We start from the raw sequence: 144,179 nt of genomic DNA on the forward strand, positions 1-144,179 counted from the left end.
GAGTCATTAATTATATTTAGGAAGGAAAAATTAACTGTGTGTGACAATATAAAGCCAAGTGTGTGAGTTCTACAACCAATGAGTGTATTCATAGAGTTGGATTGTTTTTATTTATTCATGTTCTTCATAGAGATATATTACGGATATTTGGTTGTTCATTATATTGCGTGACAAAGTATTTTTTAAATGTTTAATTCACCTTTATTTAACCAGGTAGGCCAGTTGAGAACAAGTTCTCATTTACAACTGCGACCTGGCCAAGATAAAGCAAAGCAGTGCGACACAAATAACAACACAGAGTTACACATGGAATAAACAAAAGCACAGTCAATAACACAATAGAAAAAAGTCTATACAGTGTGTGCAAATGGCGTGAGGAGGTAAGGCAATAAATAGGCCATAGTAGCGAAGTAATTACAATTTAGCAAATTAACACTGGAGGGATAGATGTGCAGAGGATGATGTGCAAGTAGAAATACTGGTGTGCAAAAAAGTAACTAAAAATAATATGGGGATGAGGTCGGTAGATTGGATGGGCTATTTACAGATGGGCTATGTAAAGCTGCAGCGATCGGTAAGCTGCTCAGATAGCTGATGTTTAAAGTTAGTGAGGGAGATATGTCTCCAACTTCAGTGATTTTTGTAATTCGTTCCAGTCATTGGCAGCAGAGAACTGGAAGGAAAGGTGGCCAAAGGAGGTGTTGGCTTTGGGGATGACCAGTGAGATATACCTGCTGGAGTGCGTGCTACGGGTGGGTGTTGTTATCGTTAAGTATGGCTGTTGATACTCTATCAAATCAGTTTGTGAAATCCAGTGGCAATTTTAGCATGTAAATCTTGGTGGGACAAACTCCCAATATTATCAATGCATGATAGTTAAATGGATACATGAAACGCAGCCTAGCAGGCAATTGTTACATCTATGTTCTATGCAAACGTTCTAAATGTTGACTAAAGAAATCACAAGTTAATGGAAACTGTAGCTTCTGAAATCAGAATTATGATTCTGTCGCCATTCAACATACCTGTCCGAATCTGTATCTGTCCAATTTGCAAACCTGAATTGGGAGATTCCAAGGACAGAGAGACTGGAGAGGTACCATCATTCCAGGGTTTCAAACCACAGGAGGTTGGTAGCACCATAATTGGGGAGGATGGGCTCGTGGTAATGGCCGGAGCAGAATTCCATTTGCTCTGTTCTGTTCTCCCCTCAGCAGCCTCCACTGGTTCGAACCACATAAAAGCTCCTCAAGCTGCTCACAGCATGGGTAGGCAGACCAGAGATGGTATAGAAAGCGAGACATCCCACTCCCTTATTTGTTCTGCCACTCTGGTCTGATTATTGCCCCAGCCCTGCGAAGGGGTGTTTTTTTTCTGGTTGTGCTGGGGCGGATGGGGCGAGTGGGGATGGGACAATAAGTAGATCAGAACCATCTGTTCACGCGAGAGAATGAACGGCCACTTACACAGACAGGAACCTTGACCATTTTTGTTCAATGGTAAACGGCCTGAGTGAACTATCTTCATTTATCCACCATCTTTGACCAGACCACCATGAGAAACGCTTTATGATAGATAACATGGCACTCCTTTTTAGCTCTGTACAAACCATCCTGATCTCGCGAGCTTAGGTTCTGTTTCGTGAGACCAGGATGATTCATACGAGGCTAACTCTTTTTAGGGCCCAAGCCAAGTTGGCATAGTCTAAAGTTTTTTTTTTTCAAGTTTGTATAAATCTGTCATTTTTATTTTGTCAGGCACTGTAAATAGCCTAATTCCCATAGAGACCTGGAACTTTCCATATTTTTTGTGAAATTAACCAATGATGTAGGCCCAGGCTACCACTGCCTCCATTCCAATGCTTTCAAGCCTCCACGCCTACTGCTGGGCCAACCTTACAGGCGCAGGCATACCCCTACAACAGGATTCACCAATAAGTTTAATTTTATATGATTATACACCTGAAATACTTAATAAGATACCACTAGATCAAAAAGAGGTGACAACTCAAAAGGCTATAACACAGACTTTCAATACCCAGAGGCGCAACATCGCAAGTTTTCCGGGAACGCTTGAGAAGCAGACCAGGCCGGGGTTTTGGGTTTGAGAAGTCAATGAGAGAAGTGAAAAATTCTTCCTTCGTTCCTAATTTTCTCGAAATCTAAAGGCACAACCTAGATTCAAGCCAACGTCTTAAGTAGTTGAATATGTCAATTTCTCCAGCCTCGTGAAAGTGAAGCTACTTTATATTGAAGGAGTGCCTTTGATTTGACATCTTGTACATGCGCAGTTTGGAGCATGACGACCGTTAGATCCGATGACGTGTGTCTGCACATGAGATTTGCTAGCTATCTTCATACTGTACTGTCTTTGGCTATAATTCCATCTGGTAGGTTGCATGCTGTAGGACAGCCCAACTATGCTCCCTAGTGGTCAAGGCCAGAATTTAAAGGACATCAGAGAAGAATGGATCAAAGTTAGAGAAAGTTAGGCCTGTATAAAGTTGATAAAGATGCATTCAGTTCTGTTATAAAATAATCACATGACATATTGGGTGTTTTCATGAGAGAAACGGGAGTTTATATGTCATCTCCACCGAGAACAAGTGGAGTTGGTGCGCTTGGCTACTTCGTCCCGACTCTTTCGTTGTGCTCAACTCCACCGCATTGACAAAGACGGGTCCAATGCGCGGTAGGCTACAGAGGGAAGAAAAGACAACACACGGACTATATTTCCACGAGGAGGAAAATAAATCGATTAAAAAAAGAAATTATTCTACTTTAAAGGTTGTGTATAGTTACTTTTTTCGCAGAGTAAAACGTTTGATGCATGCGTCACTGTTTGGAAAGAAAGAACATATCAGCCAACTTCTTTTGAAACTGGTTTTGTGTTGGTAGAACAACAATGTTTGCTTATGTAATTCCTTGGATATTTTCTGATAGTTTCTGAATAAATATTTTTATGGGACGACTTGGGTTGCCCTCCTAGGCTACATTAATTAGATTAAGGTGCGGTTCTGTACGTCTAGGACTACATGCATGAAACTTCATTCGGTTTATCAATCCAATTTAAAATCTTGATTATTAAAGGCCTTCGTGTTCATTTAAAATGCGAGAACAATGCAAACGCCCAAAAGCCATTGAGGTTTGAGTGACCATCATTAGTCGGCTACAAATTTGGATTGAGTACTGCCAGTGCCTCATGTATTGGCACTCTCCTTTGGACTGATGTTACGCACTCACACGAGTACACAACCTAACATAGGATACCAGCACCGATTTTTATTATTACTACTACTACTACTAATGTAAATAGACTTATGTCTATTGTCTTCTGTAATTAAAATGTATGCAAATTTACTTTGGATATGAAATCGTTTGTTTTCTGTGCTAATGATAAGAAGTTGTGGGGTTCTATTCTGTCTCCTGGTATATCCCTCTCACTAAAATGTAGTTTATTTTGTTGTAGGCTTTGATTTACACCACAGGTACTACAACAAATTCAAATGAACATTCAAATGAACATGGCGTAGATTCTAGGGTGTGTAATGTTTAGTCTGGATGCACGATCTCTCTGTCTTACTGGGCATTCAATATGCTAGACTAGAGGGTCAGGTTCAAGTGATTGGTTTACATGTGAAACAAAGTAGCCTTTTTCCATAGCACTTCTCTAATCATATCAAGTGATTAGAGAAGCACTATCACTGGCTTACCACACACCCTGCAGCCACCACAAAAAAATAAACTGCTACGTTTTCTCTCAGCCTCATGCCAAAATGTGTAGAATGGCATGATATTAGCTATGTAACTGCACATGTTTCTTTTTGCCCCATGGCCAAATGTGTAGATCTGTTTGAAGTTCGTTATTTTCCCCCCAGACCTTGCGGGGCCCCTCAAATGTGTTATGCCACTGAGTGCTATGTGTATGATTAGAGAAGTGATGACCGATTCATTGGTGCATAATTTCCCTTGTGGAACATGACATAATTGTGCAGTGTCATATTGGAGATTAATCCTACTGATTGTTGTGTGCAGGTCTCCTCTGCAGCCTCTGCTCTGTCCTGACTGAGAGCCACTGGTGTGTTGCCCACTTTCCCACTGCATCATGGGTACCTTCTCCAGCAAGGACGGCCATGGACCCACAGGTACCCTCTGCCCCCCAACAATACACACACACCTCACTTAATTAACCTGTCAACCCCCCTTGCTGTGCTGAACAAGTCTTTATTGACTTTTCTTACAGAGAACAAAGACAACATACCTTGAGACTCGCATTATATTTAAGCTTTTAGTCGCCGGTGGAAATAGTCGCCGGTGGAAAGACCGAAAGGAGACAGGAGGGGGGATGGACAGAGACTGACATGAATAGAGAGAAGGAATGAGACAAGAAGAGGGGAAGAGACAGGAGATTGGGGAACACAAAGTGTGTGTGTGTGTGTGTGTGTGTAAGCCAGAGGGTAGAAATCTTGGCTTGGCTGGGCTCATTCTCCTCGCATCCTCTTGTGATTCGTCAGGCTCTGCTGCCCCAGCTGTGATGAATCGGCAGAATTCCCCAGCTCTGCACAAGGGCAACGGCTTAATCATGGCAAGCCTAATGCTGGCGGACACACACACACACGAGCACACTATGGCTTGGAATAGGTACATAAAGGCAGCGGTGGAAGTGGGGAGTTATGGCCCTTCACTCTGTTTTTGATGTGGATTGATATTTACCTGATCATGATGCATCACTTTCAATAACTTGTTTAGTTGAACTCTATCAGTGATAATATCCATTAAACCTAGAGAAGGTCTGTTCAAGCGAAGGACAGAGGAGGACGGGGTCAGTGGTGGTGTAGATCAGCAGCACAGAGCAGAGGAATGTGTCTCCTGATGAGCAATTGCCCATTCATCCGGAATGACAGCCTGGGTATTGTACGGGGTTAATGTTCTGGTTTAGTCATCCTGGCAGCTCTGCATGCCCAACCAGTGACCACCGCACTCAATCTCTCACAGTCTCTGTCAGTCTGCCTGTCTCTCTGACCATCTGTACGTGTCCCTCACTCACCCTCACACTCGTGCGTCGTTGCTCTTATTCTCTCCAGGGCCCAGCTTGGATTTGTTCCAAACCCCTCCTACTTCTCCAGTGACCTCCACCCTGCCTGCTCTTACTCCGATCACACCCTCTACACCAGGCCGGCCGGCAGCCCCAGTACCAGTCACAGCCCTATCCCCAGTACCAGTACCAGTCACAGCCCTATCCCCAGTACCAGTACCAGTCACAGCCCTATTACCAGTACCAGTCACAGCCCTATCCCCAGTACCAGTCACAGCCCTATCCCCGGTACCAGTCACAGCCCTATCCCCAGTACCAGTCACAGCCCTATCCCCAGTACCAGTACCAGTCACAGCCCTATTACCAGTACCAGTCACAGCCCTATCCCCAGTACCAGTCACAGCCCTATCCCCGGTACCAGTCACAGCCCTATCCCCAGTACCAGTCACAGCCCTATCCCCAGTACCAGTCACAGCCCTATCCCCAGTACCAGTCACAGCCCTATCCCCAGTACCAGTCACAGCCCTATCCCCAGTACCAGTCACAGCCCAAAGCCCAGCACCAGTCACAGCCCTAGCCCCAACTCCAGCACCAGTCACAGCCCCAGCCCTAAGTGGGAAGAGACTCCTGCCCATCAGCCCAGGCTACTCTGTGATTGGTCCTGGGTTTATCTCCCTGCAAGGAAGGACAGGAAGTAATGCAGCAGTGCCTGAAGGGTGGGTTGTGATGGGGTGTAATGGAGGCCCCACCAGGTCTAGTCCCAGGATCCCTGTACCCCAGGGGAAGAGCTCATCGATGAGCCCCACCAAGACTCCTTCATCCCTGGGTAGCTCCCTGTCCTCGGCCAGCCCGATTAGCCTGGTCAGCCCCTCGGGGCAGAGCGAGAAGGACAGTGGGCTGAGCCTGACCACGCTGGAGCACCATGGGGCTGCAGACAACCAGGGTGAGATTGAGAGGCTGGTGGAGGAGTGTAGGACAGCACTGGGTCTCAGTCCCAGTCAGTATGCAACACTAAACAGCGCAGGTAAAAGCAGCACATCATGTACATAAACATTACCACTCCCTCTTTATAGCAATGCCTAAAATAATCCCCCATTATGAAATGCATGATGTCATACCTCTGAATTATATGAATAACTACTACCAAATGCATCTTTCTGTCCTCCTCCCTCTCTCGCGCTTACTCTCTCCTTTTTCTCCCTCCCCTCCCTCTGTCAGATGTGTTGAAGCATCTGCTAGTGGAGCGCCAGGAGTTGACCGCTGAGGTCCAGAGTCTGCAGGAGACCATGCAGGTGAGAAACACCAACAAGACATCCCAATAAACACTTAACTTACCTTACGACAGGAGATGTCCTGTTTCCAAATCAGGAAACTGATTTTACATAATGTAACCCTTCAGCTTCAGTCTAGTTCCAGATCTGATTAGGCTTTAGCCAATTCTTCTGACTATTGTTGTCATGCCATGCAGCACATTTGGCATAATACCAAAGGAACACTGTAGAGAACAGTTGGCTAAAGCACAAGTAGATCTGGAGTGAGGCTCATCATGGCTACAAATTTAGACAGTAGAACATGACAGATTGTTTTCCTATTAATCTAAGTACTGAAGCCCAGGTGTGTTTTTAGGTTGGGAAAACTACCTTCAGTTTTAATCAAATCAAATTTTATTAGTCACATGCTTACTTATGAGCCCTTAACCAACAATGCAGTTTAAAAAAATACGGATAGGAATAAAAGTAACAAGTAATTAAAGAGCAGCAGTAAAATAACAATAGTGAGACTATATACAGGGGGGTACCGGTACAGAGTCTGTGTGGGGGCACTGGTTAGTTGAGGTAATATGTACATGTAGGTAGAGTTATTAAAGTGACTATGTATAGATGATAACAACAGAGAGTAGCAGCGGTGTAAAAGGGGGGGGCAATGCAAACAGTCTGGGTAGCCAATTGGTTAATGTGTTCAGGAGTCTTATGGCTTGGGTGTAGAAGCTGTTTAGAAGCCTATTGGACCTAGACTTGGCGCTCCGGTACCGCTTGCCGTCCGGTAGCAGAGAGAACAGTCTATGACTAGGGTGGCTGGAGTCTTTGACAATTTTTAGGGCCTTCCTCTGACACCGCCTGGTATAGAGGTCCTGGATGGCAGGAAGCTTGGCCCCAGAGATGTACTGGGCCGTTCGTAGTACCCTCTGAAGTGCCTTGTGGCTGAGCAGTTGCCATACCAGGCAGTGATGCAACCAGTCAGGATGCTCTCGATGGTGCAGCTGTAGAACCTTTTGAGGATCTGAGGACCCATGTCAAATCAGTCTCCTGAATAGGTTTTGTCATGCCCTCTTCACGACTGTCTTGGTTGTGCTTGGACCATGTTAGTTTGTTGGTGATGTGGACACCAAGGAACTTGAAGCTCTCAACCTGCTCCACTGCAGCCCTGTTGATGAGAATGGGGGTGTGGATAAGTTTAGAAATGTAAACAGGAAATGACACCACCCTGAGGCAGAGGTCAGGGCTGGGTTTCACCGCTTGTAACATCGGAGTTCAGGAGATAACAACAAAAGACCCTGTCATCTCCACCCAGAAATGGATCAGAGCAAGGTCCTCTGGGAGACGTGGTCCTGCTAATAGGCCTCTTCCTGTCCTAGACCCATCCTGAGAGGCCCAGGAGGAAATGCTCTGATATAATTTTGCCCCCCCCCCTTGCCCAACGCACTATCACAGGCTCCTGTGTTGAAGAGGCTAGATGGTGTGTAGAAAGACAAGGTAGGGAAGATGGAAGTTTAAATTCTTTGAGCGTTGCTCAGACAACCCAAAGAGGCTCCCAAGAGATTCCAATTCAGATTTTTTTTAAATCTGGTAATTTCCTGTCAAAAGCCCATTCCAAACCTTGACCCACCATAATTATTATTCTTTGCAGGGGCTCACATCTTTTCCTGATCTGCTACAGATTGGGAAGATGGAACACAAGCCCTACTCCCTCCATCCCTCTCTCTTTTCCTACCATCCTCTCTTTTTCTACTTCCTTCCATCTCTTTCTATCATTTCCTCTCCTTCCCTGAACTCTTCAACATATCTGTAGAGGCCCAAGACAGATAGACTGAGCTGGGGAAAGCCAAGAGAGACGGGCTCCAGTGAGAGAGAACCTCTAACCCTAAATATTAAATTCAGTGTTTCTAACACTGTTGACTCAGTTGTGTAATATAAGTGATAAAAGCGTTAATGTACTTTCAGAGAGAGACAGAGATGTGTGGAGGAGGTGGGCTGCATTCAGCTGTCGGAGACAAAACTTGTTTTGTTTGGTGGTGTTAGTGGATATATTCAGACTGTGTTAGACTGAGAGAATGGAGAGACTGACTGACTATTGTTGGTGTGTGTGTGTGCGCTAGAGAGAGAGAATGGGGAGAGAGATCAGACACATTGAGAGTCTTGGCTGAGATGTGGGTGTCGGGCTGCAGTGTTTACCCTTTCCCTGGGCCTCGCTCTCTCTCTGTGCTTCTCTCTACCTCTCCGTCACTACCTCTCTCTTCCTCTCTCTCTTTCCCTGGGCCTCGCTCTCTCTCCCTGTGCTTCTCTCTACCTCTCTCTCTATACCTCGCTTTCTCTACCTCTCTTCTAGCGGTCGACCGAATATGATTTTCCAACGCCGATACCGATTAGTGGAGGACCAAAAAAAGCCGGTTTTTATTTATATATACAGTGGGGAGAACAAGTATTTGATACACTGCCGATTTTGCAGGTTTTCCTACTTACAAAGCATGTAGAGGTCTGTAATTTTTATCATAGTTACACTTCAACTGTGAGAGACGGAATCTAAAACAAAAATCCAGAAAATCACATTGTATGATTTTTAAGTAATTAATTTGCATTTTATTGCATGACATAAGTATTTGATCACCTACCAACCAGTAAGAATTCCGGCTCTCACAGACCTGTTCGTTTTTCTTTAAGAAGCTCTCCTGTTCTCCACTCATTACCTGTATTAACTGCACCTGTTTGAACTCGATACCTATATAAAAGACACCTGTCCACACACTCAATCAAACAGACTCCAACCTCTCCACAATGGCCAAGACCAGAGAGCTGTGTAAGGACATCAGGGATAAAATTGTAGACCTGCACAAGGCTAGGATGGACTACAGGACAATAGGCAAGCAGCTTGGTGAGAAGGCAACAACTGTTGGCGCAATTATTAGAAAATGGAAGAAGTTCAAGATGACGGTCAATCACCCTTGGTCTGGGGCTCCATGCAAGATCTCACCTCGTGGGGCATCAATGATCATGAGGAAGGTGAGGGATCAGCCCAGAACTACACGGCAGGATCTGGTCAATGACCTGAAGAGAGCTGGGACCACAGTCTCAAAGAAAACCATTAGTAACACACTACGCCGTCATGGATTAAAATCCTGCAGCGCACGCAAGGTCCCCCTGCTCAAGCCAGCGCATGTCCAGGCCCTTCTGAAGTTTGCCAATGACCATCTGGATGATCCAGAGGAGGAATGGGAGAAGGTCATGTGGTCTGATGAGACAAAAATATAGCTTTTTGGTCTAAACTCCACTCGCCGTGTTTGGAGGAAAAAGAAGGATGAGTACAACCCCAAGAACACCATCTCAACCGTGAAGCATGGAGGTGGAAACATCATTCTTTGGGGATGCTTTTCTGCAAAGGGGACAGGGCGAATGCACCGTATTGAGGGGAGGATGGATGGGGCCATGTATCGCGAGATCTTGGCCAACAACCTCCTTCCCTCAGTAAGAGCATTGAAGATGGGTCGTGGCTGGGTCTTCCAGCATGACAACGACCCGAAACACACAGCCAGGGCAACTAAGGAGTGGCTCCGTAAGAAGCATCTCAAGGTCCTGGAGTGGCCTAGCCAGTCTCCAGACCTGAACCCAATAGAAAATCTTTGGAGGGAGCTGAAAGTCCGTATTGCCCAGCGACAGCCCCCAAACCTGAAGGATCTGGAGAAGGTCTGTATGGAGGAGTGGGCCAAAATCCCTGCTGCAGTGTGTGCAAACCTGGTCAAGAACTACAGGAAATGTATGATCTCTGTAATTGCAAACAAAGGTTTCTGTACCAAATATTAAGTTCTGCTTTTCTGATGTATCAAATACTTATTTCATGCAATAAAATGCAAATTAATTACTTAAAAATCATACAATGTGATTTTCTGGATATTTGTTTTAGATTCCGTCTCTCACAGTTGAAGTGTACCTATGATAAAAATTACAGACCTCTACATGCTTTGTAAGTAGGAAAACCTGCAAAATCGGCAGTGTATCAAATACTTGTTCTCCCCACTGTATATATATAATGACAATTACAACAATACTGAATGACCAATGAACACTTTTATTTTAACTTAATATAATACAGAAATAACATCTATTTAGTCTCAAATAAATAATGAAACATGCTCAATTTGGTTTAAATAATGCAAAAACAGTGTTGGAGAAGAAAGTAAAAGTGCAATATGTGCCATGTAAAAAAGCTAACGTTTAAGTTCCTTGCTCAGAACATATGAAAGCTGGAGGTTCAATATTCCCAGGAAAGAAATTATTCAGTTGCAGTTATTATAGGAATTATGATGCGCCGACTATTTCTCTCTATACCATTTGTATTTCATATACGTTTGACTATTTGATGTTCTAATAGGCATTTTAGTATTGCCAGCCTAATCTCAGGAGTTGATAGGCTTGAAGTCATAAACAGCACTGTGATCAAGCATTGCTAAGAGCTGCTGGCAAACGCAGTAAAGTTTGAATGAATGCTTACGAGCCTGCTGCTGCCTACCACCGCTCAGTCAGACTGTTATATCAAATCATAGACTTAATTCTAATATAATAAACACAGAAGTACGAGCCTTAGGTCATTAATATGGTAAAATTTGGAAACTATAATTTCGAAAACAAAACATTTATTCTTTCAGTGAAATACGGACCGTTACGTATTTTATCGAATGGGTGGCAACCCTAAATCTAAATATTGCTGTTACATTGCACAAACTTCCATGTTATGTCATAATTATGTAAAATTCTGACAAATTAGTTCGCAACGAGCCAGGTGGCTCAAACTGTGTCATATATCCTGACTCTGCGTGCAATGAAGGCAAGAGAAGTGACACAATTTCCCTAGTTAATATTGCCTGCTAACACTAAATATTGCCTGCTAACACTAAATATTAAACTTATTTTTATAAGATAAGTTTAATGCTAGCTAGAAACTTACCTTGGCTCCTTGCTGCACTCGGGTATCAGGTGGTCAGCCTGCCACGCAGTCTCCTCGTGGAGTGCAATGTAATCTGCCATAATCTGCGTCCAAAAATGCCGGTTACTGATTGTTATGAAAACTTGAAATCGGCCCTAATTAATCGGCCATAATCGGTCGACCTCTACTCTCTACCTCTCTCTCTTTCCCTGGGCCTCACTCTCTCTCCCTGTGCATCTCTCTACCTCTCTCTCTTTTCACCTATCTCTCTTTCCCTGTACCTCTCTTTCAATTCAAATTCAATTTAAGGGCTTTATTGGCATGGGAAACATATGTTAACATTGCCAAAGCAAGTGAAGTAGATAATATACAAAAGTGAAATAAACAATAAAAATGAGCAGTAAAAATTACACTCTCAGAAGTTCCAAAAGAATAAATACATTACAAATGTCATATTATTTATATATATATATATATGTGTTGTAACGATGTACAAAAGGGAAAATAAATAAGCATAAATATGGGTTGACCTTTTCTTGTGGCAACAGTTCACAAATCTTGCTGCTGTGATGGCACACTGGTATTTCACCCAGTAGATATGGAGTTGATCAAAATCGGGTTTGTTGTCTAATTGTGGATCTGTGTAATCTGAGGGAAATATGTGTCTCTAATATGGTCATACATCTCTCTCTGTGTCTCTCTCTCTCTGTGTCTCTCTCTCTCTCTGTGTCTCTCTCTCTCTGTGTCTCTCTCTCTCTGTGTCTCTCTCTCTCTGTGTCTCTCTCTCTCTCTCTCTCTCTCTCTCTCTCTCTCTCTCTCTCTCTTTCTCTCTTTCTCTCTTTCTCTCTTTCTCTCTTTCTCTCTTTCTCTCTTTCTCTCTCTCTCTCTTTCTCTCTCTCTCTCTCTCAAATTCAAGCTGCTTTATTGGCATGAAAAACATTGTGTCAATATTGCCAAAGCAACAATGTATACAATATACATTGTAATACAATTAAAACAATGACAAATAATAATATAGAATGGCAGTAAATAATAATACAAAATTAAATATAAAAAATAGTAACAATAAAATGGTAACAGTCAATAGTCGAATGTAATGTATGGTGTAATGCACCACTACCACCACCACTATCATTAAACTGCTATCATTACCACCCATACCATTACTATTTGGAATGATAAACAACAATAATAATACTAATAACAGTAATAACAATAACAGTCATAATAAGTAAGTTACTGCTTACTATGCAGATGTTATTATTCAGTGTCCCTCAGGCTATGGCAGGCAAATACATATTTGGCTGCAAGAGGAGCCATTGCTCCTTCGCCCATGAGTATTTTTAGTTTTTCCTCTGGGTTTAATAAGTTAAAATTTGGAATAAATGTAGTCATTTCTGTGAATAATGAATCTCTTGGTGAGGAATATTTATCACAGTAAAGGAGAAAGTGCATCTCTGTTTCTACCTCCCCTGTCGTGCAGTGACCACATACACGCTCCTCTTTGGGTAGCCATGTCTTTTTATGTCTGCCGGTTTCTATTGCCAATCGGTGGTCACTCAGCCTGTACTTGGTAAGGATCTGTCTCTGCTTCGAATCTCTGACAGAGTAGAGATATTCAGCCAATTCATATTCTCTGTTTAGGGTCAGATAGCAATTTAGTCGGCTTTGGGATTTTGTTTCGTTTTTCCAATGTTGTAAATATGAGTCCTTTGATTGGTTCATGATTTTGTTTATTGGAATTCTTTCTTTTGAAGCAGTGCCGGTGTCAGCTTGGTTGGTTAGGTCCAACACCAGCTGACTGAGTGGGCTCGTTTCTGGGCTCAGTTCTTGGGTTTGAAGTGCTTTAAATTGCAGACTCGAATTTGGACTTGAATTTAGATGTAGCCAAAATTTTAATGATCTTTTCTGTATTTTCATTATTACTGGAAAGCGGCCCAATTCTGCCCTACATGCATTAGTTGGTGTATTTCTCTGGACTTGTAGGATTTTCCGACAGAATTCTGCATGTAGGGTTTCAATTGGATGTTTGTCCCACATTTTAAAGTCCAGTTTATTGAGTGGCCCCCAAACCTCACTTCCGTAAAGAGCTATTGGTAGGATTACACTGTCAAATATTTTGGTCCAAATTCTAATTGGGATGTTGATTTTGAATAATTTCATTTTTATTGCATACAATGCTCTGCGGGCTTTTTCTTTGAGTGCATTCACTGCCATATTAAAGTTTCCCGATGCAGATATGGTCAGACCAAGGTAGGTGTAATTTTTTGTGTGTTCAATTATGGTGTTGTTCAGGGTGAATTTATATTTGTGTTTCTGACATCTGTTTTGTTTTTGGAAAATCATGATTTTAGTTTTTGGGAAATTTACTGCCAGGGCCCAATTATGGCAATATTGCTCTAGAATATTAATGTTCTGTTGAAGACCTTCTTTGGTTGGTGATAGAAGTACCAAGTCATCAGCATATAGCAGGTATTTCACCTCTGTGTCAAATAGTGTGAGTCCTGGGGCTGGAGAATGGTCCAACATGTCTGCTAATTCATTGATATAAATGTTGAAAAGATTTGGACTCAAACTACAGCCTTGTCTCACACCTCGACATTGTGAAAAGAATTCTGTTCTTTGGTTTTTGATTTTTATTGCACACTTATTTTCTGTGTACATACATTTTATTAAGTCATACACCTTACCACCAAGCCCACTTTGTAGAATTTTGTAGAATAGCCCTTCGTGCCAAATAGAATCAAATGCTTTTTTAAAGTCAATAAAGCAAGCAAAGATTTTGCCCTCTTTTTTTTGGTGGACGTGTTTATTAATTAGTGTGTGTAAGGTGTATATATGGTCAGTAGTGCGATGGTTAGGGAGAAAGCCAATTTGACATTTAGTTATTACATTTTTTTCTTGAAGAAAGGTTTGGATTCTTGAATTCAAAATGCTACAGAAAACCTTTCCCAAGTTACTGTTTACACAAATTCCCCTGTAATTATTGGGGTCTGATTTGTCTCCACTTTTGTGGATAGGGGAGATGAGCCCCTGGTTCCAGACATCAGGGAAGCAGCCAGAAGTTAAAACCATGTTGAACAATTTAAGCACAGCATTTTGCAACTCAGGTGTGCTGTTTTTCAGCATTTCATTTCTGATGTTGTCTAGACCACAAGCCTTCTTTGATTTAATAGATTTGAGCTTTTCATTTAGTTCTTGTTGGGTTATTGGGTAATCTAATGGATTTTGGTTATTTTTAATGACTGATTCAAGGATTTTCAATTTTTCTTTAATTTCTAATTGGTTCTGTTTTAAGTCTTTTTGTGGGATGTTTTTGTATAGATTATCAAAATAAGTTTTCCAAATTCCTACATCTTGTATGGCTAATTCTTGTGGCTTTGTTGTGCTTAAATTGTTCCACATGTCCCAGAACTGATTTTGGTCAATTGCGTTTTCAATTTCATCAAGTGTCTTGTTGGTATAATCCAGTTTCTTGCGTTTCAGTGTATGTTTATACTGTTTCAGAGTTTCAAAGTATTCATATCGTAGCTCTGGGTTGTTTTGCTGCTTATGTTTTTTGTTTGACATTTGTCTTAGGTGTTTTCTAATTGTTTTACATTCATTATCAAACCATTTGTCAGAAACATTTTGTTTTTTGTTTCTGATGTTGCATTTCTTTGGTTTTCTCAAATTTGCTTTTGATGCTGCTTTTTGGAATATGCAGTTGATGTTTAGAGTAGCCGAATTGACACCATCTTTATTGTTTTGGTATTGTGAGTTATTGAAAAACTGTATAGAGTTCATCATTTCTTTTGAGTTCAATGTTTCAATGAATCCCTCTGCACTGTTTGGAGCCCATCTGTATGATTGGTTTATGTTGAAGAGTTTATTGGGCAGTTTTTTTGAATGAATATTGCCGGTTAATTTCTTCAAAAACACGTTGATCTGACTGTGATCTGACAATGGTGTCTGTGGTCTGACAGTGAATGCACTAATGGAGGAGGGGTCAATGTCCGTGATGGCATAATCGACTACACTTGTCCCAAGAGCTGAGCAGTAAGTAAACTGACCTAAAGAGTCCCCTCTGATTCTACCATTAAGCATGTACAGGCCTAAGGCTCGACAGAGATGCACTAACTCCTTCCCATTTTTGTTCAGTATTTGGTCAGGACTGTTTCTATTATTTATAATAGGGCTGCTGTACAAGGAGGGGTGACCAAATATGTGGTGGTTACCTCCCGCATCAGTGTAGTCAGGCTCAGAACCTGTTCTTGCATTGAAATCTCCACAAAGAAGCACTTTACCCTCTGCCTTAAATGTAATGATTTCTGTATGGAGATTGTCAAAAAACTGATCATCATAATATGGTGAATCTGAAGGAGGAGCATAAGCTGCACATATGTACACATCATTGTCACAATAGATTGTACCTTTGTTAAGTTTTAGCCAAATGTGACTGGTACCTTTTTTCATTTCATTCAGTGCCAAGTCCTGCTTATGCCAAATGATGATTCCACCTGAGTCTCGGCCCCGTTTAACATTTTTATGTTTGATTGATGGTAGTAAACTTTCCCTATAGCCTGAGGGACACTGAGTATCTATGTCTCCACGACACCATGTTTCCAGTAGGATTATGATGTCCTGTCCTTTGATGTTTTTAATCAATTCTGGATTTGTTGTTTTATAACCAAAATGTGAAGAGTAAAGTCCCTGGATATTCCAAGAGCTGATAGTTAATGATCTCATTTATAATAAGTGATATTCACTGGTTTGAGTAAAGTACATTGAAAACAATACAAAATAATATATATATATATATATATATATATATATATATATATATATATATATATATATATATATATATATATACACATACATACATATATATATACATATACACACATACACATACATACATACATACATACATACATACATACATACATACATACATACATACATACATACATACATACATACATACACACACCATTATATATACATATTATTATTATACTGGTGCCAATAAAATTAAGAATAGTTGTAAACAAATTAATAAGAATGGAATAAGACTGCACAAAAAATAAGTACAATGCAATCTGCAACCCTGTGTGTGTGTGTGCCCGTGAATTAAAGGGTCTGTCTAGCTCAGTAGTCTGCATATTAGTTGCAGTAGTTGGCGCACCTCTCCTATCTCTGATTGTTCTAGGTGTCTTTTGCCAGAGGTTACCTCAGCATATGTAGGCTGATGATCTGAATGATCTCTCTCTCTCTCTCTCTCTCTCTCTCTCTCTCTCTCTCTCTCTCTCTCTCTGTCTCTCTGTCTCTCTGTCTCTCTGTCTCTCTGTGTCTGTGTGTGCGGCAGGTACCTTAGCGGTTAGGAGCATTGGTCCAGTAACCGAGCAAAGGCACTTAACCTCAATTTCTCCTTTTAAGTCACTCTGGATAAGAGCGTCTGCTAAATTACTAAACTGTAAATGTACCTCACTCTCTCGCTCCTGTGCCTCTCTCTCTGGACATTTGAGGGTTCACCGCTGCTCTCTCACCAACCCTCCCTCCTTCAGCACAGAAACTACAACAATTACTTCACAACTGTTGATCCTGTCTCTTATCCCCCCCATGCTATCCTCCCTGTCTCCCCCCATTCATTGTGCCTGTCCGTGTGGTTGGTTGGTGGGTGGGCTGATCCCGAGGATTTAATAGCTCTCAGGTCTGCTCTGGGATCAGTTCCAGGTGGACAGTGCTGCAGATTTCCTGGAATGAGCTATTTGGTTTTGGCTCCAAAAACTCAAGAGGCTGGGGTTGAACATGTTTACATGCCAAATGAAGGTTCTGTGTCTAATTTGCAATGCGTAAAAAATGGTGGAGGCTGGGGAGAAGGTAGTGTGTGTGCGTATATGGGAGAGGTATAAGCAGTATGTCTTTTCTCTAGGTGTGTGGGTGAGTGTATCCATAGGCCTTGTAAGTAGAGGGAGTGAGGCAGTCTCTTAATGAGTATCAGAGTGTATGGGAACTGGTTGTTCAACACACCCCAGTGAATGTGGAAAGCTGCAGAGCCACGGCAGAGTGAGGATGTTTCCCCAAGTACGCGTTAGGGAGTCTGGGTGTGGACGTAAACTGAGGCGTGGGGACAGATGGATGGTTCTTTCTCTCTCTCTCTCACACGCACAAACACACCAACCGAGAAACACACATCTGGAATAAGCTCAACACTCCCAGAGAGACTGTGCATGAATCAGTGTATGAGAGTCAGCATCTGTGCCTGTGGTGGGTCACTATGTCAGTACCTCAGGGATATATATAGAGAGAGTGTGTGTCTGGGGGGAAATCAACAGTGTTATCTTTGAGTTAAGGAGTGTCCCATCCTGTTTCCCTTCTAAGACATACCCTAGTTGGACACTGACAGTTAGTTAGCTGTACAGACAGGATTCAGAACATAGTCTAAACCACCACATTCTTTAGTAGCCTAATGGTTTCCCACGTTGTCTTTTTTCTCCCATCTGGCGTTATGAGTTGCATCATGTGTACCAATAAAAAGTAGTTTGTCTCTGCTGCCATAACAAGGCAGTTTAAACTCTGTGTGAGGCTGTGTGTTTGTGGCTTTGAATCAACGAATGTAGGAATGGGTTGTTCAGTGTTTGTGTGGTTTTACATGCTGTAAAGTTTGTGTTCGAGAGAGGGGTGAACTTCACTTTATGGCTGTGTTCGAAGGGAAAAGACAAAGAAGGGAGGTGTGTGTTATCGAGAGGGGGTGGAAGAGAATATGTTCTGTGTGTGTCTCCAGTGACTGCATAATTGGCCCCAGCTGTGGTCTTGAGTCGCTGGTCAGATGAGGAAATGAGTTGGCTCCAGTTTCTCCGTCTCTTCTCCTCCTCCTCCACGTCTCTATCCATTCTTCATTTAATTACCAAACGACCCAACTCCTCCACACTCCCACGTCACTCTGCGGGTCACATTGCAATGTTCACGAACCGAGTCCATCTGTATGTTACCTGACTGCTTTGGAGCTGGTTAGTCCTCTATTTCCATCATTATAGGGATGTCTGCTCTCAAAAGCTTTTCTCAATATGAGAGCTTGGGACTAGAAGGTTCTATCTGCAAAAAGATGATTCTGAGATAATTGGCTTTAAATGTGCTTTTTGATCTTAAATGATGGTTAGGGTTAGCATTGTGGTTAAAGTTAGGGTTAGCATTGTGGTTAAAGTTAGGGTTAGGTTTAAAATCAGATGGTATGACTTTGTGGGTATGCCAGCTAGTGACCACTGCAGAACTGCCTCCAGAACAAGAGTCATGATGAAAACCACTAACCTGCTGTTTCCTTTGAAATTTAGCAATAATGCTCTGATTTCCTTTCCCTGTTTGAACTTGTATATGTTTCCTTACAAATTTATCAATAATCTCAGTGCATCAAAAACCCTTGGGAGTAAGAGCTGTTAACACTACATTCCAGGTTAGTGGATCTGATCTGAGCACCTGAATGGGGCCAGGGCTATTTAAATCAAAATACAATTTTATTGGTCACACACATTTAGCAGATGTTATTGCGGTGTAGCAAAGTGCTTAGGAGCTAGAAGCAGAGCTTCCATGTCTGTCAGCGCCACCTTGTCACTTAGAACAACCCCTTGGCACAGGGTCCCGATGTGGCTCATTTGATTCCGTAGTGCCACTCCTCTAAACTTGCAAAAGCTTGCCTCTCATTCTGTCCAATATTTGAGTCAGATTTATGAATCCCAAATGGATATTTGATCACTAAATAGCTCATAGTCTCTAGAGGCCCAGTGCTGTGTATAATGTGATGCTGGCAGAAAAATTTATATGGAAATGATGTCATATGAAATCAAAGATATTAAAGGCTTGCACTCTGGGTGTGAATATAGAAATAAACTTTAAGACCGAATTAGTTAACTCCAGGCCTTGAGCTGCGGACTATACATATGTTTGTTCCAGCCCAGCACTAACACACGTGATTCAACCTTTGGATTGTTCTTCATAGTACCTAACTGTTAGTGTCTTCCTTCCTGCAGACGGAGCGTGTGGAGTGGCACCAGTTCCAGTCTGACCTGCAGGTGGCGGTAGCAGTGGCTGACCGGCTGAGGGCCGAGGCCGAGGAGGAGCTGAACACGCTCAGAGCGGCTCAGATGGATACAGAGCGCGAGCTGGAGGCTGCCCAGCAGAGACAGAAAGAGACTGATGGGCAGCTGGTCAGCCTGAGAGGAGAGCTGAGGGAGAGCAGGCAGAGACTGGTCCACCTCACCCAGAACCAGGGACCAGGACAGGCCCAGGCTCAAGCCAAGACCCAGGGTATGGAGATGGCTACTGGGGAGACCAGCACACTGGAGACCCAGGAGGGGGGACACCGGGGAAGGGAGAGGGGGATCAGCAGGTTTGGCCGAGGAAGAGGAGATGACAAGATGGAGAAGAGGAGCCAGGAAGAAGGGAATAAGAATATAAGTGTGAAAGAGGCTCGAACAGACACTAAGAGCGTGGCCAACAGGTACTTGAGGAACGTGACCAATGAGGAGAGGAGTGGAGAGGAAGGGTGTAGCATGAGGGAGACACGGAGGATAGTCACACAGGAGAGGGCAAGGTGAGTACCACGATGACTTCCTGTTTGTATGATTTCAACTACATTTAACATTTACATTTAAGTCATTTAGCAGACGCTCTTATCCAGAGCGACTTACAAGTTGGTGCATTCACCTTATGATGTCCAGTGGAACAACCACTTTACAATAGTGCATCTAACTCTAAGGGGGGGGGTGGGGTTAGAAGGATTACTTTATCCTATCCTAGGTATTCCTTAAAGAGGTGGGGTTTCAGGTGTCTCCGGAAGGTGGTGATTGATTCCGCTGACCTGGCGTCGTGGGGGAGTTTGTTCCACCATTGGGGTGCCAGAGCAGCGAACAGTTTTGACTGGGCTGAGCGGGAGCTGTACTTCCTCAGAGGTAGGGAGGCGAGCAGGCCAGAGGTGGATGAACGCAGTGCCCTTGTTTGGGTGTAGGGCCTGATCAGAGCCTGAAGGTACGGAGGTGCCGTTCCCCTCACAGCTCCGTAGGCAAGCACCATGGTCTTGTAGCGGATGCGAGCTTCAACTGGAAGCCAGTGGAGAGAGCGGAGGAGCGGGGTGACGTGAGAGAACTTGGGAAGGTTGAACACCAGACGGGCTGCGGCGTTCTGGATGAGTTGTAGGGGTTTAATCGCACAGGCAGGGAGCCCAGCCAACAGCGAGTTGCAGTAATCCAGACGGGAGATGACAAGTGCCTGGATTAGGACCTGCGCCGCTTCCTGTGTGAGGCAGGGTCGTACTCTGCGAATGTTGTAGAGCATGAACCTACAGGAACGGGTCACCGCCTTGATGTTGGTTGAGAACGACAGGGTGTTGTCCAGGATCACGCCAAGGTTCTTAGCGCTCTGGGAGGAGGACACAATGGAGTTGTCAACCGTGATGGCAAGATCATGGAACGGGCAGTCCTTCCCCGGGAGGAAGAGCAGCTCCGTCTTGCCGAGGTTCAGCTTGAGGTGGTGATCCGTCATCCACACTGATATGTCTGCCAGACATGCAGAGATGCGATTCGCCACCTGGTTATCAGAAGGGGGAAAGGAGAAGATTAATTGTGTGTCGTCTGCATAGCAATGATAGGAGAGACCATGTGAGGATATGACAGAGCCAAGTGACTTGGTGTATAGCGAGAATAGGAGAGGGCCTAGAACAGAGCCCTGGGGGACACCAGTGGTGAGAGCACGTGGTGCGGAGACAGATTCTCGCCACGCCACCTGGTAGGAGCGACCTGTCAGGTAGGACGCAATCCAAGCGTGGGCCGCGCCGGAGATGCCCAACTCGGAGAGGGTGGAGAGGAGGATCTGATGGTTCACAGTATCAAAGGCAGCCGATAGGTCTAGAAGGATGAGAGCAGAGGAGAGAGAGTTAGCTTTAGCAGTGCGGAGCGCCTCCGTGACACAGAGAAGAGCAGTCTCAGTTGAATGACTAGTCTTGAAACCTGACTGATTTGGATCAAGAAGGTCATTCTGAGAGAGATAGCAGGAGAGCTGGCCAAGGACGGCACGTTCAAGAGTTTTGGAGAGAAAAGAAAGAAGGGATACTGGTCTGTAGTTGTTGACATCAGAGGGATCGAGTGTAGGTTTTTTCAGAAGGGGTGCAACTCTCGCTCTCTTGAAGGCGGAAGGGACGTAGCCAGCGGTCAAGGATGAGTTGATGAGCGAGGTGAGGTAAGGGAGAAGGTCTCCGGAAATGGTCTGGAGAAGAGAGGAGGGGATAGGGTCAAGCGGGCAGGTTGTTGGGCGGCCGGCCGTCACAAGACGCGAGATTTCATCTGGAGAGAGAGGGGAGAAAGAGGTCAAAGCACAGGGTAGGACAGTGTGAGCAGAACCAGCGGTGTCGTTTGACTTAGCAAACGAGGATCGGATGTCGTCGACCTTCTTTTCAAAATGGTTGACGAAGTCATCCGCAGAGAGGGAGGAGGGGGGGGGGGGGGGAGGTTTCAGGAGGGAGGAGAAGGTGGCAAAGAGCTTCCTAGGGTTAGAGGCAGATGCTTGGAATTTAGAGTGGTAGAAAGTGGCTTTAGCAGCAGAGACAGAAGAGGAGAATGTAGAGAGGAGGGAGTGAAAGGATGCCAGGTCCGCAGGGAGGCGAGTTTTCCTCCATTTCCGCTCGGCTGCCCGGAGCCCTATACATGAACTTACGCTCAGCCTTATGCTTGTAATGAAGGTTAATGTCCATGATTTATATAGCTGGCTATTCTAACATAAAGCAATCCAGACCGATTTTGGACTGCTGTAATGGAACAGAGATTAACAGGCAGGGCACTTGAGGACATGGATTTGTAAAAACCATGTTAAAACTGTGCTCTACTACTATGCTTTCAGTTAGATTATTAAAAAATAATCATTATTTTCGGCTTTGATATATTTTTTAAACATGAACTGAGAATAAAGTGTATCAACAACAGTTGGCTTTGCTCTCATGTCTGACCCCTGATAAGTTGGAACAACAAATGGTTCTTCTCTGCTCAGTGTGGCTGTGTGAGTTGAGTTCATCCAATAATAGCAAAGCACATTTCTTGATTTCACAGAAGCCTTTCCAGACTACCCGCATCTTCAGACTCCCCTGCTGTAATGAATGGAACATCCCAGTCCAATACTGCCACAATAGCTGGATCTACAAACAAGGTGAGACCACTTAAAAGTTGGGGTCTAACTGCTTGTCTGTGTGTCATACCTCTGGAAATATGTAACGCTATTACTGTTCCAAAAGGTGGCATCATCGCATTAGTCAGTGTGTTTTCTGATCTACTAGAATTTGAAAGGAATGTATGCTATGTTATTGCGTAGGAATATATACTGTATGGTGTATCCTTTCAGAACCAAAGCCAAACCAGAGGAAGAAAAGGGCTAGAATGGCAAGACAGCTGGTCCAGCACTCACACAGGTGTGTTTCTGTGTGTGTTCCACAATCACCCATGTGTCAGGACGCTCACCATTCCATGTTGCTCTTATGTCTAGTAACGGAAATGAGGTAAATCCCTTTCTATTGACATATATGTGTGTTCCAGGGAAACGGGAGGAGGCATTGAACCAGTACAACTCTGCCCTGGCAGAGCTGCCCCCTAACACGACCTCTAAGACCAGGTCTCAGGATGGCTTTAATCTGCTCCTACGCCGCCATGGAGGCTCCAAGAGGAACTCTCTTCTGCGCTGGTGTCAGAGCCGCACTCAGGGCTACAAGGTACTGTAACGTGTGTGTGTGTGTGTGTTAGGGTTGGGCGATTTATTATGATAGCATCGTCTATCGACGATGATTGGCGATGACATCGTGATGTGACCCAAAACGTAGTCTCGCAGGGATTCACACGTGACATTCTGAGTAATTTGTCTTTTCCTATTTGCTATAGTTTATTTCTATACATATGTTCTATAGGCCTACAGAACACGAGAGGAATGAAGGCCAGACAGAGCGGAGAATTCCACAAAAGCAGCACAAAATGTCCAGTCAGAAAGTATAGTTTCTCTCTCTGTCAGATGCATGGGCATCAGGCTATAGTAGCCTGAACCTATATATTCTTTTATAACAGACATTCCTTAACTATCTTATGTCAAGCTGTTTAAAAAAATGACTTTGCCTATATTCCTTTCTCTCTCCATTCGATAGGCTATGAATATGACAGAAGGCTATGCTTCATCGTTTTATGCATGGCTTTCTCCCGATCAAACAATGAATGAAACAGCGTTCCATCTCAAAGTTATTTGAACAGCTTAAAAACTTAAGGTAGCCAGTAGTGCTGAGCGATTAGTGCCTTTTGAGGTCAGTTTGGTTTTGGTTCGATTATAAGGGGGGGGGTGGCTCTAGCCCTCACCCTCTGATCCAACAGGTCCCAGACGTGCTCAATGGGATTGAGATCCGGGCTCTTCGCTGGCCATGGCAGAACACTGACATCTGGGTTTGGCCGGTGTAGGCCGTCATAGTTAAGAACAAATTCTTATTTACAGACTTTTCTAGTTAAATAAAGGTTAAATATTTAAAAAATATATAATAATTCCATTCCACGTCATCTCATATCTATAGAGCTGCCGGCTATGCTTTCTGACAAAATCACTATTTTGTACTTCTTCAAAGTAAATAAGGCGTACTTTTATGACTGCTGAATACCAACTATCAATCCCTTAGATCATGTATTTTCAGGTAGAGATACCTCACAAAGAAACTGCTCTCTGTGTACCCTCTTGATCGCACAGATCTGACATAGTAGTTAATTATCAAGTTTTCTACGTTAAACTATGTAGAACATTGGCCTGTTGGAAACTACAACTCCCTACTACATCGCACAGTTTGGGCAGATTATCTGATTTATCTGTAGAGAAACTGCAGCAAAATGTGCCATTGAGCTCACAGGGAAAAAAAGTACGGAATGGAATTCAAGTAATTGAAACCACGTTAGTCAATTAGTTGTTTAAAAACATTTTGGTTAATCGCTCAGCACTAGTAACCAGAGGACTAATAATGAGAGAGAACAAACAATATCAATAGCCTATAGAACAATCTAATGACAAGTTTAAGCTTATTAAGACTTAATTATCCATGCGGCCCGTGAAAATCCCTCCGTGCGACGTTAAACCAAATGGCCAATAACCTATCCTCCTAGGCTGATCATAAAAGCTTTAAGAAAAATGTAAGTTAAGAACATTAGCTCATTTCCTAAATATTCTAGTCTAAGGTATTGTTCAAAAAGAACAAGAAAAGTCTATAGCCTAAGTCTAGGCATACTGTAGGCTACTTTCATCCACAGCTTTATGAGAGATGGAACAAACAATATCATTTATTTTTCTACTTTATGATGCAAATAAAGCAAGAATTATCCAGTACTGAAGACTGTAGACTGCTTCTATCCAGCACTTGATATAGTCCTGTAACCTAGCGCTCACTACTGTAAGACAGCTGTTCCTCATCACAGTCACTGCATCATCATGTGCGTGCCACACACACACACACACACACACACACACACACACACACACACACACACACACACACACACACACACACACACACACACACACACACACACACACACAAAAAGCTTTTTCTGCTCCTCCACCAGAAAGGAATTATATAAAAGATTTGCCATTGTCTGCACTTGGCCTCTGACCAGGCTTTCAACAACATTATCTTTCGACTTGATTCGTCCAGTTTGATTTGATTTCGCGCTGCAGCCCAATAGTAATTTTAGCAGATTTGTATTATTTATTTATTTTAGTAGGGGGGGCGATAGCATCGCTCATCACAATGTTTTATGGGTACATATTCACGATATGACAAAGGTTGACATCGCCCATCCCTAGTGTGTGTGTGTTGAACAGGGTCAGGAGAAAGAATGCTTTGGGACTCTGATGTAAAGAGAATGTTGTCCAGATGTAATCAGTCAACACTCATTATGGTGGTGTCTTTACCCTTTCTCTGCCCCCGCTCACTTTCTCTATTGACAGAATATTGACATCACTAACTTCAGCAGTAGCTGGGCGGATGGTCTGGCCTTCTGTGCTGTGTACCACACCTACCTCCCCTCACACATCCCCTACTGCACCCTTAGCCCTGACAACAAGGTGGGTAATACTAGGGCTGTGGCGGTTATGAAATTCTGTCAAACGTTGATTTTCATCCAAATCTGCCGGTCTCACGGCAATTGACCGTTAATGAACATAAACACGTTTAGCATCTCCAGGCTTCCACACACAGCCTACAAGCTACTGATGCGGACTTTTGGAACATGTACATCCATTTAATGTCAGCTAGACCATCACAATAAAGCCATTATTTATTTTAGACAGGTCTAAAGAAACATGATATGAAGAAAATGTAGTCTATTTCAAAAGAACACAATAGCATATTCTGAGTTGTCCTTATGTTAGGCTCTGATCTTGCTATGTCATATGGCTGTGGGGTACACTAGTTCATTTAGCAGACTTGCTTAGAATTCCATGGCATTATTTTATAGTATGAAGAATATAATTGAACATAGCTGGAAAAAAATTAATAAATCATATTTTACCCAAACGATTTCCAGATGGAGTGTGCACATGCGGCTATTTTGTGTTGAGTCGTTTACAAGGAAACAGGTCCTCTATGCTTAATTTAGAGTTAATTATGTAACTTTAGTTGTGATACAAATGTTAGGCTATATGTTTAGATGTTTAGTACATTCTAAGACTGCATGATGCGACTCTAATGATGATTTGAAAAAAGTTGCATGAAAGGCATGAGCTCTGCTCTATTTCTTGCGCAGGCTGCACACACTTCATCAGTCTCTCATTCGCAATTTGACAAGCACTTGATAATATTCTCACCCATAAAACAAATCTTTATTTTAAATTGTTTTATTTAGATCTTGTCTCATCGCTGCAACTCCCCAACACCCGCCCGCTTAACCTGGAAGCCAGCCACACCAATGTGTCGGAGGAAACACCGTTCAACTGACGACCGAGGTCAGCCCGCCACGAGGAGTCGCTAGAGTATGATGTGTCAAGTAAAGCCCCCCCTGGCCAAACCCTCCCCTAACCCCGATGACGGTGGGCTATTGTGTGCCCCCCATGGGACTCCCGATGCAGTGGCTTAGACCGCTGCCCCACTCGGGAGGCCCTCCATCAGACTATTCTTAATCTTATATGGTCTTTACATATAGCTTACTAATATACACTGAGTATACAAACATCAATAACACCTTCTCTTTTCATTACATAGCCTGACCAGGTAAATCCATGTGAAACCTATGATCCCTTATTGATGTCACTTCAATCAGTGTAGATGAAGGGAAGACCAGTTAAAGAAGGATTTTTAAGCCTTGAGACAATTTAAAGCATGGATTGTGTATTTGTGCCATTCAGAGGGTGAATGTGCAAGACAATACATTTAAGTGCCTTTGAATGGGGTATGGTAGTAAGTTCCAGGCGCACCGGTTTGTGTCAAGAACTGCACCGCTTCTGGGTTTGTCACGCTCAACAGTTTTCCGTGTCTATCAAGAATGATCCACCACCCAAAGGACATCCAGCCAACTTGACAACTGTGGGAAGCATTGGAGTCAAAATGGGCCAGAATCCCTGTGGAAAGCTGTTGACACCTTGTTGAGTCCATTCCCCAAAGGCTGATCTGAGGGCAAAATGGGGGAGTGCAACTTTTATATTAGTGCACACTGAGTATACCAAACATCAGGAGCATCTTCCAAATATTGAGTGCACCCCCCCTTTTGCATTCTATGTATGCCCTGTTGTAAAGGGGATTAATGTGCTTAATTTCAATAAATATAGCAGTACGAGCAAGCTGGGATCGTCTTTTAAATAGTGGTCAGTCAAAACTCTGTTTTCACACGCGATTGCTCAATGACTGGGCTTATAAGAACACGTTTCACTAGGCTTCGTGCTCTGATTGTTTTCCAGGGGTCCTAGGCCTATACACCATGTTTGGAGTTATTTGGCCACTTTAGTTGTGATACAAACCTTAACTAAATATATAGGCCTATGAGCTAGGCTACACGATGCGTGCAACTATGATTTGATAAAGTCACAAAAAGGTAATCGCTGTTTCTTGTCTGGGCATTATTCACAAGTGATAATACATCATTCAGAAGTGATAATATTGTCACCATCAAACTCAATTTCATATTTTCTTTAGTTTTGAAATTAGTTTTCATATAGAATGGACCATTATCATGCACCTGTCGAACAGGCAGGGGGAAAAATACATGGCATCCTTATGCACTTAAATAGCGAATGGAGGATGCTTTTCCCGTGGTTAATTTTCATGCCAGCCAGGTAGACTACTCCTGTTGTAACACAAAGCAATGTGCATTAAAAAAAGAGAAATAAATATAGTAGGCCTAGCCTATAGAAAGCTGATGGCATACTCCTCTTTTTAATAGAGGCCATCAACTCTGTTTCCTCACACAGTTGCATAGCTTATAGAAATGTGGCGCAACATGAGTTCATGGGCTCTCATGGAGAAGCCTAGTTACTGTGACTAAATGATCACATGGAATTTGACTGTGGTCATGACTCGTGAACGCCGGTGTGGCGGTAGTACGGTCACCGGAACAGTCCTAGGTAACACACACATGCATTGCACACTCACCCAGTTATTTGCCTGTCAGACATGGTGCTGCTTGTTTTATCCATAGAGCGAGAACCTCAGCCTGGCATTTAAGACGGGAGAGAATGTTGGAATCACAACATCACTGGTGAGTCTGTTAATCAGAACTTGTGTTATTTAAAGACTGTCAAGTTTGTTGTATGCTTGTATGAAAAAACTCAACAGTGAATGCTGCAGTATTGAAGTCATCTGTGTTTTACAGACCATGGAGGAGATGCTGAGAGCCGGAGGACCAGACTGGCAAAGAGTTCTGGGATACGTGGAGTGCATGTACCGTCACTTTGAGATGTAACGCCCAGTACTGTGTGCTTGAGGGAAACCTCGGCGGGAGGTACAGTTCACTGCTATTGGTGGAAGGATGGGGAGTGGGAGTCACTCCTCTACTAGCTGATATGGTCATTGATAGCCATGTAGAGAAAGTTAGGCTTTGTTGGCACAACAGAGCCCCCTTCTGGTCAAGAGTGCAGGTGCAGGTTGCTGTAAATGTCTACACTGGGACCCCATCAGAAGGTTACACAAAGTAACTGATCTTATCATACCAAACCTTTGCTTGACTCCTAAACTTTTTCTCAGCAGTGCCATCTAAAGCTGCTGATCTGTGTCCAGTGCCTTTAGTACCACAGTCTTCCATTTAAAACATGTTCATATTTTCTATCCGTTTTAGCACTCTGTAAATATGCACTTTTAATAAGCACTTTGATGATTGTAATTTAAAGGAGGAAGGGGGAAAAGGAGTTGTATGGATGCAGTCTCCCTGTCTAGCAATCCATTGATTCTTATATGTAACTAAAATGTGAACGCTGACTATGTTGCCAAAGATGCAGAATAAATAAAATGGGCAATATAAAGCTAACGATCTCTTTTTGTTCTGTACAGTGCTGTCCAGCAGGGAGACTGAAGTGCTTTATTACAGTGACATGACTTGGGAAATTATAGGGGAGGCCTTGGTTAGTATGGTCTTTGTCTCCATCTACTGGGGTCTTTGAAGTTGACAAGTTATAGCCATTGTAGTGATTAGTACTGTGATCAAAACAAATGTAATAATTGAAAGGTTTTTTCAAAGATTATTACAGAAGAACCATAATCACACAGAGACAGACACACACACAATGACCGGCTAAGATAAGATCCCACCCAGTTGCTGCCCTCTTGTCACCTGTATTAATCTGTTCCCAAGTGATAATGGAAAGATCACGTCCATTTATTACATACAGTTGAAGTCGGAAGTTTACATACACTTAGGTTGGAGTCTTTAAAACTCGTTTTTCAACCACTCCACAAATTTCTTGTTAACAAACTATAGTTTTGGCAAGTCGGTTAGGACATCTACTTTGTATGACACAAGTAATTTTTCCAACAATTGTTTACAGACAGCTTATTTCACATATAATTCACTGTATCACAATTCCAGTGGGTCAGAAATGTATATACACTAAGTTGACTGTGCCGTTAAACAGTTTGGAAAATTCCCGAAAATGATGTCATGGCTTCAGAAGCTTCTGATAGGCTAATTGACATAATTTGAGTCAATTGGAGATGTACCTGTGGATGTATTTCAAGGCCTACCTTCAAACTCAGTGCCTCTTTGCTTGACATGGGAAAATCAAAAGAAATTGTAGACCTCCAGAAGTCTTGTTCCAAACGCCTGAAGGTACCACGTTCAGCTGTACAAACAATAGTACGCAACTATAAACACCATGGGACCACGCAGTCGTCATACCGCTCAGGAAGGAGACGTGTTCTGTGTCCTAGAGATGAACGTACTTTGGTGTGAAAAGTGCAAATCAATCCCAGAACATCAGCAAAAGGACCCTGTGAAGATGCTGGAGGAAACGGGTACAAAAGACACAGATCGTACTTTTTGGAGAAATGTCCTCTGCTCTGATGAAACAAAAATAGAACTGTTTGGCCATAATGACCATCATTATGTTTGGAGGAAAAAGGGGGAGGCTTGCAAGCTGAAGAACACCATCCCAAATGTTAAGCACGGGGGTTGGCAGCATCATGTTGTCGGGGTGCTTTGCTGCAGGAGGGACTGGTGCACTTCACAAAATAGATGGCATCATCAGGAAAGAAAATTATGTGGATATATTGAAGCAACATCTCAAGACGTCAGTCAGGAAGTTAAAGCTTGGTTGCAAATGGGTCTTCCAAGTGGACAATGACACCCAGCATACTTCCAAAGTTGTGGCAAAATGGTTAAGGACAACAAAGTCAAGGTATTGGAGTGGCCATCACAAAGCCCTGACCTCAATCCTATAGAAATAACTGTAAAAGCGTGTGCGAGCAAGGAGGCAAACCTGACCTACAAACCTGACTCAGTTACACCAGCTCTGTCAGGAGGAATGGGCCAAAATTCACCCAACTTATTGTGGGAAGCTTGTGGAAGGCTACCCGAAACGTTTCACCCAAGTTAAACAATTTAAAGGCAATGCTACCAAATACTAATTGAGTGTATGTAAACTTCTGACCCACTGGGAATGTGATGAAAGAAATAAAAGCTGAAATAAATCATTCTCGCTACTATTATTCTGACATTTCACATTCTTAAAATAAAGTGGTGATCCTAACTGACCTAAGACAGGGTATTTTTACTAGGATTAAATGTCAGGAATTGTGAAAAACTGAGTTTAAATGTATTTGGCTAAGGTGTATGTAAACTTCAGACTTCAACTGTACTTGAATGAATGATGAAAACTTTAGAAGACTGAATAATATTACTCATATAGCTCTTGGCTTGGAAGTTGTTTTGCTCCGAACTAACTTTTGTTCCAAGTTGGTGATATTGAAAAAGCTGGATTTAGTTCATACGTGGTATCATCTCAGCTACTGAATATAGTCCCTCTGGGCCAAGATGTAGTGTCAATCCCCACATGATCCTCTTCAGCCCCCCACAGCATGGCACAGGGATGAACCTGATATGGCTGTCTGTGTGTGGGGCTGGGTAAGGGCAGGGTGGTGGCCGCTTGGGCTCCACACTGGGTGTGGTTTGTACAGCTACGGAACGGGGCAGTGGGGTTGGTTAGAGCAATACGGACTGCTGTTGCCCTGGGTACAGTAAAGAAGACATGGAGAAGATTTGGCTCCTGGGAGTTTGTGTGGCACTGGCTGTTGTTTCTACTTCTGCTCAGGTCTCCTCCAGGTAATTCGCCTTCAATTTGAGCTGATGATAATTAGATATTTCTGTGATTTATTTGATATATTTTGCCATATCTTTAAATTGAATTTCTAAAGATGACTGGGTCTTCTCTGTCAGGTAATCTGTTTATTATTAGAAGTACTCATGTCTGATAGGCAGAACTCATAGGAGCCAAGAAGCATGCTTGAATAGTTTAAATTGCATTCTTTTTTGGGGGAGGGAGGGGGGGGGGGGCATTTTATTGATTGCTTGAACACTCTTAGGCTTTGCACAGGCTGAACAATTCTAATATTTTTTTCTTCAGTAATTGGTATTTTGACCAATCAGATTAGCTCTGAAAAAGTTCTGATGTGATTAGTCAAAAGATCAATTAGTGGAAAAAAGATCAGAATTCTATCTCCTCTCTCTCTTTCTCAGTATGAGTGCTACATACTTGATCTCAGCTCCCAGTGTGTTGCGTCCTGGGACCCCTACCTCCCTGGCTGTCACCATCCTCACTAACGATCCAGTCAGGGTCACAGCAGAGCTGACCAATGGCAACACCAGCCTGGTCCAGGCAGAGAGCACCTTTACAGGAGGTGACATTGACTTATATGATGCTTACTGCAAGATAACTTGGCAAGATGTTAAACTTACTTTTTGTTATTAAGCAACTTAAACATTGTTGCTGTTTTTTTCCCCGAAGGTGTGACTGGAGTTCTAGATCTTCCTCCAGTGAGTATTTTAAATCTGTATTTATTGTCTATTGAGGTAATATCTGGGCTGGTCAGGGGTGGGTGAAGAACCATTGATGATACAAAAAGTATACACATTTGACCAGTTAGACCAAGCATGGCACTCATTTTGATTATTGATAAGATCAACTCAATTAAGTCGTACACACTTTTCATTTTTTAGTTTCCTGAGAGCTCTGTTGATCAGAGGTATTCCTTTAAACTGCTTGTGAGGGGATACCAAAGAGACCGAATGGTATTCATCAACACAACCACTCTACGCTTCAACCCCAGGACTTTCTCCACCTTCATCCAGACTGATAAACACAACTATAGACCAGGAGACACGGTCAAAATGAGAGTCCTGTCCGTCCAACCAGATGGCAAGCCACACAAGGGCCGTGTGTATATCTCAATAAGGGTGGGTCTGAATTTTCTGTGTGAGAACTTCGAAACAAAACCCAGGATGATGAATAGATTTCTAGCCTGTATTGTGTTCTAAACAGTTTGACTGTCCCTTTGTGCTACCTGCCCTGTAATCCAGGATCCCAAAGGGAACCTCATCCAAGGGTGGCCGTCCCTGAACAGTTACCTGGGCGTTGTGTCCAAAGAATTCCACTTGTCTCAGAACACTCCCCTCGGCATATGGACCATCGAGACCATGGTGGATGTATGATTCACCATACTGTCATTCTGCATTGTCATCCTACTGTATTCCACCACGAATACATTCTGTTTTTCATATCGGTGATGAAGATCTGATCTAGTTTCACCCCATTGACATTGGTTTTTGTTTCTCTGTAGGAGTTGACCACAGAGGAGCAGTTCATAGTGGATTACTATGGTAAGATTATCCTAACTATGTTGCCATAGCTAATGATTGGAAACAGCCTAGTTAAGGGTTGGCTAAAGGAATGAAAGGGTGGAGGGGGGTCGGGTCATTGAAATGTTTCCGATAGGTGACATATCAGACTATTATCTATTCAACCTCTCTTTGTGCCTGTTGTTCTAGAGCCGCCCCACTTTGATGTGCAGGTAAAGACGGCCCCAGAGATTGTCATGGTGGACGACCTCTCAGGGACTGTGACTGCTCAGTGAGTCAGGCTTTAAAAAAAACAAGCAAATCGATATTAAAGGTGCTAGAAAAATGTACTTTCAATATGTAAATTCTATTGGTTCACATACATTATTATATTTCTTTCTAGACACACCAATGGACAGCCAGTCCAGGGAACACTGTCTGTCACAGTTACTCTGGTGTCTGCTTTGTTCAACTCTGGCCGTCCAACCATTGTCCATAATACAACTAAAGATGTAAGACTGTCATGCTAAGTTTATGAAGTGAAACCAGTAACAGCAAACCATGCTAGCTAAATCCAGTTTGAGCCAGGATTCAGTCACTGTTTGATCCAAAATGGATATATGTTACAGGTGTACCTGCCTGACAATGGTGCCAGAATGTCATACACAACGTCTATCTGACGATCTCTTTCAGATTCATGGGTCGACCCAGTTTCTCATCAGCCAAGATGATCCTCCTGTACGCCAGCACAGGGCAACAGATCTGAGTAATTCTCAGCACCACACCAATGGAAGCCTTTATATTACAGCTTGTGTTACAGAGATGTCTACAGGTGAGGTACCGATGTATGATCTTCATTTGATCACCCTGTTGCAGGAGAACTTTCCTACAATGCAGGAAATTCTGAACGTGTAGTGTATTTGAGGTTTAAAAAGGCTTCTGAAGTTTAATTTCTACTTTCACATTTGAGTTGATTTTCCCTTATGAAAAATGTATCAACCCCTACAAAAATTTAAATTAATTATAATCCACATAATAATTCACATTTCTTATTGCTGCAGGATTATTTTTCCTGCTGTAGCAAATTGGCTTAAATTAAGATCCTACATCTGTATATCACGTGTTTTGAGAAAATTGCTAAACTTGAAGTAACAGTTTGATGCATATTTAAATTAATTTAATATAGCTGGATTGTTCACAGATACAGGTAACTGCCAAAATAAAGTAAACATTTTAGTAAATGAGGGATACAAAGTATATTGAAAGCAGGTGCTTCCACACAGTGTGTCCCTGAGCAATTCCTCAGCAATTAACATCCCATCATGCTTATGTATAAAAAATATATTATTTTGACTACCATGGCAATGCCCCCATCCACAGGGCACGAGTGGTCACTGAATGGTTTGATGAGCATGAAAACAGTGTAAACCATATGCCAGAGCCGTCTGTTACCAGATCTCAACCCAATTGAGCACTTCTAGGGAGATTCTGAAGCAGCGTATTCCACGACACCAGCAACAAAACACCAAATTATTGATTTTCTCGTGGAAGAATGGTGTCGTATCCCTCCAATAGAGTTCCAGACATTTGTAGAATCTATGCCAAGGCGCATTGAAGCTGTTCTGGCTCTTGGTGGCTCAACGCCCTGCCCTTTTAAAATAAACTTTATGTTGGTGTTTCCTTTATTTTGGTAGTTACCTGTTTCATTGTCTTTTATCCTAAAGGACTCAAAACCAATAAGACTGTGGTGGTGCACGTTATGGAGAATACATACCACCTTGAATTATACAATTTCCCACATGTTCTGAAGCCATCTTTAAACTTTTCAATACATGTGAGTGGTAAATATCTATTGGCTTGGAGTAATACATACCTCTACATACCTCTACCTTTGGTACCACTAGTTCACTGTTCTAATAATACTGTATGAATCACAGACTACACCTTCCTGTATCCCTCAGCTGAAAATATCCAGGTACGACAACGAGCCTCTGACTCCAGAGGATCGGATGAACTCTGTGTTCATTGACATCGGTCACAGAACATCTAAGCCCATCGGACAGAACCAGGGAGAAACCAACTCCGATTCACCACAAGACAAGATGGAGGACATAAAAAGCTATAGACGCTTGACTCTACCAGTGCCTGAGGATGGGATCGTACACATTGAGTTCCAGTTACACAAACAAGTAGAGATGCTTTTCATTCAGGTGAATAGACACGTTTCAAGGAGCTACTCTATACCACAGGAATCCCAATACGCAACGAAACTCACTTTCAGCATTTCAGCTGAACGGATATTAATCAAGACTCAGTTGTCAAGTGAGGGTAAGCAGTAAAGCTATACAGGAAATACACAACGGAAGGTATACTTGACCTAGTATGGAACCACAGATTTTCCTCTCAGTAGTATAGGTCAGGGCTCTGTAGGTTTCCAGTCCAACCCTAATCTAGCGCAACTGATTCTAATAATTAGATGGTTGATAAGCTGAATCAGGTTCGTTACAACTGGGGTTGGATTGAAAACCTACAGGAGGGTAGATCTCCAGGAACAGGGTTGGAGAGCCCTGTAGTAGGTCAAGATGAATCTAATCCAACACAATCCCAAGTCACCATTCTATGATGATTGTATGAACATGTGCACCACAAGAACTATAATCTCGGGACCCAGAACCGAGTAAATTCTGTGTGCGCCTTTTATCTGTGACGTGACACTACAAGAAATGAGTTTGTTCTCTGCAGGCCATGTTCATGGGCAGTGAGGAGAGCCTGGAGCTCTACAATAGTAACCACTCCTCTCCCAGTGGATCATACATCCAGATCCAACGCCTCCGCTCTCCACCACAGGTGACATATCAGCATCCACTTTAGATCACCAAAAGTTGACTCCATCTCTAAATTAGTCTGACCTTAACTTAAGGCCCTCAAACTCAGCTCTGGATCTTGTTTAAAGAAAAATGCTATTGCAACCTCTTTGCAATAAGGAATTGAGACCAAAAGCTCAAGAGAAGTTTCAAGTGTTTAATACCAAGGATGCCATCAGCTGAGTGCATACATTTTAGAAAGCTCACAACACATCTTATACTCTTCCCTTGTAGGCGTCACCTCCCCAGCTATACATTTTATGACCTCAGTGAGTTTTCCTCCTTTCCCCTGTGGAATGTCCATGGTCCTCTCTTTGTTTAGCTATCCATCTTCTGGGCTACAGTTTAACTTGAAACATGTTACATTTTAACAGAATCCATCAACCTCAAAGCCAGTTCCTCTGCATTTTTTCATTGTTGCTCTCTAATCAGGGACTGATTTAGACCTGGAACACCAGGTGTGTGCAATTAATTCAGGTAGAACAGAAAACCAGCAGGCTCCGGACCTCGTAGAGTAAGAGTTGAGTACCCCTGACCTATGGTATACAGTTGATGAAAATAATACTTTTTTGCATTTTATGTTCCAGATTGGAAAACCTCTTCCTATATCTGTAGAGAGCACTTTCCAACTCACTGAGCTTCACTATCTGGTAGGTATTTTTCTTGATTGGTGAGATTGTAGAGAAGTAAAGTGATTCCTTAGTGCTCTTTAGGTTGACCTCTGCTTTGACCTCTTGTGTTATTGACTTCCAGGTGACGTCCAGGGGTCAGGTGGTGGCTGCTGGGACAGCAACCTCTCCCTCCTTCTCTCTGACCCCTGCAGTATCCTGGTCACCAGAGACCTGCATCACTGTGTTCTGTGTCCTACCAGATGGAGAGATCATAAATGACTCCATGCACGTCTTCATCAAGCCCCATGGAGTCCTACAAAATGAAGTAACTAACTTATTCACTAGATAAATCAGTCTGAACCTTACTGATGATGCTACAGAGCCCCAATGGTGATTTTAGCAACTCTGTTAGAAGCCATGAAATACATACGGAATGCTAACATTGTTAAGTGTATAGACTAGGTCTGGCATATTTTACTTGCTTATACTGTATGTACATGTTTCTCCAGGTATATCTGAGCTGGAGCCATGAGAAGGTGATGCCAGGTGAAGAGGTGTCCCTCACTGTCCTTGTGATTGAACCTGGCTCTCTGGTCGGAATCATGGTGGTGGACAAGGACTCTGACTCTGATGGTGACATCACAGAGGAGAAGGTAAGGAACACAACAATACCGAACTGTACTGTACATCTATATAATCCCTGCCACATGAAATACATCCTACTGTAAACAACGTTTAGGATTTACCATGCTTTATTGTCTCTATTGTCTGTAAAGCACCCGTATCTGAGATTTAATCTGTGAATAGATTTTTATTTTATTTGAAATGGATACTTCTGTGAAGCACTGAACAGTTCAATCAGACATAAAGGAGGTTTCAGATAATGTCAGTGATAATTGTATTTCTCTTTGGGCTTTCCCTTCGATTACAATAGTTGCAATCATAATGAGCCTGGAATAACCCTCAAGTGGTTCATCTTGTGACTGTAACAGTTTTGGGAATCAGCTCAGCAGTCAGGCTCTGTATCAATGGAGACGTGGTGAACTTCAGTCTCCCCCAGAACTGACCCAACTGGCTGTAATGTAGCTAGTTGTATTGTTGTGGAATGCTGTTTTTTCTAAGAGGTTGTGGTAACTCTAGTGTTGTGCTGTTCTCAGGTGCTGGCGGAAATGACTGACTACCTCAAGGAGGAGATAACCCTTCACCATAGTGGAATAACTGGAGGGAACGACAGCCCGCTCTCCGTTTTCACGGTATTAACGCCACACATTGTGTCTTGCTGAATAGACCACACTGAGCCTGGAATAACCCCAAGCCTCACCTCACTGTAAATCAACCCAGTTATCCAATGTCATGTTACATCATGAGCAACCTGACCCACTTCTGGGCCGTACGCATGTAGTTGACAGTGATGGAAGCGCCTGTTATCATACTGTATCATTTTGGCTGTGTTACAAGTGTTGTATTACTATTGTGTTAATATTAAACTTTGAACACATTGCAGAGGAAATTTCATATAAAGTTGCAAAACCTTTTCTGTTTGTACACACAGGCCTAATAGGCATACAGTGTTTTGTGTACAATGTTGTCATGAACATTTGCTTTTTGCTTTTCAAATCTTAGGCTTGCAACCTTGTGGTTTTAACAGATGCCAGTTTACATACAACTGGAGATTATCAGGAGACTGAAATTGGTATGAAAACAATTACACACTCTATAGTGTTTGGATAAATGAACATTTTAAACAAAACACATTAACAAACACACATTGGGAGATCTTTCTGTGTGTCTGAATTGAATATGAAATCAAGGGGTCCCTCTTGTGGAGCTGTGGCATACTACATAAATAAAATACTACATCTACATTCCCAGAGGTACAGGCTCTGTGACTGAGGCTTAGATAGTTCTGATGACCTATGTTGTGTATCCATCAGATCATGAGGCGGAGGATCAGCCAGAGCGGAGGCCCTCCATGGGACAGGACTTCTCTAAGACCTGGCTGTGGCTGGACATGAACATCAGGTGAGCTTTAGGAGAAGCACATTAACAATGCTTAGGTGTGAATACACTTGAGGATACAGTCTACGTTCACCACTATTGAAAACGGTCAGGGTTATTTGGAGGGATTGTTGAAATACTCTATTCCTTCCTGTCTGTATCAGTGAGTCAACAACAACTAGTTTCCATGTGGCTGTCCCAGACAGCATCACCTCCTGGAGAGCAATGGCGTTTGTTATGTCAGATAACCTGGGCTTGGGCCTCACCTTTAAACCACAGAAGGTATGTTAAGACCTATCCACTACATCCACCGTTACCTAGTCTGGGCAGCTAACTAGTAGTTTATTAAGATTAATATTACTTTATTGGCCAATTGCACCCAAGGTCCAACCAAAATTTGACTTCCACTTTTAACCCTTCTAATTGCTGGCTGGCCACTCTAACCAATAGGTTACATGTATGGCTGTGTGACATAAATACATGGTTAATAAAGATGGTATGTTTCATTTAATGTCAGTGCAATATTCAGATATTCTAGAATTCAATTTTTGAGGATAATCTTGAGTATTGGTTGTCTCCCACAGCTGATAGTGTCAACGGATTTCTCCCTGTCTCTCGATGTCCCAGAATGCATCACCAGAGGAGAGCAGCTTGTCCTCGAGGTCAACCTCTTCAACCATCTAGAAGAGGACACGGAGGTCAGTGGTCTTGGTTGAAAAGGCCAGGAGGTTTTTACCTCTCCTCACATGTTTATGGTCTTAACAATCTCACCATGTAGGGTGATTTCTTCAAAGAACAGTTTGTGTGACTCTCGAACAGTGAACAAAAAAACCAAGTTGTTAAACACTTGTGAAAACGTCTTAAAAATCATTACCTTCTTCCCATTCTCTTTGTATCTCCCACATCAAACAGCTTCCTGGATGTAAGTGATCCATCCTCAATTGTTTTTCCATTCCTGTTGTTCTCCACAGGTCATAGTGGTGGTTGCTGAGAGCTCTCGCTTTGACTTTGTTCTGGCAGACCGAGACCTTGTTTCTATGGTGAACGCACGTAGAGTGACAGTGGGGAGCCAGGGCGGCGCCACCGCTCTCTTTCCCATCAGGCCTCTGGTTTTTGGAGAGATATTGATGTCTGTGAAAGCAATGACTGGACAGGCCACAGAAAAGATTGTTCGTAAAGTGCTTGTGAAGGTACAACGGGGCTGAATAACTGAGTCTTCTAAGTTATAAAATGGATCCTTGGTGACTGTAAAATTATTAACTGTATCTCTGTCTTTTGATGCACACCTTTCAGTACCCCTCTCTCCTCAGACCACCCCAGTAAATCACTAATTAACACTATAGTGAGTATACAAAACATTAACTCCTGCTCTTTCCATCAACTGGTCAGTCTATGATCTCTTATTGATGTCACATGTTAAATCCACTTTAATTCGTGTAGATGAAGGGGAGAAGACAGGTTAAAGAAGGATATTTAAGCCTTGAGACAATTGAGACATGGATTGTGTGTGTGTGCCATTCAGATGGTAAATGGACAAGACAAAAGATTTAGGTGCCTTTGAACGGGGTATGGTAGTAGGTACCAGGCGCACCAGTTTGTGGCAAGAACTGCAATGCTGCTTGGTTTTTCACGCTCAACAGTTTCCTGTGTGTATTTAGAATGGTCCATCACCCAAAGGACATCCAGCCAACTTGACACAACTGTAGGAAACATGGACCAGCATCCATGTGGAACACTTTAGACACCTTGTAGAGTCCATGACCCAACGAATTGAGGATGTTCTGAGGGCAAAAGGGGAGTGCAACTCAATATTAGGAAGGTGTTCCTAATGTTTGGTATACTCAGTGTATATTTCCAATTGGTTCTCCTCCCGTAATCGCTGTCTTTGTGTTCTCTTAGCCTGAGGGTAAAGAACAGTCCTTCTCAGAGACCGTGTTTCTGGAGATGGTTCCGACCAACCGTAACCTGTCCAGACAGCTCCACTTCTCCTTCCCTCCAGATGTAGTGCCAGGCAGCGAGAGGGCTCACGTGGCAGTGGTTGGTATGTACCATGCCCTACTGTATACCAGCCATCTTTTGTTATCACCAACATAGCTCTGTTTACTTTTTACATGTCGTGAACTCAACCGCAGCATATGCCCATGTTTCATTTTGTGTTTAGATGCAGGGCATGAAGCAGGCATATGGTAGTCCAGTAAAGAGCTGTCATTTACCATGTTGGGTGTTAGATGATGGAAAAAGAAATGAGGGCTATCAAAACAATATTTGTGGCAAGCCGACCCGGAGCGGCTGCTGGGTTGTTTATGATGATCACCAATCAGGTCCAGAGATGTTGGGTATTTGTCGTGGTAGAATGCTAACCTACAATATTTTTGCGCTTGGTGTTTACTGTACAGGGCATCTTCCTCTTTTCTAAACACCAAGGGCTTTTCTGTCTCTTCATCTCTGCCATATTCTTCTCTACATTCACACCTTTTTCCTCCCTCTGTTTAATCTGTCCATCTCTCTCTGCTCGCACATTTACCTTTTCTCTGTTCAGGTTGCTTGGTCTGAAATGTCCTCTGGTGAAATCAATCCCAATCCGTCTGTATTACCACCACAATGTTTGGCTTGTATAACGTCTAAATGGTTCCTCCCTTCCCTTCTTGTTTGTGGGGTGTGGTGTGACAGGTGATATCTTGGGCCTGTCCATCACAGGGCTGGGCTTGCTGGTTAAGATGCCTCACGGCTGTGGAGAGCAGAATATGATCAACTTCGCTCCCAACGTCTATGTCCTGCAGCGCTTGGCGAAATCCAGCCAGCCATACGAGGAGATACGCAGCAAGGCTTTGTTATACATGATGGAAGGTGATGAACTTTCAAACACGCTGAATCCATGCCCTATAGTTCAGTATGATACTCAGTATGATTTAATCCATGCCCTATAGTTCAGTATGATACTCAGTATGATTTAATCCATGCCCTAAAGTTCAGTATGATACTCAGTATGATTTAATCCATGCCCTATAGTTCAGTATGATACTCAGTATGATTTAATCCATGCCCTAAAGTTCAGTATGATACTCAGTATGATTTAATCCATGCCCTATAGTTCAGTATGATAGTATGATTTAATCCATGCCCTAAAGTTCAGTATGATACTCAGTATGATTTAATCCATGCCCTATAGTTCAGTATGATACTCAGTATGATTTAATCCATGCCCTATAGTTCAGTATGATACTCAGTATGATTTAATCCATGCCCTATAGTTCAGTATGATTTAATCCATGCCCTGCAGTTCAGTATGATACTCAGTATGATTTAATCCATGTCCTAAAGTTCAGTATGATACTCAGTATGATTTAATCCATGCCCTATAGTTCAGTATGATACTCAGTATGATTTAATCCATACCCTAAAGTTCAGTATGATACTCAGTATGATTTAATCCATGCCCTAAAGTTCAGTATGATACTCAGTATGATTTAATCCATGCCCTATAGTTCAGTATGATACTCAGTATGATTTAATCCATGCCCTATAGTTCAGTATGATTTAATCCATGCCCTGCAGTTCAGTATGATACTCAGTATGATTTAATCCATGCCCTAAAGTTCAGTATGATTTAATCCATGCCCTATAGTTCAGTATGATACTCAGTATGATTTAATCCATGCCCTAAAATTCAGTATGATTTAATCCATGCCCTATAGTTCAGTATGATACTCAGTAGGATTGAATCTATGCCCTATAGTTCAGTATGATACTCAGTTTGATTTAATCCATGCCCTATAGTTCAGTATGATACTCAGTATGATTTAATCCATGCCTATAGTTCAGTATGATACTCAGGATGATTTAATCCATGCCCTATAGTCCAGTATGATACTCAGGATGATTTAATCCATGCCCTATAGTTCAGTATGATACTCAGGATGATTTAATCCATGCCCTATAGTTCAGTATGATACTCAGAATGATTTAATCCATGCCCTATAGTTCAGTATGATACTCAGGATGATTTAATCCATGCCCTACAGTTCAGTATGATACTCAGGATAATTTAATCCATGCCCTATAGTTCAGTATGATACTCAGTGTGATTTAATCCATGCCCTATAGTTCAGTATGATACTCGGTATGATTTAATCCATGCCCTATTTTAATCCATGTCCTATATTTCAGTATGATTTAATCCATGCCCTAAAGTTCAGTATGATTTAATCCATGCCCTATAGTTCAGTTTGATACTCAGTAGGATTTAATCCATGCCCTATAGTTCAGTATGATACTCAGTATGATTTAATCCATGCCCTAAAGTTCAGTATGATTTAATCCATGCCCTATAGTTCAGTATGATACTCAGTATGATTTAATCCATGCCTATAGTCCAGTATGATACTCAGGATGATTTAATCCATGCCCTATAGTCCAGTATGATACTCAGGATGATTTAATCCATGCCCTATAGTTCAGTATGATACTCAGTATGATTTAATCCATGCCCTATAGTTCAAGTATGATTTAATCCATGCCCTACAGTTCAGTATGATACTCAGTATGATTTAATCCATGCCCTATAGTTCAAGTATGATTTAATCCATGCCCTATAGTTCAGTATGATACTCAGTATGATTTAATCCATGCCCTATAGTTCAGTATGATACTCAGTATGATTTAATCCATGCCCTATAGTTCAGTATGATACTCAGTAGGATTTAATCCATGCCCTATAGTTCAGTATGATTTAATCCATGCCCTATAGTTCAGTATGATTTAATCCATGCCCTATAGTTCAGTATGATCCTCAGTATGATTTAATCCATGCCCTAAAGTTCAGTATGATTTAATCCATGCCCTATAGTTCAGTTTGATACTCAGTAGGATTTAATCCATGCCCTATAGTTCAGTATGATACTCAGTATGATTTAATCCATGCCCTGAAGTTCAGTATGATTTAATCCATGCCCTATAGTTCAGTATGATACTCAGTAGGATTTAATCTATGCCCTATAGTTCAGTATGATACTCAGTTTGATTTAATCCATGCCCTATAGTTCAGTATGATACTCAGTATGATTTAATCCATGCCTATAGTTCACTATGATACTCAGTATGATTTAATCCATGCCTATAGTTCAGTATGATACTCCAGATGATTTAATCCATGCCCTATAGTTCAGTATGATTTAATCCATGCCCTATAGTTCAGTATGATACTCAGTAGGATTGAATCTATGCCCTATAGTTCAGTATGATACTCAGTTTGATTTAATCCATGCCCTATAGTTCAGTATGATACTCAGTATGATTTAATCCATGCCTATAGTTCAGTATGATACTCAGGATGATTTAATCCATGCCCTATAGTCCAGTATGATACTCAGGATGTTTTAATCCATGCCCTATAGTTCAGTATGATACTCAGGATGATTTAATCCATGCCCTATAGTTCAGTATGATACTCAGAATGATTTAATCCATGCCCTATAGTTCAGTATGATACTCAGGATGATTTAATCCATGCCCTACAGTTCAGTATGATACTCAGGATAATTTAATCCATGCCCTATAGTTCAGTATGATACTCAGTGTGATTTAATCCATGCCCTATAGTCAGTATGATACTCGGTATGATTTAATCCATGCCCTATTTTAATCCATGTCCTATATTTCAGTATGATTTAATCCATGCCCTAAAGTTCAGTATGATTTAATCCATGCCCTATAGTTCAGTTTGATACTCAGTTTGATTTAATCCATGCCCTATAGTTCAGTATGATTTAATCCATGCCCTATAGTTCAGTATGATACTCAGTATGATTTAATCCATGCCCTAAAGTTCAGTATGATTTAATCCATGCCCTATAGTTCAGTTTGATACTCAGTAGGATTTAATCCATGCCCTATAGTTCAGTATGATACTCAGTATGATTTAATCCATGCCCTGAAGTTCAGTATGATTTAATCCATGCCCTATAGTTCAGTATGATACTCAGTAGGATTTAATCTATGCCCTATAGTTCAGTATGATACTCAGGATGATTTAATCCATGCCCTATAGTCCAGTATGATACTCAGGATGATTTAATCCATGCCCTATAGTTCAGTATGATACTCAGGATGATTTAATCCATGCCCTATAGTTCAGTATGATACTCAGAATGATATATTCCATGCCCTATAGTTCAGTATGATACTCAGTATGTTTAATCCATGCCCTATAGTTCAGTATGATACTCAGTATGATTTAATCCATGCCCTATAGTTCACTATGATACTCAGTATGATTTAATCCATGCCTATAGTTCAGTATGATACTCCAGATGATTTAATCCATGCCCTATAGTTCAGTATGATTTAATCCATGCCCTATAGTTCAGTATGATACTCAGTAGGATTGAATCTATGCCCTATAGTTCAGTATGATACTCAGTTTGATTTAATCCATGCCCTATAGTTCAGTATGATACTCAGTATGATTTAATCCATGCCTATAGTTCAGTATGATACTCAGGATGATTTAATCCATGCCCTATAGTCCAGTATGATACTCAGGATGTTTTAATCCATGCCCTATAGTTCAGTATGATACTCAGGATGATTTAATCCATGCCCTATAGTTCAGTATGATACTCAGAATGATTTAATCCATGCCCTATAGTTCAGTATGATACTCAGGATGATTTAATCCATGCCCTACAGTTCAGTATGATACTCAGGATAATTTAATCCATGCCCTATAGTTCAGTATGATACTCAGTGTGATTTAATCCATGCCCTATAGTCAGTATGATACTCGGTATGATTTAATCCATGCCCTATTTTAATCCATGTCCTATATTTCAGTATGATTTAATCCATGCCCTAAAGTTCAGTATGATTTAATCCATGCCCTATAGTTCAGTTTGATACTCAGTTTGATTTAATCCATGCCCTATAGTTCAGTATGATACTCAGTATGATTTAATCCATGCCTATAGTTCAGTATGATACTCAGGATGATTTAATCCATGCCCTATAGTCCAGTATGATACTCAGGATGATTTAATCCATGCCCTATAGTTCAGTATGATACTCAGGATGATTTAATCCATGCCCTATAGTTCAGTATGATACTCAGTATGATTTAATCCATGCCTATAGTTCAGTATGATACTCAGGATGATTTAATCCATGCCCTATAGTCCAGTATGATACTCAGGATGATTTAATCCATGCCCTATAGTTCAGTATGATACTCAGGATGATTTAATCCATGCCCTATAGTTCAGTATGATACTCAGAATGATTTAATCCATGCCCTATAGTTCAGTATGATACTCAGTATGTTTAATCCATGCCCTATAGTTCAGTATGATACTCAGTATGATTTAATCCATGCCCTATAGTTCACTATGATACTCAGTATGATTTAATCCATGCCCTATAGTTCAGTATGATATTCAGGATGATTTCATCCATGCCCTATAGTTCAGTATGATACTCAGTATGATTTAATCCATGCCCTGCAGTTCAGTATGATACTCAGTATGTTTTAATCCATGCCTATAGTTCAGTATGATACTCCAGATGATTTAATCCATGCCCTATAGTTCAGTATGATACTCAGGATGATTTAATCCATCCCCTATAGTTCAGTATGATTTAATCCATGCCCTATAGTTCAGTATGATACTCAGGATGATTTAATCCATGCCCTATAGTTCAGTATGATACTCAGGATGATTTAATCCATGCCCTATAGTTCAGTTTGATACTTAGGATGATTTAATCCATCCCCTATAGTTCAGTATGATTTAATCCATGCCCTACAGTTCAGTATGATACTCAGGATAATTTAATCCTTGCCCTATAGTTCAGTATGATACTCAGGATGATTTAATACATGCCCTATAGTTCAGTATGATACTCGGTATGATTTAATCCATGCCCTATTTTAATCCATGTCCTATATTTCAGTATGATTTATTCCATGCCCTATATTTCAGTATGATACTCAGTATTATTTAATCCATGCTCTATAACTCTGTATGATTTTAGTATAATGTTGTCTCTTCCGAAGAGTTATATTCATATGTAGCATGTTCTGTCATTCCTTCCAGGATATCAGAGAGAGCTATCTTTCCAGAGAGATGATGGATCCTTCAGTGCCTTTGGAGCCAGCGACACTTCTGGTAGTACCTGGTAAGTCATTATATAATCATGTGAATATCATAGCTGTGGTTCAGATTTAGGGCATTCATTTCAAAGTGTATCTGTTCTCAAACTCTTCTCTCCCTGGTCCAGGCTGACAGCGTTTGTCCTGAGGTGTTTCCTGCAGGCCCAGTCCTTCATACAGATTGACCAGAGTGTTCTCTCCAGGGCCATGGGCTGGCTGGTCCAGCAGCAGGGATCCCAGGGAGAGTTCATCGAGATGGGCAGGGTCATTCACACTGAGCTACAGGGAGGCCTGGATGGACCCGTCTCTCTGACCTCCTATGTACTGATGACACTGCTGGAGGACCAGGCCTATATGGTAAGGAGAACCAAGAGTTTGAGATTTACAAAAAAATTATGAAAGTGTGTGTGGTGGCAAGTTGAGTGAGTTTGATACTCTCCAAAGTCTTTTGAACCAAGTGTAAGCAGAAGAAGGTTGACAATCTAAGTATTTGAGGAGTCTCAGCCTTCAAATAAACATTTGTCATGCTAGCGTCCCACCTTGACAACAGCCAGTGAAATTGCAGGGCGCCACAGTGTCTGATTTCAAAAAGGCTTTACTGCGAAAGCACACCATGCGATTATGTTAGGTCAGCACCTAGTCACAGAAAACCATACAGACATTTTCCAGCCAAAGAGAGGGCTCACAAGTCAGAAATAGCGATTAAATTAATCACTAACCTTTGATGATCTTCATCAGATGGCACTCATAGGACTTCATGTTACACAATACATGTATGTTTTGTTCGATAGAGTTCATATTTATATCCCAAAATCTCAGTTTACATTGGCGCGTTAAGTTCAGAAATGCATTGTCTCAAACAAACATCCAGTGAAAGTGCAGAGAGCCACATCAAATTACAGAAATACTCATCATAAACATTGATAAACGATACAAGTGTTAAACATACGAATAAAGATAAACTTCTCCTTAATGCAATCGCTGTGTCAGATTTCAAAAAGGCTTTACGGAGAAAGCACACTTTGCAATAATGTTAGATCAGCACCTAGCCACAGAAACCCATACAGCCATTTTCCAGCCAAGGAGAGTGTCACAAAAGTCAGAAATAGCATGAAATTAATCACTTACCTTTGATCTTCATCTGGTGACACTCCCAGGTCTCCATGTTAGACAATAAATGTTTGTCTTGTTCTATAATGTCCCTCTTTATGACCAAAAACCTAATTTTTGTTTGCGCGTTTTGTCCAGTAATCCGAATGCTTAAGTCCAGACGAAAAGTCAAAAAAAGTACAATAAAAGTTAGTAGAAACATGCCAAACGATGTTTAAAATCAATCCTCCCGTTGTTTTTGTCATAAATAATAAATAATATTTCAACCGGACAAAAGCTTCGTCAATAGGAAAGGAGAAACAAGAAAAGCGCGTTCCCGATCAGGCGCATGGCTGATGAATGGAAATTTCCACTGGCCACTGATTGAAAGTGCTGTATCTCCCTCATTTTTCAGAGTAAAAGCCTGAAACAATGCCTAAAGACTGGCCACATGTAGAGGAAGCCACAGAGCTCGTGAACTGGGTCCTAAGTCTTTGTATGGTGGATAGGCTTTCAATGGAAAAACAGCCTTTCAAAATAATAGTACTTCCTGGTTGGATTTTCCTCGGGTTTTCACTTGCCATATCAGTTATGTTATACTCACAGACATTATTTTAACAGTTTTGGAAACTTTAGAGTGTTTTCTATCCAGATCTACTAATTATATGCATATCCTATCTTCTGGGCCTGAGTAGCAGGCAGTTTAATTTGGGCACGCTTTTCATCCAAAATTCCGAATGCTGCCCCCTACCCTAGTGAAGTTAACCAACAATGCAGTTCAAGAAATAGAGTTAAGAAAATGTTTACTAAATAAACTAAAGTAAAAATACTCAAATAAATCAAAAAGTAACACAATAATAACGAGGCAATATACAGGGGGTACCGGTACTGAGAAAATGTACAGGTTAATCGAGGTAATTTGTCAAGTGACTATTCATAGATAATAAACAGCGAGTAACAGCAGTGTAAAAACAAAGGGGGGAGGGGGGTTCAATGTAAATAGTCTGGGTGGTCATTTGATTAGTTTAGTTGTTCAGCAGTCTTTTGGCTTAGGGGTAGAAGCTGTTAAGTAGCCTTTTAGTCCTAGACTTGGCGCTCCGGTTCTGCTTGCCATGCAGGATCAGAGAGAACAGTCTATGACTTGGGTGACTGGAGTCTTTGGATGTCAGGAAGCTTGGCCCCAGTGACGCACTGGGCCGTAGGCACTACCCTCTGTAGCGCCTTCCGGTCAGATGCCGAGCAGTTGCCATACCAGGCGGTAATGCAACCAGTCAGGATGCTCTCGATGGTGCAGCTGTATGGTGCAGCTGTAACTTTTTGAGGATCTGGGGACCCATGCTAAATCTTTTCAGTCTCCTGAGGGGGAAGAGTTGTTGTCGTTCCCTCTTCACAACTGTCTTGGTGTGTTTGGACCATGATAGTTTGTTGGTGATGTGGACACCAATGAACTTGAAACTCTCGACCCGCTCCACTTCAGTCCTCTCAATGTTAATGGGGGCCTGTTCGGCCCGCCTTTTCCTATAGTCCACAATCAGCTCCTTTATCTTGCTCACATTGAGAAAGAGGTTGTTTTCTTGGCACCACACTGCCAGGTCTCTGACCTCCTCCCTATAGGCTGTCTCATCATTGTCGGTGATCAGGCCTACCACTGTTGTGTTGTCTGCAAACTTAATGATGGCCTTGGACCACCATCTTGTCTCTCTTGATGTGTCCCTGTCTCATGCCATCCTTTATTCTTGTCTGTGTGTAGAGCATGTTCCCCGGCAACGTGTCCCTGACCAGGAGCTATCTGGAGGGCGAAGTGGCTAGCGGGGTGTCCAGTAACTACAGCCTGTGTCTGGCGGCATACGCTCTGTCTCTGGCTAACAGTCTCACCGCAGGCACAGCCCTGGATGAGCTCAAGAGCAGAGCTGATATTAGAGGTAATTTGCGTTTGAATTAGCTATGGTTATTTACAGGTTGTCAATATGTGCCGCAGAGAGAAGATGGATACTAGCCCGTGACAGCCCATGACAAAATGTTGACAATCAATATTGTTTTTGAGTGATCAGTTGAGGAGCAGTATGGTCAGTTGAGGAACAGTATGGTCAGTTGAGGAACAGTATGGTCAGTTGAGGAACAGTAAGGTCTCAACCATCGACATTGGTCTTATGATAACGTACATAATGTGTAAATATCGATGACATCAGCTCATCTACCTGCGAGACCCTGTTTGACCTGGTGTCTGTTGCTGTCCCCTCCAGATGGGGTCCAGACCTGGCGGTCGTCCAGTGCCGAGGTGTCTGACTCATGGCAGCCGCGCTCAGCAGAGATAGAGATGGCTGCCTACGTGTTGCTGGCGCTGTACAAGCGGGCTAGTGTGGTGGAGGCCATCTCCCTCATGAAGTGGCTGAGCCAGCAGAGGAACCACCTGGGGGCATACGGGAGCACACAGGTAGACCCTAACTTCACATACTGTAGAAGACCCTCTAGTCTATCTTCATGCCACTGTTTCTGTATGACCCTCTGTCTTAAAGTTACCTTTTCAATAAGAGAGATTTATCCCTGATGGGTGGATTTCCAAAATGATACCACCTTTGACCCTTTCCTCTCTTAGGACACAGTGGTAGCACTACAAGCCCTGTCTGTCTACGCTGCCTTTAGTGGGGCAGATGCCATTGAGCTGGGGGTCGAAGTGTCCACCTCAGTCTCACCTACAGTGTCCCACTTCAACATCAACTCCACCAACTACCTGGTACATCAGAGCAAAGAGGTAAAACATTTGGGCATAGTGGTCTTTGTCTGTTTCAAGATATATGATATTTCAACGATCATCTAACCGCATACACAAGCAAACAGCCACCATAATGTATAGTTTACAGGCAGTACAGTATTAATAGAGATTTTTTATTTTTCAAGGTAGATGCTGAACAAGATTTACTCATCAATGTATTTATGGAGGGAAGAGGATTCGCCTTATTTCAGGTATTGCCACATTTTTCACTGGATGTCTAAGTCATTGCTATGAACACCATTTTCTATTTGTGCTTGCCGTTTATGATATGTGATGACATAACTATGTCAGAACAGTGGTTCCCAACCTTTTTCGGTTACTGTACCAGCAACTGAATTTTGCTCTACCTAGTATACCCCTGCAAGCATTTCGCTACACTCACATTAACATCTGCTAACCATGTGTATGTGACCAATACAATTTGATTTGATTTGAAGTATGTTTTGAATTTTCCCAGTAGGCCTATGTTTTCATGAGTTCTCAAGTACCCCCTGTGGATAGACCAAGTAACCCCAGGGGTCCTAGTTCCCCTGTTTGGGATGTATAGGTATGCTCATACAGGCAATGGAGGGGGCCTACAATGACTCCTACACTTCAGATTTAATGGCCATACATTACAATGGTTGTCTCCTCACTAGCTTTCCATGCAATCTCGGAACCATGTCCAGTGAAAATGAAGGCAACATCTGTGAACCATAGATCTGCCCGCCACAATGCAGCATGAACCCTGTGTTGAGACGGGTCAGCATAAAAACGTGGTAATTGACCACATTAATACGGCAATTACCATCTGGAACACATACCGTCTGGTCCATGTTAAATCGGCTCCGATTGTATCACAGAGAGGATATGATGGAAGGTCCTGCTTCCAACTGCCTTTAATTTAGTCCTCTGTTACAGACCCTTTCTAAACATCTTGTTCTAGATCTCCCCTAAACATCTTGTTCTAGACCTCCCCTAAACATCTTGTTATAGACCACCCCTAAACATCTTGTTATAGACCCCCCCTAAACATCTTGTTATAGACCCCCTAAACATCTTGTTACAGACCCACTCTAAACATCTTGTTATAGACCCCCCCTAAACATCTTGTTATAGACCCCCTCTAAACATCTTGCTGTAGACCCCCCTAAACATCTTGTTATAGACCCCCTCTAAACATCTTGTTATAGACGCCCCTAAACATCTTGTTATAGACGCCCCTAAACATCTTGTTATAGACGCCCCTAAACATCTTGTTATAGACGCCCCTAAACATCTTGTTATAGACGCCCCTAAACATCTTGTTATAGACGCCCCTAAACATCTTGTTATAGACGCCCCTAAACATCTTGTTATAGACGCCCCCAAACATCTTGTTATAGACCCCCCCCAAACATCTTGTTATAGACCCCCCCTAAACATCTTGTTATAGACCCCCTCCAAACATCTTGTTATAGACCTCCTCCAAACATCTTGTTACAGACCCACTCTAAACATCTTGTTACAGACCCCCTCCAAACATCTTGTTATAGACCCCCCCTAAACATCTTGTTATAGACCCCCTCCAAACATCTTGTTATAGACCCCCCTAAACATCTTGTTACAGATCCCCTCCAAACATCTTATTATAGACCCCCTCCAAACGTCTTGTGATAGACCCCCTCCAAACATCTTATTATAGACCCCCTCTAAACATCTTGTTATAGACCCCCTCTAAACATCTTGTTATAGACCCCCCTAAACATCTTGTTATAGACGCCCCTAAACATCTTGTTATAGACGCCCCTAAACATCTTGTTATAGACGCCCCTAAACATCTTGTTATAGACGCCCCTAAACATCTTGTTATAGACGCCCCTAAACATCTTGTTATAGACGCCCCTAAACATCTTGTTATAGACGCCCCTAAACATCTTGTTATAGACGCCCCTAAACATCTTGTTATAGACGCCCCCAAACATCTTGTTATAGACGCCCCCAAACATCTTGTTATAGACCCCCCCAAACATCTTGTTATAGACCCCCCCCAAACATCTTGTTATAGACCCCCCTAAACATCTTGTTACAGACCCCCTCCAAACATCTTGTTATAGACCCCCCTAAACATCTTGTTATAGACCCCCCAAACATCTTGTTACAGACCCCCTCCAAACATCTTGTTATAGACCCCCCCGAAACATCTTGTTATAGACCCCCTCCAAACATCTTGTTATAGACCCCCTCTAAACATCTTGTTACAGACCCCCTCCAAACATCTTATATAGACCCCCTCCAAATATCTTATTATAGACCCCCTCCAAACATCTTATTATAGACCCCCTCCAAACATCTTATATAGACCCCCTCCAAACATCTTGTTACGGACCCCTCCAAACATCTTGTTACAGACCCCCTCCAAACATCTTGTTATAGACCCCCCCTAAACATCTTGTTATAGACCCCCTCCAAACATCTTGTTATAGACCCCCCTAAACATCTTATTATAGACCCCCTCCAAACATCTTGTGATAGACCCCCTAAACATCTTATTATAGACCCCCTCTAAACATCTTGTTATAGACCCCCTCTAAACATCTTGTTATAGACCCCCTAAACATCTTGTTATAGACCCCCCTAAACATCTTGTTATAGACCCCCCTAAACATCTTGTTATAGACGCCCCTAAACATCTTGTTATAGACGCCCCTAAACATCTTGTTATAGACGCCCCTAAACATCTTGTTATAGACGCCCCTAAACATCTTGTTATAGACGCCCCTAAACATCTTGTTATAGACGCCCCTAAACATCTTGTTATAGACGCCCCCAAACATCTTGTTATAGACGCCCCCAAACATCTTGTTATAGACCCCCCCAAACATCTTGTTATAGACCCCCCCAAACATCTTGTTATAGACCCCCCTAAACATCTTGTTACAGACCCCCTCCAAACATCTTGTTATAGACCCCCCTAAACATCTTGTTATAGACCCCCCCAAACATCTTGTTACAGACCCCCTCCAAACATCTTGTTATAGACCCCCCCGAAACATCTTGTTATAGACCCCCTCCAAACATCTTGTTATAGACCCCCTCTAAACATCTTGTTACAGACCCCCTCCAAACATCTTATATAGACCCCCTCCAAATATCTTATTATAGACCCCCTCCAAACATCTTATTATAGACCCCCTCCAAACATCTTATATAGACACCCTCCAAACATCTTGTTACGGACCCCCTCCAAACATCTTGTTACAGACCCCCTCCAAACATCTTATATAGACCCCCTCCAAATATCTTATTATAGACCCCCTCCAAACATCTTATTATAGACCCCCTCCAAACATCTTATATAGACCCCCTCCAAACATCTTGTTACGGACCCCTCCAAACATCTTGTTACGGACCCCTCCAAACATCTTGTTACGGACCCCCTCCAAACATCTTGTTACGGACCTCCTCCAAACATCTTGTTACGGACCCCCTCCAAACATCTTGTTATAGACCCCCCCTAAACATCTTGTTATAGACCCCCTCCAAACATCTTGTTATAGACCCCCCTAAACATCTTATTATAGACCCCCTCCAAACATCTTGTGATAGACCCCCTAAACATCTTATTATAGACCCCCTCTAAACATCTTGTTATAGACCCCCTCTAAACATCTTGTTATAGACCCCCTAAACATCTTGTTATAGACCCCCCTAAACATCTTGTTATAGACCCCCCTAAACATCTTGTTATAGACGCCCCTAAACATCTTGTTATAGACGCCCCTAAACATCTTGTTATAGACGCCCCTAAACATCTTGTTATAGACGCCCCTAAACATCTTGTTATAGACGCCCCTAAACATCTTGTTATAGACGCCCCTAAACATCTTGTTATAGACGCCCCCAAACATCTTGTTATAGACGCCCCCAAACCTCTTGTTATAGACCCCCCCAAACATCTTGTTATAGACCCCCCCAAACATCTTGTTATAGACCCCCCTAAACATCTTGTTACAGACCCCCTCCAAACATCTTGTTATAGACCCCCCTAAACATCTTGTTATAGACCCCCCCAAACATCTTGTTACAGACCGCCTCCAAACATCTTGTTATAGACCCCCCCGAAACATCTTGTTATAGACCCCCTCCAAACATCTTGTTATAGACCCCCTCTAAACATCTTGTTACAGACCCCCTCCAAACATCTTATATAGACCCCCTCCAAATATCTTATTATAGACCACCTCCAAACATCTTATTATAGACCCCCTCCAAACATCTTATATAGACACCCTCCAAACATCTTGTTACGGACCCCCTCCAAACATCTTGTTACGGACCCCTCCAAACATCTTGTTACGGACCCCTCCAAACATCTTGTTACGGACCCCCTCCAAACATCTTGTTACAGACCTCCTCCAAACATCTTGTTACAGACCCCCTCCAAACATCTTGTTATAGACCCCCCCCTAAACATCTTGTTATAGACCCCCTCCAAACATCTTGTTATAGACCCCCCTAAACATCTTGTTACAGATCCCCTCCAAACATCTTATTATAGACCCCCTCCAAACATCTTATTATAGACCCCCTCCAAACATCTTGTTATAGACCCCCTCCAAACATCTTGTTATAGACCCCCTAAACATCTTGTTATAGACCCCCTAAACATCTTGTTATAGACCCCCTAACCATCTTGTTATAGACCCCTAAACATCTTGTTACAGACCCCCTCCAAACATCTTGTTATAGACCCCCACCAAACATCTTGTTATAGTTCCCCCTAAACATCTTGTTATAGACCCCCTCTAAACATCCTGTTATAGACCCCCTAAACATCTTGTTATAGTTCTCCCTAAACATCTTGTTATAGACCCCCCCCCTAAACATCTTGTTATAGACCCCTCCAAACATCTTGTTACAGACCCCCTACAAACATCTTGTTACAGACCCTTTATAAACATCTTGTTATAGACTCCCCTAAACATCTTGTTATAGACTCCCCTAAACATCTTGTTATAGACTCCCCTAAACATCTTGTTATAGACCCCTAAACATCTTGTTATAGACCCCCTCCAAACATCTTGTTATAGTTCCCCCTAAACATCTTGTTATAGTTCCCCCTAAACATCTTGTTATAGACCCTTTATAAACATCTTGTTATAGACGCCCCTAAACATCTTGTTATTGACCCCCTCCAAACATCTTGTTATAGACCCCCCCTAAACATCTTGTTATAGACCCCCCTAAACATCTTGTTACAGACCCCCTCCAAACATCTTATAGACCCCCTCTAAACATCTTGTTATAGACCGCCTCTAAACATCTTGTTACAGACCCCTTCCAAACATCTTGTTATAGACCCCCTCTAAACATCTTGTTATAGTTTCCCCTAAACATCTTGTTATAGTTTCCCCTAAACATCTTGTTATAGACCCCCCTAAACATCTTGTTATAGACCCCACCTAAACATCTTGTTATAGACCCCCTCTAAACATCTTGTTACAGACCCCCTCTAAACATCTTGTTACAGACCCCCTAAACATCTTGTTAGACACCCCTAAACATCATGTTACATACCCCCCTCTCAACATCTTGTTACAGACCCCCTCAAAACATCTTGTTACAGACCCCCTCTAAATGTATTTCCTTGTTCTGTCTCTGACAAGCTCTTTTTTTATTGTGGTACTGTAGTTGCTCATAACAAGTTAAACAGTATTATGCTTAAAATATATAACTATAGTAATTACAATGTAACTCAGATATACACCGACTTTTATCACCCCTCCTGTCATTCAGATGAATGTGTTCTACAACATAGAGGACAGAGTGCTGTCTGAGAGGAGCCAAGATGACACAGACCATGAAGGTTTCTCTCTGGACGTTGAAGTGTTAGATGATGAGGATGACCTGGACCACATCATGTTATCCATATGCACCAGGTAAGTGTCCATCTCTATGGAGATGTTTTCAACCATTCTTTGTCTGTTGCAGGCATCAAGACGTGTTCGTATTTTGAGCCACTATTTTAAATTTATCTAGACAGTTTTATGTGTTTATAAATGTCTGTGAGCAGACAGAAATATGCTCATTTAATCATGTATTTGTTCTGTGTTAGGCTGCTGGAGAGCCAGAAGATAGCTCAGACAGGTATGGTGCTGGTAGATGTGGGTGTGCTGAGTGGCTTCACCCTTGCGCCACAGGCTGTTGCCACGGGCGACCTGGTCAGAAAAGTTGAGGCTTCTCCTGGGAAAGTTAGCCTCTATTTAGATTCAGTAAGTTGACTTTACCTATTGTACGTCTCATGTTTAAATAGAATAGCATTGCTGTTTCAGAGGTGGAATTGGGAAAACACACATTGTATTTGCTGTATGTTGGAAGTTTCATTTGTGTCACCTATTGATTGTGTAGATTGTGTGTAGCTATTCATCTATTGATTGTGTAGCTAATTCATGACTTTTATTTGCAGTTGACCACAACACAGGTGTGCATCAGAATCCCAATGATAAGAAACTTCAAAGTGTCACATGTGCAAGATGCTGTGGTTCAGGTGTACGACTACTATGAACCAAGTAAGTACCTTTCACTATCACAGCAGACAATCACTCATGCGTAGACTGTCTCTCTTGTTATCAATGCAATATTTATCAATACAATATTTCCCTCTGCTATATCTTAAAGGGCGTAAAGCAGTGAGGTCCTACAACTCCGACGTGATGCAGGACATGGGCTCCTGTGCCTTCTGTGGGAGAGACTGCGGTCTCTGCAGGCAAGAAATAATTATCTCGAGCTCCTCCACCACCCACACAAAGAACACTGCCATCTACTGGTTGGGATGTGTACTGGTTGCAATTAAAGCTTTACTGTTATAACAATATCAATGTCTCGTGGACAGATCTACGTAAACATAACTGGCACCATAGAATCTATGGGATGCGTGAGATAACATCAGAACTACTGCTGCTCGCTGAGTTTTTTTCGTCACTAGTTATTTGGACAAATCACGATTTGGCAGGTGTTAGCGTCTTTGGAATTGTGAATGGGAGTGGACATTCGGCTCGTAACTTGTAAAGAGAGAGGGTGGAGCTCCTGGTTCTAGCATTTCTTCATCACTTTTGGACCCAGAACTTCATCCAGCAGCTGCCCAATTACACAAGACTTTAGTTCTATGTTAACTGAGATTATAATAATATAAACCGCTTATTTTAAAAGCCGTTGTCAGAAGGCAAAAACTACCTGTAGAAATACCTAATTATTATTCTATGAATAGATTTGATTTACTTAGCCCGAATCAGTAAATTGGTCAAATCAGACTGTTTTATTAGCTATTTGATGCGCTGGATTTAATGTGGAATATACTTTTTATATTTATCATAAATCTGTGTTTTTTAGTAACCTCATTAATTTGTACACTTTGATACAAAAATGTAAACAAAGTCAAATAAATTGAGGTGAATAATGAAGATATAGTTTGCAGGACATAGTTTTCCATACACTATTATGAGTTACTTGGCAGACTAAATGACTCACGATGTAGCCTAGATTCTGGATATTTGGCAACAGAAGAAATAAAGAGGATTAGGTTCTTATCCTCCACATGTCTCTGACTCTTTGGAAGATTAAGACAGACATGTTAAGATGAAGCAGTAAAATAGTGAATTAACATTTATTCTGGCAGCACAACTTGACTCCATGCAAATGCATCACTTGTGGGATCAATCTGTTTTAGCTTACAGTGATGTATGGCACTTTTGGAATCATCTGGCCGTTGCGTGCACTGGACTCTTCTGTGAGTTTGTGTGAGTCTTGCCACTTTAGGAGAGATGTAATGTCGTCCACCAGCCGGCTCTCTCTCTAGGCTCCAGCAATTCGAGCCTGGTAACGAGTTAAAGAGAGAAACCATGGTTTCTATGGCTAGGGTCAGTCAACTGTAAAGTCTACCACGATGATGAAAGGACTTAGAAGTGAAACTCTGTTTCAGGTGATGAATGTCTAATCTCACATGTGTAATGTCTCTAGTATCTGCCATTGGGATATCTCTCGTCACATCTTTAGTGTGTTGTAGCTCAAAGCATGGGTGTGACAAGTTCCTGCTCTCTGGCTTTCTCTCTGGTAATACCTTGCTTCAACTGTACTGGACAATACCACTCTGTCAGAATGACTGTTACACAATCATCATAAACCTTCCCTGCTTTATCTACAGCAAGCTGAATGGGGATAATTAGTGTCCTGGCCAACTAGACTTCCTCAGCTGTTTCTATTCACAGACAGACAGATGGACGGACAGACCGCAGACTAGACAGAACAGGGCGTAGCGTGGGCAGCTGCTGCAGCAGGACTGTTCCAGGGTCTGTTCTACGTCTTCGCACCAATACCTTCCTGTTAGAATATGACAATTCTCAGCCATTATCATTCCCAGTGACTTCCTCTGAGAGTGACTAACTGACAATACCTTTGTCCATACAATTTCTGTCCATTTGTAACCATACAAAACTATTTAAATCTACAGGTCATGCAACTCATCAATCTCTCTAGCCTGTTGGCTGTGTGACCCCCTATAACTCCCAGAGCAGTGACACAGAACGGCTCCATATCATACAGCATCTATTAAAAACAGGTGTCCTCACCAGAGGATGAGGTTGTTAGTGCACACAGGAAAGACGGATTCACAGACACGCCTTGCTCCTCCTGGGTTGTGGCGAGTTGCGAACACATAATAATCAAAGACACCCTCTTAAATACACATGTTGCTCAGTCAGCTGTGACGGCACGCTGTGCCCATGGGAATATAAACTAGGCAGAGGGGATGGGAACACACACACACACACATTCTAAGCACATTTAAAGGAAATACACACACTAATTCCTCATTCCTCAATATAAACATGCCAGGTCGCTGTGTACACAATAATGGTGGAGTTTTTTTATGCAACACCAATTACACTGCATGACCAAAACTATGTGGACACCTGCTCGTCGAACATCTCATTCCAAAATCACTGGCATTAATATGGAGTTGGTCCCCCTTTGCTGCTATAACACCCACCACATCTAATAAACCACTAGATGTTGCAACATTGCTGTGAGGACTTGCTTCCATTCAGCCACAAGTATTAGTGAGATCGGACACTGATGTTCGGTGATTAGGCCTGGCTCGCATTCGCCATTCCAATTCTTCCCAAAGCTGTTCGATGGAGTTGAGGTCAGGGCTCTGTGCAGGCCAGTTAAGATGTTCCACGCCGATCTCGTCAAACCATTTCTGTATGGACCTCGCTTTGTGCAGCATTGTCACGCTGAAACAGGAAAGGGCCAAATTGTTGCAACAAAGTTGGAAGCACAGAATCATGAAGAATGTCATTGCATACTGTAGTGTTAAGATTTCCCTTCACTGGAACTAAGGGACCAAGCCCGAACCATGAAAAACAGCCCCAGACCATTATTCCTCCTCCACCAAACTTTACAGTTGGCACTTTGCATTGGGGTAGTTTTCTCCTGGCATCCGCCAAACCCAAATTCGTCCGTTGGACTGCCAGATGGTCAAGTGTGATTCATCACTCCAGAGAACGTGTTTCCACTGCTCCAGAGTCCAATGGTGGTGAGCATTACACCTCTCCAGCCAACGCTTGGCATTGCACATGTTGATCTTACGCTTGTGTGTGGCTGGACGGCCATGGAAAACCATTTCATTAACTTCCCGGTGAACTGTTCTTGTGCTGACTTTTCTTCCAGAGGCAGTTTGGAACTCTGTAGTGAATGTTGCAACCAAGGACAGACGATTTTACGCGCTTTAGCACTCTGTGAGCTTATGTGCCCTACCACTTCACTTCTAAGTCGTTGTTGCTCCTAAATGTTTCCACTTCTCAATAACAGAACTTACAGTTGACCAGGGCAGCTCTACAGGGCAGAAATTTGACAAACTGCCTTGTTGGAAAGGTGGCATCCTATGACGGTGCCACGTTGAAAGTCACTGAGCTCTTTAGTAAGACCATTCTACTGCCAATGTTTGTCTATGGAGATTGCATGGCGTATGCTCGATGGTGTACACCTGTCAGGAACGGGTGTGGCTGAAATAGCCAAATTCACTAATTCCACATACTTTTGTGTATATATAGTGTATCATTATTGTTATAGCCTAGCAACCATATCAAGGTCTGTCAAACATACACTTTCCATCTATAGGAAAATGTGTTCTGAAACAATACCTCCTTGTTTATCAAGAAGGACTCACAGCTTTAATTGCTGCCAAAGGTGATTCTAACATGTATTGACTCAGGGGTGTGAACATTTACGTAAATTAGATATTTCTTAATTGAAAGTTCAATAAATTAGCAAACATTTCTAAAAATATGTTTTCACTTTGTCTTTATGGGGTAATAGGTGTAGATAGGTCATTAAAAAAAAGCAATTTAATCCCATTTGAATTCAGGCTGTAACACAACAAAATGTGGAATAAGTCAAGAGGTATGAATACTTTCTGTATGTGACAGGCTGAAGTACCTTTTGTTTGCCAGTATATGGCAGGCTTGTTATTGTCCTGCTCTCAGTTGCAATGGTTGTGCTGTAATCCCAAGAAACAGGAAACAGACACAATCTCACACACTAGGACATTGTTTTGCCAAATCAAATCAAATTTAATTTGTCACATACACATGGTTAGCAGATGTTAATGCGAGTGTAGCGAAATGCTTGTACTTCTAGTTCCGACAATGCAGTTATAACCAACAAGTAATCTAACCTAACAATTCCACAACTACTACCTTATACACACAAGTGTAAAGGGATAAAGAATATGTACATAAAGATATATGAATGAGTGATGGTACAGAACGGCATAGGCAGATGCAGTAGATGGTATAGAGTACAGTATATACATATGAGATGAGTACTGTAGGGTATGTAAACATAAAGTGGCATAGTTTAAAGTGGCTAGTGATACATCTATTACATAAAGATGGCAAGATGCAGTAGATGATATAGAGTACAGTATATACATATACATATGAGATGAGTAATGTAGGGTATGTAAACATTATATTAAGTGGCATTGTTTAAAGTGGCTAGTGGTACATTTTTACATAATTTCCATCAATTCCCATTATTAAAGTGGCTGGAGTTGAGTCAGTATGTTGGCAGCGGCCGCTAAATGTTAGTGGTGGCTGTTTAACAGTCTGATGGCCTTGAGATAGAAGCTGTTTTTCAGTCTCTCGGTCCCTGCTTTGATGCACCTGTACTGACCTCGCCTTCTGGATGATAGCGGGGTGAACAGCCCCATATATACATATCTGTGATTATTATGATAACTGTGTGCTCACATATGTAGGTGTGAGTACTCATCATAAACACAGTGGTGGAGTGTCATTGTAAACTTAGCCTTAGAGGGAGTTAGTTTCCTTTGGGGATTTTCATTGGTTTGAAAAGGGAGATGCAAATCTAAGGTATGTTGTCTAATGACATGTTTACAAGTAACCATCTTAGTGCTTTGGCAATCTGGTCATGCCAAATGAGTCATGACTGACCATTGACACATACCAACACTTTGGTTAGCTAAAGACAACCAACTAGCCAGCCATGGTCATACCTTGATCCTGACGTCAGGTCTATGGCATCTGTTATGTCACACAGGTGATAAAGTATTGGTCTCTATGAGGTGTTACCATGGTCTTATGGAGGACTTAGGGCTAGAGATGAATGGTACCATGAATCTTCGCTGGCAGGGTCAGAGTGTCTGAGGTAATGTAGCTTTGTTATTTTGACTAGAATGTAGCCTGAGGGAGTGGTTATCTCTAGATCATCTCCCCACAAGTTATCCAACTGTCTGAAAGAAGGCACGGAGTCTGGACAAACGACAGACCACTCAGTATGTGGTTATGTGTCTTTTAAAAGAGCTGAGAAATTATAACACCTTTATGCACCAAAGAAAAGCTGGGTATCGGGGGTGCGTCATTGTCTTGCAGTAGGATGTCACTTTTCACATGGAGCAGGATGATAGTAAGTCCCTGTTGTTATGTGCTTTTGTTTTGTGATGACTTTATTGGTAATGCAGATGCAACACTGTTATTGCATTTATTCTCAGGATGAAACTGAATGATTTGTAGACTTATGGTTAGAGAAAATGCAATTATTTTCAATAATCAGCTGTTGAAACTTGCAATGTATGACAGAAGGAATCTCTGAATTTGGCTGATGGTGCAGACATCTGTCCCTAACTGCCAATGTTGGTTTCTAAGTTTCTAGACAACATCATGACCATGATGTTCAAATCACAACCATTGAGACTTTTGACATTTATTCATATTCAATAATGTCCAAGTGCTTGGAGATTATGGTTTGCTAAAATACTGTCGCCATGGGGAAGAACTTGAAATGAACTAAGGAAATACACTAACTTATGATCCCCACTCCCTAACAGGAAGCCTGGTGAGCAACATGTACTGCTGCTGTTGAAGAGAGATCTGACGCAAAGAAAGACCAACAGTTTTAACAAATAAACGTCAGTGACTGCATGGGGATGAGTTAGATTGTTGAATTCATTCTGCATATGATTTTGCATGTGAAGTTGTAGGCCTATTACACTTCTGCTGTTCAAACTGGAGTTCTATACCTGGTATTTGATACAAACATAGGCATAATGTTTTGTTCCGGCATCAGAGGTGAAATGGTTAAATGGAAGGCAATAACAAAAGGCAAATCAAACAAAAATCACATGGTTGGTAAGCTAGTACGGTAAACTACATGAAAGACAACAGGGGTCTAATCAATAACAAGAAGAGGGATGGGGAACACAGGAAACACCCTAGTGATGGGCTTTAACTGGCCTCTGTAATGAATGTGATGTCCACCATAATGATGCGTGAGTTTGGGAGGCCACACTCCAGTCATCCGGGAGAGTCATGGAAACTCATTTGAGCTTTCATCCTAGACAAATTGTATTTACACAACCCTGTGAGCTGCTTTGTGCTATCTCCTCAGGGACCTTCCACAGCACCATACAGACAGCTCTGCTCTGCTGGTGGGGGCTGAGCCAACCCAGACACAAAGAGACCCACAAGGGATTAGAGAGAGCCTGTATGGACTAAGAAACATCAGCTATTTGCTTTAGTCATTCCAGACACATGAAACCGCCCTAATCTCACCACAACACCATAATGCTTCCAGGTAGAGGTGAGACGTACATGAAGAGTCTGGAAAAAGCTGTTAGCACAGGGTGTTGTCAGGAAGCACTGAGAATGATGAGGGTGTGTGTGTCTGTGCATGTCTGGATCACAAGGTTGCCATTCAAAGACCATGAAACTCAAACAAAGAGTCCTCTTTCACAATTCAGTGTTATTCTCCCAGTCAAAAAGTCGTAATGACCCTTCCACTCAGAGGCCTGGCCATGCAGAAAGAGACGGAGTCAACTATTTTAAATAGGTCCCATTGGCTTTTAAACCAACAAAATGCAGATGTTCTCAGTGTGGTGAAAGGGGAAAGCATGAGAGGCTGAGACGTTGTGAACTGAAGTCTCTGTCATTCTGCCTGACACATGGCGGGACCTTTTGAATCACCCCCTCATCAGCTGCCTCTGTGTGATTCATCTGGCCTGATGCTTTGGCGTGGCTCTGGTGAACCGAGGCTGTGTTAAACTTGATTGGATGTGTTTGAATTAGTGACTCACAGCGGGGGATCGTAGCCTCAACTTTACTCTAGTTGGCTGCTGCTTCTGCCCAGGAAAAGCAACTCTATAGTGTCAATAGACTCGGTACAGTATCTCGCAACAGAGTTTCAAACCCAGAGGTGCAACATTGTGAGACTTCCGGAAAAGCTTGCGAAACAGACCAAGCAGACCAGGCCGGGGTTTGAGAAGTCAATGAAAGAAGTGAAAAATTCATCCTTAGTTGTTAATTTTCTCAATCTAAATGCACAGCCTAGATTTGAGCCAATATCTTAAGTAGTTGAACATGTTATTACTCCAACCGCTGCGAAAGTGACAAACTGATACGTTTTCATTTTCATCAAAAATAACTTTATATCGAAGGAGTACTTTTGATATGAGGCTCTGCACAGTTCAGCGTGAGATGACTGTTAGACCTGATGAGGTGTTTATGTGCATGATCTTAGCTAGCCAACATTGCCATAACATCGCCTACAAGCGTGATCAGGGATGGATTTCTGCCCATCTCCATACTGTACTGTCTTTAACCTCACAGTCCAACCAAGATGCATGAGTTAAGGAGATATTGAGCCAATCTTGGAGGACAATGCAACTTGAATTGGAAAATACTTGTGTATGTGTGTGCTGTTCTAAACACAAAGTGACTTCTGTCTTCATACTGCTCTCCACTCATTTTTACACTGTTCAGTTTTTGTGACACAGACTCAGACAGCCGCCACCGATTTCCTTTCCTAGGCTAATCAGAAACAGGTGAAGACTGTGTGTTACACCATCACTGTCTCTGAGTGATTGGCATGGTATAATAGAGTAGGGAGGTAGCCTAAACCATGAAGAATGTGGAGGCTCCTATAGGCTTGATTGGGTTCCTTCCAAATATTGGTGTTTGACGTGTCTGGGTAAGGGCTGGTGTGATCAGCTGCTTTGATAGTTCTGTGGTGGAAGGAAAAGCAACATGGGTCTGACTTCCCAGGGTTAAACACACATGAAATCTATATGTGAACAGTAGCAGGGAGGGAGCCCTTCCTCCTTCACCCCACGTCCCCATTCTACGCATATTCCTCTGGGTCCATTGGCATTCTCGGAGACTGACAGTGCTAATGTGTTGTCTAAATATTTCCTGTCACAGTTTCAAGACTTCTGTAGGATGCTTTTTCCAGCTACTGGGCTGCGGGCCACTTCTGATCCAAGAGTACCAAGCCCAGTCTGAGTGACAGAGTTATAGAGGATATTCACACTCTGGATATACTAACACCTCCCCATAAGTGTGTTAGAGAGCTGATAAAATCCCGGGTTGCCAAGCCAAGAGAGTGTGGGTATAGTGTATAGTGTAACTTGACTTCTTTCATCAAGGGGGGAAATATCATGTATTTTTGATACAGAAGATGCCTTTGAATCTTTGAATGTATCAACTTTTAACATCACTTTATGAATGAAGACAGCCATTTGGCCTAAAAGAGTAAATAGTATCCAGTTCTAAGCAGGGGTTGGAACCGGTTCAGGGAACAGAACCAAAACCGGAAAATAACAAACATTTGAGGAACGGTAACAGAACCGGGAACGAAAGTGATAACTAGATTTCCGGAAGAGAACCATTATTTTAAAAGCATGGGAACCGGTAAAAATGTAATTTTACCTTCAGTCCCACAAAAACACCATTCAAAGCACCTATGGCTATGTAAAGCACTCTCTGTCACTCAGACCCAGTCTGGAATACCTACTGTACATGTTTCAAGAAAACCACCATAGTCCCTGTGCCCAAGAATGCCGAGGTAACCTGTCTAAATGACTACCGCCCCATAGCACTCACATCTGTAGTCATGAAATGCTTTGAAAGGCTGGTCATGGCTCACCCTTAACACGGAGGCCCCTGAGGGGTGCATGCTCAGTGCCCTCCCTGTTCAACCACGACTGCATGGCCACACATGATTCCAACACCACCATTAAGTTTGCCGACGACACGACAATGGCCATCCAAGACCACCCGAAAACCGCCCCTCAACCATCCAAGACGCCCCGAAAACCATCCAAGACCCCCGAAAACTGCCCCTCAATCATCCAAGACCCCCGAAAACCACCCCTCAACCATCCAAAAACCGCCCCTCAACCATCCAAGACGCCCCGAAAACCACCCCTCAACCATCCGAAAAGCACCCCTCAACCATCCAAGACCCCCCGAAAACCGCCCCTCAACCATCCAAGACCCCCCGAAAACCACCCCTCAACCATCCAAGACCCCCCGAAAACCACCCCTCAACCATCCAAGACCACCCGAAAACCGCCCCTCAACCATCCAAGACGCCCCGAAAACCATCCAAGACCCCCGAAAACCGCCCCTCAACCATCCAAGACCCCCGAAAACCACCCCTCAACCATCCAAAAACCGCCCCTCAACCATCCAAGACGCCCCGAAAACCACCCCTCAACCATCCGAAAAGCACCCCTCAACCATCCAAGAACCCCCGAAAACCGCCCCTCAACCATCCAAGACCCCCCGAAAACCACCCCTCAACCATCCAAGACCCCCCGAAAACCACCCCTCAACCATCCAAGACCATCCGAAAACCACCCCTCAACCATCCAAGACCATCCGAAAACCACCCCTCAACCATCCAAGTGTCATTTTTTTATTATTTACTTTTGTTAAGAGTATTAATATATTAGTGATTGACTGACCAGGTCTCTCCAGATCTCCCAACAATGGGTACATTTTAAATGAATTATGCTTTTTCAGCCATTCCTGAGACCAGAAGCCGGCTACCTGAGGGCTATACCAAAGCAACACGCTTGTTAGCTAGCTCTGGTCCTGGGCGTTGCGCTAGTCTCAGCGTTGAGCCAACTCTCGGACATTCAAATTTCCTCCATATTAGCCGCTCCTCAGTAGTAATTCAGTGAATTAATGATAGGCCTACTACTAATATCCTAAACACATAATGCACGTTATATCATGATGCCCAGAGATTCAAGCCTCCTCCATGTTCACCCCTCTACCTCGCTCTCTCCCCACCTCGCAAAATGTGTTGCATCTCGCACCCTAGACTTGTCTATCCATCAAGCATGTAAACAACCAGCTTCCCTAGTCCATAGACATCTGCTCTATCTGCACTGATTGGTGGCGTAATTTAATGAGGTAAATGTAAAAACGGTAAATTTCACAGGTTAAAAAAGGAACGATATAAACCGGCTACTATTTTCTGGTTCGAACCGGTTCAGAAATGTATGCTGGTTGGAACAGTGGAACAGGAAAAAATTGTGGTTCTGTTCAGAACAAAACGATTGGAAAATTATTTTGGTTCCAACCCCTGCATCTAAGTATCCATCTATCATCTCAGATATGTTGTTTTTTGAGGACTTCCCCTCGAGACGTCCCATTTCCACTTTCATATTTATGCCATTTGGCAATTTATCCTAGCTGTTCTATTTTATTACTTTTTATGAATTAATGACTAAGACATTAGTCCTGAGCTAAACAGAAGGATATGTAAGATTGTTCTAGGGAGACCAATATGTGAGGCTGTGTTGCTATCTCATTCATACAGCCCACCTGGTGTTCAACCTTCCTAAGTTCTCCCATGTCACCCCGCTCCTCCCCACACTCCGCTGGCTTCCAGTCGAAGCTCGCATTCACTACAAGACCATGGTGCATACCTACAGAACAGCAAGGGGAACTGCCCCTCCCTACCTTGAGGCTATGTTCAAACCCTACACCCCAACCCAAGCACACCATTCTGCCACCTCTGGTTTCTTGGCACTCCCACCACTACGGGAGAGCAGCTTCCGCTCAGCCCAGTCCAAGCTCTTCTCTGTCCTGGCACCCCAATGGTGGAACCAGCAATGCCTCATAATAACAAAGCGATTTCTTTTTTAGAAATGTTATTAAAAATAAAAAACAGAAATATTTTATTTACGTAAGTATTCAGACCCTTTGCTATGAGACTCGAAATTGAGCTCAGGTACATCCTGTTTCAATTGATCATCCTTGAGATGTTTCTACAACTTGATTGGAGTCCACCTGTTGTAAATTCAATAGATTGGACATGATTTGGAAAGGCACACACCTGTCTATATAAGGTCCCACAGTTTACAGTGCATGTCAGAGCAAAAACCAAGCCATGAGGTCGAAGGAATTGTCCTTAGAGCTCTGAGGCAACATTGTCGTGGCACAGATCTGTGGAAGGGTACCAAAAAATGTCTGCAGCATTGAAGGTCCCCAAGAACACAGTGGCCTCCATCATTCTTAAATGGAAGAAGTTTGGAACCACCAAGACTCTTCCTAGAGCTGGCCGCCCGGCCAAACTCAACAATTGGGGGAGAAGGGCCTTGGTCAGGGAGGTGACCAAGAACCGAATGGTCACTCTGACAGCTCTAGAGTTCCTCTGTGGAGATTGGAGAGCCTTCCAGGAGGACAACCATCTCTGCAGCACTCAACCAATCAGGCCTTTATGGTAGAGTGGCCAGGCAGAAGCCACTCCTCAGTAAAAGGCACATGACACACCGCTTGGAGCTCACCTAAAGACTCTCAGACCATGAAACAAGATTCTCTGGTCTGATGAAACCAAGATTGAACTATTTTGCATGAATGCGAAGCATCACGTCTAGAGTAAACCTGGCACCATCCCTACGGTGAAGCATGGTGGTGGCAGCATCATGCTGTGGGGATGTTTTTCAGCGGCAGGGACTGAGGCTAGTCGTAGTCGAGGGATTGAACCGAGCAAAGTACAGAGATCCTTTGATGAAAACCTGCTCCAGAGTGCTCAGGACCTCAGACTGGGGCGAAGGTTAACTTTCCAACAAGATAATGACCCTAAGCACACAGCCAAGACAACGCAGGAGTGGCTTCGGGACAACTCTCTGAATGTCTTTGAGTGGCCCAGCCAAAGCTTGGACTTGAACCCGATCGAACATCCCCGGAAAGACCTGAAAATAGCTGTGCAGCGACGCTCCCCATCCAACCTGACAGCGCTTGAGAGGATCTGCAGAGAGGCTGTAATCACTTCCAAAGTTGCTTCAACATAGTACTGAGTAAAGGGTCTGAATACTTATGTACATTTTATATTTCCGTTTTATTTTTAATAAATGTGCAAAAAATTCAAAAAAACTGTTTTTGCTTTGTTATTATGGGGTATTGTGTGTAGATTGATGAGGGAGAAAAAAACAATTGTATATATTTTAGAATAAGGCTGTAACGTACAATGTGGATTAAGTCAAGGGGTCTGAATACTTTCTGAATGCACTTTATGTGGCTTTCCCACCTAGCTATCTTAAGATGAATGCACTAACTATAAATTGCTCTGGATAAGAGCATCTGCTAAATGACTCAAGTGTTAATGTAATATAGAATGATAATGTGTTTCTCATTTCACTGATGGTAAAATGAGAGCTTGTTTTTGAATGGAACTCGGGCACACACAGTTGCGCACACATAAACACGAAAAACCAAGACTCTGATCACAATAACATGACAAAATAGCCATCAATATCTGCTATTGAGATAATTGGTCACTTTCGTCAATATGACATGAACAAACATTGGTACCTTTGTATGTTATGATTGGTCCATGTCTCAGTATGTGGCATGAGATAAATCATTGGTGTGTAAACATGTGATTGGTGTGTAAACATGCCACATTGTTCCACTACTCTGCACTGCCCTCCAACCCCAGACAGGCAGCAGCTGCATGGGGCGTCTGTGGATGGATTACGGCCTAGTAGAGTCCGTCCATTCCTCTCTAGAGCCTTCTAACACACAGCAGTCAGAGGAACGTAATGCACACGTTCAATGTGGTCTAAATCCATGCACAGTAAATCTCTTGGTGAAAGACTGAATTAAAACCTAGATGAGCGTTGGTGTTGTTGAGGCAGTGGTCATGTCCGAATGCCCATACTTGCGTACTACATACTTAAACTGTATACTAATTTTGGTGTTTGATCGAGTAGAATTCACTCCTCTTTTCTTTTCTGACAACCGCTAATAATCAGATAAATTGACGCACTGTACCGAAAATGAACGACTGGCAGGAATCAACGCAATCGCACATTAGATGACGCATTCAGAGTACTATTTTCAAAATGTCACGTACTATAAAGAACGCTAGTATGGGTATTAGGACACGGCCAGTGTTTTCTGAGCTGGAACCAGGATGTCACCCAGGTCAGAGGTGTCCATGAAATGATTCCAGTCCAACCCAGGTCAGGTAGTGGTCAGTAACCATGTCACCTGAACAATCAGATGTGCTGATAGAGATATGGGAGATGTGTGGTTTCTCACTTATTTTCATTTCATATCCCTCTTCTGGAACGCTGTATAGACTGCTGGAACTCTAAACCATGCTACATAAAACTGCTGAACGCGAGCCTCTACTATGTTAAATGGTTGCTGCTACTGCTTGCATATTGAGACACTTCACCTAGGACTATTTCTAGATGCTATAAAAAATGACTTAAACATAAACCATTGCCCAGCCATAATATCATCTTATTTGATGTTTTCTTGTCACACACACCGGATAAGTGTAGTGACATGTTTTTTTTTACAGATTCAGCAATGGCGGCACGGTGCCCCTGGAGCAAATTAGGGTTGAGTGCCTTGCTCAAGGACTCAGTTATTCAAACCAGCAACCTTTTAGTTACTGGCTTAACGCTCTAACCGCAAAGCTACTTGCTATCAATCCAATTCACCTGTCCATGTTATATGAGGACCATGTCCACCCTTTATCTCCTATAACATCCTGATAGTGATTTACTCCAGGGTCTGAGGGGTGAAGGCCAACCATGCTCCAGCCATCCCCCGTTCTCTCCACATCCTGATAGTGATTTACTCCAGGGTCTGAGGGGTGAAGGCCAACCATGCTCCAGCCATCCCCCGTTCTCTCCACATCCTGATAGTGATTTACTCCAGGGTCTGAGGGGTGAAGGCCAACCATGCTCCAGCCATCCCCCGTTCTCTCCACATCCTGATAGTGATTTACTCCAGGGTCTGAGGGGTGAAGGCCAACCATGCTCCAGCCATCCCCCGTTCTCTCCACATCCTGATAGTGATTTACTCCAGGGTCTGAGGGGTGAAGGCCAACCATGCTCCAGCCATCCCCCGTTCTCTCCACATCCTGATAGTGATTTACTCCAGGGTCTGAGGGGTGAAGGCCAACCATGCTCCAGCCATCCCCCGTTCTCTCCACATCATGATAGTGATTTGTATCTCCAGAGGGTCTCTGACAGGATTAGAGCCTTGCTGTGCTCACTGCTCACTCCATCCCCTTCTCTGACGTGGCCTGGGCTGGTCTGCATGTTGAACTCTTCACTGACAGAGCGTTGGACATGTTTTTTTTCCAGGGGGAAAAGCCATCTTCTCCCTCTGATCCCCTTCAAGGGAATACTACATACCACAAAGCTGGAGGCTTCTACTAAAGTATGTGTTCTATGGAATTTCCTTTTGATGGCTCACTTCAAACATCTGAGTTCCACATGAGACAAATCATCTGCTGGATCCTCAACTCTGGGATCCACGTCACATCCATCTCCACACATCTACGTTTAAGATACATGTAAATTAATGCCATGACGGTGTAGTACTTAGGAATACTGTACAATATATCTCTATTATATGTTACGAACATTTCACGTTTGGAATTTCTGTATGCCATGCGAAAATGACACCTTAGATTCATTTCGATGTTAGCCCATCTCATGACACCTGACAATGGTTGTGAGACATTAGGGCCTCATCTGAGCCATACATGCCACGGAACATAGATTTATTATGGTTTTCATTATTTTTGGGGGAGGATACTCTGTGGCTATAATGCATGATGAGAATAATGGATGGATTCCTTTAAATCCAAGTTTTGCAATAAAAGTATTAAATAGAGAATGATGAATTTCTTGAAAAGACAAACGATACTCGATTAGACATGAAAGTCATGTTAATTTCCGTGTCTGTAGTTTCATTGATATAGTTATTAATCATGCTTAATCAAGTCTTATATGAATTGGATGTAGTGGCAGGTTTTGACAGCAATCATAACTGAAGAAAAATGCCAGACGAGGCCAAAATGAATTTGGAAATAGAGGCCAAATGTGGAAATGTGATAGTACTGACCTAAATAGATTTTACTGCTTGAGTCTTCCATGTCCCAGACATATGGACAAGACATCAAGTGGTGCTTGCAAGACTCTGTCTCTTTACTGGGTCTGACATGACAAATACTTTAGTGTGGGCCATGACCTGCAATCAGAATGACACTGCTTCTGGTGAGGACACAGTGCCAGGTATGACATCACCCACAGGGCCAGCTCTCTACTTAGCCAGGCCACAGCTCAACCTTTCCCCCAGGTGACCTCCTCCCAGCAGATACTCCTGGTTCAACCTTTCTGCATTCTTCTCTCTGTGGATCTCAGGAAGCCGACCAGCTCCCTCCCTTTGATGTCTCCTGCAGGATCATACCACTGCTCTGCGGGTCGTCTTTGAAGACTTTCTGGGACAGAGAGGGAAAGAGGGAGAAGGAGAGAGAGAGAGAGAAAGAAGATGGATAGAGCAGCTAACATGGACCCTGTTATTCTGCAGCAGAGTGGGGGCCATTATCTTGTCTAGACTAGACAGTTTTTAATGTATGACAGCGGGACCGGACCTCAGAGCCCAGGGGGGGGGCGTTCCTCCGTACATCCATCTGCATCAAACCCCATCCCCACCCCCTGGCCCAAGCATCTCTCCAGCAGACGCCATGGAGCTGTGGCCAGGATCGCCATGAGCTACGCTTAAGTCATGGAAATTATGGAAGGCACAGCTTGTAATTGGTTAAATGGTCAGCCTCACTCTCCTCCTTTCTCTTCACGGGCCCGAGGTTCAAACCAGAAGGCTCTGTTTGGGGCTGTAGAGAATGGGCCTTGTCTTGCTGTGATTTCAGGCTGCCTGACTCAGGCCCTCTCCTGTCCCTAACCACAGGGTTGATGTGCACTGCTGTTGGTCATGGAGGATTTGTCCTGAGCGGAGGTGTTTTGTGTCTTGTTTCCAGTGGGTAAGACAGACTGGACACCCTCCTTCTCGAGACGTCAAGTAGTAAAAGTTAAACATGGTTTGTGGTGAACACGATCAAGAACACTCCTCAGCAACAGAGAATGGAAAAATAGATGGTAACTTGATATGTTTATTAAGGGAAGGGGAATACCTAGTCAGTTGCACAACTGAATGCATTCATCCAAATGTGTCTTCTGCGTTAAACCCTACCTCTTTGAATCAGAGAGGTGCGGGGGGCTGCTTTAATCGACATCATCAGCGCCTGGGGAGCAGTTTTTCCACCTTTGCCGGCTCAGGGATTCGAACCAGCGACCTTTCGTTTACTGGCCCAATTCTCTTAACCGCTAGGCTATCTATGTCTGCATGGTTAGCCATTACTGATAAACCACTGAAAAAGTGACAAATATATATCAGTGTTTGTTAAAAGGTAAGCCAGCTCCTTTGGGGTTTTAGCAGCACTACCAATTTCTGTACCCTTCAGAGTTTTACAGTATGTTTACATATACAGTTCACATTAGATATTTTCCCATTTATTCAATTTACAGTAAGAGCGTTGAAACAGGCCCAAGTAAGACATATATGCATTGGCATTGTACTGTAGCAAGTTTACCCACTTTCACAGTGGGGCATTTTTCTTTTTATGTCACAAAACTACACAACATGACCAAACGTATGTGGACACCTGCTTGTCGAACATCCCATTGCAAAATCACGGACATTAATATGTAGTTTGCTCCCCTTTACTGCTATAACAGCCTCCACTCTATTTGGAAGGCTTTCCACTAGATGTTGGAACAATGCTACGGGGAATTGCTTCCATTCAGCCACAAGCGCATTATTACGGTTGGGTACTGATTTTGGGTGATTAGGCCTGGCTCGCAAACACCTTAAGTTCCAATTCAAGGTGTTTGATGGAGTTGAGGTCAGGGCTCTGTGCAGGCCAGTCAAGTTCTTCCACACCGATCTCGATAAACCATTTCTGTATGGACCTCGCTTTGTGCACTGGGGAATTGTCATGCTGAAACAGGAAAGCACCTTTCCCAAACTGTTGCCACAAAGTTGGAAGCACAGAATCGTCTACAATGTCACTGTATGTTGTAGCGTTAAGATTTCCCTTCACTGGAACTAAGGGACCTAGCCCGAACCATGAAAAACAGCCCCAGACCATTATTCCTCCTCCACCAAACGTTGGCGCTATGCAGTTTGGCACTATGCATTGGGGCAGGCAGCATTCTCCTAGCATCCGCAAAACCCAGATTTGTACGTCGGACTGCCAAATGGTGAAGCGTGATTCATCACTCCAGGGAACGTGTTTTCACTGCTCTAGAGCTTTACACCACTCTAGCAGACGCTTGGCATTGCCCATGGTGATCTTAGGCTTGTGTGCGGCTGCTCGGCCATGGAAACCCATTTCATGAAGCTACCGATTTTATACACCTGTCAGCAACCGGTGTGCCGGAAATAGCCGGATCCATAAATTTCAAGGGGTGTCCACATACTTTTGTATATATAGTGTATGTGTTAAAGTATGGCAGTTGGCTATTCACTGCTCTCAGGGGCTTCTCTTACAGTAATCTTCACATCAGCACGTGCTTGGCCTGCAGAACACCTAGGTGAGAGAGAAAAGCATGTCTCTGGCCAAGTCATTATGCCAGTTAAGCATTGAAGCACTGTGAAACCAAACAGACCCTGGAGGACCAGGCGGGTTCACCCCCACATTCACAACAATGGTGTAGCAGAATAGAAAAGGGAAACCATATACTTATAACTTTATATACTTATGAAACTATAGTGCAATAGGATGACTGCTTTTCAGGAGGACTAGTTAGACACAATGGGCTATTTTCAATGCTTAGAGAACTATGGCTGTAGTTTTGGTGGTATACAGCCTGGTCTCATAGACTAGACGTAACTTAGTAAATGTAAATCAGGGACACTCAAAATAGTATGATATGTTACGTTTGGTATGGTTACATAAGACAGAAGGTTCCTGAAGACAAAAACCAAAGTAGTGTGGCTGGTCGGTGTGGATGAGTAGACGTATAAGGTGAACGTCTAGCAACCCAAAAGTTGTGTGTTCGAATTTAAAGCCAGCAGTCCCAGTAGCTCTCCTCTCCAGAGAGGATTAGAAGTCCTTGGCTGTCTGATGGCATAGCCAGACACATATTCACTCAATCTCACTTGTCATAAACCTGTCACACAGCTGGTCGCCAAAAACACATACGTCATGTTGTCCTAAAGCGTATCGCTGCAATACCCGTCAGTCTGTGAAAATCCGAATTAGGACACATGTCGATATTGTATCATTCCTGCTGTTACGATCTAAACAACAGACTGCAACACAAGCCTGTAGAAAACGCAGGAGAACGAACTGCCAAAGAAGTTACGACTTAATTTGAATGCCATTACTTAGAAAGCCATTCGTATTTTTGTCTGTGATTTTGTGAAAAATAAGTGGTACACAAAACCACACATTTAAACTTTTATATATTTATGTCACACGTTGTAAAAAAATACATGTTTTATTACAACATTGGTGGTGTGTAGTGTGTCACGCTGCAGTTCCACATTTCTTATGTTCCAATGTCAGAAGGCTGTCAAAGCATTTAGGCCATTTTTAGCAAGCATACAAAAAGAATCATGGCAGAGGGAGTGAAAGGTATGAGGAATAAAATCATCACCTGAAAACTCTGTGATTTGTTGTGATAGACCAATGGCATGGCCCATTCAAGCAACACTCAGACCATTGGCAGACAGACAATAGCTCTAAGCACATCTGTGAAAATTAAGTGTTTTTTCACCTTCTGCCCAGGTAACAACACCCCGGCAACAGGCGTCATGATTAGTCACAACTACTAATGGTTGTTGACAAATGAGCCATTACTGTCATGTAACCGTCAGCTACATTGTGTAACTAATGTTCAAATCACATTTTATTGGTCACATACACATGGTTAGCAGATGTTATTGCGAATGTAGCGAAATGCTTATGCTTCTAGATCCGACAGTGCAGTAATATCTAACAGGTAATATCTAGCAATTCCACAACAAAACCTAATATCTAACAAATCCCACAACAAAACCTAATGCACACAATCTAGTAAAGGAATGGGATAAGAATATATAAGTATAAAATATATGGATGAGCAGTGACAGAGCGTCTAAGATGCAATAGATAGTAAAGAATAGATAGTGAAGGATACAGTATACATTATATACATATGAGATGAGTAATGTAAGATATGTAAACATTCTTAAAGTGGTTTCATTTATTAAAGTGTTTCATTTATTAAAGTGGCCAATGATTTCAAGTCTGTAGGTAGGCAGCTGCCTCTCTGTGCTAGTGGTGGCTGTTTAACAATCTGATGGCCTTGAGATAGAAGCTGTTTTTCAATCTCTCTGTCCCAGCTTGGATGCACCTGTACTGACCTCGCCTTCTAGATGGAAGCAGGGTGAACAGGCAGTGGCTTGGTGGTTATTGTCCTTGATGATCTTTTTTGCCTTCTTGTGACATCGGGTGTTGTAGGTGTCCTGGAGGGCAGGTAGTTTGCCCCCGGTGATGCTTTGTACAGACCGCACCACCCTCTGGAGAGCCTTGCCGTTGTGGGCGGTGCAGTTTCTGTACCAGACGGTGACACAGCTCGACAGGATGCTCTCAATTGTGCACCTGTAAAAGTTAGTAAGGCTTTTCGGTGACAAGCCCAAAAAAATTCTGCCTCGCTGTTGCACCACACTGTCTGTGTGTGTGGACCACTTCATTTTGTCGGTGATATGAACACAGAGGAACTTAAAACCTTCCACCTTATCCACTGCTGTCCCGTCGATGTGGATAGGGGGGTGTTCCCTTTGCTGTTTCCTGAAGTCTACGATCATCTCTTTTGTTTTGCTAATATTGAGTGAGAGGTTATTTTCCTGACACCACACTCCTGAGGGCCCTCACCACCTCCCTGTGGCTGTCTCGTCATTGTTGGTAATCAAGCCTACCACTGTTGTGTCGTCTGCAAACTTGATTGAGTTGAAGGCGTGCATAGCCACGCAGTCGTGGGTGAACACAGGGAGTACAGGAGGGGGCTGAGAACGCACCCTTGTGGGGCCCCTGTGTTGAGGATCAGCGGAGTGGAGATGTTATTTCCTACCTTCACCACCTGGGGGCGGCCCGTCAGAAAGTCCAGGACGCGGTTGCACAGGGCAGGGTCAAGACCCAGGATCTCAAGCTTAGTGATGAGTTTGGAGGGTACTATAGTGTTGAATGCTGACCTGTAGTCAATGAACAGCATTCTTACATAGGTATTCCTCTTGTCCAGATGGGATAGGGCAGTGTGATGGCGATTGCATCGTCTGTGGACCTATTGGGGCGGTAAGCAAATTGAAGTGGGTCTAGGGTGACAGGTAGGGTGGAGGTGATATGATCCTTGACTAGTCACTCAAAGCACTTCATGACAGAAGTGATAGTCATTTATTTCAGTTACCTTAGCTTTCTTGGAAACAGGAACAATGGTGGCCATCTTGAAGCATGTGGGGACAGCAGACTGGGATAGGGATTGATTGAATATGTCCGTAAACACACCAGTCAGCTGGTCTGCGCATATGCTCTGAGGACGCGGCTAGTGATTCTGTCTGGGCCGGCAGCCTTGCGAGGGTTAACACGTTTAAGTCAGCCACCAAGAAGGAGAGCGGGCGCGTCGGTGGCACTATATTGTCCTCAAATTTGTCTGGAAGCAAGACGTCGATGTCCGTTTTCTTTTTGTAATCCTTGATTGTCTGTAGACCCTGCCACATACATATTGTGTTTGAGCCGTTGAATTGCGACTCCACTTTGTCTCTATACTGACACTTTGGTTGTTTGATTACCTTACGGAGGGAATAACTACACTGTTTGTATTCAGCCATATTTCTAGTCACCTTGCCATGATTAAATGTGGTAGTACGTACTTTCAGCTTTGCGCGAATGCTGCCATCAATCCACGGTTTCTGGTTAGGGAAGGTTTTAGTAGTCACAGTGGGTACAACACCTCCTACACACTTCCTTATAAACTCGCTCAGTGAGTCAGCGTATACGTCAATGTTATTATCTGAGTCTACCCGGAACATATCCCAGTCCATGTGATCGACGCAATTTTGTTGTGGAATGTATCATGACTGTGTGTTAATTTGTTGTAGTTATGTTGTCATACTTCACCGTGTGAAATGGACTTCAGGGTCGATGTTACATCTTGTGTGTTGCTAAGAGTTGATAAAAAATCTTTAACCGTTATGTCAACCCACCTCGTAATGCTCAACATTTTTTGCTGCTGATAGTCCTTTCATTGAAGAAACACTGTAGGTCTAAATAGTATATAACATAATTTGCTGTGTATTAGCTTTCAACCCTCTGAAATCGTAATGTTTCCCCGTCTGTGCAGTAGTATGGTGGTGAGGCGGCTGGAACCCTGCAGAGTGCGCTCAACAAATCTCATACACACACCAGGACGGAGTTGTTTGTGTTTCCTTCTGTGAGCACGTGCTGGAAACCCAGGGATTGAGAACACAGTGGTGTAGAACCAGGAACCCTACAGTCTGTGGTCACCAAGCCTCTCGCTCCCTCTCCACCAAAGAGGCCCTGGACTTTTCCATCCACCAATGGCCTTCCAGAATATTTTCCGAACCAACAATGCAAATATACCGTGGCTCCCATTCCTGATTTTCCGCTCATTAAAAAGTGCCCCAAACTTCCTCACAGAAAATCCCCCGACATCAGATTTCTCCCTAAAACAATACGACGATGTGAGGACTCGGCACTCCCCCCCGCAGTAACCTGCTTGTTCATCTGGCTGCGTCATTTTATTGACTGTTAGGAGAGAATCTTCAGAGCGTATTGCTGGGGCGTTGAGTCACACTGCACCAGGTCATGCACTGTGGTCGTCCATGAGAGAGCAAATTCCTGACCCAGGAGGAGATCATTGGCGAGGGGTCATTGGCGAATATCAGTAGGAGTCTGTCTTTCAATGCCAGATGTAATTTCCAGCATCACATTTTGCAGGTTTTGATGGCTGTTTAGTAACGGGTTTTATGGTGTGTTGAATGTTGCTGTGAGAGTTGAATGTAGATTTAGCTGTTGGCAGATTTGAGGGCTCCAGAATAAATGCATTGAACACAGGAAATCAAGGAAAAGCAGCAGCATGTTGTCAGGTTTGGAGCAGGACAACTGTGTAAGATTAATCATCTGGCTTGAGCAGTTACTGATGAAAGGACATGTACAAATAATCACCTGCATCCTGCTGAAAATGGTGTTGGCCAGACCCATTACTTAAACCAGGGATGGGCAACTGGCGGATAATTGTGGGGGGAGCTCAGTCAGGATCTCTATTACAATTGTAGAATACATATGAAGTGGGTCTAGCCAGCATCATCAGTTTTTCTCTCTTATCAATTAGCCCATGTACATTTTTTTGGGGGGATTGTTAAGTTAGTTCAGCGGACAGCTATCTAAACTTATAGTAATCATGGTCAAATTACCGACCAGGGGCCCCCATTGATTTTACATTAAAAACTGCAAACATTTCTCTCCACCTTATGGCGGAGAGACTATACAACATTTACAACTATAAATACCTAGGTGTCTGGTTAGACTGTAAACTCTCCTTCCAGACTCATATTAAACATCTCCAATCCAAAATCAAATCTAGAATCGGCTTTCTATTTTGCAACAGCCTCCTTCACTCACGCCACCAAACTTACCCTAGTAAAACTGACTATCCTACGGATCCTCGACTTCGGCGATGTCATCTACAAAATAGCTTCCAATACTCTACTCAGCAAACTGGATGCAGTCTATCACAGTGCCATCCGTTTTGTTACCAAATCACCTTATACCACCCACCACTGCGACCTGTATGCTCTAGTCGGTTGGCCCTCGCTACATATTCGTCGCCAGACCCACTGGCTCCAGGTCATCTATAAGTCTATGCTAGGTAAAGCTCCGCATTATCTCAGTTCACTAGTCACGATAACAACACCCACCTGTAGCACACGTTCCAGCAGGTATATCTCACTGATCATCCCCAAAGCCAACACCTCATTTGGCCGCCTTTCATTCCAGTTCTCTGCTGCCAGTGACTGGAACAAATTGCAAAAATCGCTGAAGTTGGAGACTTTTATTTCCCTCACCAACTTTAAACATCAGCTATCTGAGCAGCTAACCGATCGCTGCAGCTGTACATAGTCCATCTGTAAATAGCCCACCCAATCTACCTACCTCATCCCCAAATTGTTTCTATTTACTTTTCTGCTCTTTTGCACACCAGTATCTCTACTTGCACATCATCTGCTCATTTATCACTTCAGTGTTAATCTGCTAAATTGTAATTATTCGCTCCTATGGCCTATTTATTACCTACCTCCTCATGCCTTTTGCACACACTGTATATAGACTTTCTTTTTTTTCTACTGTGTCATTGACTTGTTTATTGTGTTATTTGCTTGTTTATTGTTTATTCCATGTGTAACTCTGTGTTGTTGTCTGTGTCACACTGCTTTGCTTTATCTTGACCAGGTCGCAGTTGTAAATGAGAACTTGTTCTCAACTAGCCTACGTGGTTAAATAATCTAAAGAGCTGCCAATGAGACATGTCTAAGGAGCCCGTCTAAGACAGGAGAATATGTGTTGCAAGCAGAGGTGAATGTAGATTTAGTTTCATGCTGATTACAGAAAACACTGTCAATAGCTGTTGTATGTCATGAAATTCGATACTTTTACAGTTAGCTCAGGTTGTTGGAGAAATGTTCTATAGTCCAAGACGTGTTTGGAAACTACAAACACAAACTTTCTGACAAAAAACAAGTTTGTTTTATTTTATATATACTGTATAAATATTTTTGGGGTTGTTTCCTTTTTCTCCCCAATTTCAATCTTGTCTCATTGCTGCAACTCCCCAAAGGGCTCGGGAGGCGAAGGTCATCCTCCAAAACGTGATCCGCCAAACCGCGCTTCTTTACTGCGCCCGCTTAACACGGAAGCCAGCCGCACCAATGTGTTGGAGGAAACACCGTTCAACTGACGACCGAGGTCAGCCTGCAGGCGCCCGGCCCGTCACAAGGAGTTGCTAGAGAGCGATGAGCCAAGTAAAGCCCCCCCGGCCAAACCCTCCCCTAACCAGGACAACGCTGAGCCAATTGTGTGCCACCCTATGGTGGGTCTCCCGATCACGGCCTGTTGTGATACAGCCCGGGATCAAATCCGGGTCTGTAGTGACGCTCTAGCACTGCGATGCAGTGCCTTGGACCACTGCGCCACTCGGGAGGCCCTGTTTTCCGATTATTTAAACTCTCAGATGAGTTCATGCATGCATTGATTTGACAAAGTACGGGACCACACACACGCATAAATGTGTGCTCACACATACACATACATTTTAATGTGTATATACTGTACATACCACACACACTTATAGTATTTCCATTTCCTTGGCATCAGTAGAGTATTCCATTACAATCCGTGTCATGTGGAGAACAGCTAGAAAGTCTAAAAACACATAAGGGCGAGGACCAGAATAACTACCTACTGGGCACAGGCATCAGTTCAACATCTAGTTTTGATTTACATTTGGTTGAGTTGTCAACTAATGTCTATTCGGATTAGTAGTAAACAGCAGCCGGTAGTTCTGGTTCCTGTGCATTTCTTCCCTCTCAAGACAGGAAGTCAGTAAACCTACACAGGCTTTTGGTCAAGCCAGACAGAGGAACTGCTTGAAGTGTTTTATGGAGGAACTTGGGAGTGCGGCTCACAGATGTTGAGTTTATCCAACAAAGAGGAGGGAGAAAGTCGAAGTGGGGATCGATGGCTTGTATTTGCTAAAATGCCGGATTGGTCGTAATAACCAATTGTGTTATTCTAGCCACAGCAGTGTTTCCTCTGCAAAAATGTTATGTATAAAGAGTGAGAAGCTCAATTCTAGTGCCCTTTTAAAAAGGAATTCTACTCCAACATGAACAAAAATAAAATGATGCTGACACCATCTAAAATATATTTCCACCTCCAGAAATGAGCCGAATAACATAATGGTAAAATTATTTCCAATTATTTTAACAAATTGGACCGTACATATAGCCTATGCATGGTCCATATTATCAGGTATGCTATTAGCAATAAGCATGATCACCTGTAGCCCAACTGATGCAGCATAGTGGCTATAAATAAATAGGGTTTGCCTGTCTGCATTTACCCTATTGGGCTAATCATTAGCTAGGTCCCAAATATAATATTTTAACTAGTTAGCATCCTATGGGGAATTTTATGTCCCAAAAAACATTTAGCCCCACTCTCCTTTATGCACTCATGACTAATTGCAGAGCTGTAAATTGCTTAGCTATGAAGCTGCTAAAAACTGGGTTTAAAATGGTGCAGTTCACTCATATTTAGGAGTTGAAAAATAAATAAAGTAGAAATGGAAAGCTGGAATCCCCCTCTTTTTAACAAAGGCCATAGAAACTGCTGTTTTCCCATGATTGCAAGAATTGTGGTGCATTGACTGCTTGTCAGAGTGCAGGTTCCCCTCCCTATGGTACTCCTAACCTACTCCTAAATGTGCTTTGAGAGGAATATTTCTCTCACATAGAACACACAACAACAAGCTGACTATGTTAAATACAGGTGATCAACTATCCTATAATGGGGTTGTCAGATTTTTCTGTTCTTTACTCGTTTTGTTTGCAGAGGAAAAGTAAATGTGGACTGTTCTGTTCAAAGTGCACATCCACAGAAATATTTTATGTTTCATATTTTTGGGGAGTGGCGGCAATGATTTTGCTGTAGCGCAGCACCTCAGTTAAATGACTGCAGCGGAAAACACTGAGCCACAGAATGAGGTGTGTGGACAGGACACTAAGCTGGCCAGTTGAGTGGTCTCTCTGACATCGTTACCTTTTATTAAGATATACGAAATACAAGAGACGAGAGGATGGTGCGACAGTGACTTATGTACTATTAAACTGTGCTTCTATTTGTTATTTCTGGTACTTTACACTCCGAAGAGTTCAAGGGTCACAGAGGATACCTGGGGTGAGAAGTAGCCAGTCGCTAAAGAAAACAAAGTTTTCCAGTAACCATTATCAACTGAACACACACAGACAGGGACCCAACAGAAAGGCCATAGAGGAAGTTAGGTCTGGTTAGAAACAGTGGGAGAGCAACCCAAATGTTAGTGAGTGAGAGAATCCCTCCCTGATCATTGTTGGCGCACAAGTAAAATATCACCATAAAATATTGGTCTTAAAAGTGCAGTTAAGCTTAGTCTTGGCAAGAGCAGCTTGGACAGTATGGGTTTCGATTTCTCGATCAACATTACAGTGTGCTAGTGATATCAGGGCCCATAAAGCCCAGTGAAGAGCTGCTCAGGTGCCTCTGTTTCTCGGCACTAGGTGTCACTGTTCCTCTGCTGTCTCACCAGTCCCCTCAGCCCCCTCAGCCAGTGAAAGACAGGGATGCTAAGTGCAGCTTTCACACAGAATCACCCCTGATTTCATTTCAAGGCTTCTCTCTCTCGCCACCACTTCCCAGACCCCCGTCTGTCCTTCTGTCTGTGTGTCTGTCTGGTGAGAGAATCCACACTGCAAAACATTCCGCCTGGCGCCCCAGAGAGTGGACGTTAGTTTTTCCACTACCACACACTTCACCTTCTGGTAACCCCCATTTAAACCCTGGACCTCCAGAGATAATCTGTCTGAACAAGGGCTCCAACGATGACTGAGCCAGTCTGCCTTCTCCATATGAGTTGTTTGATATGCAGCAGCATGGACCACTGAATGGAAAATGATGTTCATGTTGTGCTAGGAAGAACACCTCCTGTGTGACCGACTATAATGGGCTATACCTCTGCCCCTTATTATGACAGACAGCAGCTGTTATTTTCATACTCCTATGAAAATAAACTCACTCTGTACTCAATGTACATTTCTCTACCATTTTCTCTTGTTGCCTTTCATCTAGCTACCTCCTCTTGTGCATTGACATTATTAGAGCAGTGATTTGGGTAAGCGTTCAACTCCACATCCGTGTTGGCCACTCTTATTTTCAAACATGTGAAAGCAATTTGCCATACTATGAGATCCCCCCCCCCAGTTTCAAACATATTTTCTGATGCTCCTGTACTGTAGGTCTATAATATGTGCGTGCCTGCATGTGTTGCATTCATTTCTAGACAAATACATTTTCACTAATCAATGTACTGTACTGCTCATTGGATTTTGCGTCACATTTAGCATTTTTTATGAATTTGCCACTTTTGTATTAACCAACGTGTGCCTTCCCAACATTTGTAAAGCAGCATGTCAGTTTGATTTACATTTATCTTGACTGCACTTAGGACTCCCCCACCTACTGTGCACAAATGCCAAACACTTTAAAAGCAGTTACTTTTGGGTGTGTCTATTTAGGCGGAAATCTACATTTTTGACATTACAGTTAAGAGGTTAAACTCTGAATACCTCTCGTAAAAATTACAATGAAATGAAATTCTGCTCAGATGAGGTAAATAAATAGAACATTTGGGATGGCAGCTGATGAGCTCTAGGTGTTTTAGTGGATTTCAAACGCTGAGATAATTTCAATAAAGTGAATTACATGTAATTGATGCATGCCAGTGCTAAGACTTCACTGGGAATATGTGTAATGACCAAACCAACAATGACGTTGCAGTAGCAAATAAGTAAGTAAATAACCTAGACCATAAGTTACTGTTGTTGAACCTCCTATCCAGTAAATCTGCCTGTTAAGTTAATTCATATTTATTATTGGAGTATACAGCCCGAGAACTTGGGTTTTATATGAGTTAGATTATAATTGGATATTATAAAATGGGTGGTTTGGAGTTCCCATTGTTTAGTCTATTCTGCCCATAATATACTAGACAACATACAGTGGATTTGGAAAGTATTCAGACCCCTTGACCTTTTCCACATTTTGTTATGTTACACCCTTTTTCTAAAATGGATTAAATATTTTTTTCCACTCATCAATCTACACACAATACCCCATAATGACAAAGCAATAATTGTTTTTTAGAAAATATGTCCTTTGGTCTGATGAGTCCAAATTTGAGATTTTTGGTTCCAACTGCTGTGTCTTTGTGAGACGCAGAGTAGGTGAATGGATGATCTCTGCATGTGGGGTTCCCACCTTGAAGATGTGATGGTGTGGGGGTGCTTTGCTGGTGACAATGTTGGTGATTTATTTAGAATTCAAGGCACACTTAACCAGCATGGCTACCACAGCATTCTGCAGCGATACTCCATCCCATCTGGTTTGCGCTTAGTGGGACTATCATTTGTTTTTCAACAGGACGATGACCCAAAACACACATCCAGGCTGTGTACGGGCTATTTGACCAAGGAGAGTGATTGAGTGCTGCGTCTCCACAATCACCCAACCTCAAACCAATTGAGATGGTTTGGGATGAGCTGGACGGCAGAGTGAAGGAAAAGCAGCCAACAAGTGGTCAGTATATGTGGGAACTCCTTCAAGACTTTTGGAAAATAATTCCAGGTAACTACCTCATCAAACTGGTTGAGAGAATGCCAAGTGTGCAGGGCTGTCATCAAGGCAAAGGGTGGCTACTTTGAAGAAAATAACATATATTTAGATTTTCTTAACTTGGTTACTAAATGATAGAAAATAGTAAAAATAAAGAAAAACTCTTGAATGAGTAGGTGTGGTCTAACTTGACTGGTACTGTATGTGCCTTATTATAGGCAAGTCAACCCTGTTTTCATGATTTCTGGTAGATCATCTAAATAAATAAATCACATCACGTTTTTGGACTCATTCCGTTGTTACCTAATTAAGTAAAATACTATTGGAAATTTATGTTGAAAGTTCCATTTATATTTCTGAAACCTAAGTTGAAAGTGATGCTATTGCTGCATCCGTTGACCATAACTTTTGAATAATAGCCCAATTTATTTTGTATTTAAAAAAAAAAGTTATTTTCCCTTTATTTAACCAGTTAGGCTAGTTGAGAACAAGTTATCATTTACAACTGCGACCTGGCCAAGATAAAGCAAAGCAGTTCGACACATACAACAACAGAGTTACACATGGAATAAACAAACATACAGTCAATAATACAGTAGAAAAAGTCTATATACAATGTGTGCAAATGAGGTAGGATAAAGGAGGTAAGGCAATAAATAGGCCATGGTTGTTACGTAGCAGAGCAGACAAACCAGAACACGCCATACACTCACCTAGATGAGCTGGATCACAGTCCAGGCCTAAGGGTAAGGGGAGCAGAACTGAGACATGAGCCAACTGAAGGTGAGGCTTCTACCGGCAATACTTACTCACGGGTGGGTCGGCTGTGCAAGCCACCGGACAGGATTACTCTGTAAGCAAGAGACTGTTAACTTGTCCTCTGTTAATAAAAAAAATGTAAAAAGGAAGATGACAACTGAAGTAAAAAGAACATGTCATGCTTTTTCAATTGTTATGACTTCACTGTTAAGAACTTAATGTCATGCCGTTATATTTGCACTTTCTATTGAAAAGGATGATGTTACGGAGTCGTTGATAGGTATTCGACTAGCCGGACTGTTCCCCGGACTCCACGTGTAGGGATTTGTACAATGCTTAACAAGGCTATTGAACTTGACATTGGTGTCTGACGTTATTCCTTTATCTAACATATCATACTGAAACAATGGTGGCGAAGTAATTACAACAGAGCAATTAAACACTGGAATGGTAGATGTGCAGAAGATGAATGTGCAAGTAGAGATACTGGGGTGCAAAGGAGCAAAATAAAGGAATCTGAAAAGACTCATATACCGCATGATGGTGTACTTACTCCATGCACATGCTAAAAGAAAGAAACGACGTGGCTAGCTAAGTGTGTCATTGTAGAAAAGTATTTATGATTAAAAAAATCTGATCGCTTAAAAGTTTTGTTCATGTACAGTTGAAGTCGGAGTTTACATACATCTTAGCCAAATACATTTAAACACAGTTTTTCACAATTCCTGAAATTTAATCCTAATAAAAAATCCCTGTCTTAGGTCAGTTAGGATCACCACTTTATTTTAAGAATGTTAAATGTCAGAATAATAGTAGAGAGAATTATTTATTTTAGCTTTTATTTCTTTAATCACATTCCCAGTGAGTCAGAAGTTTACATACACTCAATTAGTATTTGGTAGAATTGCCTTTAAATTGTTTAACTTGGGTCAAACGTTTCGTGTGGTCTTCCGCAAGCTTCCCACAATAAGTTGGGTGAATTTTGGCCCATTCCTCCTGACAGAGCAGGTGTAACTGAATCAGGTTTGGAGGCCTCCTTGCTCACACACGCCTTTTCAGTTCTGCCCACACATTTTCTATGGGATTGAGGTCAGGGCTTTGTAATGGCCACTCCAATGCCTTGACTTTGCTGTCCTTAAACCATTTTGCCACAACTTTGGAAGTACGAATGGGGTCATTGTCCATTTGGAAAACCCATTTGCGACCAAGCTTTAACTTCCTGACTGATGTCTTGAGATGTTGCTTCAATATATCCAAAATAATTTTCCTCCCTCATGATGCCATCTATTTTGTGAAGTGCACCAGTCCCTCCTGCAGCGACGCACCCCCACAACATGACGCTGCCACCCCCATGCTTCACGGTTGGGATGGTGTTCTTCGGCTTGCAAGCATCCCCCTTTTCCTCCAAACATAACGATGGTCATTATGGTCAAACAGTTCTATTTTTGTTTCATCAGACCAGAGGACATTTGTCCAAAAAGTACAATCTTTGTCCCCATGTGCAGTTGCAAACCGAAGTCTGGCTTTTTTATGGGGATGAATACTTTCATCCCCATTGGCATTTTTCTTATTTTGTTGCCCTACAACCTGCAATTCAACTAGATGTTTGGGGGGGTTGTATCATTTGATTTTCACAACATGCCTACCACTTTGAAGCGGACAAATATTTTTTCTTGTGAAACATACAAGAAATAAGACAAAAAAATTGAAAACTTGAGCGCGAATAATTATTCACCCCCCCAAAGTCAACACTTTGTAGAGCCACCTTTTGCAGCAATTACAGCTGCAAGTCTCTTGGGATATGTCTCTATAAGCTTGGCACATCTAGCCACTGGGATTTTTGCCCATTCTTCAAGGCGAAACTGCTCCAGCTCCTTCAAGGTGAATGGGTTCCTGCTGGTGTACAGCAATCTTTAAGTCATACCACAGATTCTCAATTGGATTGAGGTCTGGGCTTTGACTAAGCCATTCCAAGACATTTAAATGTTTCCCCGAAAACCACTCAAGTGTTGTTTTAGCAGTATGATTAGGGTCATTGTCCTGCTGGAAGGTGAACCTGCGTCCAAATCTCAAATCTCTGGAAGACTGAAACAGGTTTCCCTCAAGAATTTCCCTGTATGTAGCGGCATCCATCAGTTTCCCTGTCCCTGCCGATGAAAAACATCGGGGATGATGTTCTTGGGGTGATGAGAGGTGTTGGGTTTGTGCAAGACATAGCGTTTTCCTTGATGGCCAAAAAGCTACATTTTAGTCTCATCTGACCAGAGTACCTTCTTCCATATGTTTGGGGAGTCTCCCACATGCCTTTTGGCGAACACCAAACGCACCCCCTGAACTATGTTAAACTGCAATCAAGATTAAAGACCAGTAAAAGAACAGCATCTTTCCTGATCTCCGGAGCACAATCTCCATATCTTTGCCTACTCACACCAGTGATAATTCCCTGATGTTTTCATCCTTTTCAACACACCGTCACAATATGGGAATGATTCAAGGCTGCAAGTTCATTTGCAGTAGGACCAATAGAAAAATCATATCAGATTTTGGAACCAGTCCTATTGGACTCGTACAGGATTCTATCTTATAGGATAAAAACCTAGAGGATAGGTTCGATTTTCTTTTTTATTGCTCTGAAAACTTTCTTGAGCGTCCTTCATGGATGAATTAGATTTATGTCCCTCCTGGCTGAAAAGAAAGGTTAGCTGTTATTTATATCTTAGAGAGATGGAGAAGAAAGTTCTCCCATATTGCCCTAAGTCATTGTATTGGAACGAGGTAGGCCTTTGCTGACTGTGAATCTCATATTTCAGAAGGACTTTGAAGAACGAGAGAAAGAACTTCCATGCTAATCCTCCAGCGTGTAGACTAGTCCTCAGGGCAACTTGTTTAATAGTTTGGGATAGGGCCATGCTCGATTGGTTGTGACAAGTTGAAAAGAGAAAGCAGAGTCCGTCTCTCCCAACCAGTCCTTCTCACCACTGTGAGTTCCTGATAAACTGCTATCTGTCGCTCTGGTCTAGACATGGCAAGGCAGCTTTTTATGCTTCACTCGCCATACACACACACGCACACACACACACACACATATTTACACACACACATACACACATATACATGCATGCAGACACACACGCACACAGAGACACATTTAAGCGTGCATGCAGACACTGATACAGACGCACACTTACACACACAGATGCGCATGAAAGTCGCACACACATAATACATAGAGTACCAGTCAAAAGTTTGGACTTTTCCAGGGTTTTTCTTTACTTTTACTATTTTCTACATTGTAGAATAATAGTGAAGACATCAAACGATGAAATAACACATGTGGAATCACATAGATTTTAGATTCTTCAAAGTAGCCACCCTTTGCCTTGATGACAGCTTTGCACACTCTTGGCATGTGTGTACGCGACCAGTAACATTTGATTTGATTTGATGTTGGTTGATCATTGCTAGACAGCCATTTTAAAGTCTTGCCATAGATTTTTAGCCAATTTATGTCAAAACTGTAACTCGGCCACTCAGGAACATTCACTGTCATCTTGTTAAGTAAGTGTATATTTGGCCTTCTGTTTTAGGTTATTGTCCTGCTGAACGGTGAATTTGTCTCCCAGTGTCTTTTGGAAAGCAGACTGAACCATGGTTTCGTCTAGGATTTTGCCTGTGTTTAGCTCTATTCTGTTTCTTTTTATTCTAAAAATCTCCCTAGTCCAAGCTGATGACAAGAATACCCATAACATGATGCAGCCACCACCATGCTTGAAAATGTATACTGTAGAGTGAAACTCAGTGATGTGTTGGGTTGGATTTGCCCCAAACATAATCCTTTGTATTCTGGACAAAAAGTTAATTTAGATGCCAAATGTTTGCAGTTTACTTTAGTGCCTTATTGCAAGGCATGCATGTTATTTTTATTCTGTACAGGCTTCTTTCTTTTCAATCTTTTATTTAGGTTACTATTGTGCAGTAACTATAATGTTGTTGATCCATCCTCAGTTTTCACCTATCACAGCCATTAAACTCTGTAACTGTTTTAAAGTCACCATTGGCTTCATGGTGAAATCCCTAAGCGGTTTCCTTCCTCTCCGGCAATTGAGATAAGAAGGATGCCTGTATCATGGTTGTGACTTGGTGTATTGATACACCATCCAAAGTGTAATTAAATAACTCAAAGGGATATTCAATGTCTGCTTTTTTTATTTTTACCCATCTACCAATAAATGCTCTTCTTTGCGAGGCATTTGAAAACCTCCCGGTCGTTGTGGTTGAATCTGTGTTTGAAATTCACTTCTCGACTGAGGGACCTTAGAGATACAGTGCATTGTGAAAGTATTCAGACCCAGTCCCTTTTTCCACATTTTGTTATGTTACAGCATTATTTTACACACAATTTTAGAAAATTTAGAATAAGTATAAAACAGATAACTTATTTACATTAATATTCAAACCCTTTGCTATGAGACTCGAAATTGAGCTGAGGTGCATCCTTTTCCAATCGATCATCCTTGAGATGTTTCTACAACTTGATTGGAGTCCACCTGTGGTAAATTCAATTGATTGGACATGATTTGGAAAGGCACACACCTGTCTATATAAGGTCCCACAGTTGACAGTGCATGTCAGAGCAAAAACCAAGCCATGAAGTTGAAGGAATTGTCCGTAGGGCTCCGAGACAGGATTGTGTCGAGGCACAGATCTGCGGAAGGGTAACAAAACATTTCTCCAGCATTGAAGGTCCCCAAGAACACAATGGCCTCCATCATTCTTAAATGGAAGAAGTTTGGAATCACCAAGACCCTTCCTAGAGCTGGCCGCCCAGCCAAACTGAGAAATCGGGGAGAAATGCCTTGGTCAGGGAGGTGACCAAGAACCTGATGGTCACTCTGACAGAGCTCCAGAGTTCCTCTGTGGAGATGGGAGAACCTTCCAGAAGGACAACCATCTCTGCAGCATTCCACTAATCATGCCTTTATGGTAGAGTGGCCAGATGGAAGCCACTCCTCAGTAAAAGGCACATGACAGCCCGCTTGGAGTTTGCCAAAAGGCAATTAAAGGACTCTGAGACCATGAAACAAGATTATCTGGTCTGATGAAACCAATATTGAACTATTTGACCTGAATGCCAAGCATGACGTCTGGAGGAAACCTGGCACCATCCCTACAGTGACGCAGGGTGTTGGCAGCCTCATGCTGTGGGGATAATTTTCTGCGGCAGGGACTGGGAGACTAGACAGGATCGAGGGAAAGATGAATGGAGCAAAGTATAGAGAAATCCATAATAAGAATCTGCTCCAGAGGGCTCAGGACCTCAGACTGGGACGAAGGTTCACCTTCCAACAGGACAACAACCCTAAGCACACAGCCAAGACAACGCTGGAACGGCTTCGGGACAAGTCTCTGAATGTCCTTGAGTGGCCCAGCCAGAGCCCGGACTTGAACTCGATCGAACATCTCTGGAGAGACCTGAAAATAGCTGTGCAGCGACACTCACCATCCAATCTGACAGAGCTCGAGAGGATCTGCAGAGAAGAATGTGAGAAACTCCCCAAATACAGGTGTGCCAAGCTTATAGCGTCATACCCAAGAAGACTCGAGGCTGTAATCATTGACAAAGGTGCTTCAGCAAAGTACTTAGTGAAGGGTCTGAATACTTATGTAAATGTGATATTTCAGTTATTTTTTTTATATATTTTTGTAAACCTGTTTTTGCTTTGTCATTATGGGGTATTGTGTGTAGATTCATGAGGAAAAAAAGTAATATAATTCGTTTTAGAATAAGGCTGTAACATTTTCCACATTATTCCAAAATGTGTAAAAAGTCAAGGGGTCTGAATACTTTCCAAATGCACTGTAATTGTATTTGTGGGGTACAAAGATGAGGTAGTCATTCAAAAATCATGTTAAACACTATTATTGTTCACAGAGTGAGTCCATGCAACTTATGTGACTTTTTAAACTCATTTTTACTCCTGAACTTATTTAGACTTGCCATAACTAATGTGTTGAATACTTATTGACTCAAAAAATGTCAGCTTTTCATTTATTATTAATTTGTAAAATATACACTTTGACATCATGAGGTAGGGCAGTGAAACAAAATCTAAATTTAATCAATTTTATATTCAGCCTGTAATGCAACAAAATGTTGAAAAAGTCATATTTTCTGAAGGCACTATAAAGCCACAGCCTAATCAGGCACTACTTAATGACAATCCATGGCAAACACATACCAAGACTGAGATTAAAAAAAAGCCAGAAGGCTAAGTACATGTGACTACTCACTGGCTTTAGCATAATTTTCCTATTTTATTGTTAGCATGGTAAATAAATATCTCCTGCAGCCTTGTCCCCAGAGATTGATGAGAAGTAAAAGGAAATTAACGTAGAGATTTTCTGTTACATAGGCAAATCGTAGAACCCAGTAGTGAACTTTCAGGCAAACTTGACACAGTAGAGTAACATTGAGGTAAGCCCCCCCCCCCACGCCACGTCTATTTCTATGGGCACAAGCGCTGTTCATGACACAAACTGTTCACATCCCTCTTGTAAGCGGAGAGAACATTTTGCAGGTTTATAGCTTATTTCCTGCAATTCTACACATTTTGTCATGTGGTACAGATTTTTTTCTCAGTTTTACAAAAACTTATTTGGGATCAGTGTCCCTTCCACGGGACGGTTGAGCTAACGTAGGTTTATGTGATTAGCATGAGGTTGTAAGTAACAAGAACATTTCCCAGGACATAGACATATCTGATATTGGCAGAAAGCTTAAATTCTTGTTAATCTAACTGCACTGTCCAGTTTACAGTAGCTATTACAGTGAAATAATACCATGCTATTGTTTGAGGAGAGCGCACAGTTTTGAACATGAAAAGTTATTAATAAACAAATTTGGCACATTTGGGCAGTCTTGATACAACATTTTGAACAGAAATTCATTGGTTCATTGGATCAGTCTAAAACTTTGATCATACACTGCTGCCATCTAGTGGACAACATCTAAATTGCAGCTGGGCTGGAATAATACATTATGGCCTTTCTCTTGCATTTCAAAGATGATGGTACAAAAAAAATACAAAATAACGTTTTTTTCTTCTTCTTTGTATTATCTTTTACCAGATCTATTGTGTTATATTCTCCTTCATTCCTTTCACATTTCCACAAACTTCAAAGTGTTTCCTTTCAAATGGTACCAAGAATATGCATATCCTTGTTTCAGGGTCTGAGTTACAGGCAGTTCGAATTGGGTATGTCATTTTAGGCGAAAATTGATCTTAAGAGGCTCATTTTCTTGCAATTCTATAAACATTTTGCCATGTTTAACATGTATTAATAAGATTTAAGTGACTCAAACACAGTGGTGGAAAGGTTCTTAATTGTCATACTTGAGTAAAAGTGAAGATACCTTAATAGAAAATAACTCAAGTCAAAGTGAAAGTCACCCAGTAAAATACTAGTTGAGTAAAAGTCTAAAAGTATTTGGTTTTAAATATACTTAAGTATCAAAAGTAAATGGAATTTCTAAAATGCACTTAAGTATCATAAGTAAAAGTACAAGTATAAACCATTTCATATTCCTTATATTAAGCAAACCAGACAGCACAATTTTATTTTATTTATTTATTGGCGGATAGCCAGGGGCACACTCCAACAGTCAGACATAATTTACAAACAAAGCATTTGTTTTTAGTGAGTCTGCCAGATCAGAGGCAGTAGGGATAATCAGGGATGTTCTCTTGATAAGTATGTGAATTGGACCATTTTCCTGTCAAAATGTACGAGTACTTTTGGGTGTAAGGGAAAATATATGGAGTAAAAAGTACATTATTTTCTTTAGGAATGTGAAAGTAAGTTGGCAAAAAATATAAAGAGTAAAGTACAGATACCCCCAAAAACTACTTAAGTAGTACTTTAAAATATTTTTACTTAAAAAGTACTTTACACCACTGCTCAAACATTACAACAAAATGAATGGGTTAAAATCGTAGCTGAAAAGCTGATGATGTGGGCTAGTTGATCTGTACATTTCTGACAAGTTATAAATAGCTCTCTAAGGTATGCAATTACTGACATGACAAGAGGAAAACTGATGATGCACTACCCAATTTCGAAATTGCACCTTGTGCATTCTACTCTTCTACATGTGCAACCCCCCCCCCCCCCCCCCCCCCCCACGCAGCCCACAATTTTGGAACCACTGGATTATGCAACCACAACGGCAGTTGATTGATGATACCAATGCTAACCAAATACCAGTGATAGCATCATTCTCTTGAATGATCACTGCTTTTCTTACTCTATAATAAAGAACCAGAAACCCCCTTCCCATCTTTACTGGTGCCTATGTCATTCAGGCCAGTCGGCCCCAGACCAAAAGGATCCGTGGCCACCCAGGTCTCAGTTGTGACGGGGAAACAGATTGGAATGGATCGCTGCCCCACAGGCGAAGAGAAACCCTGAAATGATCACTGTGTGTCTGTCTCATATTCTTCCTGCCAAGCGATTTTTGCTAATTGGAGCAGATGCTATGGCTGCCTCACTGTGCTGTGCTTAAACACTTGTAGCTGAAATCCCTCCCAGAGTTGTCCCAGTAGAGAGTAGACTAGACTAGAAAGCCCAGGCTCCCAGCGCTACATTTTCCATTCTCCTGGACAATGCCAATCCAGTTGATTTATGGCTGGCTCTGCGGACCTACCCACATGAAAGCACCTTTTTTCTTTCAGGCATCGTACAATCTCCATGTTCAACGATGGCAATTAAACATTTTATTTTGGGATACTATAAAATGCTATTATGTGGTAAAACCTCAAACTCAAAATGTAGTACATCACTGCAGTTATAAATAATTGGACAGTGAACACAACAATGTGTTTTATATGCTTTTGATAGGCGTCATTTTTTATTCCAAATTACTGTGATCAAGGTCTTATGCATAATTGCGCATAATGCAACAATGCTTTCTTTTTTTTGGTAATTCTTTCCTTTCTCAAACCATAACAACCGTACATAAAGAAAAGACAAACCGACAAGCACACAGCTACCATACACATTACGTAGTATGTCTCACAACCTCACTCCCCTGCATCCTTCATCCCCTGGAATTTTCCAGTGCTTGCAACACTCTATGCCATATGACCTCAAATTGCAACAATACTGTCTTATATTCCTTGCACATCATCTTTTTGTAATTGTGAAGTCGAGCTAATTTTCTGTAGTGAGGAGCTGTGAAATTGTGCTTAGCTTGGAAAGTAGCCTACTGCTTACTTTATACCGAGAACTTGAGGCTCTCCTTGAAGACATTGTTATAAAATTATAAAATCCCTTTAATCATCTAAGGATCACATACTGTTGTAGAAATAAACTCATTCACCACAGGGTAGAGTCCATTACATTAGGTCTAGCTTCGTGAAACAGGCCCATGAGAGACTGGGCTTGATGTAGAGCATGTGTCAACAAGGAATCAGGAAGCATAAACGCACTAATGATGTCACTAATGAGTGGTGTATCAACACTTAACTTTTCAGCCAGGTGTTAATCAAACTGGACGTGTCTGCCGTACTCCGAGCTGCTCTCTGTCTTCAGCCAAGCCATCATTCAGGACCTATACTGTAAGATGTAAATATTTAAAGGTCCCAAATAGTCATTCTGATTCCCATGTAAAATAGACTTTTGAGTGACTAAAATATCACCCATAATATTTTTGGAGGATAGAAATACTCAACATTTTAAAATATATTTCTCTCTCATGGCTAACTACAAGGAAGTTTGAAAAGACAGTCTGAGTGGGCGGGGAGCTGATTATTTAGATACTGTTAGCACTTGTTGGCATATAGCAACACCCTAAAATAATAGGCTTTAGATGAGGCAGGTGAACCTGCAGCCACAGTTCTTCAATAACACTTCACATGAGATATTCTCTAAGCGTTACTGGGACATGGCTCAGAATATACACTACCGTTCAAAAGTTGGGGTCACTTAGAAATGTCCATGCTTTGAAAGAAAAGCAAATTTTTTTGTCCATTCAAATATATTCAAATTGATCAGAAATACAGTGTAGACATTGTTCATGTTGTAAATGACTATTGTAGATGGAAATGGCTGATTTTTTATGGAATATCTACACAGGCGTACAGAGGCCCACTATCAGCAACCATCACTCCTGTGTTCCAATGGCACGTTGTGTTAGCTAATCCAAGCTTATCATTTGAAAAGGCTAATTGATCTTTAGAAAACCCTTTTGCAATTATGTTAGCACAGCTGAAAACTGTTGTTCTGATTTAAAGAAGCAATAAAACTGGCCTTCTTTAGACTAGTTGAGTATCTGGAGCATCAGCATTTGTGGGTTCGATTACAGGCTCAAAATGTCTAGAAACAAAAAACTTTCTTCTGAAACGTTGTACGAGATCTTCAGTTTCTTGGCAATTTCTTGCATGGAATAGCCTTCATTTCTCAGATCAGGAATAGACTGACGAGTTTCAGATAAAAGTTATTAGTTTCGGCCGGTGCAAAACACTCCTACATGGGATCCCGGATGAGTTTAATTGAAACCCCTCAATGATTTGGATGTTGTTTTACCTGGGTGCACCTTGTGTAGTAACCGCATCCCCTGACTACTTTTCACTTGTGGGTGGAGACTTCAGATTTTCTGGGAACACACTGAAAAGTAACACATTTGGATCATAATAATGACGAGAATTTATTCTACATGCATGTTTGAAACAGCGATGCTGTCAGTCGAGCCTGGTCAGTTGTCTGATGCTAGCATGCATTTGCACACTTGCAGTGTTAGCTATCTAACGTTAGCAATCTATGTTTTGTGTAAGAAAGTATGATATTGTGGTGCATGAACTGGTCATATGTGTTAGCTAACGTTAGTCTTACGTTGGATAACGTTAGCTGGCTATCAGAGCAGCCAAGGACGTTCGCTAGGGTATTTGTGCATATTTGTTTGTGCTCTGATTACACGTAAGTGTCTAGGTCAGCAGTTTACACATGACTTCAGCCTTATATGAAAAACCTTACTTGGCAGAATATACCTAGCTTTCCTCGCTTGTTGGTTAGCTACCAAGCTAATGTTAGCTCTTATCTGACTGGTATAAAGTTACTTTAGCTAGCTACCTAGCTAATCAAAAACAACCACATTCATTGGCTAGTTACCATTCTTTGCCTGTTTGTTAGCTAGCTACAGAGACTAGCTGCTGAACTTTGGACAAGCAACCTAACGTAAGCTAACATTAGCTAGCTTCCTAGCTAATCAAAATATCTGTTTTGTATTTTTTGATCAACTTCAGCTTGAATACCACCATATAGCTAGCTATATACAGTAGCCTAGATTTGTTCACATACACTTCTTATGACTGGCAGCATGGTGCAAGCAGCTGTGTTAGAACTCTGAGCTTCCGCAAAAAAATATTTTTGTTTTGTCAAATGCTACAAAAAGCTAGCAAATTGTTGGTTTTAATGGCCAGAAGTTATCACGCGAGAGCAATAAATGATACATTTAATCAACACGGTTGCCCCAAACGGATTCAGTCCGAAAGGTGGCATGTCTAATGGGCACTTTATGGATGCTGTAGTCTCGTTTTTATCTGAAGCCTAGATAGTTGATTTGCGAAGTGTCATATTGGCTTAGATTGAGCTTCAATCAATCCCTATAATGGAGGTGGCTTCTCTGTGGCAACAAGTTATATATTTGGTTCACCTCATTTCTTATTCTATGGTCTGTGAGGTTCTGGCCCTTCCTCATGTTAGTCTTCCATCTCTCACACCAAGACAAAGCAAAGCAGTCCAAGCATCCCCAATGAGATGAGAGAATCTGGCTTGCGCAGGTGACATAAGTGGACACAATTTATTACAGTACTCACAATACTGTGGTAATAAGGATGGCTATCATTTTGAAGTATTGGCCCCATGGGAGTTTTTCATCTTTTACCAGGCAGAGGCGGCAGGAAGCCTAGTGGTTAGAGCGTTGGACTAGTAACCGAAAGGTTGCAAGATCGAATCCCCGAGCTGACAAGGTAAACATCTGTCGTTCTGCCCCTGAACAAGGCAGTTAACCCACTGTTCCTAGGCCGTCATTGAAAATAAGAATTTGTTCTTAACTGACTTGCCTAGTTAAATAAAGGTAAAAAAGGAGTGTCATGACTTGTTTGTCAACACAGATTGTGACATTAATTATATTCATAATTAGTAGCATAGTAGGCTAAAGAGGAATCACACTTGTCTACAGAATGTATATATATATGCAGATATTAGACTATCACGCTACAAAGATCTGAGATCTGTCAACACCCTGTCACTCAAGAATAGAGCAAGATACTGTACTTTAGACAGGGTTTTGTTTAAAATGGGTCTGTATACCACGTGTCTCCCAGCCAGTGAAATAGATACATTACATAGAAGGGTAGCGGACCCACTATATGGCACATGGAAAATTAATTTCCTCTGGCAGCAGACCATGGAGTCAGTGTGTTTTGGTTAGTAGAGATCTTTGATGAGGAACATGCTCTTTGCCGTCTTCAGCCTGGTGGGTTATTTTAAGCGTCTCATGCGACATGACTCAACCCACTGGGCACACACGGGTTGAATCAACATGGTTTCCAATGTTTGGAGGTGTACTTCCTGTAATTATTCTCATCTGTAAAAATCATTTGATGAGCAGAGTGAAGCTTGCCAATACTATAGTTCCTGAATATTCCCTGGGAAAATATTCCCTGTATGTGACTTGATTGTGATTTGCTGAAGTATAGTATAGACTGCTCATATCATCACCTGGATACTTAGACAAAACAATGTATTTTTGAGACATTTTTATATCACACTTAAATTATTGTTGTATTTCAATGGCAAATGTATGCACTCGCTGATTTAAAAGCCATAATTCAATTAACTTTATTTGCACAGTTAAGGCGTAACAAACTCAATGTGCACAGGCCAGTTCAAAACAGATGTGATGCATTTGCTGAGCTTTTGTCGTGCAGTACACTTGGCCAGTTGGAAGGGATTGTAAGGGGGTCATTTGACAGCAATATTGTATCTCCTCAAATGGAAAGAGGATGCAATGATTGTCAGATTGAATACCTCTGGCAACATTTCATTCGCGATTGAACTGTAAACCACAGCCCTCGGCCAGTATATGTTGCCCACTAAGGTTTATTGTTGGTACTTGAATCGCCTCTAACTCAGAGAAAATAGTGTTTAACCTTAGGGGGAGTGTGCTAGAAGAGGCTACATCAACATAATGTGAATATTTTAAGGGAAATGTCATTCAAAAAAGTTGGTGGTGGCAAGTCTGGAAATTATATTTATTTTACTCCTGTGCCAACTCATTATAACCTTCTCACAGAAAAGTGATTTTCTCAGCTGTGAAGGTCCATGAGGCACCACAAGTCTGGCTTCTAACAAATGGGTCCTGCTTAATTTCCATCGCTACTTGACACCTGACACTGAAATTACATTTATCACACTTATATCCCCGTTGAGAGACTGCTAAATTCAGCATAGCAAAAAAGCTGTACAGCAATGTATTCAGATACAAAGAATGTTTAATCAAGTAAAAACTATGGCTTTAAGGTTTACACTAGTAGGTAGAATAGCATTCCGTCATCTTCATCTGGGAGTCTAAGGTATGTTTTTACTGGGAAGGGCGGATTGGTCAGGAAGGCTAGGAGCAGCCCTATAAACACAAAATGATACAGCAGGAAACACGTCTTCTGCAATATTACGTAACAGGACTTAAATGTGGATTTTACATACTTTCACTCTCTTGAAATATTCTTTGCCACAACCCAAATGTGAATATTTCAAGCTTGACTTCCGTATTACTTATATAGTTGACAATTTATGGCAAAGAATAATGTACACGGTTAGCCGGTTACATTTTTCACTAACTTACTGTATTAATCAACAGTATGCTACTGAATACAGTAGAAGGCGCAGTAAAATACCATAATTTGTTTTCCAGCACACTGTAAGAGCTTAGTGTAATTTTAACAGTAAAACCCTGAAGAATGCACATTAAATACCGCAAATGTGTTTTAGAGTATTAAGTATGGTGCATTGTGGGAATTTTGTTGGCGGGGAAAGAGTCTCTGGCTCATTAACATATATATTTTTTTAACACTTCTGACCTTAAGGCACTACAGAGGGTAGTGCGTACGGCCCAGTACATCACTGGGGCCAAGCTTCCTGCCATCCAGGACCTCTATACCAGGCGACGTTAGAGGACGGCTCTAAACATTGTCAAAGACTCCAGCCACCCTAGTCATAGATGGTTCTCTCTGCTACCGCATGTCAAGCGGTACCGGAGGGCCAAGTCGAGGTCCAAAAGACCTTAACAGCTTCTACCCCCAAGCCATAAGACACCGGAACAGCTAATCAAAGGGCTACCCAGACCCCTCTTTTACGCTGCTGCTACTCTCTGTTTATTATCTATGCATAGTCACTTTAACTCTACCTACATGTACATATTACCCCGCACATTGACTCTGTACCGGTACCCCATGTACAGTGGGGAGAACAAGTATTTGATACACTGCTGATTTTGCAGATTTTCCTACTTACAAAGCATGTAGAGGTCTGTAATTTTTATCATAGGTACACTTCAACTGTGAGAGACGGAATCTAAAACAAAAATCCCGAAAATCACATTGTATGATTTTTAAGTAATTAATTAGCATTTTATTGCATGACATAAGTATTTGATACATCAGAAAAGCAGAACTTAATATTTGGTACAGAATCCTTTGTTTGCAATTACAGAGATCATACGTTTCCTGTAGTTCTTGACCAGGTTTGCACACACTGCAGCAGGGATTTTGGCCCACTCCTCCATACAGACCTTCTCCAGATCCTTCAGGTTTCGGGGCTGTCGCTGGGCAATACGGACTTTCAGCTCCCTCCAAAGATTTTCTATTGGGTTCAGGTCTGGAGACTGGCTAGGCCACTCCAGGACCTTGAGATGCTTCTTACGGAGCCACTCCTTAGTTGCCATGGCTGTGTGCTTCGTGTCGTTGTCATGCTGGAAGACCCAGCCACGACCCATCATCAATGCTCTTACTGAGGGAAGGAGGTTGTTGGCTAAGATCTCGCAATACATCGCCCCATCCATCCTCCCCTCAATACGGTGCAGTCGTCCTGTCCCCTTTGCAGAAAAGCATCCCCAAAGAATGATGTTTCCACCTCCATGCTTCACGGTTGGGATGGTGTTCTTGGGGTTGTACTCATCCTTCTTCTTCCTCCAAACACGGCGAGTGGAGTTTAGACCAAAAAGCTCTATTTTTGAATCATCAGACCACATGACCTTCTCCCATTCCTCCTCTGGATCATCCAGATGGTCATTGGCAAACTTCAGACGGGCCTGGACATGCGCCTGCTTGAGCAGGGGGACCTTGTGTGCGCTGCAGGATTTTAATCCATGACGGCGTAGTGTGTTACTAATGGTTTTCTTTGAGACTGTGGTCCCAGCTCTCTTCAGGTCATTGACCAGGTCCTGCCGTGTAGTTCTGGGCTGATCCCTCACCTTCCTCATGATCATTGATGCCCCACGAGGTGAGATCTTGCATGGAGCCCCAGACCGAGGGTGATTGACCATCATCTTGAACTTCTTCTATTTTCTTCTATTTTCTAATAATTGCGCCAACAGTTGTTGCCTTCTCACCAAGCTGCTTGCCTATTGTCCTGTAGCCCATCCCAGCCTTGTGCAGGTCTACAATTTTATCCCTGATGTCCTTACACAGCTCTCTGGTCTTGGCCATTGTGGAGAGGTTGGAGTCTGTTTGATTGAGTGTGTGGACAGGTGTCTTTTATACAGGTAACGAGTTCAAACAGGTGCAGTTAATACAGGTAATGAGTGGAGAACAGGAGGGCTTCTTAAAGAAAAACTAACAGGTCTGTGAGAGCCGGAATTCTTACTGGTTGGTAGGTGATCAAATACTTATGTCATGCAATAAAATGCAAATGAATTACTTAAAAATCATACAATGTGATTTTCTGGATTTTTGTTTTAGATTCCGTCTCTCACAGTTGAAGTGTACCTATGATAAAAATTACAGACCTCTACATGCTTTGTAAGTAGGAAAACCTGCAAAATCGGCAGTGTATCAAATACTTGTTCTCCCCACTGTATATACACTGCTCAAAAAAATAAAGGGAACACTAAAATAACACATCCTAGATCTGAATGAAATATTCTTATTAAATACTTTTTTCTTTACATAGTTGAATGTGCTGACAACAAAATCACACAAAAACTTTCAATGGAAATCAAATTTATCAACCCATGGAGGTCTGGATTTGGAGTCACACTCAAAATTAAAGTGGAAAACCACACTACATGCTGATCCAACTTTGATGTAATGTCCTTAAAACAAGTCAAAATGAGGTTCAGTAGTGTGTGTGGCCTCCACGTGCCTGTATGACCTCCCTACAACGCCTGGGCATGCTCCTGATGAGGTGGCGGCTGGTCTCCTGAGGGATCTCCTCCCAGACCTGGACTAAAGCATCCGCCAACTCCTGGACAGTCTGTGGTGTGGCGTTGGTGGATGGAGCGAGACATGATGTCCCAGATGTGCTCAATTGGATTCAGGTCTGGGGAACGGGCGGGCCGGTCCATAGCATCAATGCCTTCCTCTTGCAGGAACTGCTGACACACTCCAACCACATGAGGTCTAGCATTGTCTTGTATTAGGAGGAACCCAGGGCCAACCGCACCAGCATATGGTCTCACAAGGGGTCTGAGGATCTCATCTCGGTACCTAATGGCAGTCAGGCTACCTCTGGCGAGCACATGGAGGGCTGTGCGGCCCCACAAAGAAATGCCACCCCACACCATGACTGACCCACCGCCAAACCGGTCATGCTGGAGGATGTTGCAGGCAGCAGAACGTTCTCCACGGCGTCTCCAGACTCTGTCACGTGCTCAGTGTGAACCTGCTTTCATCTGTGAAGAGCACAGGGCGCCAGTGGCGAATTTGCCAATCTTGGTGTTCTCTGGCAAATGCCAAACGTCCTGCACGGTGTTGGGCTGTAAGCACAACCCCCACCTGTGGACGTCGGGCCCTCATACCACCCTCATGGAGTCTGTTTCTGACCGTTTGAGCAGACACATGCACATTTGTGGCCTGCTGGAGGTCATTTTGCAGGGCTCTGGCAGTGCTCCTCCTGCTCCTCCTTGCACAAAGGCGGAGGTAGCGGTCCTGCTGCTGGGTTGTTGCCCTCCTACGGCCTCCTCCACGTCTCCTGATGTACTGGCCTGTCTCCTGGTAGCGCTGTCAGGGTCGTCTGTCTCTGTGACTTTCAGCTTCCACCCGTTACAGATTCCCTCTTTCTTTATGGATGGGTAGTGAGAGCAGACTGCTGAGCGCCATGCAGTTGGCTGGTCAGTGAGAAAGATGAGATTAGTCACATCACCGTTTTTTATAGAAGTCTGGGAAAAGTGTTTCTGGCCTCTCTTTTAGTAGTTTCTGTTTAAAATCTTTCCTTGTTTTTGGCCTCTGGAGGGTAGAGAAGGGATTGAGCGCTGAGGGGGAGTTGGGACATGGTGCCTGTGGGCTCTGCTTCTGCTGCTCTGTTCTGCTGATGCTGCACCGTTGCCACGGCAACCAGTTTTGTTTGTCTGCTGCTGTTGCTAGCTAGCTCTAATTTAGCTTTAAAAGAAAATGCATAAAAGAGTGCCTCCATGCTCTGGACACTACGCTGACAGACACAGCAAACCTTCTTGCCACAGCTCACATTGATGTGCCATCCTGGATGAGCTGTACTACCTGAGCCACTTGTGTGGGTTGTAGACTCCGTCTCATGCTACCACTAGAGTGAAAGCACTGCCAGCATTCAAAAGTGACCAAAACATCAGCCAGGAAGCATAGGAAGTGGTCTGTGGTCACCACCTGCAGAACCACTCCTTTATTGGGGGTGTCATGCTAATTGCCTATAATTTCCACCTGTTGTCTATTCCATTTGCACAACAGCATGTGAAATTTATTGTCAATCAGTGTTGCTTCCTAAGTGGACAGTTTGATTTCACAGAAGTGTGATTGACTTGGAGTTACATTGTGTTGTTTAAGTGTTCCCTTTATTTTTTTGAGCACTGTATTGTTATTTTACAGCTGCTGTTGAATTATTTGTTACTTATTTTCAATTTTTTAACACTTGTTTTTCTTAACTGCATTGTTGTTTGAGGGCTTGTAAGTAAGCGTTTCACTGTAAGGTCTAAACCTGTATTTGTCGCATGTGTCGTGTCTTTGGCTATGCCGGATTAATTGCTATGACATGCTATTCTATAAAATACTTTCTCCGTAATTAATATCACCTGATTGAGCTAATCGGGTACATGTAATTAACTAGAGAGTCGGGCACCACGAAATAATATTTATAGAGCAGTTATCTTCCGAATAAACTCTTAAAGATTTAGCAATATTTTACATCAATAGCAGTCAACATCGTCATCTTTCTTCAGTCTCATATTCTGAAAGTTGTAAATTATTGGTTATCTGCAAGAATCCTGGCTAACAAGTTGAATCAGCAATACAAAATTGGGTTTAATTATTTATTTACTAAATACCTAACGAATCACACATACACAATTAAATCATAACTAACTCTGTCCTTTGAAGAATGTCTCTGGTCACTGGATACGTTGTAGTAACGTCGTTGTGTAGTAGACGGGATACTCTGACTGTCCTTCCTAACCTGCGTTTGTAGCAGCTGTTGCTAACTCAACGGCTAGGAGGTATCACTTCTGTAGTGAATATGAGTTCAAAGTTCATACCATTCACAACCAAAGTTCATGCTGATGTTGGCTTAGTTCTGTAGTTATTATCTGAACCATGGGATCGTCACCCTCATCTCCTCGGAACAGAAGGTTATATTTTTGTCAATGGCTTTATATAGTGGAGGGAGAGGGGTGTGTCTGAAAAGTTTGTAACCCATGTCTCTTCACAGGGGCGGGCCACTGGTTGAGCAGAGGCCCAAACTTATGAAAACCCAAATCTCTCATTTGGAAGCTAAAATTACATTTCATCTCTTCACAAATAATTTCATATTCAAACATTTGAATTAAACAACAATTCCATGTGAATCCGATACCTCTGTTTAGACTTTCCACAGTAGAGTTTATGTCATTCTATCATTGATGAGAATGTGTCAGAGGGCAACCGAACTGACATAATATACCTTAAGTACCACCGCATATGTTCAGTTTGTCGGATTACCAGAATATAGTTCATTTCCCCCCAACTTCTTATGTTCCCAGAATATCTATGTTAACCGAAGGGGCTTTCTAATGTCACATCAGTAGAGTAGGGAGGGGGGAAAGAGGTATTTATGACTGTCATAAACCTACCCCCAGGCCAACGTCATGACACATGTGACATAAGATTTGATTAATAGTCACTTTTACTATGTTGCATTGTGTGTGTCATTGCTCTGGCATCAAGTTATCAATCTGGCCCGGTATCCTGGAAGGATATTGACATCATGCCGTCAGAGGATGCCTGGTTGTTCTTTAAAAGTAATTTTCTCACCATCTTAAATAAGCATGCCCCATTCAATTTAAAAAAATATATTTATATAATTAATGACAGATATAGCCCATGGTTCACTCCAGACCTGACTGCCCTCGACCAGCACAAAAACATCCTGTGGCGTACTGCACTAGCATCGAATAGTCCCCGCGATATGCAACTTTTCAGGGAAGTCGGGAACCAATACACAGTCAGTTAGGAAAGCAAAGGCTACCTTTTTTTGCATCCTGTAGCTCTAACTCCCAAAAGGTGTGACACTAAAGTCCATGGAGAATAAGAGCACCTCCTACCCACTGCACTGAGGCTAGGAAACACTGTCACCACCGATAAATCCACAATAATCAAGAATTTCAATAATTTCTTTATGGCTGGCCATGCTTTCCTCCCGACTACCCCAGCCAACAGCTCCGCAGCTACTTGCCCAAGCCTCCCCAGCTTCTCCTTCAACCAAATCCAGATGGCAGATGTTCTGAAAGAGCTGCAAAACCTGGACCCATACAAATCAGCGGGGCTAGACAATCTGGACCCTCTCTTTCTAAAATGATCTGCCGCCATTGTTGCAACCCCTATTACTAGTCTGTTCAACCTCTCTTTCGTATCATCCAAGATTCCTAAAGATTGGAAAGCTGCCCCGGTCATGACACTCTAGACCCAAACTGTTACAGAGCTATATCCATCCTTCCCTGCCACGTTAACAGATCACTGACCATTTAAAATCCCACCTTACCTTCTCTGTGCAATCTGGTTTCAGAGCTGGTCACGGGTGCACCTCAGCCACGCTCAAGGTACTAACCGATATCATAACCACCATCGATTTTAAAAGACAGTACTGTGCAGCCGTTTTCATTGCCCTGGCCAAGGCTTTCAACTCTGTCAATCACCGTATTCTTATCGGCAGACTCAACTTGGTATCTCAAATGACTGCCTCGCCTGGTTCACCAACTACTTCTCAGATAGTTCAGTGTGTCAAATCGGAGGCCCTGTTGTCCGGACCTCTGGCTGTCTCTGGGGCTACCACAGTTTTCAATTCTTGGGCCGACTCTTTTCTCTGTATATCAACGATGTCGCTCTTGCTGCGGGTGTTTCCTTGATCCACCTCTACACAAACGACACCATTCTGTATACACTGGCCCTTCTTTGGACACTGTTAACAAACCTCCAAACAAGCTTCAATGCAATACAACACTCTTCCCGTGGCCTCCAACTGCTCTTAAATGCTAGTAAAACTAAATGCACGCTCTTCAACCGAACGATGCCTGCATCCTCCCGCCCGACTAGCATCACTACACTGGACGGTTCTGACTTAGAATATGTGGACAACTACAAATAGCTAGGTGTCTGGTTAGACTGTAAACTCTCCTTCCAGACTCATATTAAGCAACTCCAATCCAAAATTACATCTAGAATTGGCTTCCTATTTCGCAACAAAGCCTCCTTCACTCACGCTGCCAAACATGCCCTCTTAAAACTGACTATCCTACCGATCCTTGACTTCGGCGATGTCCTTTACAAAATAGCCTCCGACAATACTCAGCAAACTGGATGCAGTCTGTCAGTGCCATCCGTTTTGTCACCCAAGCCCCATATATTCGAACTTCTAATTTTAAAAATGAATCTCTCCAGAAATAAGTCTCTCACTGTTGCCGCCTGCTACCGACCCCCCTCAGCTCCCAGCTGTGCCCTGGACACCATCTGTGAATTGATCGCCCCCCATCTAGCTTCAGAGTTTGTTCTGTTAGGTGACCTAAACTGGGATATGCTTAACACCCCGGCAGTCCTACAATCTAAGCTAGATGCCCTCAATCTCACACAAATCAACAAGGAACCCACCAGGTACAACCCTAAATCCGTAAACATGGGCACCCTAATAGACATTATCCTGACCAACTTGCCCTCCAAATACACCTCTGCTGTCTTCAATCAAGATCTCAGCGATCACTGCCTCATTGCCTGTATCCGCTACGGGTCCGCGGTCAAACGACCACCCCTCATCACTGTCAAACGCACCCTAAAACACTTCTGCGAGCAGGCCTTTCTAATCGACCTGGCCCGAGTACCCTGGAAGGATATTGACCTCATCCCGTCAGTTGAGGATGCCTGGTCATTCTTTAAAAGTTACTTCCTCACCATATTAGACAAGCATGCTCCGTTCAAAAAATGCAGAACTAAGAACAGATATAGCCCTTGGTTCACTCCAGACCTGACTGCCCTCGACCAGCACAAAAACATCCTGTGGCGAACTGCAATAGCATCGAAGAGTCCCCGCGATATGCAACTGTTCAGGGAAGTCAGGAACCAATATACGCAGTCAGTCAGGAAAGCAAAGGCCAGCTTTTTCAAGCAGAAATTTGCATCCTGTAGCTCTAACTCCAAAAAGTTCTGGGATACTGTAAAGTCCATGGAGAAAAAGAGCACCTCCTCCCAGCTGCCCACTGCACTGAGGCTAGGTAACACGGTCACCACCGATAAATCCGTGATAATCGAAAACTTCAACAAGCATTTCTCAACGGCTGGCCATTCCTTCCTCCTGGCGACTCCAACCTTGGCCAACAGCTCCGCCCCCCCCCGCTGCTACTCGTCCAAGCCTCCCCAGCTTCTCCTTTACCCAAATCCAGATAGCAGATGTTCTGAAAGAGCTGCAAAACCTGGACCCATACAAATCAGCTGGGCTTGACAATCTGGACCCCCTATTTCTGAAACTGTCCGCCGCCATTGTCGCACCCCCTATTACCAGCCTGTTCAACCTCTCCTTCGTATCATCTGAGATCCCCAAGCCGTCTTCATCGACCTGGCCAAGGCTTTCGACTCTGTCAATCACCATATTCTTATCGGCAGACTCAGTAGCCTCGGTTTTTCTAATGACTGCCTTGCCTGGTTCACCAACTACTTTGCAGACAGAGTTCAGTGTGTCAAATCGGAGGGCATGTTGTCCAGTCCTCTGGCAGTCTATATGGGGGTACCACAGGGTTCAATTCTCGGGCCGACTCTTTTCTCTGTATATATCAATGATGTTGCTCTTGCTGCGGGCGATTCCCTGATCCACCTCTACGCAGACGACACCATTCTGTATACTTCTGGCCCTTCCTTGGACACTGTGCTATCTAACCTCCAAACGAGCTTCAATGCCATACAACACTCCTTCCGTGGCCTCCAACTGCTCTTAAACGCTAGTAAAACCAAATGCACGCTTTTCAACCGTTCGCTGCCTGCACCCGCACGCCCGACTAGCATCACCACCCTGGACGGTTCCGACCTAGAATATGTGGACATCTATAAGTACCTAGGTGTCTGGCTAGACTGCAAACTCTCCTTCCAGACTCATATCAAACATCTCCAATCCAAAATCAAATCTAGAGTCGGCTTTCTATTTCGCAACAAAGCCTCCTTCACTCACGCCGCCAAACTTACCCTAGTAAAACTGACTATCCTACCGATCCTCGACTTCGGCGATGTCATCTACAAAATAGCTTCCAATACTCTACTCAGCAAACTGGATGCAGTTTATCACAGTGCCATCCGTTTTGTCACTAAAGCACCTTATACGACCCACCACTGCGACCTGTATGCCCTAGTCGGCTGGCCCTCGCTACATGTTCGTCGTCAGACCCACTGGCTCCAGGTCATCTACAAGGCTATGCTAGGTAAAGTGCCGCCTTATCTCAGTTCACTGGTCACGATGGCTACACCCACCCGTAGCACGCGCTCCAGCAGGTGTATCTCACTGATCATCCCTAAAGCCAAAACCTCATTTGGCCGCCTTTCCTTCCAGTTCTCTGCGGCCTGCGACTGGAACGAATTGCAAAAATCTCTGAAGTTGGAGACTTTTATCTCCCTCAACAACTTTAAACATCTGCTATCTGAGTAGCTAACCGATCGCTGCAGCTGTACATAGTCCATCGGTATATAGCCCACCCAATTTACCTACCTCACCCCCATACTGCTTTTATTTATTTACTTTTCTGCTCTTTTGCACACCAGTATCTCTACTTGCCCATGATCATCTGATGATTTATCACTCCAGTGTTAATCTGCTAAATTGTAATTATTCGATTTATTGCCTACCTCCTCATGCCTTTTGCACACATTGTATATAGATTCTCTTTTTTTCTACCATGTTATTGACTTGTTTATTGTTTACTCCATGTGTAACTCTGTGTTGTTGTCTGTTCACACTGCTATGCTTTATCTTGGCCAGGTCGCAGTTGCAAATGAGAACTTGTTCTCAACTAGCCTACCTGGTTAAATAAAGGTGAAATAAAAAATAAATAAAAAAATATCACCCACCACTGCGACCTGTATGCTCTCGTCGGCTGGCCCTCGCTACATATTTGTCCCCAAACCCAGTGGCTCCAGGTCATCTATAAGTCTTTGCTAGGTAAAGCTCTGCCTTATCTCAGCTCACTGGTCATCATAGCAACACCCACCCGTAGCAAGCGCTCTTTTGCACACCAGTATTTGTACTTGCACATCATCTGCACATCTATCACTCCAGTGTTAATTTGCTAAATTGTAATTACTTCGCCACTATGGCCTATTTATTGCCTTACCTCCTTACTACATTTGCACACACTGTATAAACATTTTTGTATTGTTATTGACTGTACTTTTGTTTATCCCATGTAACTCCCCCCCCCCCCCCCCCCCCCGCACTGCTTTGCTTTATCTTGGCCCGGTCGCAGTTGTAAATGAGAACTTGTTCTCAACTGGCCTACCTGGTTAAATAAAGGTGAAATAAAGTTATCGTGAATATCTCAGTATAAGGACAAGAGCACCCGCTAAATGAAAACATGCAAAGAACACTGGGTAATATGTTGCTGCATTGGTAATTCCAGTAATATACTCTAAATTAGATTACAGTAACATATTTGGTACTGTAAAATGGATTATAGTAGCTGTACTGTAAAATAAATGACAACTTACTGCCAGTAAGTTACTGTAAATTTAACAAGAAAAGTTGTACAGTTTAAGAAACTGCCATTGCATCCAGACCTCTGATTTCTATCTAGTGCAACTTTAACTCTTTATGCAGTATAGACTGATTTTCCTATTGCTATTAATTCATGTCATTTAGAGGGTTCACAGTTTTATGTGAGAATGCACAGAAATGGTGAAAACATCAAATTGGATTTGTCAGCTGCTTCGTAAACAACAGGTGTAGGCTAACAGTAAAATACACAATGAGTAATGATATCTTGGCTATATACATCGAGAGTACCGAGTTGATGAAATCCAACTGTGCACAACGTCATTGGACACTGTCTGGTGTACCATGGGCTGACTCGCTCAAGTTGGGTGGGCTCTGGGCAGTTATCTCCCTGTCACTCATCTGGTGTGATGTGTTTTGATTGGGAGACATCACCCAGAAGGACTGATGGAGGCAGGTCTCTGCGTTCTCTCGCTTCACTGCACTGTCAGCAAGCATTGCAAATGTAGCCACATGCTCATTGGTTCAACTGGATGTATCTCTTTGTGTGTGATGGCTGTTTGCTTTTGTTTTCTGATGTATTTGTGTGGGGGGGGAAGAGATGCTAGAGGGGAAAAATGACGAAAGACTACCAGTACGGTCAAAGAAAATTGAGTGGGTGTATTCCTTAATGATATTTTCAAATCCACAATAAGGCAGTATTATGCGGCAATAAAGCGTTGTGTAGATTTAGAACACATTTGTGACCAAACAACCTGAATATTATAGGTCTGCATTAAGATATGAGTGTAAAACAGGTTGTTGTTGCAGGGATGGAATACAGACCCTCTTGAATGCATGAGTGTTTCGCTTGAAGTGGATGAATTCTTGAAACAGCCTGGGGATGATGGATGCCAATGCATAGGAAGTTTCATCTGCTGTTAATTACACCAGAACAGAGGAGTTTATTTTTCAAAACCTCGGGTGCTGAGAGACGAAATGGAAAGCAGAATCCTGACAAGTGTGTGAACTAAAGCGTTGGAAGGTCTGTGTTCATCTCATTTCTCCTCTCCGTTGTTTTCTGCATGGTTACTATCTTGGAACGCCATACCAGGACATTAGCGGAATGTTGGAGGAGATGGCAAACGTCTTATAGATGCATATCAAGGATTCAGAATGTGCAATCCTAATCTGATGACCTGGAGGACATGGTCCTGTGTAACCTCGTCCCCAGGCTCAATTGCTACCACATGGAGAGTCGGCTGGTGGACCAGATTAGGTCCTGTGTACTGACATATGTTGTATTTATAGTGCCACACAATGTTTTACAGGTCAATCAGTACCAAGCATACTAGCCTCTCTGTTCAGTGTCCTTTTGGATCATCAGGGTTACAGGTATACATTGCCTGATCAGGTGAATGAAAACAGATGTGGTAGTACGGAGGTCCATCTGGACGGAGAGAAATTCTTAATGTAAACCTCCAAGAGAAGCAGAGGTGGTCCTTTCATGTTCTGTAAAGAGAGGTTTAAACAGATCAAGCCCAAGTAAACCCAAATACCAGGAACCATTGAACATAGGCTATTCAGCCTCTCCATTTCATTTATCTTAATGCAGCATAAACCCTTGAGTTGAATGATTGTGCTTTAAGCGATGTGGTCAAAGATGGTTGATGAATCAGGGGCATAGGGACATTAAGCAAGTTCCCTATTTGGCATGTCAGTTAGGTGACTGATTGTTCACACAATGTACATGGCCGTGCTTTCATTGGAAATGTCTGGTAAATCTACGAGTAACATGGCTCAACAATTACAAAACGGATCCTGAAGTGATCCTGAAATGAACCCACATCTGTGGCATTGTTGTGTGACAACTGCACATTTTGGCAATGCCTTTTTGCTTGCCCCAGCACAAGGTGCACCTGTGTAATGATCATGCTGTTTAATCAGCTTATTGATATGCCACACCTGTCAGGTAAAATGGCTTGTAAACTTAAACCTGTTCACTTGAGTACTCACACATTTAGTGTTTATTACAATGTTACAACATCGTAACTGTAGTTTAGTACCCACCTATACACCTAAAGCAACTTGGACTGTTTCAGGACCACAATATAAAATGTTTTCTCACAAAATGCACAATGTTTTCTCAGATGACAAAAAGACATCCACAATGCTTTTTACAATGACATAAACCAATGTTCTACCCATTTCAGCTGAGATGTAGTTTCCGACAGCAGAAATCTCATATCAGCACATTGACTGGAAGTGTTGATTTCTCCACAAATCAGTGCCATCAGCAAACAGTGTAACATGTATTTATAGAGAAAGCATATTGGCTGCCATTCCCTCCTACTTACATAATCTCCAATAGAGATTAAGTTGGCTCACAGAAATCCTATACGGCCAGTAACGTGGGCTGGGTTTTGTTTAACAAGTCCAGTCCAGAGTGAGCATGAGAAAGGCTATTAGTTACACAATGGTGCCATCTGTGTTATTTATGACAGTTTGGATTGGACAAACATGGTGTGTGAACGTTTTCTTAATGGTAATGAGGCTGTCATACAGGGAAATAAAATGTTCAGTGCTCAGAAGGAATGTGAGCGCACGTGGCACCTTGAGTGCAGGGAAGGAGACACACGTGACTGTTAGAAACTACATTCCCACTTAGTTTTGTGTGTATTGGGTACATGTGTAATTTGTTAGATATTACTTGTTAGATATTACTGCACTGTCGGAGCTAGAAGCACAAGCATTTCGCTACACCCGCAAAACATCTGCTAATCACGTGTATGTGACCAATAAAATTTGATTTGACACTGGCGGCAGGAAAGGAGACGCGTGACGTGACACCAGGAAAGGAGACACGCACGTGACACCAGGAAAGGAGACACTCGAAGCAATGCAAATATCAATAGCTATAATGACAACCTTATGGTAATTGTATGGTAATAAGATGGCAACCTTTTGCTATGTTGATTCCAACTTGCCCCAAAGAGAAGAAAATACAGTAAGACAATGCAAACATTCTCTCAGAATAGAATCTTTTGTATTTCTGAACGTCTTCATCAACAACAACAACATTTCAACCCAGTTATATAGATCACATATGTCAAACTCAAGGGCTGCATGCCGGATCCGCATCCACATTTCACAGAAATGCCACAAGCAAGTGCCAGATCTGAAGAACAGTCAGTCAAGTGCATCTGCAAACTCAAGAGCTCCAAGTTAACCTGCCTAAATGACTATCACCCTGTAGCACTCACATCTGTAATTTTGCTTTGAAAGGCTGGTCATGACACACATCAACACCATCTTCCCAGACACCCTAGACACTCCAATTCGCATACCGCCCCAACAGATCCACAGATGATGCCATCTCAATTGCAATTCACACTGCTCTCTCCCACCTGAACAAGAATGGAAATAACTGTGGTATAACAGGTGGTGAGGGTAGTTACAACACCACCTCCACGCAGACCCTCACCACGGGGCCCATCAGGGGTGTGTGCTTAGTCCCCTCCTGTGCTCCCTGTTCACCCATGACTGTGTGGCCACGCACGACTCGGACACCATCATCAAGTTTGCTGAAGACACGACGGCCTGATCACCGATTGTGATGAGACAGCCTACACGGAGGTCAGAGACTTAGCAGTGTGGTACCAGGACAACAGCCTCAACGTCAGTAAGACCAAGGAGATGATCGTGGACTATAGGAGAAAAAGGGGAGCGCATGCTCCCATCCACATTGATGGGCTGTAGTGGAGCGGGTTGAGAGCTTCAACTACCTTGGTGTCCACATCACTAAGGACTTAACATGGTCCACACACGCCCGCACAGTCGGAGCCTCTTCCTCCTCAGGAGGCTGAAAAGATTTGGCATGGGCCCTTGGATCCTCAAAGTTGCACCATCGAAGGCATTTTGACTGGCTGCATCACCGCTTGTTATGGCAAATGCGCTGCCCTCAACCGCAAAGCACTACAGAGGGGGGTGCGGTCAGCCCGGTACATCACTGGGGCCGAACTCCCTGCCATCCAGGACCTATCTATCAACCGGTGTCAGAGGAAGGCCCCAGAGAAAGAGTTCAGCCTCCCAAAACAGACTGTTCACTCTGCTACCGTCCGGCAAACGGTACCTGAGCATCCGCTCTAGGACCAACAGGCTCCGAGACAGCTTCTACCCCCAAGCCATAAGACTGCTAAATAGTCAATTAATGTTTACCCGGACTATCTGCACTGACCCTACACACACTCTCGAGACTATATATACACACTACATTGACACTCCCACACAAAACCCACACATATTCACATAAACTACATATGCATAAGCACTCACACAAGCAAATCGACAAAACACACACACTTTTACACCAATCATTTGCTGCTACTGTTCTTTATTTTAGTATTATTATCTATCCAGACGCCTACCCTGCCTTCATGCACATATCTACCTCGTACCTCTGCACATTGATCTGGTACTAGTACTCCCCGTATATAGTTCCACATTGATCTGGTACTGGTACTCCCCGTATATAGTTCCACATTGATCTGGTACTGGTACTCCCCGTATATAGTTCCAGATTGATCTGGTAATCCCCGTATATAGTTCCACATTGATCTGGTACTGGTGCTCCCTGTATATAGCGCCATTCTTGTATTTTATTCCTGTTGTGTTACTATTTTAATAAAACATTTTAAACTCTGCATCTTTGGGAATGGGCTCGTAAGCAAGCTTTTCACGGTAAAGTCTACGCCAGTTGTATTCGGCTCATGTGAGAAAAAGTGTTTGATTTGATGATATTTCTGCTGAAGGAGAGGAGATTTAAGCACTCAAACATGCGTAGGATTTGGTGAGAGCCTTTAACACTGCAATAAACAATTATCTCATCAGTCTAATCATTTTCCAGGTTGACTTTCAGCCGATTTACTGTGTAATTCTGTAATTTTTTTCCCAATGGAGAAGGCGGAGGGGGTCTGATGTGGTGGCTATGTATGTTCAGAACATAAATCCATCCACAGATTGACAGACAGCAATCAGACAGAGGGAAGGAGGTCTGTTTCTGTCGGGGGGGGGGGAGTACCCAATTGTCATACTAGAGTAAAAGTAAAGATGACTAAACTAAAATTGAAAGTCACCCAGTAAAATAGTACTTGAGTAAATGTTTAATAGTATTTGGTTTTAAGTATCAAAAGTAAAAATGACTTCTATTAGTCAAGCCAAACAGCACAATTTTTTTTTTTTTTAAATGTACGGATAGTCAAGGGCACACTCCAACACTCAGAGATAATTTACAAATTAAGCATTTGTATTTAGTGAGTCCGCCGCGTCAGAGGCAGTGGGGATGACCAGGGATGTTCTCTTGATAAGTGTGTGAATTGAACCATTTTCCTGTCCTGTTAAACGTTCCCAATGTAACAAGTACTTTTGGGTGTCAGGGGAAAATGTATGGAGTAAAAAGTACATTATGTCAAAAATATAAATACCCCAAAAAGTGACCAAGTTGTATTTTACACCACTGGTTTCCGTAACGGAGAACAAAATAAGAATCAAGCCCAGATGGTCAAGAGAAAATACATGAATATGTTAATGAGAACTCACCACATAGAAAAGGTGTAAAAAATTAAAAGAAAAGAAAGTAAGGACCCCTCCCAAAGCTACAGACAAGATTGTTCTAACTTTGATCTCCAAACATCCACCATTTTTATCAAGGAGAGAACAGATACATCCTCCCACCCCACTTCAGCCTTTCACCTATGAGGAACTTTCTACTCTGTGCAATGTTAACTCTGTGTAACCTGCCTACCTGGCCCTCAGCTTTGATCGTGCTAGAGCAGACTTTAAAAGCCTTGTGATGCATGACCAGTCATGCAGAGGAGCTCTGCTGTAAAACTGCTGCCATCACATTCCTCCATCTTGTATTTGACTGTCCGTGACATCGGCGTGGCATCTGTGCCAGGACAAGGATCACCACTCTGAAACAGTATGTGTCCGCATTATGAGGGAATCCCTTTCTCTCGTTTGCTGTCTCTCCTTTCGACCCTCCTCTGTCTCTGTTTCTGTCTCTTTCCCCATCTCTCTCCACCTCTTTCTTTCTGTCTTTCCCTCTCTCTCCATTGTAATCAGAGGGCTAATATTAATACTATGTATGCCAGTCTCGGCTGAGAGTTGAGGAAAGACTGACTGCATCACACACACACTACATGCATGTCAATTGTAAAGTAAGACTAGCTGTCACCATTGGTGCTGGCTAATGGGGATCCTAATACATAGATTTATTTTATTTGTCTGCTTTTCTGTCTCTCTCTCTGAGGGTGTCAGATCATAGTCACTATAGGTACGGCAACTGGAGCTATACATAAACAAAACTATTATTTGAATTACACTTATATCTGAGTGAGCGAGAGGTACAGTATATGGTAATACAATCAATAGTAAATAACATGTTACACATTTGCAGGTGTGCATACGTGTTATCATGAAATTACGGTGGATATGTGAACATGTTTCTCTCACTCTCACATCCTGCACATCTCTTATCAATACAACCTAGCTATCTCTCTCCCCCTCTTTCTCACTCCCACATCCTACATCTCTTATCTATACAACCTAGCTATCTCTCTCCCCCTCTTTCTCACTCCCACATCCTGCACATCTCTTATCAATACAACCTAGCTATCTCTCTCCCCCTCTTTCTCACTCCCACATCCTACATCTCTTATCTATACAACCTAGCTATCTCACTCCCCCTCTTTCTCACTCTCCCACATCCTGCACATCTTGCACATCTATCTATACACCCTAGCTATCTCTCTCTCTATATATATATATTCTGTTTCTCTTTCTCACTCTCCAACATCCTGCACTTCTCTTATCTATACACCCTAGCTATCTCACCCGCCCCCCTCTCTCTGTCTGTCACACCCTGATCTGTTTCACCTGTCCTTGTTATTGTCTACACCCCCCCCAGGTGTCGCTTATTTTCCCTGGTGTATTTATCCCTGTGTTTCCTGTCTCTCTGTGCCAGTTCTTCTTGTATGTTTCCAAGTCAACCAGTGGTTTTTCCCGTTCTCCTGCTTTTTGCTATTCTCCTTTTTCTAGTCCTCCTGGTTTTGACCCTTGCCTGTTTCTGGACTCTGTACCCGCCTGCCTTGACCATGAACCTGTCTGCCACTCTGTACCTCCTAGACTCTGTACTGGTTTTGACATTTTACCTGTCCACGACCATTCTCTTTCCTACTCCTTTTGGATTATTAAACATCTTTAAACTCCAACCATCTGCCTCCTGTGTCTGCATCTGGGTCTCGCCTTGTGTCATGATACTCTCGGTCTCTGTCTGTCTGTCTTGTTCTTGCCTGCACTATGAATAATGCTGCGTTTAGATGAGGGACCAAAAAAAACGCCATACACGTTGGCATAGCGGGACAAAGACGGTTACGGCAAAAGAAAGCCAGCACTATGCTGACTTGCAAAGCGTTGCTATGCTGATTTCAGTAAACAAACAGAAAACAACGCTACGGCAGATGGCAAAAGTTTAAATATTTGAACTCTGGCAGCAAGTCCCATCTACCGTTGTGGCTGAAGGCATTCACCGCCATTTACCATCGTGCTCTCATTGAAAACAATGACATCCGGTTTGCCTTGTACCTCATAGCATGTAAACGCAGCATAAATCTGATTTAAAAGTTAGCTTTGATATTTGTTTCGTGTCAACTAAGATTTAACTTAGATTTACTAAATCAATTACTGGGATGTCAACAATTTGGTATGGAATCTTTAGGGGTAACTTAAATAAATGTATGGCAAATAGACTCAAATCAATGTGTATATTTCTGAGGCTACAGAAAACAAGCCTCTGCTGACACATACTTTACTTTCTCATTTCTTTGATCTGTAGACATATACTTCTTTGAATTCCACAAATAAAAACACTAGGTTTTTGTCATGACACATTTAGACATACAAGTATGGATGCTACAAATGTTTAATTTAGAAAAATGTTTTCAAGCTGTTTTGGGAATGTAAAATTAGTTTGTCTTTCGTTAACATTCTAACCAACCCTGTTTTTAGAAAAAATAATTTGACTTTAAAATGACTTACAATACACTGCATTGAGTTCGTTATGCTTGTTACAGTTCTTAGCAGCCAATTTTCGAATACCCAGTTTCCAGATGGAGGGTGGACCTTGTCCAACACTGTATATGAAAGAGAGCCATGGGCATGAAACTGACAAGTCTTATACCGTAGATATCATAGAAAACAATAGATCTCAACAAGGAATCTGGAGACAGTAATGGCAGAAAAACACATGTAAGCAAGACAAGGTATATGTCTGTAAAAGACAAATGAAGTGAATTTAATGTAGTTGGAGGAAGTGAGAAATGTCCACAGAGGTGTGTGTGAGTGACCATACAGTCTGACCTGACAGGTTCTTCCATCTCCTCACTGGTATCCATCTATAGCTGCAGCCTGCCACAATCCCTCAGGGACACACTCTCAGTGAAGATACATTAGACGTGTGTCCTTTACTCCTCACCATCTCCTTGTAGGAATCTGTCAAAACATAAGAACTGTACATGTATTGTTTTAAACCAATGCATTTTCAATGTGATGTATGACATTTACATTTTAGTAATTTAGCAGACGCTCTTATCCAGAGTACCTTAGTTAGTGCATTCATCTTAAGATACACTATATATACAAAGGTATGCGGACACTCCTTCAAATGAGTGGATTTGGCTATTTCAGCCACACCCATTGCTGAAAGATGTATAAAATTGAGCACACCGCCATGCAATCTCCATAGACAAACATTGACAGTACAATAGCCTTACTGAAGAGCTCAGTGACTTCAACGTGGCACCGTCATAGGCTGCCACCTTTCCATCAAGTTAGTATGTCAAATTTTTGCCCTGCTGCCCTGGTCAACTGTAAGTGCGGTTATTGTGAAGTGGAAACGTCTAGGAGCAACAACGGCTTATCCGCGAAGTGGTAGGCCACACAAGCTCATAGAACGGGACCGCCGAGTGCTGAAGCGCGTGGCACGTAAAAATCTTCTGTCCTCGGTTGCAACACTCACTACAGAGTTACAAACGGCCTCTTGAAGCAACGTCAGCACAAGAACTCTTCATCTGGAGCTTCATGAAATTGGTTTCCATGGTCGAGCAGCCACACGCAAGCCTAAGATCACCATGTGCAATGCCAAGCGTTGGCTGGAGTGATGTAAGCTTGCCGCCATTGGACTCTAATGAATCTGGGTTTGGTGGATGCCAGGAGAACGCTACCTGCTCGAATGCATAGTGCCAACTGTAAAGTTTGGTGGAGGAGGAATAATGGTCTGGGGCTGTTTTTTATGGTTCAGGCTAGGCACCTTAGTTCCAGTGAAGGGAAATATTAACGCTACAGCATATAATGACATTCTAGACGATTCTGTGCTTCCAACTTTGTTGCAACAGTTTGGGGAAGGCCCTTTCCTTTTTCAGAACGACAAGCCCCTGTGCACAAAGTGAGGTCCATACAGAAAATGGTTTGTTGAGATCGGTGTGGAAGAACTTGACTGGCCTGCGCAGAGCCCTGACTTCAACCCCATCGAACACCTTTGGGATGAATTGGAATGGTGACTGCAAGCCAGTCGGGGTTCCAACATCAGTGCCCGACATCACTAATGTTCTTTTGGCTGAATGGAAGCAAGTCCCCCGCAGCAATGTTCCAACATATAGTGGAAAGCCTTCCCAGAAGAGTGGAGGCTGTTATAGCAGCAAAGGGGGGACCAACTCTATATTAATGCCCATGATTTTAGAATGAGATGTTTGACAAGCAGGTGTCCACATACTTTTGGTCATGTCATGTAGCTAGGTAGAACAATCGCATACTGTATTACAGGCAAAGTAAGTACACTTTTTCTCAATAAAGTAGTAATATATCACTAGCCACTTTAAACAATGCCACTTAATATAATGTATATGTATATACTGTACTCTATATCATCTACTGCATCTTGCCATCTTTATGTAATACATGTATCACTAGCCACTAAACTTATGTTTACATACCCTACATTACTCATCTCATATGTATATACTGTACTCGATACCATCTACTGCATCTTGCCTATGCCGTTCTGTACCATCACTTATTCATATATCTTTATGTACATATTCTTTATCCATTTACACTTGTGTGTGTATAAGGTAGTAGTTGTGGAATTGTTAGGTTAGATTACTCGTTGGTTATTACTGCATTGTCAGAACTAGAAGCACAAGCATTTCGCTACACTCGCATTAACATCTGCTAACCATGTGTATGTGACAAATAAAATTTGATTTGATTTAGGGATATTTAGAAGTGTAAGGATGTGTATCATCCTTGGTAAAATAAAGGACCAAGCCAATAATCTCCCAGAGAGCATGACAAGGGAGTGATAAGACGGATATATATTTTAGTGATTTACTTGAGACTGAATTCTACTGTCATCACCATCCAGCAGTAGATTGGCAGTACCAGGCCAAAGCACCACAGTGTCTCAGTTTGGCAGCACCAGGGTATCTGTCGCAGCTTGGCAGCACCAGGCCAAAGCACCAGTGTGTCTGCCTCAGCTTGGCAGCACCAGGCCAAAGCACCAGTGTGTCTGCCTCAGCTTGGCAGCACCAGGCCAAAGCACCAGTGTGTCTGCCTCAGCTTGGCAGCACCAGGCCAAAGCACCAGTGTGTCTGCCTCAGCTTGGCAGCACAAAGTCAAAGCACCAGTGTGTCTGCCTCAGCTTGGCAGCACAAAGTCAAAGCACCAGTGTGTCTGCCTCAGCTTGGCAGCACAAAGTCAAAGCACCAGTGTGTCTGCCTCAGCTTGGCAGCACAAAGTCAAAGCACCAGTGTGTCTGCACACTCCACAGACAGACCGATGAGCTCACCCCACATAACAATGTGTGAACACAGTAAGGAGACACAGATTGGTCTTGGCTCTTACATCCTCTGGTAAGTCTCTTATTTTTCTTCCCTCTATGTGTAGCGGTGTGTTGAGTGTGAAGATATGGGCTCATACTGGTGTAAATGACCTATAGCCCCCAGGCAAGATATGTCATAGATATCTTAAACAGCTGCAGAAACCATAAAAATAACCACAGAGAGTAGCTAAACGTTGGAACCCCGTGGACATGCAGGGTGCCAAAGGCCCAAAGCCACGGAGACAGACGTGAAGATGCTCACCGTCTGTGCGTTTCTTATGATGTCATATTGCTGTGTAACCACTTAAGCACAGAGGGTAGAGGAAATGCTCGCAAATCTGTCTTTCATGCAAATCTCCTTTTGGCATCAGTACATGATTTATGAGCAAGCTAGAGTTATGCCTGCCGTTCCTCAAGTGATTACTTGGTCCAGAATAGACAAAGTAGTTTCTAGGTAACCCGATCAACTGGAGCATCATGTATGGATCTGTAAAAGAGAGGGATTGTCAGGCTTAGAGACCCACTGTGCATCAAAGATAGAGTTTAGAGATCGTATAATCTCATATGTCAGTAAAAGTATTTACACTAGACTGTATAGTATGTGCAACGTCTAAGATGGGAAAGTCTACTCCTAAGTCACAAAATATTTTCCTCAACGCTCTGTCAAAATTCAAGATGCAGCCATTAGTTTGAATTAAGTGTATGCTCTTATACCCCAGAAAATAACTGGGACAAAAGGATAATGCCAAACCAAAAAGTGGAGAGAGCACAATAAAGAATACAGATGTCTGCTTCCAGCATTTTAAACGTTCCTTACTCTGGCAGTTTGGAGATTACTTTCCACAGGATACATAAAATGCCAGTGTCATTGCAGTGACACTGGCAGTAAATTATGTTTTTGTCATTTGCTAAAAACCATTCAATCTTCTTGGTACAGCTAACATGTCTTACTTCATGTCTTTTGTTTTTGAGGTAAGATGTTTTCACTACGGTTTACTAAGCCATCACAGTACTGTTTTAATTTTAATGACAATTCACGGAGTTGTTTGTATGAAATGTGTTTCAAATCTTTCATCTTGAAATGGTAGCAGCGTAAATTATTCACCACTGCAGCCCAAGCTTGGGATTTGACGTTTCTATGCCTGAAGGCCCTACTGTTTTCACCAAACACAGAATCACCTGGGAAGATCATTATATGTCCTTGTTTATCTTGGACCTGTCGAAAGAACTCCCTGATCTTTTCTACTATTCTGGCACCAGGCAGAAGTAGGGCTTGCCACCGCAGAAAACAATGAAATAATATTATCATATTTCTTCGAATGTATTTATAATGGCGTTGGGGTTGAAGTGAAATGACGACAATAAATTGGTGGTGAAAGTAAACAATAATAAAACCAAAGCCAGCAATAACACATAATCTTTGCAGAGCTTCAGTGATTGATTGTATTACCAGACTGGCAGAAATGGTAAGTCCTGTCCTGTGGTGGAAGAAGTACACTGTTGTCATACTTGAGTAAATGTAAAGATACCGTAATAGAAAATTACTTCAGTAAAAGTGAAAGTCACCCAGTAAAATACTACTTGAGTAAAAGTCTAAAAGTATTTGGTTTTAAATATACTTAAGTATCAAAAGTAAATGTAATGCTAAAATATACTTAAGCATCAAAAGTAAAAGTGTAAATCATTTCAAATTCCTTACATTAAGCAATCCATATGGCACCATTTTCTAGTTTCTATTTATTTATGGAAAGCCAGGTCTGGTATGTGATGAACTGGGGAATTTGTGGGGAAGCCTATACCTTTATGGGCATATCAGAAAGAGATGGTTACATATATATTTCCACAGTGCAGAGGGGTATACAATAAAGCAGAATCAATTAGTTAGCCAGCTAACTTTGTATTTTTTTAAGATAAGCTTGAAATTGGCGTGGTCTAATTGACTCCACCACAAACACATATCAAAGTTTAGCTATCTTAATGAACCAGAATTTCTGGTTGTTTTTCAAAGTTAGATAGCTCTGTTCAGAGCTGTGTTGTTGTATTCAGAAATTAAGGTCAACAGAGTTAAGGGGCCACTGATTTTTAGTTTGTATCAGAAAATCGACAAAAGAAATTAGCCAGGATCTTGTTTCATAAGCATGTACAACAGAGTTATAGTTGTGTTTTCATGATTTACTATTTGTCTCATGATAAAAAGCACTATGTATGTTTCCAGCGGCTACGAAACAGCACTTTTGCTGTCTGCTGGTTCTTCAGTTGGTGGCTATTTCTACTGAATCTGTGTGTTCATTCACAAGTGTCTGATTAGACTCCAGCTTAATATCAAATCCAGGTGAGGTGTTTCCAGTGTTTGTTCAAAACCTCCAATAAATCTCCTGGAAATACAACCCTTCTTTCCCATGAACCTCAGCAGCAGCAACAGAGGAGACTATTTCAGCAGATGACCACGAGGGGGAGAGGACAGGAGCCTGTAGTCAGACGGATGGTAGCCTAATATATACTCCCTTTGGAAAACAACGTGAAACACCACTAAACAACAAGAATACATACATGCTAGATAGACAAAGTGACCATCCAGATTTTGCCCCACAGAATAAATCAATCAAACGACGGTGAAACAATCTGTATGTTTTCATATTGATTTGTTGTGTGGAGGTGTTTGAAATGTATATGTTTGAAATTATATAACACTATGGTGTCAAGAGTTTGAGGGTCTTTGTAACTCAGATGATATTCTGGATCCTTTAGGAAGACATCCTCCCCAGTGATGATAAATGGGAAGTCCGATATTTTGACATGAGACACAGCTTGGACACTTTACAGATGCAAAGTGAATCAAGCTACATGAAGATGCTGATATTTTCCATCTGATATGACCATTCCCCTAATTGACTATGTAATCCTCACGGTTACTACATCCTGTCAAATAAGGTAATTCTATTAGCCTCCATTATCATCATTAATATCTATTAAGAACATACAGTGTAATATATACATACCAGATGTGTGTTTGAGTGGAAGAAAGAGGTCAGGGTTCTGGTCATCTCTCCAGCCCCATGCCAATACAGATGGATCTCAGGAACTGGCTGTGAGTGTGTTTGTGTGTCTGGGCAACACAGGGCAATGCACTCCTGCGGAGATTGCACATTCACCAGACATGAGACTTAGAAATGTTCCACTCTCTCACTCCTGGTTTAGCACGTTTCATGATCATGCTTGTTCTCTGCTAGGTGGAAAAGCAGGTCACAATGATTTGTTTTGGTCACATTGTGGTTTTGGAGGTCAGATCAGGTTGGTCACTCCTTGTTCAAATAGTAGGAAAATAGTTTTCTGATGACTCTTGAAATAGTGGCTATTTCTAACGTGATTGATTTAATGCCTCTGCATTGGGGCAGCTATAGGAAACCCTCACAATCTAGAGCTTTGAATTTTGGTAGTGAATTTAAACTCTTGAATTTTGATTCCCTTGATGGGTGGAATAGTCATGAACTTTCAGTCACTGATCAACCAAGATTGGAGCTTTCCTTATAAAATAGCCTAATTACATTGACAGAGGTTATGTTTACTGATTGTAGCTAATTGTAATCTCATAACATGCTACTTTTTCATTCCAACATCCAATCTTTCATGGGACGGTTGTAAAATCAATCACAGGTTGCAAATAAATCTGCTATTTCAGGTGGGCCTATCTTCAAGCACCTAGGAAAAATATAATTCTAAATATTTTTATGCTTGTCTCTTTTGAAACAATGTAATGTTTTACACATTTGAAAATCTCTCAGCCTATCACACAATGTTATGCAAATGAGTTGCTCTATGTGAGGATGCTGAGGGAGAGTTTTTGGAAAGGTGTTGTGTGTTGCAGGTCAGTGCTGGGGTGCACTGTCTGTTCATCCAAATAAACTATCAACTTGATTTTTCCATGTCACGCCCTGACCATAGAGAGCTGCTTATTCTCTATGTTGGTTGGGGCGTGACAGTGACTAGGGTGGGTCATCTAGGTGTTTAATGATCTATGTTGGCCTGGTATGGTTCCCAATCAGAGGCAGCTGTTTATCGTTGTCTCTGATTGGGGATCATATTTAGGCAGCCATTTCCCCTTTGTGCTTTGTGGGATCTTGTCTATGGGTAGTTGCATGTTAGCACTATTATTAGCTTCACTATTCATTATTCAGCTTTCATTTGGTATTTTGTTGTTTTTGTTCAGTATTCATTTAATAAACTTCTTATGGCTGAAGGGGCAGTATTGAGTAACCTGGAAAGAGGTGCCCATTTCAAACGGCCTCGTACTCAATTCTTGCTCGTACAATATGCATATTATTATTACTATTGGATAGAAAACACTCTCTAGTTTCTAAAACCGTTTGAATTATTTCTCTAAGTGAAACAGAACTCCTTCTGCAGCCCATTTCCTATCCGGAAGTGAGTTTTCCGAAAGCGAGGTCTCTGTTCAAGAGCTTGTCTATAAATGGGCATGTCACTTAGGACTATAGATACACGTCATACACCTTCCCCTGGGTGTCAAGCGGAAGTGAGAGCAGAAATGAGTTGATTATCTTGTTCAGAGATTGAATACATCATCTTGGAATGAGAGGTCCGCCATTTTTTTTTTCTTTCCGAAAGCGCGAAGTAGGACCTGGAATCGCCTTCTGGAAAGCCGTCGTTATGGGTGAATACAATCTCCGGCTTAGATTTTATTTGATACATGTCACAATATCATCCTAAAGTATGTTTTTTCAATATAGTTTTATTATATTATTGAAATTTATTCGGGACTTTAGGCGTGATGCGTTGTATGAATTTGTTCACGAAGGAGAGGTTAGCGCCGCATGGCCAGTGTGCTTGCTAATTCAAGAGGGAAAGAGTTCGTTCTGGATCCAAACAAAGACGGTTCTGGACAACGGACTCCTTGTACAACATTCTGATGGAAGATCAACAAAGGTAGGACCCAATTTGGGATGCTATTTCATATATCTGTCGAACTGTGCTATCGCTACCGATTACCTGGAATCAATGCTGTTGTGTGTTAGCTATTGCAGTAAGCTAATATAACGCTATATTGTGTTTTCGCTGTAAAACACTTAAAAAATCGGAAATATTGGCTGTATTCACAAGATCTTTACACTGCTATACACCATATATTTTTCTGAAATGTTTTATGATGAGTAATTAGGTATTTGACGTTGGTGTCTGTATTTACTCTGGCTACTCCCGTGCTATTTCTGACTGTAGCTATGATGGTAGCAGTAATGTAAAACTGATTTATAGCTCAAATATGCACATTTTTCGAACAAAACATAGATTTATTGTGTAACATGTTATAGGACTGTCATCTGAGGAAGTTGTTTCTAGGTTAGTTTGGTTGGTTCTAGGTTAGTTAGGTTGGCTTTGTGCATGCTACCTGCATGGTACCTGTGCTGTGAAAAATGTCTGTCCTCTTTTGTATTTGTATTTGGTGGTGAGCTAACATAAATATATGTGGTGTTTTCGCTGTAAAACATTTTAAAAATCGTACATGTTGGCTGGATTCACAAGATGTTTATCTTTCAAATGCTGTATTGGACTTGTTAATGTGTGAAAGTTAAATATTTTAAAATAATATATTTTGAATTTCGCGCCCTGCACTTGAGCTGGATGTTGTCATAAGTGTACCGACCTCGGGCTACCACGCTGCACCTTGGTCCAATCTTTATGACGAGCGTGACACATATGCACGCACCACTTTTCCGTTTACATTTTAAATTTTTATATTTTGAAACACGTATTTTTTTAAATTTCACTTCACCAATTTGGACTATTTTGTGTATGTCCATTACCTGAAATCCAAATAAAAATCCATTTAAATTACAGGTTGTAATGCAACAAAATAGGAAAAACGCAAAGGGGATGAATACTTTTGCAAGGCACTTTAGCTTACAGCAACTTGTGAGCTTGGCTAACTTTAGCTGGTTAGCAGCGTGGAAAATGGAGGGAGAAGTCGAACAACCCGGGAACAGCAATCAACAACCACTGACCGACAGCCGGTGGTGGATCAGCCGGGTGCCATGGACAAGCGGATTGACCGGCCGGTGTTCATGCCAGAATCTTTCGAGGGGAAAGAAGGTGAATGGACTGTTTGGATTGAATAATTTGAGTTAGCAGCACAAGTGAACGAATGCTTCGCGGCAGATCATTTGAACTTTATCATGCTGTTACTGAGGTGAGATTTTGTCGTACTTTACCTCATGATAGAAAGAACGATTACAACAGCGTGAAAGTGGCTTTGCAGAGGCATTTTGAGCCACCGGAACATGCTGACTGGAATCGTGCATTGTTTTAGGACAGAAAACGTAAAGTGGGTGAGTGCATTCGTGACTTTGGGCATGATTTAAACAGTCTAGTTTCAAAGGCTTATCCAGATTATAGTGCAAGCACACATACCTTTTCTCAATAGGGGGGCGCTGTTTTCACTTTGTAAAAATGTAAATGTAATGTAATGTAAAACATCGTGCCCAAATTAAACTGCCTCGTACTCTATTCTAGCTCGTACAATATGCATATTATTATTACTATTGGATAGAAAACACTCTCAAGTTTCTAAAACCGTTTGAATTATATCTGTGAGTAAAACAGAACTCATTTTGCAGCAAACTTCCTGATAGGAAGTGAAAAATCTGAAATCGAGGCTCTGTTCCAGGGCCTTCCTATTCATTTGCTTGAAATCTATGGATATACATGCACTTCATACGCCTTCCACTAGATGTCAACAGGCAGTGGGAGGTGGAATGGGGTGTCTAGCTTGATCTGAGGTCGAACAAGAGCTCTTGGAATGACGTGACCCCAATTTCCTTTGTCTAGCAAGGCGCGGGATGGACATCAGCATTGGCTTCTGAAAAGCGTTCGGTATAGACGTCTAATAACTCCGGCTTTGATTTTATTTGATACATGTGATAATATCATCGTAAAGTATGTTTTTTCAATATAGTTTTATCAGATTATTGAACGTTTATCGGGAGTTTTGGCGTTTTCCGTTCTCTGCGTTTGGTGAAGATGGACATCTTTGCGCCACTTGGCTAGCTAAGGTTGCTAATTCGACAGGCGAAGAGGACATTCTAAAACCAAACAACGATTTATTCTGGACAAAGGACTCCTTGTACAAGATTCTGATGGAAGCTCAGCAAAAGTAGGAACCATTTATGATGTTATTTCGTATTTCTGTGGAAAATGTTTAGTTCTATTTTCCGCCCTCATTGCAGGCGCTGTCTCGCTATAACGTAAGCTGTATGTCGTACTAAAGTTATTTTTTTTTATCTAACACGGCGATTGCATTAAGAACTAGTGTATCTTTCATTTGCTGTACAACATGTATTTTTTAGTAAAGTTTATGATGAGTTCTTTGATTAGATTAGGTTACTGTCCAAAATATCTCCGGACAATTTTGTGCAGTTTGGCTACGTATTCACATTGTAAAACCAGGATTTGTAGCTCTAAATATGCACATTTTCGAACAAAACATATATGTATTGTGTAACATGATGTTATAGGACTGTCATCTGATGAAGTTTGTCAAGGTTAGTGGATAATTTAATATCTTTTGCTGGTTTTTGCAATCGCTACATTTTGCTGCTGATAAATGCATTTGTGTGGTTGGCTATTGTGGTAAGCTAATATAATGCTATATTGTGTTTTCGCTGTAAAACACTTAAAAAATCTGAAATATTGGCTGGATTCACAAGATCTTTATCTTTCATTTGCTGTACACCATGTATTTTTCATAAATGTTTTATGATGAGTATTTAGGTATTTCACTTTGCTCTCTGTAATTATTCCGGCTGCTTTGGTGATATTTTTTATGGTAGCTGCAATGTAAAACTATGATTTATACCTCAAATATGCACATTTTCGAACAAAACATAGATTTATTGTATAACATGTTATAAGACTGTCATCTGATGAAGTTGTTTCTTGGTTAGTGACTAATTATATCTCTATTTGGTCGGTTTTGTGATAGCTACCTATGCGGTAAAAAAATTGTGAAAATATGCGGTTGAGTCTTTTGCTATTGTGGTTAGCTAATATAAATACATATTGTGTTTTCGCTGTAAAACATTTTAAAAATCGAAAATGATGGCTGGATTCACAAGATGTGTATCTTTCATTTGTGTCTTGGACTTGTGATTTCATGATATTTATATGCTAGTATTTACTTGTGGCGCTATGCTAGGCTATGCTAGTCAGCTTTTTTACTGATGAGGATGCTCCCGGATCCGGGATGGTGACCAAGTAGAAGTTAACTGGCACGAGACAAGTTTATTACACACATTGGGTGCAGTGGTCTTCGTATGCACCTGCACAAGGCAGTACCAAAAACGTTGGAAGAGGCTATTAGCATTGCTACAGAGCTTGATCAGATAAGGCAGCTAGAATTGCTGGAAAGCAAAGACACTGCACAATACAAAGTGAACATGTGTGGGACAAGCGAGGTTACTCTGCCTCCAGTTGGAGACAATGTCAGAGTTCCAAAAGAGATGTTTGTGTGAGTCATTGTGTGAGAACATTGCACAGTTGCGGACCGAGGTGTAGCATCTGGCCGCGAGACAGCCACATCAGAGGGAGACATTCCAAAGCAGCAGAGCGTTTCCAGGGCCTTCTACAGTAGCAACGACGGACGCCGTGGGAGGATACAGACCGGACCAGGGGAGAGGGAGATCAAGGTTTCCGGGGAGTGACAGAGGCCGACCTACGTCGACCAATAGCAGGGCCTGCTGGCACTGTGGTGGCACATTGCACATGAAAAAAACTGTTCTTACATGGAAAAGAACAGCACAGCATTGGCTTCAACTACTTGCACAGCTGACCAGTCCACAGCGAGGATTACTACACGTGTTGTGGGGTTTACCTGGAGAGCAAATTTGCTGGCTTTGAGTGTGAGGTCATGGTGGACTCGGGGGCCCAGGTTTCCATGGTACACGAACAGGTATGGAGAAATGCTACTGGAGGTAAGAATGGTACACTGCAACCATACCACAGCACGGTTAAATAAGCAAATGGACAGTTTCTTTCAGTGGTGGGGAGCAGGTCGACAGTCATGAATATTGACTGTTTGAATTTGACCTGGGATTTTGTAGTCGCTAGCGACGCAGACCAGTGCACTGGTAGCGACAGACTTCCTGGTAAAATACAGGCTGTGCTTGATTTGAGAGAGAAAACATGTGTTTTGGGGGAGCAGATTCTGTTGATTTTCAGGGGAGGGTCAGGGGGAGTGCGTAAAGTGGTGGTGATGAATGACACGATTATCCCTTTCAGAAGTGAAATGTTTTCACTGGTAAAGTTGAGGGGACAGTAAACAATGACAAAACGGAGGGTCTTGAGCCCTGTGCTCAAGTCACTGATACAAGTAACCTGTTGGTAGCATGTAGCGTTTGTAGCTCAGTGCGTATGATGAATGTAACTCCATAATCACAGTTACTGAGGGAGGGCACTGAATTGGGGGGTTTCTCTATCTGGGAGAAGGGTAGTGAAGACACTATCATTGCTAGCCTGCAGGATTCTAACCAGTCGCCATACTCTCCCACCACAGCAAAGTGGGATGTAGAACAGTTAATGCAAAAGCTGGACATAGATTGCAGCCAGCTAACTGAGGTGCAGCTGAAAACTGTAAAGGAAATGGTGGGAAGGTATATGGGAGTGTTTAGCACTGGTGATTTTGAATTGGGCTGCACAAAACTAGTCCAGTTTAGGATTGACACAGGGGACAACAGGCCTATCAAGCAAGCGTTGAGGAGGGTGCCTGTTAATCTGCAAGCAGAATTTGACAAGCATTTGCAGTACATGTTAGAAATTGGAATAGTTAGCCCATCCAGCAGTCCATGGGCAGCACCAGTGGTGTTAGTAAGAAAGAAGGACGGCTCAACCAGGTTATGTGTGGATTACAGAAGGTTAAATGAGAACACTGTTAAAGATGCTTATCCACTTTCTAGGATCGACAAGACCTTGGACTCACTTGCCGGTGCTCAGTGGTTTTCCACTTTAGACTTAGCCAGTGGGTATTGGCAAGTCGAGATGCACCCAGAGGTTCCTTGAAAAACTGCTTTTGTGACAAAGAGAGGGCTTTTCAAATTCCAGGTCATGGGGTTTGGGTTGAGCATCTTCCAGCGTCTCATGGACCTGGTTTTGGCTGATTTACAGTGGACAACATGTTTGGTGTACTTAGACGACATCATGGGCTCCTGAGTGGCGCAGCGGTCTAAGGCACTGCTTCTCAGTGCTAAAGGCATCATTACAGACCCTGGTTCGATTCCAGGCTGGGTATGGCTGGGGTAGTCCATCATTGTAAATAAAAATGTGTTCTTAACTGACTTTCCTAGTTAAATCAAGGTTAAATACAATTTTAAGAGCATGTGAAGCATTTAGACAAGGTCTTCAACAGATTGGAGCAGGCAGGACGTAAGGTGAAGCCATCTAAGTGCCATTTGTTCAGGTCGCAGGTGAGCTCCCTGGGACACATCGTCTCGGCTGAGGGAGTGTCCACTGACCACATGAAAACAGAGACAGTCAGGTCATGGCCTAGCCCCAAATCACTGACAGAGGCAGGAAGCTTTTTAGGCCTGGCGTCATACTACAGGAGGTTCAGACCAGATATTTAATCTATGGCGGAGCCTTTGTACAGATTGACAGAGAAGGGGAAAATGTTTGAGTGGAACGCAGGGTGTGAAGTGGCCTTTAATGAATTAAAGTCTAAGCTTACCACATCCCCCCCCATACTGGCTTTCCCGGACCATAATCTAGATTTCATAATGGATACTGACGCATGTGACACAGGCATAGGGGCAGTCCTCTCCTAAAAACATGAGGATAGAGAGTGAGTAATAGCATATGCAAGTCGGGTACTGTCAAAACAGGAGAGGAGGTATTCAACCACCAAGAAGGAGCTTTTTGCTGTGGTAGTGTTTCTTAAACATTTCCAACAGGGGAGGAAATTTTAGCAGGGGAGGAAATTTCTACTGAGGACTGATCACAGCTCACTGAGGTGGCTGAGTAACTTCAAACAACCTGAGGGACAGTTGGCTAGATGGTTAGAGAAAATGGATCCCTTTGACTGTGATATTGTCCACAGGCCAGGGAGACTGCACAGTTATGCAGATGGTGTGTCACGCCTACACACACACAGACAGAGTGTGGACACAGCCGTCTCACAGGAGGCGACTGTCAATCTGAGAGCCATCGTAAACAAGCCTCAGGATGTCACTATTGAACCTGTGGTTGGAGCTCAAACAAGCCAGGCAGTACCCAAAAATGCAGCTTTCTTTTTGGAAGCACAGGATAGAGACCCAGTGGTCTCCCAGTTAAAGAAATGGAAAAAAAGGGGAGAGCAAAGCTCAGCAGAACCTGTGGAGTTGCAATCGGAGCCAAAATGCAGGCCTTCCAAGCAAGTGTGGGGGGCATATGGGGTGTTATGCCTTGCGAGTCAAAACTAAGAGACAGATGACACCATCTGGAGAGGGGTTGTATCAGATGAGCTCGTACATGAGATACTTACCTTTATCCACAATAATAGAACAGAAGGCCTTTTAGGAGTTGAAAAACTCACCAGTAAAATTAGAGCAAGATTTTATTGTCCAGGCTGGCAGAGAGCCATAAAGCAGTGGTGTAAGGGCTGCGTGGCGTGCTCTGCATACAAGTTACAGGGTCCAGTCCCCAGAGCACCCATGACAAGTTCTGTCACAGGCCACCCTTTTGAGAGGATAGCTGTAGAATGAATGGGTCCGTTTACAGAGACGGGACGAGGTAACAAACACATTATGGTCGTGTCAGATTAAATTACTAGGTGGTCAGAGGCATATGCCATACCCAATCAGGAAGCAGTAACAGTGGCCAAGAAACTGGTAGAGGAATTTGTGTTGAAGCTTGGCGTTCCTCGCTCTATCCATAGTGACCAGGGGCGACATTTTGAATATAGTCTTTTTGGAGAGATGTGCAATCTTTTACAAATGTACAAAACACGAACCACTCCGTACAACCCACAATCAGATGGTTTAGTGGAAAGAATGAACAGAACTCAGATCAATATGCTGTCACTTTTTGTTGATGACAATCAAAGAAATTGGGATGAGATACTGCCATATGTGATGATGTCATACAGGAGTAGTGTTCAATCTTCCACGGAGTTCACATCATAAATGGTGCTGTTTGGTACTGAAATGACTTTAACGGTTGATGTGTTTATGGGGACACAACGAAATGAAGGGAAACAGTATGTTTCTCAATATGTGCAAAAGGTGCAAGGTTATTTAAGCACTGTAAGGGAAGCTGTAAAGAGAAATCCCCTAAAAGCCACATGTAAACAAAAGCAATACTTTGATATAAAGGTGACACCACAGATGTATGAGGAAAATGAATATTTGTGGCTTAGAGACTACCAGAGGAAAAAGGGGTTGTCACCCAAACTGAGAAAGAAATTCAAGGGTCCTTCCAAAATGGCAAAGAAAGTGCTGTATGAAGTAGTACAGTGTAATGGACCTTATCTGGACACTGTCAGGACTGAAAGCTCAGTCAAAGACACAGAGACCCATACCACACAAACTGACGTGAACACTGAGTTGCCCTGTGCACCTGCAAGAGAAAGTGTCTCCTTTTGAGACGGGTCAAGCACCTGAGTCAATTGCAGCAGAAGATCAGATGGATCAGGGGGGTAGACCTCAAATAACTATTAAGAGGCCTGTTTGGCAAGAGGGTTTTGTGTTGAACACGGTCAATGCATTCTGAATGTGTTTAGTTACTGTACATTTCTCATAGGGTATTGTGTGTGTGTTTATCCAGGTTATTAAACACAGGGTGTGTTCAGTTTAAGAATGGGGTAATGTAATGTTTTACACATTCGAAAGTCTCTCAGCCTATCACACAATGTTATGCAAATGAGTTGCTCTATGTGAGGATGCTGAGGGAGAGTTTTTGGAAAGGTGTTGTGTGCTCCAGGTCAGTGCTGGGGTGCACTGTCTATTCATCCAAATAAACTATCAACTAGATTTTTCCATGGGAAATCAGTGTCTTAGTCTGTTTACGCTAGTCAACAAACAACGTATGAGTTTCAGTGGCCTTACAGGTTTGTTACAATAACTAATGAACCTTGTCAGCAAAATGTTGCCTGACACTCCTCCCAATATCCTGTTGTATTAGAGACAAGTGTACTTCCCAGGTAGGAGAACAGTAAGGTTATTCAGCTTTCATCCCGCACAATAAAGAGCTTTTGTTGTGGAAAAGCGATTAAATCCAAATCTCGTTAAAGTACCTGTATTTAACAACACTTCCTCATAAGGCAGTGCCAAAGCTGTGGTTCATTTTCGTTTATAGCGCCTCAGCATGCAGTGTTAGTCTCTATTTCTTCCTTAAATCTACTATGTGTCCAATCTGTTGCTTTTACACAATTTTCACCTCACATGGCCACTCTGGCACAAACAAACACCCAGCAGCCAATCATCTGTGATTAGATGCCTTTTCATCCTTCATACTCTACAAAGCTGAGCTTATAGCTAAGGCACTGACTTCCCTGAACTTGGGTTGTTGCGCAGACCCAGATACATAATATAATTGAATATCTAGAATTGTTATTTTTTTATTTTACCGTTATTTTACCAGGTAAGTTGACTGAGAACACGTTCTCATTTGCAGCAACGACCTGGGGAATAGTTACAGGGGAGAGGAGGGGGATGAATGAGCCAATTGTAAACTGGGGATTATTAGGTGACCGTGATGGTTGAGGGCCAGATTGGGAATTTAGCCAGGACACCGGGGTTAACACCCCTACTCTTACGATAAGTGCCATGGGATCTTTAATGACCTCAGAGAGTCAGGACACCCGTTTAACGTCCCATCCGAAAGACGGCACCCTACACAGAGCAGTGTCCCCAATCACTGCCCTGGGGCATTGGGATCTTTGTTTAGACCAGAGGAAAGAGTGCCTCCTACTGGCCCTCCAACACCACTTCCAGCAGCACCTGGTCTCCCATCCAGGGACTGACCAGGACCAACCCTGCTTAGCTTCAGAAGCAAGCCAGCAGTGGTATGCAGGGTGGTATGCTGCTGGCCTCTATTACTGAGAGGTACAGTACTTAAAGATGAAGTAAATGACCGCGTTAAGGAGTTTGGCAGTCAGCGAAAGGTAAGATCAATAACTCAGGGCTAGCCGCGGCCCGCACGTCTCTGGTGCAACGTTGAAGAATTGTCTGTGAATTAGTCTCCTTAGCAAATCAAATCGAATTTGTCACATGCGCCGAATACAACAGGTGTAGACCATTTGATTAATTGTGCAGCAGTCTTATGGCTTGGTGGTAGAAGCTGTTAAGGAGCCTTTTGTTCCTAGACTTGGCGCTCCAGTATTATATAGGTCCTGGATGGTAGGAACTGTTTGAATGATGTCTGTGAGTATAACAGAACTCATGTGGCAGGCAAAACCTGAGAAAAAATCCAACCAGGAAGTGGGAAATCTGAGGTTTGTAGTTTTTCAACTCTTTGCCTATCGAATACACAGTGTCTATGGGGTCATATTGCACTTCCTAAGGCTTCCACTAGATGTCAACAGTCTTTAGAACCTTGTTTGAGGCTTCTACTGTGAAGTGGGGGCGAATGAGAGGGGAATGAGTTAGAGGTCTGCCAGAGAGCCACGAGCTGGCCACGCGCGTTCACGTGATAGTTAGCTTGCGTTCCATTACAATTCTACAGACAAAGGAATTCTCTGGTTGGAACATTATTGAAGATTTATGTTAAACATCCTAAAGATCAAATCAAATCAAATTTTATTTGTCACATACACATGGTTAGCAGATGTTAATGCGAGTGTAGCGAAATGCTTGTGCTTCTAGTTCCGACAATGCAGTAATAACCAACGAGTAATCTAACCTAACAATTCCACAACTACTACCTTATACACACACAAGTTGAAAGGGATAAAGAATATGTACATAAAGATATATGAACGAGTGATGGTACAGAACGGCATAGGCAAGATGCAGTAGATGGTATAGAGTACAGTATATACATATAAGATGAGTAATGTAGGGTATATAAACATAAAGTGGCATAGTTTAAAGTGGCTAGTGATACATTTTTACATAAATTTCCATCAATTCCCATTATTAAAGTGGCTGGAGTTGAGTCAGTATGTTGGCAGCAGCCACTAAATGTTAGTGGTGGCTGTTTAACAGTCTGATGGCCTTGAGATAGAAGCTGTTTTTCAGTCTCTCGGTCCCTGCTTTGATGCACCTGTACTGACCTCGCCTTCTGGATGATAGCGGGGTGAACAGGCAGTGGCTCGGGTGGTTGTTGTCCTTGATGATCTTTATGGCCTTCCTGTGACATCGGGTGGTGTAGGTGTCCTGGAGGGCAGGTAGTTTGCCCCCGGTGATGCGTTGTGCAGATCTCACTACCCTCTGGAGAGCCTTGCAGTTGAGAGCGGTGCAGTTGCCGTACCAGGCGGTGATACAGCCCGACAGGATGCTCTCGATTGTGCATCTGTAGAAGTTTGTGAGTGCTTTTGGTGACAAGCCAAATTTCTTTAGCCTCCGGAGGTTGAAGAGGCGCTGCTGCGCCTTCACAACGCTGTCTGTGTGGGTGGACCAATTCAGTTTGTCCGTGATGTGTATGCCGAGGAACTTAAAACTTACTACCCTCTCCACTACTGTCCCGTCGATGTGGATAGGGGGGTGCGCCCTCTGCTGTTTCCTGAAGTCCACAATCATCTCCTTTGTTTTGTTGACATTGAGTGTGAGGTTATTTTCCTGACACCACACTCCGAAGGCCCTCACCTCCTCCCTGTAGGCCGTCTCGTCGTTGTTGGTAATCAAGCCTACCACTGTAGTGTCGTCCGCAAACTTGATGATTGAGTTGGAGGCGTGCATGGCCACGCAGTCGTGGGTGAACAGGGAGTACAGGAGAGGGCTCAGAACGCACCCTTGTGGGGCCCCAGTGTTGAGGATCAGCGGGGTGGAGATGTTGTTACCTACCCTCACCACCTGGGGGTGGCCCGTCAGGAAGTCCAGTACCCAGTTGCACAGGGCGGGGTCGAGACCCAGGGTCTCGAGCTTGATGACGAGTTTGGAGGGTACTATGGTGTTAAATGCTGAGCTGTAGTCAATGAACAGCATTCTCACATAGGTATTCCTCTTGTCCAGATGGGTTAGGGCAGTGTGCAGTGTGGTTGCGATTGCGTCGTCTGTGGACCTATTGGGTCGGTAAGCAAATTGGAGTGGGTCTAGGGTTTCAGGTAGGGTGGAGGTGATATGGTCCTTGACTAGTCTCTCAAAGCACTTCATGATGACGGAAGTGAGTGCTACGGGGCGGTAGTCGTTTAGCTCAGTTACCTTAGCTTTCTTGGGAACAGGAACAATGGTGGCCCTCTTGAAGCATGTGGGAACAGCAGACAGGGATAAGGAATGATTGAATATGTCCGTAAACACACCAGCCAGCTGGTCTGCGCATGCTCTGAAGACGCGGCTGGGAATGCCGTCTGGGCCTGCAGCCTTGCGAGGGTTAACACGTTTAAATGTTTTACTCACCTCGGCTGCAGTGAAGGAGAGGGAGAGCCCGCAGGTTTAGGTAGTGGGCCGTGTCAGTGGCACTGTATTGTCCTCAAAGTGAGCAAAAAAGTTATTTAGTCTGGCTGGGAGCAAGACATCCTGGTCCGCGACGGGGCTGGTTTTCTTTTTGTAATCCGTGATTGACTGTAGAACCTGCCACATACCTCTTGTGTCTGAGCTGTTGAATTGCGACTCTACTTTGTCTCTATACTGGCACTTAGCTTGTTTGATTGCCTTGCGGAGGGAATAGCTACACTGTATTCGGTCATGTTTCTGGTCACCTTGCCCTGGTTAAAAGCAGTGGTTTGCGCTTTCAGTTTCGCGCAAATGCTGCCATCAATCCACGGTTTCTGGTTTGGGAATGTTTTAATCGTTGCTGTGGGTATAACGTCGCAGATGCACTTTCTAATGAACTCGCTCACCGAATCAGCGTATTCGTCAATGTTGTTGTTGGACGCAATGCGGAACATATCCCAATCCACGTGATCGAAGCAGTCTTGAAGCGTGGAATCAGATTGGTTGGACCAGCGTTGAACAGACCTGAGCGCGGGAGCTTCTTGTTTTAGTTTCTGTTTGTAGGCTGGAAGCAACAAATTGGAGTCGTGGTCAGCTTTTCCGAAAGGAGGGCGGTGGAGGGCATTATATGCGTCGCGGAAGTTAGAATAACAATGATCCAGGGTTTTACCAGCCCTGGTAGCACAATCGATATGCTGATAGAATTTTTTTTCAGATTAGCCTTGTTAAAATCCCCGGCTACAATGAATGCAGCCTCAGGATGTGTGGTTTCCAGTTTACATAGAGTCAGATAAAGTTCGTTCAGGGCCATCGATGTGTCTGCTTGGGGGGGAATATATACGGCTGTGATTATAATCGAAGAGAATTCCCTTGGTAGATAATGCGGTCGACATTTGATTGTGAGGAATTCTAAGTCAGGTGAACAGAATGACTTGAGTTCCTGTATGTTGTTATGATCACAACACGTCTCGTTAATCATAAGGCATACCCCCCCGTCCCTCTTCTTACCAGAAAGATGTTTGTTTCTGTCGGCGCGATGCGTGAAGAAACCAGCTGGCTGCACCGACTCCGTTAGCGTCTCTCGAGTGAGCCATGTTTCCGTGAAGCAAAGAACGTTACAGTCTCTGATGTCTCTCTGGAATGCTACCCTTGCTCGGATTTCATCAACCTTGTTGTCAAGAGACTGGACATTGGCGAGTAGTATGCTAGGGAGTGGAGTGCGATGTGCCCGTCTCCGGAGCCTGACCAGAAGACCGCTTTGTTTGCCCCTTTTACGGCGACGTCGCCGGCTGGGATCCGATCCATTGTACTGGGTGGAAGGCAAAACACAGGATCCGCTTCGGGAGAGTCATATTCCTTGTCGTAATGATGGTAATGATGGTGAGTTGACGTTGCTCTTATATTCAGTAGTTCCTCCCGACTGTATGTAATGAAACCTAAGATTACCTGGGGTACCAATGTAAGAAATAACACGTAAAAAAACAAAATACTGCATAGTTTCCTAGGAACGCGAAGCGAGGCGGCCATTACTGTCGGCGCCGGAAGATTGATTATATACATCGTTTGACATGTTTCTACGGACTGTAACGGAACTTTTTGACTTTTCATCTGCACCTAACGATCGCACCTCATGAATTTTGATTACTGGGCTAAACGTGCGAACAAAAAGGAGGTATTTGGACATAAATTATGGACATTATCGAACAAAACAAACATTTATTGTGGAACTGGGATTCCTGGGAGTGCATTCGGATGAAGATCATCTAAGGTAAGGGAATATTTATAATGCTATTTCTGACTTCTGTTGACGACACAACATGGCGGATATCTGTTTGGGTTGTGTTGGTCTCTGAGCGCTGTACTCAGATTATTGCATGGTGTGCTTTTTCCGTAAAGTTTAAAAAAAATCTGACACAGCGGTTGCATTAAGGAGAAGTGGATCTAAAATTCCATGCATAACAGTTGTATCTTTAACAATGTTTATTATGAGTATTTCTGTAAATTGATGTGGCTCTCTGCAAAATCACCGGATGTTTTGGAACTACTGAACATAACGCGCCAATGTAAACTCAGATTTTTGGATATAAATATGAACTTTACAGAACAAAACATACATGTATTGTGTAACATGAAGTCCTATGAGTGTCATCTGATCATGATCATCAAAGGTTAGTGATTAATCTGATCTATATTTCTGCTTTTTGTGACTCCTCTCTTTGGCTGGAAAAATGGCTGTGTTTTTCTGTGACTTGGCTCTGACCTAACATAATTGTTTGGTGTGCTTTCGTCGTAAAGCCTTTTTGAAATCGGACACTGTGGCTGGATTTACAAGAAGTGTATCTTTAAAATGGTGTAAAATACTTGTATGTTTGAGGAATTTTAATTATGGGAGTTCTGTTGTTTTGAATTTGGCGCCCTGCAGTTTCACTGGCTGTTGATGAGGTGGGACGCTACCATCCCACAACCTCACTAGGGTAACTTAGTGATGAGCTTTGTGGGCACTATGGTGTTGAACGCTGAGCTGTAGTCAATGAACAGCATTCTCACTTAGGTGTGATTAAGATTGCGTCATCTGTGGATCTGTTGGGGCGGTATGCGAATTGGAGTGGGTCTAGGGTTTCTGATGTGAGTGCTACAGGACGGTAATCATTTTGGCAGGTTACCTTCGCTTCCTTGGGCACAGGGACTATGGTGGTCTGTTTGAAACATGTAGGTATTACAGACTCGGTCATGGAGAGGCTGAAAATGTCAGTGAAGACACTTTCCAGTTGGTCCGCGCATGCTTTGAGTACATTCCTGGTAATCCGTCTGGCCCTGCGGCTTTATGAATGTTGATCTGTTTAAAGGTCTTGCTGACATCGGCTACCGAGAGAGAGAGATCACACAGTCATCCGGAATGGCTGGTGCTTTCATGCATGCTTCAGTGTTGCTTGCCTTGAAGCGGGCATAAAAGGTATTTAGCTCATCTGGTAGGCTCGCGTCACTTGGTAGCTCGCGGCTGGGTTTCCTTTTGTAGTCTGTAATAGTTTTCAAGCCCTGCCACATCCGACAAGCATCAGAGCCGGTGTAGTAGGATTCAATCTTAGTCCTGTATTGATGCTTTGCCTGTTTGATGGTTCATCTGAGGGCGTAGCAGGATTTCTTATAGGCGTCCGCATTAGTGTCCCACTCCTTGATAGTGACAGCTCTAGCCTTTAGCTCGGTGCGGATATTACCTGTAATCCATGGCTTCTGGATGGGATATGTACGTACGGTCACTGTGGGGACGACGTCGTCGATGTACTTATTGATATACTCCTCAAGGTCATTGGATTAATCCTGGAACATATTCCAGTCTGTGCTAGCAAAACAGTCCTGTAGCATCCGTGGGATCTGACCACTTCCGTATTGAGCGAGTCACTGGTACTTCCTGCTGTAGTTTTTGCTTGTGAGCAGGAATCAGGAGGATAGAATTATGTGCAGATTTTTGCTCCTGGTGCAGAACATACCAAGTCTCGAGATATGCTTTATTGTTGGTCACCTATTCACATTCAGCATCAAGTGAATTGTGTCACACCCTGATCTGTTTCACCTGTCTTTGTGCTTGTCTCCATCCCCCTCCAGGTGTCACCCATCTTCCCATTATCCCCTGTGTATTTATGCCTGTGTTCTCTGTTTGTCTGTTGCCAGTTTGTCTTGTCTGGTCAGGTCTTACCAGCGTTCTTTCCCGCCTTCCTGTTTCTCTAGTTCTGTTTCCTAGTATTTCCCGGTTCTGACCATTCTGCATGCCCTGACCTCGAGCCTGCCTGCCGTCCTGTACCTGCCTGACTCTGACCTGATCACGAACCTCTGCCTGCCCTCGACCTGCCCTTACCCTGCCCCGTGTTTCTAATAAATCATGTGAGAACTGTACTATCCGCCTCCCGTGTCTGCATCTGGGTCATATCCTGAGTCGTGAGATAATTGCACGTATTCCAAATCTGAGATGATTTATAATGATCTACTGTTCATAAAGGGTTGAATCCTTAAGTGTTACACCTGTTCTCCTTATGTTCTGCAGCCTACATGAACCTGAACTTTCATTGCAAAGTGGAGTACTTACTTGTATCACTATTCTTCCCAGTTAATTAACAAGTTAACTTCAATCTTTGTAAACCTCCTCTATGGAACAATTAAACATTTCCCTTGACCCCAACAATTATTGTTTAGACAGAAGCTAGAAATTGAAGTATGGAGGGAAAACAAGAATTATGGAAAATAATCCAAATGAAAGCGCATTTGACAGACATGACAAGTTAAATAAATGTAATATAAATGAAGGCTTGTGCTGAATAACTTCCTCTGAAGGAAACTGAAGAAGAATTGTAGATAATTTACTCAACGTATTCAGCTGGGTATGCACATATGATTCTATGGACGTGTCAGAGACGGAAAGAATTGTAACTGGAAAAAGAAACACATCACTTGCTCCCCATTGCCCGTCCGTTCTGTATATTATGAAGAATTACATAATGTTACCTATTTTAGATTAAGTCAGGTAGAGCCTAATAGGCAATAATAGACAACACTATGGATGGATGTTCTGTTTTTAAGTCTTATAATTGAAATGTGCTGCAGGTAAAGCTTGACTGAGTTTCTGGCGTAAATAGTAAACGTTTGTATCAATATGTTTGTCATCACCCAAGAAGAAGAATGGAGCTCTGTGAAGCTGTGGATAACTGAGCTGGACAAGTCCCAGTGACGTGACCACCCAGAAGGAGAGATTAGCCTGCTTCTAGCCAGGGATACCCGCCTGTACCACAGACTGCATCCCACCGTCCCACGCCAACCCTGGTCACGGTGAATCTTCTATTTATGTCTGATTATCAGTGAATCATGTGCTAACAGTAAATATCACGAATGCTCTTACACTGCTACAATTCATCTTTGTTATTACCATAATGGATGCTGCACATATACAGTATACAAGTCAGAAGTTTACGTACACCTTAGCCAAATACATTTAAACTCAGTTTTTCACAATTCCTGACAATTTAATCCAAGTACAAATACCCTGTCTTAGGTCAGTTAGGATCACCACTTCATTTTAAGAATGTGAAATGTCAGAATAATAGTAGAGAGAATGATTTATTTCAGCTTTTATTTATTTCATCACATTCCCAGTGGGTCAGAAATTTACATACACAATTAGTATTTGGTAGCATTGCCTTTAAATTGTTTAACTTGGGTCAAATGTTTCGGGTAGCCTTCCACAAGCTTCCCACAATAATTTGGGTGAATTTTGGCCCATTCCTCCTGACAGAGCTGGTGTAACTGAGTCAGGTTTGTAGGCCTCCTTGCGCGCACACGCTTTTACAGTTCTGCCCACAAATTTTCTATAGGATTGAGGTCAGGGGTTTGTGATGGCCACTCCAATACCTTGATTTTGTTGTCCTTAACCATTTTGCCACTACTTTGGAAGTATGCTTGGTGTCATTGTCCATTTGGAAGACCCATTTGCGACCAAGCTTTAACTTCCTGACTGATGTCTTGAGATGTTGCTTCAATATATCCACATAATTTTCTTTCCTCATGATGCTATCTATTTTGTGAAGTGCACCAGTCCCTCCTGCAGCAAAGCACCCCCACAACATGATGCTGCCACCCCCGTGCTTCATGGTTGGGATGGTGTTCTTCGGCTTGCAAGCCTCCCCCTTTTTCCTCCAAACATAATGAAGGTCATTATGGCCAAACAGTTCTATTTTTGTTTCATCAGACCAGAGGACATTTCTCCAAAAAGTACGACCTTTGTCCCCATGTGCATGGGAGTTTGGGAGCAGTGGCTTCTTCCTTGCTGAGCGGCCTTTCAGGTTATGTCAATATAGGACTCGTTTTACTGTGGATATAGATATTTTGTACCTGTTTCCTCCAGCATCTTCACAAGGTCCTTTGCTGTTGTTCTGGGATTGATTTGCAATTTTCGCACCGCAGTACGTTCATCTAGGAGACAGAATGCGTCTCCTTCCTGAGCGGTATGACGGCTGTGTGGTCCCATGGTGTTTATACTTGCGTACTATTGTTTGTACAGATGAACGTGGTACCTTCAGGCGTTTGGAAATTGCTCCCAAGGATGAAACAGACTTGTGGAGATTTAAAGTTTTTTCTAAATTTTTATCGGATTTCTTTTGATTTTCCCATGATGTCAAGCAAAGAGGCAATGAGTTTGAAGGTAGGCCTTGAAATACATCCGGAGGTACACCTCCAATTGACTCAAATGATGTCAATTAGCCTATCAGAAGCTTCTAAAGCCATGACATCATTTTCTGGAATTTTCCAAACTGTTTAAAGGCACAGTCAACTTACTGTATGTAAACTTCTGACCCACTGGAATTGTGATACAGTGAATTATAA

The 144,179-nt window shown here is 42.6% G+C and overlaps 2 protein-coding genes and 1 long non-coding RNA gene across 5 annotated transcripts; all 3 read left to right on the forward strand.

The window, feature by feature from the left end:
- The first annotated feature begins 2,441 nt into the window (after nucleotides 1-2,441).
- LOC139553745 (cytospin-A) lies at nucleotides 2,442-28,718 on the forward strand. 2 transcript variants are annotated; one of them, XM_071366372.1, is made up of 12 exons: nucleotides 2,616-2,786; nucleotides 4,035-4,144; nucleotides 5,084-6,058; nucleotides 6,253-6,326; nucleotides 19,239-19,801; nucleotides 22,305-22,401; nucleotides 22,594-22,660; nucleotides 22,785-22,957; nucleotides 25,213-25,329; nucleotides 26,109-26,208; nucleotides 27,894-27,953; nucleotides 28,068-28,205. In XM_071366372.1, the coding sequence occupies exons 2-11, from the start codon at nucleotides 4,105-4,107 to the stop codon at nucleotides 27,917-27,919; spliced, it is 2,232 nt and encodes a 743-aa protein (XP_071222473.1). In that variant the 5' UTR covers nucleotides 2,616-2,786; nucleotides 4,035-4,104; the 3' UTR covers nucleotides 27,920-27,953; nucleotides 28,068-28,205. The 2 variants fall into 2 exon arrangements, with proteins under 2 accessions (XP_071222472.1, XP_071222473.1); XM_071366371.1 differs by lacking the exon at nucleotides 26,109-26,208 and having other exon boundaries at nucleotides 2,442-2,786; nucleotides 28,068-28,718.
- Nucleotides 28,719-30,770: 2,052 nt separating this feature from the next.
- LOC139553746 (CD109 antigen-like) lies at nucleotides 30,771-57,418 on the forward strand. Of its 2 annotated transcripts, XM_071366373.1 has the most exons (33): nucleotides 30,771-31,007; nucleotides 31,422-31,582; nucleotides 31,690-31,718; nucleotides 31,902-32,138; nucleotides 32,262-32,387; nucleotides 32,522-32,561; nucleotides 32,730-32,811; nucleotides 32,923-33,031; nucleotides 33,213-33,351; nucleotides 34,244-34,353; nucleotides 34,481-34,729; nucleotides 35,262-35,366; nucleotides 35,971-36,033; nucleotides 36,137-36,319; nucleotides 36,504-36,647; nucleotides 37,152-37,247; nucleotides 37,618-37,687; nucleotides 37,929-38,016; nucleotides 38,157-38,274; nucleotides 38,577-38,690; nucleotides 38,964-39,182; nucleotides 39,892-40,033; nucleotides 40,663-40,839; nucleotides 46,080-46,161; nucleotides 46,264-46,492; nucleotides 48,975-49,146; nucleotides 49,468-49,658; nucleotides 49,821-49,976; nucleotides 50,123-50,188; nucleotides 55,755-55,897; nucleotides 56,074-56,230; nucleotides 56,425-56,527; nucleotides 56,637-57,418. In XM_071366373.1, exons 1-33 carry the CDS (start codon nucleotides 30,934-30,936, stop codon nucleotides 56,825-56,827), a joined length of 4,365 nt encoding a protein of 1,454 aa, XP_071222474.1. In that variant the 5' UTR covers nucleotides 30,771-30,933; the 3' UTR covers nucleotides 56,828-57,418. The 2 variants fall into 2 exon arrangements, with proteins under 2 accessions (XP_071222474.1, XP_071222475.1); XM_071366374.1 differs by lacking the exon at nucleotides 50,123-50,188.
- Nucleotides 57,419-61,684: 4,266 nt separating this feature from the next.
- Nucleotides 61,685-90,086, forward strand: LOC139553083 (uncharacterized). Its single transcript, XR_011670599.1, has 4 exons — nucleotides 61,685-61,943; nucleotides 62,365-62,445; nucleotides 84,927-85,130; nucleotides 89,465-90,086. It is a non-coding gene; the product is annotated as an uncharacterized lncRNA (long non-coding RNA).
- The last annotated feature ends 54,093 nt before the right edge of the window (nucleotides 90,087-144,179 follow it).

This window comes from Salvelinus alpinus, chromosome 25 (assembly GCF_045679555.1).
Source record: "Salvelinus alpinus chromosome 25, SLU_Salpinus.1, whole genome shotgun sequence".
Classification (NCBI taxonomy): domain Eukaryota; kingdom Metazoa; phylum Chordata; class Actinopteri; order Salmoniformes; family Salmonidae; genus Salvelinus; species Salvelinus alpinus.

What these genes read in the sequence shown, in the direction of transcription:
- LOC139553745 (XM_071366371.1), top strand. Translation starts at nt 4,105, where the DNA reads ATGGGTACCTTCTCCAGCAAGGACGGCCATGGACCCACAG. An exon ending in GTCACACAGGAGAGGGCAAG is followed by an intron (nt 19,802 to 22,304) that starts GTGAGTACCACG and finishes TTGATTTCACAG; the next exon opens with AAGCCTTTCCAGACTACCCG. An exon ending in GCCGCACTCAGGGCTACAAG is followed by an intron (nt 22,958 to 25,212) that starts GTACTGTAACGT and finishes CTCTATTGACAG; the next exon opens with AATATTGACATCACTAACTT.
- LOC139553746 (XM_071366373.1), top strand. Translation starts at nt 30,934, where the DNA reads ATGGAGAAGATTTGGCTCCTGGGAGTTTGTGTGGCACTGGCTGTTGTT. An exon ending in GTGTGTATATCTCAATAAGG is followed by an intron (nt 32,139 to 32,261) that starts GTGGGTCTGAAT and finishes CCTGTAATCCAG; the next exon opens with GATCCCAAAGGGAACCTCAT. An exon ending in TTATCAGGAGACTGAAATTG is followed by an intron (nt 37,688 to 37,928) that starts GTATGAAAACAA and finishes TGTATCCATCAG; the next exon opens with ATCATGAGGCGGAGGATCAG.